The 121,896-nt window shown below is 42.4% G+C and overlaps 3 protein-coding genes and 1 long non-coding RNA gene across 10 annotated transcripts; all 4 read left to right on the plus strand.

The window, feature by feature from the left end:
* Window positions 1-5,487: 5,487 nt before the first annotated feature.
* On the plus strand, window positions 5,488-22,521 carry GOLGA7 (golgin A7). Of its 3 annotated transcripts, none has more exons than XM_004441188.3 (6): window positions 5,488-5,549; window positions 5,766-5,898; window positions 11,118-11,270; window positions 17,435-17,536; window positions 18,567-18,629; window positions 21,112-22,521. In XM_004441188.3, exons 2-5 carry the CDS (start codon window positions 5,788-5,790, stop codon window positions 18,612-18,614), a joined length of 414 nt encoding a protein of 137 aa, XP_004441245.1. In that variant the 5' UTR covers window positions 5,488-5,549; window positions 5,766-5,787; the 3' UTR covers window positions 18,615-18,629; window positions 21,112-22,521. The 3 variants fall into 3 exon arrangements, with proteins under 3 accessions (XP_004441245.1, XP_014651404.1, XP_087274691.1); XM_014795918.2 differs by lacking the exon at window positions 5,488-5,549 and adding an exon at window positions 5,605-5,623; XM_087418565.1 differs by lacking the exon at window positions 5,488-5,549 and having other exon boundaries at window positions 5,710-5,898.
* A 10,418-nt stretch (window positions 22,522-32,939) lies between these two features.
* On the plus strand, window positions 32,940-46,693 carry GINS4 (GINS complex subunit 4). Of its 2 annotated transcripts, none has more exons than XM_087418566.1 (8): window positions 32,940-33,066; window positions 33,738-33,852; window positions 38,444-38,530; window positions 39,230-39,343; window positions 42,896-42,993; window positions 43,162-43,250; window positions 45,347-45,437; window positions 45,532-46,693. In XM_087418566.1, the coding sequence occupies exons 2-8, from the start codon at window positions 33,757-33,759 to the stop codon at window positions 45,626-45,628; spliced, it is 672 nt and encodes a 223-aa protein (XP_087274692.1). In that variant the 5' UTR covers window positions 32,940-33,066; window positions 33,738-33,756; the 3' UTR covers window positions 45,629-46,693. The 2 variants fall into 2 exon arrangements, with proteins under 2 accessions (XP_087274692.1, XP_087274693.1); XM_087418567.1 differs by having other exon boundaries at window positions 39,230-39,268.
* A 14,141-nt stretch (window positions 46,694-60,834) lies between these two features.
* LOC147913365 (uncharacterized) lies at window positions 60,835-65,759 on the plus strand. The gene is made up of 3 exons (XR_015548854.1): window positions 60,835-60,994; window positions 63,437-63,529; window positions 64,381-65,759. It is a non-coding gene; the product is annotated as an uncharacterized LOC147913365 (long non-coding RNA).
* A 17,660-nt stretch (window positions 65,760-83,419) lies between these two features.
* On the plus strand, window positions 83,420-116,868 carry GPAT4 (glycerol-3-phosphate acyltransferase 4). Of its 4 annotated transcripts, XM_087418568.1 has the most exons (14): window positions 83,430-83,495; window positions 84,845-84,980; window positions 97,931-98,935; window positions 105,525-105,594; window positions 105,763-106,063; window positions 106,860-106,934; window positions 107,716-107,805; window positions 107,992-108,085; window positions 108,741-108,856; window positions 109,704-109,759; window positions 110,299-110,384; window positions 113,606-113,734; window positions 113,816-113,895; window positions 115,845-116,868. In XM_087418568.1, exons 3-14 carry the CDS (start codon window positions 98,771-98,773, stop codon window positions 115,951-115,953), a joined length of 1,371 nt encoding a protein of 456 aa, XP_087274694.1. In that variant the 5' UTR covers window positions 83,430-83,495; window positions 84,845-84,980; window positions 97,931-98,770; the 3' UTR covers window positions 115,954-116,868. The 4 variants fall into 4 exon arrangements, with proteins under 4 accessions (XP_087274696.1, XP_087274697.1, XP_087274694.1 ...); XM_087418570.1 differs by lacking the exon at window positions 84,845-84,980 and having other exon boundaries at window positions 83,420-83,495; XM_087418571.1 differs by lacking the exon at window positions 106,860-106,934 and having other exon boundaries at window positions 83,429-83,495.
* Window positions 116,869-121,896: the final 5,028 nt, after the last annotated feature.

Genomic DNA, 121,896 nt, shown 5'->3' on the forward strand with positions numbered 1-121,896 from the left:
CATAGACCAACGGAACAGAATAGAGAGCCTAGAAATAAACCCATGCATATACAGTAAAGTAATCTTTGAAAAGGGCACCAAGAACACACAATGGGAAACGGATAGTCTCTTCAATAAACAGTGTTGGGAAAACTGGAAATCCACATGCCAAAGAATGAAACCGACCCCTATCTTACACCACTCACAAAAATTAACTGGAAATGGATTGAGGACTTAAATGTAGACCTGAAACAGTAAAGCACCTAGAAAAAAACATAGAGGAAAAGCTTCTTGACATTGATCTTGGCAATGATTTCTCAGATTTGACACCAAAAGCACAGGCAAGAAAAGAAAAAATAAACAAGTGTGACTACATCAAACTAAAAAACTTCAACACAGCAAAGGAAGCAATCAATAAATTGAAGAGACAACCTACGGAATGGGAGAAAATATTTGCAAACTATATATATGGTAAGGGGTTAATATCCAAATATATAAATAAACTCATACAACTCAATAGCAAAAAAAACAAATAATCTAGTTTTAAAATGGGCAGAGAGGACCTGAAGAGACATTTTTCCAAAGAAGACATACAATGGTCAACAGGTACATGAAAAGGTACACTACGCTAAGTGAAATTAGCCAGACAGAGAAAGATAAGTACTGTATGATCTCACTTACATGTGCAGTCTAGGAAAAAAATGTCTAACTCACAGAAACAGAGAGTAGAATGGTGGTTACCAAAGGCTGGAATGTTGGGGAAATAGGGAGATGCTAAGAAAGTAGACTTTAAGCATTCTTACCACACAAAAAAAGGTAACTATGTAAGGTGATGGATGTGTTAATTAACCTGATTGTGATCATCATTTCACAAAGTATATGTATGTCAAACCATCACATTGTACACTTTAAATATATACAATTTTATTTGTCAATTATACCTCGATAAAGCTCAAAAAAAAAAATCTGTGAGTGAATGAATAAATGAATGATCTAATGAACGACTAAAATGAGTATGGAAAGACTAGGATTTGGTTTAGGCCAAGAACATGTGAAAGGTCACTCTAGGAGAGAGAATGGGTAAGTGAACATGTGGTAGCAGAAATGAACAGGAGAGGGTTACAGAGGGGTCAGTAAACACAGCAGCCTAACACTGAAGGGGCTGTGTAAGAAAATAAAGAGAGCCATGTGGTTAAATTAGGTAAAAATCAGTAGATTTAACCAGAGTCAGATCCAACTGATATTGGGAAGATGTTCTAGTCTCCCAAGCAAGGGGCCAATGTTTTGAGACTGGAATTTTAGAAAGATTAATCTTTAGAGATAAATAGACAGTTGAAGCTCCCAGCTAAAGATGGGCCGAGGGAAAGGGTTTAAGCCAGAGTAAGGAAACTAGATTAGATTAGAAAAGGTCATTATGTGGAAAGTTTGTGAAATCCTTCCTGGAGTCCTTAGAAATCTATTGTTGGAGTTTCTGCTGCGAGGCAAGGAATTGTTCAGATAATTTTTCAAGGGCATTTCCATGCCACAGTTAGTGTCTTTGATAACTAAAACTGAATATGTATTAGTCACACAGAATTCCACAACATGCCCAAATGCACAGAATAGGTTGGGAACATTCTACACCACTCAATACCAGTAACAGTAAATCAACTGTAGAAGGAGGAAGAGAGGGAGGAAAGGAAGAAGAAGGAAGAGGAGAAGTAGGGGAAAAAGGAGGAGAATGAAGACTGATAGAAATTGAAATGTTTTATCTATACCATAGGCCTTGATCTAAGCACATCTACGAAAGTGTTTCACCAATGTGATTGTCATCCATTAGGGATATCAAGGCAGACAGACAGCTTGGGAACTACCGGGTAAAGCTATATCACTGACCCTGTCTTCACCACACTGAAGACAAGCAATTCTACAGTCACACTTCTATTTCCCTCAGTAATAGGTAGAACCTCAACCGCCATCACCAATCTCAAAATAAACATAAGTGCAGAAGAGAGCCCACCTCACGCAGGTAACTCCTATTCATTTGGAAGATCAGATTTCACATCTTTGTAGCTAACTTTCCAGATGTGGGTTGTGAGAGGTGAAATTTATAGGCTGTGATAGGTGGGCTAAAGAAATATAACTTTATTTTCTCTTTATTCTCTTTATTCCTACTTTGCAGCAAGGGGTAAAAAAAAACTTAAATTTGAGCATTCAAGAAAACTTCCCTCCAAACATTCTTTTTACCTGAGTTAGGTTTTAAGCTCAGTCAATTCTGAGTTCCCCCTTCTCCTAGAGGAATTCCAAGTTCTAGAGGAGTTTGCGTAGCATTTTGATCTGTGGGCAGGAGAAGTGGGTTCTTGTTCTGGCATCCTCTCAAGTCTAGCTTGCCCTGCCTAGTCTCTGGGCATCTTGTGCTGCTATTCACTGAGGTGTGGCAAGCTCCACTTGGTTGTTTTGAGCATCACGCTGACAGCAATGTAGAAGTCTGCATGCCCAGCCAAAGGCCCTCACATTCTTCAGCCTCCTCATCCCCATCCCAGGCTTCTTCCCTGTCCCTGGATCTCTTGGCACTTCCACACAGGGTTTTCTGGTTCCCCCCGTCACAGGTACAGAACAGGAGATGTGGAGCATCATCTCTGGCCCACCAGCCTTGCTCAGCTCTCATCTGCCACCTGTATGGTACCTGCGTTGCTCTGGTTTCCAGTTCTATGCTGAAAGAGGGACTTCTGATCTAAACTTTGAGAAGCAATAAACAAGCTACCCTGCCCTTGCACTCTGGACATCTCCACCACCCCTCACTCCACCCCCCCCACACACACCAGATTCTTCCAAAAAAAAAATACACCTATGAGAGTGTGTTGGGAGGAGGGTAGACAATGACACTTAATACGACTTATTGTCCTTCAATTCCTCTTTCACCCAGGTCCCTCTTCCCAAGTATCAAGAGTTAAGTTGTACTTTCTCTCCTGTTTCCTGAAGCAAAAAAAAAAAAAAAAAAAAATGGTTTCACCACCCAGTCTTAGTGGCCAAGGGCTCCCGGGAAAACTCCAAATTAAAGACAAAAGGGAAAGTAGACTGAAAAATATTTCCAAAAATATTACCCTTTTACTCAATGTATGAAAATTGTCTGTTTTCTTTGTCTACTTCACTAGACTGACAGTTGGAGGGTAGAGACTGTTTTACCTGTTTGAGAGTGTTCTCAACTGCAAATATTGAATATGTAGGAAAACAACTCCTAGGAGATCTTACTGAGTCAGTAAGGAAGTATCAACATAAGAGAAAACACTAGTAGACACTTAATGCAAAACAGGGTCAGATGATGGAACAGAATAGAAAATCCAGAAATAGACACACCCACACACACATATAAACAACTGATTTTTCACACAGGTACAAAGGCAATGCAGTGGAGAAGGGAGTCTTTTCAACAGATGGTGCTAGAACAATCAGATAATCATATGGGGGAGAAATGAACTTCAATCCCTACCTGTGGTAATCAAAATAATAATGCCATCCCCAAGATGTCCACACCTTAATCCCCACAAATTCATGAATATGTTGAGAGTGAAAAGACAAGCCATAGACTAGGAAAAAACTGTTTGCAAATCATATATCTGATATAGGACTTTTCTCTAGAGTATATAATGAACTCTCAAAATTCAATAATAGGAAAACAAACACAAACAAAAAATTGGCAAAAGATTTGAACAGACACTTCACCAAAGAGGACAGATGTTCAAAATCATTAGTCATAGAAAAATGAAAATTATAATCACAAGGAGATACCACAAGGAGAGAGCATAACATAAGTGTTGGTGAAGATGTGGAGCAACTGGAACTCTCACACATTGCTGGTGGGAATGTAAAATGGTGCAGCCACTTTGGAAAACAGTCCAGCAGTTTTCTAAGAAGTTAAACATATACTTACCCTATGATCCAGCCCTTCTACTCCTAAGTATTGATCCAAGAGAAATGAAAATATATGTCCATACAAAGACTTGTAGGTGAATGCCCAATAGCAGCTTTATTTGTAATAGCCCCAAACTGGAAGAAACTCAAATGTCCATCAACAAGCAATGAATAAACAAATTGTGGGATACCCATACACATCCAGCAACAAAAAGAAATCCACTTTGATAACATGACTACAGATGAATCTCAAAATAGTCTATGTGAAAGAAGCAGACAAAAAAAAGAGTACATACGGTATGATTCTTCTTTTTTTTGCTGAGGAAGAGTCACCCTGAGCTAACATCTGTTGCCAATATTCATCTTTTTGCTTGAGGAAGATTAGCCCTGAGCTAACATCTGTGCCCATCTCCCTCTATTTTGTATGTAGGTGGCCGGCAGCCACCGACCAGCGCAGTGTAGGTCCACTCACCGGAACCAAACCCCAGCAGAGTTGGAGCCTGCCAAACTTACCCACTAGGCCACTGTGCTGGCCCCTATGATTCATTCTTTATAAAATTCAAGGAAATACAAACCAATGTATACTGACAGAAAGCAGATCAGTGCCTGGAGAAAGGGGCTGGGGAGGGGCAGGAGGGGGCATGACAAAGGAGCATGAGGAACCTTTTGAGAGTGATAAATGATCACTATCTTGATTGTAAGGAGGGTTTCACGGTTGTACACATATGTCAGAACTTATCACTTTGTCCACTTTAAATATGTTCAGTTTATTGTATGCTATTTATACCTCCATAAAGCAGTTTTTAAAATACAATAATAGAACATTTTAAAAATATACAAAAGGCAGGATCAGCCAGTGGTGCTAACAAGTTATATTAGCCAGGCTCCACCAGATAGGGGTGAGGTGAGGTTTCCTTGGCTGCCTTGCAAAAGTATGCTGAGTTAAGTGACCGTGCCAGTGACCTTGGAGAAGAGCAGAGCTGCGTGTCCTGTCAGGTCACCAGAGAGGTGTAGGCCGGGGTGTTGGATGACAATCTCTGGGGTAGGAGGAAAGCCAACACCTCAGAGAAGAGCTGGAGGAGGGATGCTTGACAATGAGCCCAGGCAGGTTCTTCGTTCTCCCTTCCTCCCTCGCTGTTGCCAAACGGATCCCCAGTAGCCTGCTTTCTATTTCTAAATTTGAGTGAGCAGTTTTTGTATAAATTGAGTTGGATGGTGTCCCACGTGTAAGCTGCGACATGCAATCAAGAGTGAAAATAACCCCTTACAATCAGAGATCCGAAACTACCTCGCCACGACCAACACGGAAATGACACGACGCGGAAATCCCGAGTGTCAAACCGCCCAACCTCCGGCGGGCTCGCGTCTCCACAGGCCTCCCCCGCGCCGCCCCGCCCCGCCCCCAGCCCCGCCCCCCAGCCCCGCCCCCCAGCCCCGCCCGGTCTTTTTCTTCCGGATGGACTCCTCCGCGCGGGGCGGGAGCGGAGGCGGCCCGGGCCCCGCCCACGGCGCACCGCAGCGCGCAGCCTCAGTAGAGTCGCTTTACGGCCGGAGGAGAGGGTGGGTCCTAGACTTAGGGTAGGAGGCCGAGCTGAGGGGCGGGGAAAGAGGCCTTTTGCGGCAGGGACGTAAGTGACGGCGGAGGCGGTGCGACAGCTGCTGGAGGGCAGAGGAGGCGGGTTTGTGTTTCTTGGGCCGAACCTGGCTGTGGGGGGCGCGGGCCCTGGGCCGGGGCTGGAGCTAAAGGCCCGGGGTGACAGCATGGGTGAAGGGGAGTGAGGCGGGGGAGGACCTGAGCTGCCTTGGGCGGTGGGTGGGTGTGAGGGGCTGGCGGGCTGGATTCCTGGGTCCAGGCCCGGGCTCTGACCCGTGGTTCGTGTCCCCCGACCCCACAGCACGGCCCGTCCTGTCCTCGCCATGAGGCCGCAGCAGGCGCCGGTGTCTGGGAAGGTATTTATTCAGCGAGACTACAGCAGTGGTACACGCTGCCAGTTCCAGACCAAGTTTCCCGCGGAGCTGGAGAACCGGGTACGCAGCCTGGCTCCCCGCACCTGCTCTGGGGCGAGGGAGCGAGGCTCCCCAGGGACGGGAGGGGGTATGGGCTGACACCTGGCCCGCTGAGTGTCTCGCGGCTCTGGCAGGGGCAGGCAAAGAGAGGACCTTGGCCATAGGTGTACGAAGAGGGCCACTGAGCAAGACCTGGTGTTTGGAGGAAGGAAGAATAAGGCCAAGCCCCCGGGTGTGATGACCTCATAGAACTCTATCATGCCCAGTGCCGGGAATCCGTACCCTGCTGTCCCCCACCCCCACCCCCGGGTTATTGACGACAATATGGGGAACTAATTCCTGAGGCTCCTGGCCACCTAACTTAGCATGTTGTAAGCTATCCACCTAACTCGTCGCGCAAGAGAATTCATCATCGTTTTCGTGACTGGCGTTTGTGGCCACTGTGCTGGTCGCGCTGCTCCGTAGAAAGGGTTTATTGAGTGCTGTGCCAGGCAGTGCAGACAGGTCTTCTTGGAACCTGAAAACCGTAAAGCATTAGATGGGATTGGACAGGGAAATATCACAGAACAAGGCCTTAAACTTGTCGCTCCCAGTTATGATCACTGGGAATCGCCTGTGTTGTGTTGGCTTGTATGTCAAAATGGTCATCAGGATATAGGTCCCTTGGGCCACTTTGCATACAGAAATGGAAGAATGGGATGTGTTTACCCTTTCTTCAGACTTAGCAAAAAAAAGTATCCTATATTAAAGGTACAGTGAAGTGAGCGTATGTGAGTGTGTGTGTTTTCTTGTGTCCGTGTGTGTTCACCCACCCAAAGAGAGACTCAGTGTTGAGCCATGTTACCTTACATTCTGTTTCCTGGTCAGAAGTCCGTTTCTGGTTAGATGCGAGCAGGTTTTGTGGCTCTTTCCTTTTGACAAGGAGGGTGAGGGACTGAGAGGTGATTAGGCATGTTACTGTGTGTGGGGCTAAGAAATGCTGGTCATGGAATAAGTGGGTGTAGATGAGTCTGTACTGGAGAAATGTGTAGCAGTATTGAAAATTAGCTTTTATCAAGGTAGGTTGTTCTATCTGATTGCCAAGGTTGGAAAATCAAGGATCAATTATAGTATCCTTCAGCTTGATTTATAACTGTGCGCGGGTTATTGGCCCAAGTATGTTTCTTTAAATGCAAATTAAAGATCAAACATGTCTTATCAAGATGGTTTGTAGATTAGCTGGTTTGTGAAATGCCATATGAATGCTGCAGTTTGTTTCATGATGTTGCCGGTTAACTCAGCCTGACACTAGGTGGGCATTTCCACAGTGGTTTGAAGAGATAGAAATTGAGCAAGTTGCCTATTGGCTAAAGCTACTGAATGTTGTTTTTAAAATAATTTAACATCACAGTTAGCCTGTTTTACATGTTAGAACTTATATGAAATGTATCAAATGTTTTATTTTTAAGCATTTTATAGAAACTCTGACTTAGACTATTTGTGTACTTTCAAATCAGAATGTAAACTATTCTTTTTCACCACACTTATTTGGATGTAACAAGATTCCTTTGTTTAAAGATTTTAAAGTTAAATTTGTGACTCATACGCGAGCCAAATATATGTATGCAGAATCAGACACTAACCTTCCACTCTGTGTGTGGTAGAGCCTTTATTTTATAGTTGGAATACAGAAATACAGTCTAGTCACAGTACTCGCTGGTTCTTACAGAAAATTGATGTTTCTAAGTTCTGGAGTACTTTTACTTCTTTGACTTAATAGAGCCCAGAACTGCTTGTGATTCTGGGTACTACATGGAATGTTATATGGTGCTATTCAGTTGTGCCTTTGAAATTTTTTTTCTTTGTAAATGTTTGGGTTTGTAGTTTGTACTAGTTTGTACATTAAACTGCTTGGGAAAGCTTTGTTTTTTTCTGTGTTGAGATTAAATTTAAATTACAGGTTTAAATTTTCCTTGCTTTTGTTTGATGGAAAATTGAAAGGTTTCTTTCTTTGTTTCTCTGCTAGTTACTCTAGAAATTGTACTGATTGCTCTGCCACTGGGGCTGATTTTCCTTTTGAGAGAACATCGCACTTGGCAACTTAATAGAGGAAGAAACTAATATACAGATATTTTGTATTACTTAAAGCATTAAACACACACACATTTGCACCCTTTAATTTGGGAGTGAGGACAAGTTCTGTCTGTTAACAAGTTTGCTTTCTCCAGTGCCTGTTAGAATGCAATACTTTGATGCCTAAGAGCTTTGTTGCTAGGGCAGTTCTTTAAAAGAAGCTTTATTCTCACATCAGCCAAAATACAGACATCTTAGGCACCCTTGGTCTGAGTAGAATAGAAAAGAGTGAACTACAATTGAAGCATTTGTTCCCCTACATACCTTTAAAAATATATCTCTACATCTGGTCAGTAGAAATTTCCTTTGACTTGTGATCACTTTAAGCTTCAGCCTCACACTTTCTACCACATAGTTCAACAAGAAACAAAAATTCTGGGAAAACAAGCTTGATTCCTATTTCCATTCTGACTTCACATGTTTATTGGTCCAAACTGGTATTTGGCTCCAACTTCACGTATCTCCAGATTTTCCTACAGCTCCTGTATGTACAAGTCCCTGGGGAAAACACCAACAGCTGTTCTGTGTGGCGCCTGAAGGGAGTGAGAGAGACACCCATTCTGGTTCTGTTGGGCCCTGCGTGTTAAGTGTATCCTCTGCCTTTACTGCTGCCTACCATGCTTTTTACCCTTTTTAATAACCTTTCAAAGAGATTCTTGATTTTATTTTACCTTTTATTCCTTTTTTCCTTTTTATTAACCTATTTTAAAAAATCCTTCACCTTGGTTTTGGGGGGTTTTTTGGTTTTTTTTCATGAGCTGTGATTTGTCTCCGTCCTGTAAAGCATTGCAATCTTAGGATAACTTTTAAGAATTAGAGTTTCTGGTATGATCAGTAATTCTGATCTGAAAGAAATAAAATGTTTCTGAGTTTGATTCTATGGTTTTGAATCATATTGTGTCAAAGAAATGTAAATAATTCAAAGACCTTTGTCAAATTATTACATTGTTGGTAAATGAAATGTGTGTGTTTGAAATAATTTAGACTTTTGTAGATTTACTGATGGACAAACTGAAGGCATTAACTTAGGCATAGCTAGGTGACGATAACAATTTACCATTGATATTTGTTCACTGAGCTATTCTCCTAAGTCTGTTTTCGGGGAATGAGAACTCTGAGATAGGTTCCCCAGGTGACTGTTCTTGACACCACATCTTCAAGTGGTGGCTCAGCGAAGGAACGCAGCCCAGCTCTCAGCACCATCTCCACCCACCCGACTCTTGTCAGAAACTCTCATATTCCGGGAAATTGAAGGTAGCCCCTTTTTAAAAACAGATAGAGCCACCACCACTTACATTAAATGTTCTCATAACATTGGCTCATTGAGTCCTCACAGTTTTCTACACGAAGGACAAAACAATGATTACAACTGCCTCTAACCTAAAGGATTTTTTTTGTGTGTGTGTGAGGAAGATCAGCCCTGTACTAACATCTGCCAGTCCTCTTCTTTTTTTGCTGAGGAAGACTGGCCCTGGGCTAACATCCTTGCCTCATCTTCCTCCACTTTATATGGGATGACGCCACAGCATGGCTTGCCAAGCGGTGCATCAGTGCACGCCTGGGATCCGAACTGGCGAACCCTGGGCTGCCACAGCAGAGCACACGCACTTAACCACTTGCACCACGGGCCGGCCCCTAACCTAAAGGATTTTAATAGCTTAAGGGTGATGATCATAAATTGTTTTATACTGTAAGAAATTATGTTCTTGGGAATATTTTGTCTCAAACTGTATGTTGAGGTTCTTTGATTTTGTTTCTGAGTCTATTTCTAATAAAGACTAAATAGAAGAGAGCATTCATATGTAAGTAGTTACTAGGTTTAGGAATAAGGGAGATATTATGTGAGAGAAAGCTTGGAGTAAGGACAGATAAATTGCGCTTTGTTACCAAGAATGACAGTATTGGGGGGCCGGCCCCATGGCTTAGTGATTAGGTGCGCGCCCTCCGCTACTGGCGGCCCAGGTTCGGATCCCGGGCGTACACCTACGCCCCGCTTGTCCGGCTATGCTGAGGCAGCATCCCACATACAGGAACTAGAAGGATGTGCAACTATGATATGACTATCTACTGGGTCTTTGGGGAGAAAAAGGGAAAAAAAGGAGGAGGAATGACAATAGATGTTAGCTCAGGGCGGGTCTTCCTCAGCAAAAAGAGGAGGATTGGCATGGATGTTAGCTCAGGGCTGATCTTCCTCTCAGAAAAAAAAAAAAAAAAGAATTCCAGTATTGGATGAAATTCTCTACTAATGGGCCTTGAAAGTCCTAGGGTAAAGTATTGAGATTTGAAATCTACAAAGTACTGTTAGAAGAAAGTAAAGTGATATTGGAAGAAAAAAGTAAAAGCAGATGATTAGAGTGGATGACAGTATTAGTGTAAATGTAAGATAATGGTGTCACTGAATCAAAAGAGGTCGTAGGAATGACTTGGTGTGAAGAGTTGTGTGGTAGTTTGAGATTTTGCCTTGTTCGTTGTGAGCTTTTCCTAACCAAATAGTTGCTTTAAAAGAGATGGGAGATTGAGTAAACAATACAGAACTTGTACCTTTTGATCCTTCTGCTTAAAATGTCCTTACTTCCCTTTTTTCGCCTAGTAAATTCCAGTGTTTAGGGACTCAATTTAACATTACCTACTCTTTCCAGATAAAGGAAATGTCTGCCTCCTGTGTCCCCACTGTACTTTATATATGCCTCTGTTGCAGTACTCTGTCAATTTATTGTATTTTTATGTTTACATATCTGTTCTGCTTGCATGACTGTAAACTCCTTGAGGTCTGTTCATCTTTCTCTAAGGCCTGTCATAATATCTGATGGTAGGTGCTCAGTAAATGTGAATGTAAGTGAATGGAAAGATGGAAGGATTGTATAATTTAATTGTTACTTGAAATTCAGTATAAAGAACAAAGAAGCACCATATTGAGCCATGAAGATATCCAGTATCCATAAGAGGGATAAAATTAAACACTAAGGAGTTTCAATAACTTAGGTCCAGATTTAATCACCTAAAAATTGTTTGTTGACTATTAGATAAGAATGTTGACAAAACAGCAAAATAAATTAGTGATAGCAAGCATTAGTGAGTTGCTGATCTTTTTTTCCAAAACTTATTTTTAAATTCTTTTTTCCATACAGATTGATAGGCAGCAGTTTGAAGAGACGGTTCGAACTCTAAATAACCTTTATGCAGAAGCAGAGAAGCTTGGGGGCCAATCCTATCTTGAAGGCTGTTTGGCTTGTTTAACAGCGTACACCATCTTCTTATGCATGGAAACTCATTATGAGAAGGTAAGGCCACCTTTGTTTTCACAAAATCTCTTAAAATCAGAAAGAAGGTGAGTTTATTACATGTTTATGTTTACGTGATGGCAATTGCCATAAAATTTAAATGAGCATTTATAATAATAATAATTCAAGTTTTATTGTTGTTCCTGTGTCTGTTCCAATTGGAGTTGACATATCAGTTTCAAATTTACTTATACTTAAGAAGAATGTAGGAAATCTATTCTACCCAGCTTTCTGAGAATCCTTTTACTTTATTTCCCCAAACTTCTCTCTTCAATCTTATCTTCCCACCTGAGTTCTTATCTTCTCTTTCCAACTGCCTGCTAGACCCAGAGTTGCTGGCTTCTCAGCTTAGGTGTCCAAAAGTCAAACTGCATATCTCCCCATTTTGTTTTATAGCACCCCCTTTTTCAGTACCATCTTGAGATGTGGGGGATGAAGAAGAGGGAAAAATTTATCAATTGTCAAATACTGAAATATTTTCCATTTTCCCATTCATTAACCTTTCATGATTTCCTCTGCCACTATCCTAATTTGTGCCCTTATTACCTTTGTCCTAAACTATTGAAATAGTCTCCCGACGAGTCTCATTTCTTCTGTTCTTATACTTTTCCAAACTGTCTGCTGCTGTCTTCAGAAAACACAGCCTTACTTCCCCTACCACTCCTGCTAAGTCACAGGCCTTCCCTGGCTTTCCATTCACTGCCACCGAGTAAAGCTCAAGCCTCTCCTCAAGCTGACCTCCAGCTTACCTGTCCAGCTCTGCCTCCCACCCCTTCCTCACTTCACCTTTCAGGCACACTTGATTACTCGCTGGTCTCTAAACCTACCCTCAGCGCTTCTCCACCTGCAGTGCCGTTCTTCCCGGGGTCAGCTCTCACCAGTGCCTTATGTCCCACTTTTGTCTAACTTGTCCTTAGTCTTCCAGTTGAATTTTGTCTCTCCTCTGTATCTCTCTAGCATTTTATTTGCCTCTGTTTTCTGGCACTTATCACTCTCTACTTTGGAGTGTAGCAGTTAACATTCTTGTCTTATTTGCCCTTCAAGTATGTATTTTTCTTGAGGTCAAGGACAGTGCCTTAACCATGTTGTACCGTTACCTCTTCATGCCTAACACCATGCCTTGGGTATGTTAGTCACTCCTTGAGTGTGTGTTAAATGAATGACTTTAAGTTAATCACAGAAAACCCCTAACGTATCGTTATATTCTGGCCGTGCTTAGAAAACGAAATGCTGTAAGAATATCTGTTTAATACGCTGCCTGGTAGAAATGTCCCTGTGATTGTCTTGCACTCTGTGTAGTGGAGAGCAGATACAGTTGCAGCTAAAATATTTTGAGTTATTGGCTGAAAATGTTGCTATATTCTTCATTAGCATCCTGCCATGAATTCCCTTAGTGTTATTCTATATTGTGTAAAAGAGTATATTTAGATACCTAAATTAGTAGTTTATATTCTTCTCCATAGCACACACAAAAGCAGGTTTCATTCCTGTTTAACATGCAAAATCAGAAGTTATATAAAGGATCAGTATCCACTTTCAGGCTATGTTTTGTCTTAGCAGCCTCTCTTCAATAATACATTTGGTGAGTAAAGGAACAGGGTTTCATTCATTCATTTGATAAATGCTTATTGGAAGCCTACTATGTGCTAAGCAGTATGCAGGGAATATAACTGAGTAGGGCAGACATGGTAGCTGACCTTGTGGAGTTTGTAATTTAGTGGTAACAACTGATAATAAGGAAACAAATAAAACCAACAAAATTGTAGATTGTGATAAGTGCCTTGAGGAAAACAAACTTTCCTATGATAGAATATAACAGGAAAAACCTAATTTAGATGATGTGGTCCGAAAAGGCCTCTAAAGTGGTGATGTTTAAGCTGCTCAGGGAAGGATGAAAAGCCTGAGGCCATTTGGGCAGCGAGATCAATGTATGCTAAGGCCCAAAGGGCTTGCTGGGTCCTGGGAACTGAAAGAGGGCCAGTGTGGGAGGAGAGAAAGGCTAGAGATGAGATTGGAGAGGTAAGGAGCAGCTGTACCCTGTACGAGTATGTAGTCCATGGAGAGAAGTTTAGATTTTATTTTCAGTGCAGGGGGAAGCTACTCAAAGGTTTTGAGCGGGAGAGTGATATGATCAGATTTTCCTTTTTAAAGAGATCTCTTTGCTCTGTTGAAAAAAAGGTATAAAAGTAGAAGTAGGGAAACTCATTAGGATGCTCCACAGAAGTCCAAGCAAGAGATGATGAGAGCTTGGACAAGGAATGGAGCAGTGGAGATGGCAGGAGGTGAACACGTTCAAGGGATTTGTTGATAGTAGAACCAAGACTCGAGGAGCTGAATGTAGGAGGGCAGGTTAAGGCTGAATTCATGTGGATAAAAACTTGGTCATCCAGGAATTGTCATTTAAAGAATATATGATATTGCCAATTTAAGGTAGAAATACATCCTCCAGAGTATTTCATTCATGCTTAGTGGAGTGTTAGAAGCTTGAGTTTTCATTTTACTGTGCTCTTAAATTTGTCGATAAGATTTTAATTAACTTTTATTTATCAACGTGCATTTGCTGAAATAGATACAGATACCTCTTCTGACGTCAGTTGTAAAAAGAAATTGGTAATTGGATGCCAGCCAAGTCATTTACTAATTACGGGATCATGGACAAGTTAATCTCTCTGAGTTCTCTCAACTGTAAAATAGGTCTTAGAGTTAATAAATTGCTTCACATATGGTAGATGCTTAATAAAGAGTGTCTTCTTAAGTAGATTTAAAAATTAAGTTAGCATGTATATGTTTTAATTGGACATTTGTGAATTCACATATACAATGTTTCATTTCAAGTATAAGTAATCATTCTTTAGCAGCTGCTAGTTTATTTAACAGCTCTTAATTAAATCCTTTTGATTATTAATCTTGGAAGGCAGCTCTCAATATCAGAAATACAATGGAAATTGATCCCAATATGTTTTAACTTGAGTTCATAGGCAATATATAAGGTACTACTTTATAAGTCTAATCAAAGTCTCTTTCTTTTTATAGAATAAGTATTATAAGGCAAGTAAAAACCAAATCAAATTAGTCAAGAAACCAAAATTTGAGGCATGGCCACATTTTTTAAATAGGTGATTTTGTTTTAGAAACTGGACATGAATAACTAGCTCATAGGAAGTGAAGAACTGGAATGGTGATAAATGGTCATATGATGTGCCTGTACTTTTAAAAGAAAACTTTAAATGTGTATTTGTATTTTTGATAAAATGGTAAAGTGTAAGAACAACTGCCCTTTCCCTCTCTCCAGTTTGTCCCTTAGGAATTTTGTGCTATTATTTTCTGCTTTATGAAAAGACAGGATTGAGTCATTTAAAGATTTTATTTATTTATTTTTTCCCCCCAAAGCCCCAGTAGATAGTTGTATGTCATAGCTGCACATCCTTCTAGTTGCTGTATGTGGGACTCGGCCTCAGGATGGACGGAGAAGTGTTGCCTCGGTGCGCGCCCGGGATCCGAACCCGGGCCACCAGCATCGGAGCGCGTGCACTTAACCACCAAGCCACGGGGCCAGCCCAGGATTGAGTCATTTAGTCTTTATTGTTTTAAACACTAAAATTTCTAGTCTACAGACAATAGGCTAAATATGGTAGTGCTTGCACTTCGTCTTGTGGGTTAAATTTTTTGAAATTATAAATAGGCCTTTTAAAACTCACTCAAACAATCATGCAACTTTTTCCCTATAATGTGCTAATTATTGATTTAAAATGAAGACAAAGACTTCAGTGTTATTTCTCTATTGTTGCTGCCCATTATAGTTAGGGAACAAATGGGCTTGTAAAAGGTTCTCCTCTCAGTAGCTGTCTGCCTTGTTCATCAACTAGAAAACATCTCTTCTGCTATGTGCTGTAATCTGTAAAAGGGACACACTTAGAAGGAACTTAGATATTTTCTGAAAATAAGATCCTGCTGTTCTCACCTAGCCTCACTTAGGATATTTTTTCATGAGGGTCTAGTAGACTTTCTCCAGTTTAATATTCTCAAGAAGGATAATAATCTTTCCTGAGGTTTGATTGTGTTTGCTTTGTAAATATTATACATATTGAGGTTTTATTTAGGATTTGAGAGTAACGGAGATAATTTTGCTCAGTATTATAGTTTGTTTTGACATTGATTTACCAAAAATAAAGTATGAGTAAAATGTCAACACAAGGTGTTTTGGGGTTGAGACTGATTCTCTGTCCTGTCTGGGATGCAGAAGGAGTTTCCTCATGTTAGTGCTTTCCTCTTGCTGAAGAGACAGAGTTTAAAAGCATCGTGTTTAGGACAGTGCTGCCTTCACCAAAGTAGTATAAGAGGATTTGGAGCTTATACAAAAAGAAAAGTCATTGTTTTCTTCTGAACTGGTACCCAAGTGCACATGAATGCTATTCAAGTTTAAATAAAAACCTTGCGCAACAAAGTTATGCTTGAATCAGATAAAGGAATGCTATTTCTTTGCTAGTAACCTATACCCAAGGAGAGAGGGAGGAAGGCTGTTCTGAAGGAAACCTTTCTTTGAAACCAGCCATGCAGGCATTTTTCTGAGTGTCCCCCTAGTATAGATGAACTGGGGTGAGGGGAGACTGACTCTACAGTTTCCAGTTCTGGCAAGGGAGCAGAGAAGGAAATAGAGAAGATTGAGAGTCCTGAGTGGGGCCCCTTTATGAGCTGTTTTCTTCTATTCGTATTTTAGCATGATTGACAAACTCTGACAGGAAGACAGTGCCTAAGATTTTTTTTTTTTTTTGCACATAAAAACCAAGCACAACTCAAATTCTTTGAGAGCTTGAAAATAGGAGACTGATACTTGTATTACTTCAGGTAATTAGGTGAAAAGAATCTTTTCTTTAGAAATAGTATTCTTAATGTACTACATAAAGAACCCTGCAGATTGCTCTTTTAATAATATTATGCTTTTTAAAAAAAAAAAAAAGCATAAAACATGAGATTGTATTATTCCCAAAGATGTAACCTGAATAAACTATTTAAATTATTTTCCTTCAATAAGAAAATGTGTTAGAGAAACCACATCGAGTTTTCAATTCTAAATCAGTTTATACCAAAGCACCTAAATTATAACATTCTAATTTGTTAGTTTGGCCTGATACACCCACACTTAAATCTGTTCCTAATTTCCAACTTTTTTTCATATTGTTCTTTTTTCCCATTATGTTGTGATCACATTTATCTGCGACTCTATCATATGCTGGTAGTGTGAATTAAAGAAAATATATAGTAATTAAAGAATGGATCAAAGCCTCTTTGAACATTAGAGCCAGAAAAGGGTTAGGATGACTTTGAATCTGAAATAAAACATGTAACTCTTTGATTTTGGATATATAGCTATTAAGATTTATTTTCTTCTAGCTTATCTGTCTCAGAATTGCCCTTATTAAAGCTGGAGATTTGGCCATTTCCAGAAGTTCCTTTGTATCCTATCTGGTTTTTGTCTACATTTGCTTTGACTTTTACAACTTTAATACTAAACTTATAAAGTGAGGTTCCCGTCCAGGACACAAGAGCAGACTAGAGTATTGCTCCATGCGGTTGGGGAAGTGATATAAGACACTTGGAGTCATCAGAAACTCCATAGCAGCTGACGCCCACATGCTTTACAAAGGAAACAGACTTTTCAGTTTTAAACTAACTGGCCTACCTTTTGTTATTGGCCAACTTTGTATCCTTACTTAAAATTGCGAAAACGTACAAAGGAGAGAAGAAGCAGTTCTTAAGTGTTAAAGGTAAAGGCCCAGAACTATCCTTGATATTAGAAGATGTGACATTAACAACACTTTATGAGTAGGGAAAGAGAAAAGCATAACCATTGTGTATATAATCATCTATTTCTCTGTATCCAGGATTGAGGTGACTAGGAGGTAAGGAGGTGGAGGGTTGGTCCTCATGCTTTTGTATGCACTTGTACTTACGCTGCATTGAAGATAACTTCGGACTTGCAGAGTCCATGATGCTGTGCTATATGTGGTGTGCAACTGGTGTGAGCCAGATAATCAGAGCTGTATCCCTCCGTATGACTTGCTTTGAACACTAATTCCAGTGCATGAATGTTTTAAGATCCAGCTGATAACTTTAGGGGAAATCTGATGAAATTTGTAAAAAGCTGTGGTGTTTCCTTCTGTCAGGTTCTGAAGAAAGTCTCCAAATATATTCAAGAGCAGAATGAGAAGATATATGCTCCCCAAGGCCTCCTCCTGACAGATCCTATTGAAAGAGGACTTCGAGTTGTATCTTTTTAGTCCAAATCATAAGGTCTAAATATCTATAAGTAGAAAATTTTGATGTCACTCTTTGGCATTGGCTAGAAAGAATTTAACTCTCTTCTCTTGTATTTGCCCTAGGAATTGTCTGTGTGAATTGCATGCCTGCCATAAGCCTCCTATCTCCAACATTTTTTCTTAAAACAGGTCTCTCCTTCCTTTGCATTGTGCAGGTCTCTGTGGATTGTTCAGTATTCTGGTTACCATCTTGCTTGGTGGTTCTGAGGGCATCTTGTAGTAATAATGGGGGTAGTATGAGTAATGCATTTCGGCTGCAGAAACCCTGAACCTAAAGCCCCTTTGAAATGCATAAACTCACAATGTGTGGTGAGACTTGTCATCCAAATGAATTGCAGGTCCATGGCTTCATCTGACGAGTTGAAATCAGTTACAGCTGCCAGATGTATAATTTTGTTACCTTTGACATACTGTGCATATTTTTAGAGGCAGTAAGCTTTGAAAATCACTAAGTGAATTTGGTAAATAAAATTGCAAAAAACTAATTTAGCTTGATAACTGGAGTAATGGGTAAAATATATTTTTTTTAAAACCTAGGTCAGATAGTCCCAGGCCTTCCAGCTGATAATAATTTCAGCAGTTTTATTATACTCTACAGCAATGGTTCTTAAACTTTTAGAGGTCATGAACCCTCTCCCAAGGAAAAGTTTGTGTGTAATTTCCGGGCATTTTGAACCCCTGAATTCATTACCTCCATGGATTCTCAATTAAGAACCCCCTAGTTCTACAATAAAACGTTCTTTTCCGAATGTTTTTAAAAAATAAATAAATAATCAGTGTTTGGGGAGGAACTGCATGTGGACTACTACAAATTTAAATTTTCAGCAAGGTGGAGAAAGCATAGGAGAAAGTCTTAATAATTTAAAAATAAGCAAAGCAAATTGAAAGAAAACTCTGTGCAGATCATACACATCAGCTTGCCATAGGCCCGTTGCATATGTGTTCTATAGTGTGTTTTCTTAACAGCCATGCTGTTTAGATTGAAATTACCATTTATGAAGACAGAGGCATGAGCAGTGGAAGATAAACCATAGAATTGAAGGTAAATATGAAACTATATGATTTCTATGCAGTTTTTGTAAATTTATAGGATGCATGAATTTTCTCCCCGGCATGGTAAATAAATCATAAATAGTGGCCTATTCTCTTCATTGGCTTGGTATTTAAAATGTGTATTTAACCCCAATTCTATTTGGTGATATAGAATTTAATCCTGATTTTTTCCCCCCATATTGTTTTCAGATTGGTTTTGTTGTTACTTTGTTTTTCGGTATTTGGGGGAGGGAGATGGTCTTATTTTATTTTAATATTTCAGAACTATCCTAGGCATTTAAATAGTTAGGTTTTGCATGTAAGAATCAGTTCAGAGATTTCCCTGCCTTTATGATGAATGGCCTTAATAACCAAAGAAACATTTCAGAGTGGAGTGTGGGATATTCTGAATATTTCGTTTATTTAAGTGGCTTCATGGCCTTGTAGAAGAAACCTTATCTCTAGTGGGTAGAACTGTAAATTTAATTCTTTTGTTTAGAATGTTTATGTTCTTATATATCCATGTAATGGCCTTGAATATATAAGAAACAAATTAGTTAATACTAATAAGAATCTATAGGCAGAAGCATATAAAAGCCATAATACATGAGCATAGCCTTCTGAGTGACAGAAAATCGTACTTGACTGTTTCTGCCAATTTCAGTCATTTTCTCTTTCTACAGATAGTGTTCCACTCCTGTACTTTCCTAATTGACTTTGTTTGCAGGTATCTATCACTAATTAACAGGTAGCACAGAGACAGAATCCACCAAAGCAGACACATTCCTTCCCAGGGCACCAGTAATAGTAATAGCTACTGTTTTGAGGGCACCTGCTATGTGCCAGGTATTATACAAATGGTATTTCTAATTCTCACAAGAATTCTGCAAATTGCAGAAAGATTTCCCCCATTTTACAGATGAGCAAACCAAGGAACAAATAGATTAAATGATTTTCTCAGAGTCACACAGCTAATAAGTATTGGCATATGAACCCAAGTCTGATTGACCATAAAACCCTTGTTTTTTACACCACACTTCCTCTAAGTACTTGGAACAGCAGGAGCATGGAGAAAGGAAAGAGTTCATCAGATTGTTCTAAGTGTTTATGTCCCCTTCTTTTCTTTTTCAATACTTTTTTTAAAATACATTTTGTCTGTTCCTGTACAATTTATTGAATCCTACAAACCAGCATTCCAAAGCTGCCTTCTTTTAGCACTAGTGAATGTGTCACCTGAATTCTTGAAAGCCAAAGACCTAAGTAATGACATCTTCTGCCACATGTTTTATTTCTGTAAAAAGGCTTTATTTTGGAACACTTACTGTTGCTTGTCCGTACACTTTCTTGTGTACAGTTTCCGAACTGATATTTCTCAAACAAGCAATTAGGAACCTTATGTGTGGTTTTTGTTACATGCCGTTGGAATAAGTTTGTTTTATCAATCGCAGCTGCATTGACTTGGCACAACCCGTTTGTCATGACTCATTTTGCAGTCATTATTGCTAAATATAATGTTTTTCTGAGGTGGTGTGGGGTTTTGAGCAATTACCCACCAGAGACTATTCTATCAATATTCAAACAACCGTGAAATTTTGAAATGGGAAAGATTTACATTAGGAACTTCTGGATAATTTCATGAATGCAAATATTTTTGTTCAACACAATTTAGTTTTCAGAGCTATGTGTTCGTTAGGCCCAGGATCCAGTGTGGGCTGAGGTCTTGGAGGAGGGGGAAAACCTATAAGAATAATTAATTCAATTCTACCATTTTTTGTAAGTCTACAGGGTGTCTGCGGGTTGAAGCATTATATGGGAATTAAATTAATGACTTAACGAAAGAGTACACAAATCATGGAGATGGCCTTTATTTAAAAAAAAAAATAGCTTTAAACAATATTTTGCTCTTCTTAAGTTTAATTTTTTTAATATCTTTATTATTAGACTGATGGGGTTTTTTCTTTGGATTAAGATTTGTCTTCTTCATTTAAAAAATGGAATATATCATTATTCAATCACAGTAAGTTAATGATAATAAAAAATATCTAACATTTATTGGCACTTATTATGTGCCTGCTTGTTCTAAATACCTTGATTTGAATCATCACAACAACCCTATGACGTCGATACTGTTATCCCAATTTTTCAGATGAGGAAACTCAGGCACAGAGGACTTAAGTTACTGGTCCAATGCTAAAAACCAGTAGGTAGAAATCCAGGCAGCCTGGCCCCAGATTCGCCACTTAGGTCTATGCTGTGCTACTTCTCATGATGTGATTGGTCAGAGATCAGAATATACAGGGCTTGGATGTCTACATTATTGAGCTTGTGCTCACTTAGGCAGGTAGAACAGATCCAGGTATTTTATCAGATAGAACTCTGGGTTAATAGAATGTAGGGCGCATATTAGGAGCACATATCAGTTGATTTAAGAGAGGTGTTTTAGTGGTTATTTTTAGCATCCTTTTCTAAAACATTTACTTTTCTAATTATAGATCCCACCTCAAGCTGGGACCCTCATCTATCCACTGGCCGATCGCAGAGTGTCCCCTACCTCCTCTCCAGAGCATCATTCCTTTGTATCTGCTGCCAGAGCCACGGTGCCATTTACTCCAAGGACTAACTTTCTAAAATTCCACACCTGGAGTGACCTCTAGTCGCTCAGCATCCACTTTGTGTCTCCAAATTGTGTAAGACTCTGTAATCTTTTGATTTCTGAGAAAACACAATGAAGCATTTCACTTTTTTTATTCAAAGTCATTAATAAAATATGCAGTTGGTCAGCCCAACGCAAAGTTTATTTCTTATCTGCCAGCAGTACCACTGGTTCTTTTCATTCTTTGGGCCAGCTTCCCAGACAGCCCTAGACTTCAACAAGTCATATCTTAGCCAGTGTTCAGTCTTATTCACCCAAATTGATAAAATGCTTTTCTCCAGGATTTTGGTGAAGGGTAGGCTCTGTCTGTGGTTTTGCTAACGCGTCTCCCAGATTTCAAAGAACTACCAGTTTTACCATGACTCAAATCTTAAAGATCTATTTCTGTTGTTCAGTTTCTCAAACTGAAGCTCATTGGAAAAATAATGTATAATGTTATTTGTTTTATTATGGCAACTATTCCTAATTAAAGCAGTATTTAATGCAATTTCCAGTTATTTTTCTTTGGAGAATTTTGTTATTGCATTACCTTGAGTGTTGGGAAGAAGTGGTATGTGTTGCTTGTTCCTTACAAAAATAAGTAAGCACAATAAAGTGGATGCTAAACCATCAAACACATAAATGTCCCTGCTGTGTCCCTGAATGTGTAATAAGCAAGTGTAATAAATATTTTAATTATAGTTTTGTTATAAATATAACTTATGAGAAAAAAAATTGATAGGAATAATACTGTGTATTGCTAATTTTTAACTATCCCTACTGGCAAACCTTATAATTCATAGTCTTTCCTCATATACAGTATTCACTGCAGAGAAATCTTATGATTGGTTCAAGTACAGTAATTTAAGTGATTTCCAACTAAAACTCTCAAGTCTGAATCAGTATTTCTAGTTCTTCTTTTGGCTGTATGTTCTTAGTACTGAGGCTTCTTATGCCCTTCATTCATCTTTGGGGTTTGAGAGCATTGTATTTGGGAGAAAGTTAAGAAATGTATTAGGAGAGAGTGAAACAGTAAAAATTTTATTTTCAGAGATGTTGTAGGTGCTAATACTGGATTTAATCTCTCAGATTTAATTTCCTTTATGGGTCTGTTAGTTATTCAGTAAATACCATAGGTCTGTGTAATATTTTAATTGTATAAAACTCCTTTGTTACTTTATAGCCTATAATAGTGTCTGTCTGCCTTTTAAACCCATTGCAATAACTTTGCTGAAATATTAATACATTAGTAAAACTTTTCTTAAACAAATTGTCTCTGTGTCATATGTGATGTGATTTGGTAAAGGGATAAAAGATATGGCATTTAATTTGGCAGATAGACAATACTACTAGAATCACTGTTACAGTGTAGCTTGGTGTTTTTAAAGAAACATCTTACATTTATGTAGTTTGTCACACTTTTCAGTTTTTTACGTGCTTTATGTCATAACAGCAGATGTTAGATAAATAGGTAAAAAACCAAGAAATAGTCCCTAATAGTTAAAAATGTATTCAATTTGGGGCCGGCCCCCTGGCGTAGGCGGTTAAGTGCTCGCGCTCCGCTGCTGGCGGCCCGGGTTCGGATCCCAGGCACGCACCAACGCACCGCTTGTCAGGCCATGCTGTGGTGGTGTCCCATATAAAGTGGAGGAAGATGGGCACGGATGTTAGCTCAGGGCCAGTCTTCCTCAGCAGAAAGAGGAGGATTGGCATGGATGTTAGCCTAGGGCTGATCTTCCTCGAAAAAAGAAAAAAATGTATTCAATTAAAGAAATAAGAGATTGGAATGTTTCATTGGGAAAAATTTATCCGTTATTGTTACTATCTTGGCTCATCTGATGACTCTGTTTTTTAAAATGAAGTGCTTTTGTAGAGAATAACAGCTTATAAAATATAGTCTATATTCTGACTTTTGTGAAATAATTTTTCTTTGTAAGATTTTCAGTTTCTCTCTTTCCTTTTTTTTTTTTTGGTAAGGAAGATCAGCCCTGAGCTAACATCCATTGCCAATCCTCCTCTTTTTGCTGAGGAAGACTGGCCCTGGGCTAACATCCATGCCCATCTTCCTCTATATGGTTCACTGCCACAGCATCGCTTGACAAGCAATGTGTCAGTCCGTTCCTGGGATCTGAACCTGGGAACCCTGGGCCGCTGAAGTGGAGCTCGCGAACTCAACCACTACGCCACCAGGCCGGCCCCTCAGTTTGTCTTTCCTACCCAATTAAATTAATAGCAGATCATACTCATATGCAGCCAGTAGTCAAAAAAGTGGTCAGAAAACCTTAATTAAGTTCCTTCTATATTCCACTTGACCCTGGCTCCTAGCGTAAGCTGAAGTCATAGTTTCTCAAGAATAAACTGCTTTTTTCTTGTTCTGTTGTTTGTTTTTATTTCACATAAAGGAAGTCAGAGTATTAGTGCGTATTTGACTTATGTACTCATCTCCCCCTACCGTCGCCATGCCTCTGCTTCCCAACAATGGAGAGAGTCATCCATGAGAGCAGAGGTTGTTTCTGCTTCTCCTTGCCTCTGTCTCTCAGTCCGAGCATCATCACACACAGAGCTACATAGACTTCTCACTCACCTGTCTGTAGAGTGAATAAATGAATGAGACAGAAGTTGACAGTCATGTAACAGAGTTCCTTTACTACATCTTCATTAGGGAGGTGTTTCTCTGACTTGGTAAGATGGGGACTTGTATACTCCCCTTGTAAAGTCTTGTTCTAGGACTGGAAAGAGATCTTATGTGTGCCTCAAACTCTGTTAGGGTGGGCTTTTGCCCAGAGGTCACTACTCTTGAGGATTTGCGTGACCTTTCTCCTCTAGATCAGGAATTCCCAGGGAAAGGAAAGGAATTGCATTCAAAACCTCTGAAGCAGGTGGGTAGTGTAAATAATGAATAAGCCTCCTACTCATACTTTGTCCTTTTATTATTCTGTATATCATTGACATTGCCAGTGTGTGATGTTGAATCTAGCTTTGGTTAAAGCTGCAAAACATTTTAAAGTTTATTTCTCCTTAATTCTTTTAACTTCTTTTATTTAATCTTCTGATAAAAGTTCACTTTTAGAAAGTTGCCCCTTTTCAGAATTCTCTAGGACCTAATAAAGCATGAATTTGTATTCATTTAAGTCCTATTATATTTCTTCATGTACAAAGTTACAAGAAACTATGAAAAATGTGCTTATCACTCATTTAGCAGCTAAAATGAATCAAACAGGCCTATAATCTAATATCACCAGAGACTATTCCATAGTGAAAATACTAATGGAAATAGCCAAAGTGAGCCCCATCCTTATCTGTGCTTGGTTGGAGAACAGACATCAATAAATGTACCTATTATACAGTGACCAACTTTAATCTGCAAATGTGTAAAGTGCAAAGAATTTTATTCTTCCCACGAGAGCTGGAGTAAATGGTTTTATAATAGTACTCTGCAGTACTCAAAACTTGGAAACATGTAGAGGATAGCAAATGTCTGATTAACTTCTTTGCTGTAAATTGTGAATGCCAAAATATAGGTTCTGGACCACCTAAGTTCTCGGATAGTTTAGGAGTACAGCAGTAAATGTATTTTGTTCCAAAATGAGTAGACACAAAATTACATGACCAAAATAAATGCTGTGGCTCTTCTGTATTGTATCTTAAGTTCTCCCATATGCCTCAAATGGTGCAGGTATGAAGTTCTGTGAAATTCTGCCTAAAACCTATAGGAACTTAATGCCTACTTTAAAAATTTTTAAGACTCCATTTTACAAAAAGAAATACTTTTATAAATCAGGCACAACCAAAGATTTTTGGTTAAAGGGCATTGTCAAGTTAAAACAAATTTATGCCAGCAGAATTTTCTAATTTTTTTTTAATGGTATCTGAGCAATGTAAGTATTTATTGACCTTGTAAGAACGTCTTTAACTTTGTGCTGTCACTTTTTACCTTGGTAGTGAAATCATTAATCTTCAGATTAATAAATCACCTTGTTTTTGAAGAATTTCTTTCTGTTTCACTTACAAAGAGTTCTTAAAAAAAGGCGACGTTGTGGGGGGAGTGGTACCTAAAAATCAGTCCACTGGCTGCTAGAGCTGTTGCTCTTGATCTTCATCTTTCTGTTCATGTTATATTCTCTTACCTCATATTTTCACAGCCCAGTTTATTGCCTGGAAATGAACATCATAATTTGTATTCAAAATGTTTTGGTGATTGGTCTTCTGGGAAGAACCAATTGCCAAACAGCGTAATTGGAAAAACTCAGATTCTGTGATATACAAGGCCTCGAAACACAGATGTAATGTGACCTTTGCTTCCCAATTAAAGGACTGGTGTGTACAACCTTTGCACATCTGTGTGCATCTCATACAATGTACAAATGTTTTATTTAGTCCAATTCCTAATCTCTTCGATATTTGAAGGTTTATGTACTTGAAAAAGCAACATTATTGTAGTGTTACTGTCTGATTTTTAAATAAGTGCCTCAGTTAATTAGGAAAGGAAAGGCCTGACAGCATATTTGGGGCATTTTTAATACTGCAGAAAAAGATCTTCACTTAATACCTAATGATATGGAGAGACTACTTTGCTACTTTCCTACTAGGGTAGAAAAAATCATCTCTTAACCAGAATTCCCAACAACAACCGTATTGACAAGAGAAACTACCAACGCCTGCCAGCAAGAGCTATAAATAAATAATCAGATCCCTGCTAGAGACTCTGTGAAAAAATTCGGAGGAAAAATAAGGTTGCCTCTGTACATTGTTTTCTATTCCCAAATACTGTTTTTGAAATAACCACAATTTTTCTATTTATCAAGGAAATGTGTGATGTCAGAATAATATGCAGCTGCATGTTAACTATATGCAACAGTTAAAGGCAGAAAGTAAAAATGCTTCTGAGACTGGAGGAGGCATTTAGGCTCATAGGGTAAAATTTAGTCTAATTAGTTCATTTAACAGGCAAGCTTTATAAGAACTTAAAAACTTATTTGCCTGACAAAGTCCCAGTAAGGTTTTTGATGGAACTTGTCATGCTGATTCTAGAAAAAGTGAAGAGACATGCCCTACAACTAGCAGGACATATTAAGTTGTAGTACTTGATGTGTGTGGCATTGGTACAAGGAGAGGCTCACAGAACAATGGAACAGAATAAAGACCTAGACTCAGACGCAGACATGTCTGGTGGGCAAGATAGTCTCCTTTTGCCCCTCCAGATCTTTTCTCTTTCCACTTGCTCTTTTATATCATAGAAAACTGATCTGTTTGACTGCATCAACCTGGCTCCCTTGCCCTGAGGCTTCCAGTAGGGTTTGGCCAGTGGGAGGAATGAGCGGGAGATCTGAGCCTGGTACACTAATTCATGGAAGTGGCTAACTAGTTGGCCAACTGCTTAGGGGCCTGGAAAGACAAACCTGGAAGGCTTGGTGAGGAGGAGTCAAGGGATACTCTGTGGAACGACCTCTAGGAATGGACTCAGTGTGAAGAAATTCATATGCCGTGTAAATGCCCACAGATAGCATCTACTGCAGAGAGTTCTCACTGAGGAAGTGGAAAGTCCTTTGATGTCAGTCAGCCTCTTCCCAGCTCCCTGGTGCTTGCTCGGTGGGACCATGTAAGATAGTCATGGCAGCAAGGATGAAGGCTACATGTGGCAACAACATCGACTTCCTCTCATTGTGCCTGACCTGGCTACTGCCACTGCTGAGTGTCCCATCGGCCAGTGGAGGCCAATGCGAAGCCCCCAGTATGGCACCATTCCCCAGAGTGGGTTTTGATTATAACAAAACTGGACATTTTAATTACTGTATTGGGACTGCATTTTGTGACTTAAAGAGATCATGGGACTTTTTTTTTCCAACCAAAGATGGACAAGAGTTATCATGGACCTTCCTCAGTTTTTGTCAAGGGAGAGGGGAAGAACTATACCCAACTATACCCAACAAATAAATGTAAAGGGGTAAAAATAAAATCAGAGACAAAAATAAGTTGCTTTATGATTACATCCCATGAATTATCCTAATTGATAACATGTACACACATATACTCACAACTCTTGTATTACTACCATATTATTTTTGGATACATAGGTATGTGGTAAAATATGTAAATATGCCTGGGAGCAATAAACACCAAGTTGTGATTACCTCTAGAGAGGGAGGAAGAGGAATGGGTCAGAAAGAGGAGTACAGGGCTTAGATTGGATTTGTAATGTTAAATGGCTGCTGCTTTCCCCTACTTTTTCAAATGTCTAAAAAATTTTTATCACAAAAACAATCACATGCGTGTCAATATAAATTACCATATCCTAAATATTATGCACACCAGATAAGATCGTCAGTATCAATATGGGCTTTGATAATCTGGACACGATACCCACCACCTCCTGGGACTTCACTGAGTCTCCAGTTTCCATTTCCTTTAAGCCTTCTGGCCTGTTTGTCTCACTCTCTCCTTGATTGTCAAAAGGCACTACCTCTGCGTTCTGTTAGTTTTATTTATACAAAAAAGAAAATGAAAAATATGGACAAATGGCTTTTTCCTGCTTACAGATATGTGAGTAGACCTCTAAAATAAATGAATTCAACTTCCAGCCAGAAGCAGCACACAGCCAAGGGTAAAGTTCAGGGTCAAGCTGAATTTCTTACTTAAAGTAAACATGTCTAAGATGAAACAGAGGATGACTGGGAAACTTATGGTGTCACGTCCCCACAAACAGGGGGAAAGCCCAGAGTAATTTTGGCCTTCACAGAGCTCCACAGGTCACATTCACATCTTATTGATCCTAACAAGTTAGCTGCTCTCGGCACCATCAGCCATGATGGGCCAAAGGACCCAAGGCTTCTGGTTCCTGTTCCAAAAAATACTAACAATTAACACAGTTTCATGACCAAATTTCAGTATTTTCAGCTGAAAATATTTTCATAACTGAACTGAACATAACATAAACTGAAAAATCTAATGGTTTCTATCATTTTGAGATACTCTAAAGGTTAAATTATTACATTATCCGTTCTAGCTAATTTTTTGTGTGTGTGTGTGATGAAGATCAGCCGTGAGCTAACATCCATGCCAATCCTCTTCCTGCTGAGGAAGACCGGCTCTAAGCTAACATCCATTGCCAATCCTCCTCCGTTTTTTCCCCCAAAGCCCCAGTAGATAGTTGTATGTTATAGCTGCACATCCTTCTAGTTGCTGTATGTGGGACGCGGCCTCAGCATGGCCGGAGAAGCCGTGCGTCGGTGCGCACCCGGGATCCAAACCCGGGCCGCCAGTAGTGGAGCGCACGGCACTTAACCGCCAAGCCACGGGGCCGGCCCCCGTTCTAGCTAATTTGATAGTAAAATACCCAGATAATATTATGTGACATGGAACATAATTAATCACCACATTCTTTAGCCTTCTGATAGATAGAGGGTGAATAGTGAACTCAAGCTGTTCAGTTTCACCAGTGAGAAACCTCTAAGTGTTTAAAAGAAGAAACCTAGACATAATGCCAGAAGTTTTTAAAGTGTCACAAATTTTTAAATTTCACTAACCCAGGCCTCTTATTCCTTATTATTTCAAGTACTGACACCTCAAGAGGTGTATAATTTATAGATGCTCTATGTAGAAATGAAAATAAAATGGTAACAATTATAATACAACTCTTTCTCTGTAAGTCTAATTAGAAAGTTTGGAGCTTAAGAAAATTTTAAAATAAATCTTACTGTGTCTTGTCAGCTCAGGGGAACCATTACCTATGCACAGATTAACTCAATTGTATTCTAAGAGTTGTCCCTGCACAGAAAAATTATTTCAAAAAACTTTAGTCTGAAGTGGAATGACCTATTACATTAGTTATGTGAAGTTCTCAAAATGGTGCCATGTCTGTGATCCATTAACACAAAGAGAAGTAAGACATTAAAATGAAAAGAAATGCGTGATATTTTGATACAGGGTACACTCAAACAAGGCTCCCCTTTAGCCTTTTCCTATGACTATAGTCAAGCCTTTTCCTATGGCGTCATATTTAAAAACAAAAAAGAGCATTGGCCTAAGCTGAGAGCATTTAGAAATGCTGAGTTTGGCCTGGTTTTCATTTAGACCTAAAGACAATTCCCTAGGGTAAATTACATGAACCCTAATAAACATGAAGACCTGCCCGGCACTTAGACATAGCAGCTTTTCATCAGATGTTCATGACATAAAGGCACATGAATTTCTTGATGGAAAGGTCACATTTCTCTTTGCTTGACTCTTACCGAAAAAATCATTTTACCTGCTAAATGCTATATTGGCCATAGTTTTTCAGAAGGTAAATTTTGTTTAAAAAAACAAAAAGGAAAATTCATGGTGGTTGTATATTCTGCAATAAATAAATGACAGTACAATTTCTGTATCTCCTCACAGTGTTTCACATCCATCTCTCTTGGAACTTATTCCTTCTTCCTGCAGACTATGCTCACATGTCACCTCCTCAAGGAGGCTGCTATAGGCTCAAGATTCATGTCCCCACAATATTCATATATTTAAATCCTAACCCCCAAGGTGCTGGTATTAGGAGGTGGGGTCTTGGAGGTGATTAAGTCTTGAGGGCAGACTCATGAATGAGATTAGTGCCCTTATAAAAGTTGCCCAGAATGCTCCCTTGCTCCTTCCACCATGTGAGGATACAGTGAAAAGACAGCCATGTAGGAGGTGGGCCCTCACCAGACACTGACTCTGTCAGTGCTGCGATCTAGGACATCCTAGCCTCTGGAATTGTGAGAAATAAATTTCTGTTCTTGATAAGCCACCTAATCTCCGGCATTTTGTTATAGTAGCCCAAGCGTGCTAAGACAGATGCCTCCCCAACCATCTAAGACAGAGGCCTCCCCACCCTCAATGTTCTCTATCTGTTACCCAACTTTATTTCATCACCACCTGACAAATAATTATTGTTTGTTTATTGTCTGTCTCCATCACAAGGTCTATGTTTCCTATTCCCTGCTTTATCTTTAGCACCTACACAGGGCCTGGCAGGAGATTCTCAAATATAACTAGATGCTCAAGAAATATTTGTTGAAAGAAGAATTAATGCATGAATAAATGAGGGGCACTGTGCTAGATGTGGGGGGTGCCTTCAGGGAATTCACAATCTAATAGAAGAAACAGACATGTTCATACTGCAATGTAGCATGATAAATGTTGTAACAGAATAGTAACATACATGGTGACCTAAAGAAGGGGTGGATGTGTTAGGGATGGTTTCACAGAAGAAGAGATACTTTGGCTGAGTCTTGAAGGATGCATAGGAGTTCATCAGGTGGTGAAATGGAAAGAGAGAAGCCTAGAAAGAGGCAACAGCATGTGCAAAGAAAGGAGACAAAAATCCCTCCTGTCCGACTTTTGACATAACTGGAGCAAAGGGTGTAAGGGAGGAAGCTGTAAACTTCAAGAAAATCAGCAGCACTGTTTTCAGCCAGAGTGACTGCAATTGTCCTACTTCTCTCAAGGGAATTTACCCACCCTCCAACAGCCTGCTTCAGCACAGCTGTCTAAGCCTGTGGGCAGTGAGGTGTAGCCCACAGGTGTTCTGTCTGCCATCCTCAGAGGAAAATTTCAAGGGTGTAAAATGGCCACAGTGGGATGAGAGAACATCATCTTACTCTGTGCTTGAGGAGGCCACAGCCTTTGGCAGGTGTCGATGCCTCCGTCAACGTCACTGTGAACCCTTATTGACAAAGTCGAGGCGAATGGAGGAGATGGCATCTACAGGGTCTGTGCCCAGGCTTGGGAAGCCTTTGTTAGAGCTCGAACTTGAAGCCAGATGTTCTACTTCCTGGATCAGCTTTCTTTTCAGAAGATGTGAGTACCCCTCCACAGCAAACTGACACTTTTTTGTTATAAGGCTGAGAATAGTTATTCTTAAGAATATTCTTAAGTTATGAGAAAAAAGCATCCTCCTATTAACCAAGAGAAAACAAAATACAGAGGCAGAGGTAGGGTTTATGTGTCTGTGCCAGAAACTAGGACTACATTTAGACAAACTTTGAAAAGTTTATACATTTATTGGGGACATATATGGTTTAATTTAATGTGTTTGAATTCAAGATGAGATTTGAGTAAGGGACAGGAGCTAAAAGTCTGAGGGGAAAGGGAATTAGGAACATCACAAATTGCTCCAATCTTACATTTGTCACGGAGATCCATGCCTGGCCTGGCCTCCTGAGATTTCCAGCATCTCAGCCATGCAAGCAGGTATGGGGTTTTACCGCTGGCCAGAAAAATACTTGCAAATTCACCAGTCAACAGCTTTCCTTGAGAGGCTAAAAGGAAACATGAATTTTTCTGCCTTCCTTAAAAATGCAAGTTTCCTTCTACTTTCCTGTCCTTAGTCCAAATCTTCATTCGTTCAGATCAACTGGAAGTTAAACTTTGCTTAACTAATACCCTCTCCAAAACTTAGTGCTTTGCTTCTTAGGATAGTGAGACCAGGAATGTAATGGAATTCGGAGGAAGGAAACAGTGACAAACAGCTGGACCAAATGAGCAAGGGCAGTGACGAAGGCAGAACAGTAATGATGGTATTACCTTATATTTCAAAAGCATCTTTCTCCAAAAAGCATCTCACAATACTGTATAGATACATAAATTTTGTCTTTTTTCCTTGGTGATTGAAAAAAAATAGATTCATTCTTATTAATGTATATTTCTATAGCTATCCACAAACATTTTGGCTGTTTCTATTTGCTGTGTCTATGACAGCAGTGAATTTCTTCATTGAGCACCATCTGGAAATTGCATTGACTGTTCACTTTCTTTCATTGTATAGGGTCCTATTTTCTGTATCCTCTCCAACTTGGGGCAGTAGCTTTTTCCTTCTTTTGCCATGTTTGTAGCTCGACGTTTTACTTGTCTGAATTCATGTCAGCACGAATATATACATATATGCTCTTACATATATATGCTTTTGTCTTACATTAAAGGTAGAAGGCATAAGCAGTAGATATCAAAATATCCTAGAGAGTCAAGCAGCTGAGATGGAACCATTGCCTAAAGCAGTGGTTCTCCCACCTCCCCTGCATCAGACTCACGGAGTCTGTTAAACCACCCCCAGAGTTTCTGATTCAGCAGGGCTGGCCGGGGCCTGAGAATCTGCATTCTCACGGGTTCCCAGACGACCTTGCTGCTGGTGGTCTGGTACCGCGCTTTAAGAGCCACCAGCCCAGCTGTTTTTAGAACTGGAAGTAGTGGCCATAGCTGAAGCCCTGGCAAAGAAGAAGGAACCAGAAGGGCCACAGAGTGGTGGGTGGAGAGCACGACCCAAGAGACGGTATTGGCCTGATCTTAACAGAGCCCATATCTCTGTTGTCCACCCCCCACCCGCTCCCACCCCACCAGCCAGGACATACTCTGGCGATTGCACCCCGGGGCCGGGAGGCCGACACCGCCGAGCGTCCTCAGCCGCGGTGGCGAGGCGCCCCCTCCCGACGGTCCCTGGGCGGCGTCAGCCGGGCCCCCACTGCGGCGCGGCGGGCCAAGGCGGGCGGGGCTCACCCGAGCCAGCCTGCCGCCGCCTCCCTTCAGGAGGGCGCTGCAGAGGGAGCCGCGGAGGCCAAGCCCCGCCCCCGGGTGGACGGAGCCTCTGGGCCGTGATTGGCCAGCGCCGCCCGTGCGCGGCGACGTCATGCCTGGGCGGAGAGTGTCTGAGGGGAGCGCGGGAGCTGCAGAGGGGGGTTGGGTACGTCCGGGAGAGGCCTCCACCGGCCTGCTTGGCGGCCGGGTGCTCCTTGGGAGAGCCCGGCGCTTCCCCACGCGCTTCCGGTACTAGCCGCGTGCTACCTCGGAGTGTCTCTCTGCCTCCTGGGTGAGCATCCGCGTGGGACCTCTGGTGGGTGGGTGTGTGTGTGTCGGGGAGAGTGGGGAGGGGGCCGCTGTGCTCGCGGCGCCGAGCGAGGAGAGGAGCGGGAGGGTACGCTCTCAGTTTCTGAGGCTCCGGGGACTGCCCTCGGCGCCACCACCCGCCGTCTTGAGCCGTTGGGGTCACTGGCCTGCCTGATGTCGCTGGGCCTTGCGGCTCTAGGGAACGAGGCGTTGGTTAGCCCTCCCAGCAGTTGTAAATGCCTGCTGTGAGTTAAGCACGGTGCTAAGCGCAGGGACTACGCAGGTAACTATGGCCCCAGTACTTAGAAGTGCCAGGCACAGAGCGGATGGTGGTTCATACTTGAGCTGAAGAGCACACAGCCCCTGAGGAAAGGACCTGCTGGGAAGGCAGACAGGTGGTTATCACGTGGTGTGATGTACCAGTGTACCGTTCGTGGTGCACGTGGAAACGCTTGTAAGGGGTGACCTCTTTGAGAAACTAATACTTGACCTCAGGTTTGGAGGAAGAGGCAAAGAATTATAAAATCAAAGTCTGTGAATTCTCTAGCTACTGCCAGTGAGCCTCTACAACCCCAGTTGTAGATACATAGTTGCCTGTTCTTGCAAATAAATGGAAAACACGTTGCAGGGTATTAGTTCTTTTATTCTCATTAGGTTCCTGGTTTCAGAGAAGATGGCAGAGGAACTGGATCTCACGGGACAGGACTCTGATGGGGGTAGTGAGGAGGTGGTCCTGACTCCTGCAGAGCTCATTGAAAGGCTGGAGCAGGTAAGCACCTCAAATAGAGTCCCCTTGCTCCAATCTTAGCCCTTTTATTTAGTCCAACTATGCAAATGTCAGGAATCAGAAAACGAGGAAATGGAATTCAAGGCTTATTTCAAGAGAAGAGGGACTAGATTTTACCATCTACACAGAAATAGGAAGTAGTGGGGACAGGCTTTGTTAGAAACTTCATAATGTCAAATACAAAATCTTCAAGTGGGGCCAATAAGGGACAGCTTTGGGCACATTGAATAAAACAGTTCATAGAAAAGGATCTACTTGGTATTTGCGGGGACTGCAGAGGTTTTGTGGTGGAGACTTGTAAGTTCTAAACCTTAGTCCCTGAAACATCTGCTGTTTCCCTGTAGAATGCTTGGGTTAGCAAGAAAGTGCTGGAACACCTTTAGGAGAAAACTGCTCTTATTTTTCCTTTTCCTCCCATACACTTGCTTTTGTCAGCTGTTCTCTTTTTCCACTGGCTATCTAAAATCGTTTCTGGGATATTTCTCCTTTCAGTCATGATAGCCATGGTTTATTGAGCATTTCCGGTGTCCCAGTAACTGTGTTAAGTTACTTACAGTCAGTATCTTGTGGAGCTCTGGAAGATAGGAGTTCAGACTATCTGTGTTTAGATCCCTCCATGCCACTAGTCTATTATGTGACCTTAGGCAAGTTATATAGCTTGTCTCAAGCACTTCTTTGACTATAAAATGGAGTTAATAATAGTGGCTACCTCACAGAGTTGCTGGGAGGATTAAATGAGGTAATATATGTAAAGTGCTTGGCAGGTTGCCTGACACGTGATAAGCACTCACTGAATGTTGGCTGTGAGCAGTAATAATCCTTACAACAACCCAGTGAGGCAGGGGTTATTGTTATCTCCATTTTACAGATGAGGAACCTGAAGCTTAGAGATGTCAGGTAATTTGCCCAAGGTCACACAGTGGCAGCAGATCAGGATACGACCCAAGTCTCTTTGTCGCCAAAACGTGTGCTCTTAATCCACTACACCTGCTGCCTTGTTCTCATCTTCTCCCTTTAACTGCCCCTTTCCAGAACTTGCTCGTTTGTTACTTTAGTATTCTTCATTTTTTCCTACCAAACATGCCATCATGAGTGACAAAACTGAAGGAAGATAATTTTAAAATTGTACCTTATATGATAATCCTGACCATATAGCAGTTACTCTTAATTTGTTTTAATATCACAGACCTTTTTGAGACTCTAGTGAAAAGTCTGGCCCTTCTTCCCAGAATAGTATATATATACACCCATGCAGAATGCTGCATATCATTTCAGGAGGTTCTCAGACACCCTGAAATCTGCCCACCTAGTCTGTGGAGCCCAGTTGAAGAGCCCCTGCTTTATTAGGAAAGGGTTCACTAAACAAAAATCACAAAGCATAAAGGAAAAAACTGATACATTCAACTACATTAAAATTAAGAACTTCTGTTTTTACACCTTGGTAAGAGTAAAAAGACATGCTGCAAAACTGGGAGAAAACATTTCAAAATATGTAACTGACAAAAGATTAGTATCCACAATACATAAACAAACTTCAGAAACTGCCCCAACGAAGAATGAAATCTTAACAGGCATCTCCCAGAAGCGGAAACCAGAATGGCCAATAATCATATGAAAAAGATGTTCAACCTTTCTAGTAATCAGGAAAATGAAGATTTAAATCTCTATGAGATATTGCTTCATATTCATCAGATTGGTAGAAATGAAAAAAGTGAACAATATAGAGCATTGGCAAGGATGTAGAGCAATTTGCACATTTGTATACTGCCCTGGGCATGTAAATTGGTCACTCTGGAAAAGAATTTGTTATTGTCTAGTCAAGTTAAAGGCACACATATCTTGTGGCCCAGTCATTCTACTCCCAGCTACATGCCCTAGAGAAAACTTACACGTGTACTCCAGGAGACATGCACAAAGTGTTCATAGCATTGCTTGTGATAGTTAAAAACTGAAATAACCCAGATATCCATCAAGAATAGAATGGATAAAAAATTGTGGCGTAGACACACAATGGGAAAAAAGATAGCAATAAAATGAGTAAAAGCTCCTGCAACAGCATGGAGAACTCTCAGGAACACCATGTAGAACAACAGGAAATAAGTTGCTGAAGAAACATAAATATGTCAAGTTCAGACGCTTGCAGAACTGTTGTTCAAGGCAGAGCTTGCCAGCTCGACTGATGCAGCACACACTGGTGTGCTGCAGATGCCTCGTGATGTTGACCCTCTGCCCTCTGGGACAGCCAGAGCCCCCAGGCTGGCTGCCTCTTGCCGGTATCCTCGGGGGCCCCTTGAAAGGCAGCCTGAGGATAGTGGGGTCTGACAGCACAGCCGCAGCCTGGCAGTGGGTGCACATGAGTTAACATCTTGGGCCTGATGCTCTGTTGCAGTGCCCTGAGTGCAGCCAGGGCTGGTCCACCACCTGGACAGTGGCTGCAGCTGGACACGGACTCCTAGGCTGTGTGGCATGGCCTAAGGGGCAACTTGACAGGACCACTGATAGACCCAGCTCCAGGAGCATATATAGGATACTCCTGCATGCCTGTGAAAAATGATTTAAAAGTTATTACCTACAGTGCAATGTTTCTCATTTTAATGATTGTATTAGTCTGCTAAGGCTGCATAACAAAGTAGCCACACTGGGTGGCTGAAACAACAGAAATTTATTTTCTCAACTCTGGAGGCTAGGAGTCTGAAGTCAAGGTACTGGCATGGTTGGTTTCTCCTGAGGCCTCTCTCCTGGGTTTGTAGATGGCTATCTTCTCCCTGTGTCTTCACATGGTCTTCCCTCTGTGTGTCTGTGTTTAAATTTCCTCCTCTTATAAGGACACCAGTCATATTGGATTAGGCCTCACCTAATGACCTCATTCTAACTTAATTACCTCTTTGAAGACCCAGTCTCCAAATACAGTCACATTCTGAGGTACTAGGAGTTAGGACTTCAACATATGAATTAGGGATAGAGAGGGACACAATTTAGCCCATAGCAATGATGAACATATTTGTCATTAAAAATTTTGGTCAGGAGCCAGATGTAGCCATCTCAGACATAGAACCTGATTATTGAAAAAAGACCATGGATTTAAACACAAGTTTCTCACTAAAAATTTTTAAAATATTTTATTTGAAAGTTTTGTACTAATATAAAGTTTCCTGTAATGTTTTATATTTTATTATCATGATTTCTTAATGTAAATGAGAAAACTCCCCCAAATCTACTCCATTTTACCCCAGTGTACCATACAGGCATTATCAAATTATAAAATTGATAAATTATAAAATTATAATTTTATATTATAAATTATAAAAATTTATAATTTTATTTTTTATTTTAAATTTTATAAAAATTTATAATTTTTATAATTTTAAAATTATAAAAAATATTAAATACTAAATTCAGGCTAATGATTTCCTCCGAGGAGGGAGGGACACATGGGGAGTTTATGGTAAAATTCTTTAATGAAGTTATGTGCCCACAGGTGTTTTTATCACTATTTTTCATGTTAATAGGTATTTCATAAATATTTTTGTATCTAATCAATATTTAATAAAATCAGTTAAAAAGAAAAACTCCTGCTTTATAAGTCTTCTATGACAATTTGATCTGTTCTCATTCATTATGCTACTTGAAAATACAGATTGTCTTTCTGGTTAATTTTCTATATCTGTAACACTAAAGCTTGAGCACCTGAAAAAAATTTTATGATAGTAGCAATCCCCAGTATTTAATAATATGTCTTGATGGTGATAATTGGAGAAGTAGAGCCTCAAGGACTCAAAAGGAATAAATTGAGCCTGATTGGCATGTAATTCTGAGCTATGCTAAAACTAGATTTCCTGGAATTGAAAGATAAGTAGAGTTTTCTTCAGTCACCTGTGGATATTTCAGTTCTCCAAGCCTTGGTAATATCTGAAATGTACCAAGCATCTGAGCCTGAGTCAAAATTAGGGATTTAACCTCTTGTTCTAAAATTGTTTAATAGGTGAATATCCATTTCTATTGTGATCCTTTATACTCTTGGACAGTTAGTAAATAACTTAATCTGTGTTTTCTTATCAGTGAGATAAAGATAGCTATATCCATTTCCTCTCATATTATAATGATGAATGAAAAAGTATGTGTAAAGTGCTCTGAGCTTCAGGAATGAAGAGATGTGTGGATTTATGTCAAGTGTTGCTTCATCTCTCAAAATAGAAAGGTGCTGGTGCCCCCTGGTGGGAAATAGCAAGGGAAGAAGTAGAAATGTGTTGCTGCTACTCCGTCAGAGGTACTGTTTGAACACCAGGCGGCGTCACTCTCAGCACTGGGATCGTATACCATTCTTGAAGTGAACAGTGATTTTTTTTGTAATGTTGGTTAAATAAAAGGTTGTGAACACAGTCCTCCCACTAAAAGAAACAGAAAAGCCTTCGTTAAACATAGCTTGTCTTCAAAGCATTTCCGGTGTTTCCAGCTGGTAGGCAAACAGTTTTCTTTGCCTGAGATAGCTGGGATTTTCAGGGAGTATGTACTAACAGGATTGTTTTGTGCCATTGTGAGTGATGCTTTTTTTTGTTGTGCCGTTGTTTTTTAGGCCTGGATGAATGAAAAGTTTGCCCCTGAATTGCTGGAAAGCAAGTGTGAAATTGTGGAATGTGTCATGGAACAGCTCGATCACATGGTAAGAGTTGCTTGTCTCGGGGTTACAAAGGACGAGAACGTTAAAAGGGTCTGTCAGCATAGGGAGAGGTTGTGGTCTGATAGCAAATCTGCTTTGCTTGGCCCAGCCTAAGTTGTTGTTGTTGTTGTTTTTAATATTGAATTAGTTATCTACATTTACAAAGCAGGAGAGTTCCTGCGAATATCTGCATATCAGCTTCCCATGAAAAGTCCAAAAACCTGTCATCACTGGCCCCACATTTCTACATGAGAATAGCTGACCAGGGCAGGGTAAGGGCCGCCACCTTTCAGTGTGCTCTCCAGTTCCCCACAGTCCCTAATTGCCTACCTTTCTCATAGACCTTACCTGCCTAGCCCCCATAATCATTTGAGTGTGCTGCCGTTGACTTAGATGAGCTCGGCTTAAGTCATTATCAGCCTCAAGTAGCTTAAAAACATTGGTATTTTACAATTTCTCGACTGGTGTTTTTACACTACTTTTTAGACTCTTTAGGCATTTTTTCTGTCTGCTATATTATCTCCTTAATAATTGGGTTGGAGTTCTGGGCCCTTCTGACCAACGCATATTCAGAATGTAGTCTTTGAGTCCTCAGCATTGCCAGTGAGGATGGTCCTTGTGGGCTGTGTGTAGATTAAACAAAAAAGGTCCTTAGTCTTTGAATATCATGTTTTTTATAAATTTCATTTTCTCTTTTAATAGGAAGAAAATCTCAGGAGAGCCAAGAAGGGGGACCTGAAGGTCAGTATCCATCGAATGGAGATGGAGAGGATCCGCTACGTCCTTAGCAGCTACTTGCGGTGTCGGCTCATGAAGGTTTGACATGGAGATACCTGTAGGCATTACGACAGTGCAGTCTATGGTATAGACTTAAGTGTCTTGGGGAGAGGTTGGACTGGGGCCTGGGAGGCTCTAGGCCAAAAGATGCTTCTGAGGCCCAATATCAGGATAGCTAAAGAGTAAGGAGGGCAAGAGATTGTTCTGGAGAAGCATAGATGGAACGTGTGTTGCAGACCTCCAGGACACATTTTTAGTTTGTTTATCTGCTGTGTGAATGGTGCCCCCTGGAGTTACAGCATGGCAGTGCTGACGGTAGGGTTGTTTGTGTTGGTTAGACCGGGAATACTGACTAGAGGAGAGCTGGTTTTAAAAATTATTTTGCGTCTGTCATACAGTCAGTGTCAAATGGACCGTGGTAACTTGACATTCAGCTTTAGCCCTGTGGCCATCTTCCTTATAAAAATGAAATTGCAAAACAGTCTGTTTTGTATGATGTCTGTTTCAGCCCTGGAAAGTTCTTCCTTCCTTAAGTTTCTTCTCATTTGGTTCCGCTTGTCCCCTTAGTTATTACAAAACCAATACATTCTCTCTTCTACATGAGAGTGCTTCAGATATCTGAAGACAGCTCACAAGTCTCATCAAAGTCCTCTCAGCTAAACATTTCAACCATTTATTTCCATTTACTCTCCTGATCTTTTCCCTAAAAAGGTTCTTCCTAAATTATACCACCTGCAACTGAATACAATATTCCAGTTTTAGTTGGTCAATTTTGTGAAAAACAAGACGATCATTTCCCTTATTCTCGATATTAAACTGGTAGTAATTCCGCCCAGTATCACATCAGCATGTTTGACAGACACACCATGCTTAGTTCATTCTGTACTCACCATGAACTCTAACCTTTCCTGAAGTTTTTATTATTACCCCATCCTGTCACCATCCTGTATTTATATGGCTTGATTTTTGACCCCTAAGTGTAGGGCTTGATTATTATTCCTCTTAAACTTCGTCGTATTAAATTGGGCCATTTCCCTGGTCTCTGGATCCTGATCTTGTCACCTAATATATTAGCTATCTCATAACACTTTGTGACATCAGCAAGTTTAATAAGAATGTCATCAAGGTTCTTACCTGATTCGTTATTAGGACTGGGCCATTGATCGAGTATTCCACCAGAGACTTCCCTATGGAATGACATCTGTCTGTTCAATCAGTATTCTCTGTCTAACTCTTTTTGAGTCTCAATCTGTACTGTCACCTGGCCCCAGGCTTACAGTTTGTCCACAAAGGTGTCATAAAGACGATATCACGTTTTGAAAAAATTGAGACACACAGTATGCCTCTCCACTCACCCTCAACTCCCACGCCACTCACTTTGTTGTTGTTGTTTGGATAAATCCTCTTCATGTTAACCACTTTTCTTTACTATTCTAGTATAGTGCCACATATCAATGTTAAGGACACTACTCTGTGTTTGAAGATTCCCTGCCGCCTTTGTATTTTTAAAAATCGGGATATTTGCCTATCTCAGATCTTTCACACCTTTTCTGAACTCAGTAGTTCTTCTGAGATTGTAAAACTACTTATATTTTTAGTACACTAAGTGATACTGTAACAGTAGCAATTTACATATAACAGGAGAAAGTGCTTCATATAATTACACTCTATACGAATTTTATTTAATTTATCCTGGAACATAATTGATCCAAGCCAAAAAACTAAACTCCTTTGAAGAGTAAGTACTCCTTCGTCTTGGCCTTCAGTTCCTCCTCACCTTTGTCATTTCCCTACTTGCAGGGAGCATTTCCTTCCACGGGGATAACGGTAACAGCATTGACTCTGAGCAACAGCCTAATCCCTTCGCAGCTCCTGACAACACAACTTTTTATAGGTTTTGGCTTTTTTTTGTTTTTGTTTTGTTTTCCAGGTAGTTGTTAGCGTTTTTTCCAAGACTCACCTAGATTCTGGGCTTTATCCTTGCTGGTTATATTCTTGGAATTGAGTGTCACTCTTCTATCTGCCTGTGTATTCTGTATGCATCTTTCCAGCATTTGTATATGTTTCATCTCATAGAAGAACACCCTGTACAATTACATAAAAATGTTCTCTTCCTCTTAAATGTCATTTACAATTGTATTTTTGGATTTTCTTTTATGATAGCCTCTCATCCTTTTTAAACTGTCTTCCATTTTAGAGCCGTTTTCTTTTCTCTGAATTCTTTGGAACCTGCCTTCTTGAAGTCCAGAGTGTAGGCCTTATTATTAGAAAGAGTCTTGGCCAGGAAGACTTCCCTTTTTTTTTTTTTTTTTAATTTTTTGTTTATTGCAGTAACATTGGTTTATAACATTGTATAAATTTCAGGTGTACATCATTATACTTCTATTTCTGCATAGATCACCTGATGTTCTCCACCCAAATACTAATTACAACCCATCACCACACACATGTGCCGAATTATCCCTTTCGCCCTCCTCCTTTCCCCCTTCCCCTCTGGTAACCACCAATCCAATCTCTGTCTCTGTGTGTTTGTTTATTGTTGTTATTATCTACTACTTAATGAAGGAAATCATATGGTATTTGACCTTCTCCCTCTGACTTATTTCACTGTGCATAGTACCCTCAATGTCCACCCATGTTGTCACAAATGGCTGGATTTCATCGTTTCTTATGGCTGAGTAGTATTCCATTGTGTATATATACCACATCTTCTTTATCCATTCGTCCCTTGATGGGCACTTAGGTTGCTTCCAAGTCTTGGCTATTGTGAATAACGCTGCAATGAACACAGGGGTGCATGTATCTTTACGCATTGGTGTTTTCAAGTTCTTTGGATAAATACCCAACAGTGGAATAGCTGGATCATATGGTAGTTCTATCCTTGATTTTTTGAGGAATCTCCATACTGTTTTCCATAGTGGCTGCGCCAGTTTGCACTCCCACCAGCAGTGTATGAGAGTTCCCTTCTCTCCACATCCTCTCCAACACATGTTGTTTCCTGTCTTGTTAATTATAGCCATTCTGACGGGCGTGAGGTGATATCTCATTGTAGTTTTGATTTGCATTTCCCTAATAGTTAATGATTTTGAACATCTTTTCATGTGTCTGTTGGCCATCTGTATATCTTCTTTGGAGAAATGTCTGTTCAGGTCTTTTGCCCATTTTTTAATTGGGTTGGTGGTTTTTTTGTTGTTGAGATGCATGAGTTCTTTGTATATTTTGGAGATTAAGCCCTTATCAGATGTATGGTTTGCAAATATCTTCTCCCAATTGTTAGGTTGTCTTTTCGTTTTGTTGATGGTTTCCTTTGCTGTGCAGAAGGTTTTTAGTTTGATGTAGTCCCATTTGTTTATTTTTCCATTGTTTCTCTTGCCCGGTCAGACATGGTGCTTGAAAATATGTTGCTAAGACCGATGTCGAAGAGCATACTGCTTATGTTTTCTTCTAGAAGTTTCATAGTTTCAGGTGTTATATTCAAGACTTGCCATTTTTAAAGTCAGTTTCTAGATTAACCTCAGCCTATTTCAGAAATCTGGTATGTTGGACACTTGAATCTTGACAGATGTTTTCATCTTGATTTTATCCTCGCAGATAGAGAAGTTTTTCCCTCACATCCTTGAAAAGGAGAAAACACGCCGTGAGGGGGAGTCTTCTAGCCTTTCTCCAGAAGAGTTTGCCTTTGCCAAAGAGTGAGTAAGCAGTAAGTGTGGGAACCACCTTTCTTTCCCTGGCTCGTGAGCATGAGTTTTGGTGGTTGTATCCATGAAGCCCATCTCAGAGCCGCTGTTCTCTGTCTGATAGCCTTGGTGGCTCATACAGTTCATGTTGTGACAGTGATGTGCATTTTTGTATTTCAGGTACATGGCTAACACAGACACCTATCTAAAGAATGTTGCCTTAAAGCATATGCCTCCTAACTTACAGAAGATGGACCTCTTGAGGTCAGGTGAGCAGAACATTCTCTTTCAGACATCCTGAGGGGCCATAGTTTACACCCTAAGTATCTTCAGGTGCCTTGGAATAGAATCTTCACTCTTTTCTCTCAAACATGGAAAAATAAGTATGTAGATAAACAGAAAAGAGGAAGGGTTTTAACAAAAAATTGTTGCAAGGGTAGCCACATCAGCATGAACTCGGTGTTGTTCAGGTTGGGTTGACATTCTTGTGACTGCCGTTCTAGACATAGACTCAGTCGTGCGTTCAGTCACTCGTCCCTCCAGCAGTTACCTGCTGGGCATCTGCACTGTGCTAGGCTCTTCTGAGCGCTGACAGTACAAGGCGTCTGCTCTCAGGGGGCTGGTAGTCTTTCCTCACAGCTTCCAGATCGTGCAGGGACTGTCCAGCTACCAAGGAGGCTTTAAATAGGAGGCTAAGGAAACCTCTGGTGATTCCCTGTCACCTGGAGTAAAGGCTTCTAGTCTCTGTTGTGAGGAGTTTCTCTCATTAAGGAAAGGGGAACAGGACTGAGAGTGTGGGGGAGAAGGAGAAGGCGGCTGGGCGAAGGGAAGCACGACCAGAGCTTCCACCTCTCGCCCTCCTCGCACAGTCCCCTTTAAATTCTGCTGAGCTGACACAGTGCAGCCTGTAACGCCAGGAGCAAGCAAACGCAAACCAGATTTCTGGAACTCTGAAGTGGTCATTTTGGTGAACCTGCCTGAGGGAAACAAAAGGCCGGTCCATGTCCAGGTCAGCCACTTTTGTTTGCACCTTAGAAGGATAGGAATGGAGCAAGGACCATCTCCCTAATCATCGCCCAGGGCTGTCACATCCAATTGATTAAAGCAGCCATGGGACTACTGGTGGGCATGCATCTGAATTTCTGAAACTGGGTCTAAGCCATTGTCCCAGAGCTTCTACTTGATGCTGGTGGACACCTCCTAAAACACTCACATGTCACTTGTCCACATCCCTTCCAAGAACTAGAGCCAGGCTCCTGGGATTGAAGCTGTGGGTGGGGGGACCAGCCTGCCCTAGTAAAATCAGAGTCTTGCTTAGTTAGCCCAGATGCTCTGAGTCCCCCTCAGGCCTCTGGAGCATTGTAGACCCTGAGATCAGGGTCAGGGAAGGCATGTTGAAATCTAAGCTGAGTTTCCTGGAATCAGTAGCTGCCCCGTGGGGCCGACTGACCTGGTGAAGTTGGAGTCTCTTTGGCAGGCCCAGAACCCTAGAGCATCCCAGGGGACCCTCCTTAGACCTTTGGAGCCAGTTATCCTGAACCCCCTCCCAGAGATGAGGGGATCAGGGGCAGTATGAAACCTGAGCTGGGCTCTTCCAACTGAGAGTTATCCAGTAGGTGCTCTGACCCTGCAGTTGATGGAGCTCTGGGTACATGTGGAGCACCAAGAGATGAGCCATCAACAAGCAGCCCAGGTTGGGGCACACACGCACTTGAAATGTTGGGAGAGAAAGAGGGATGACAGCAACTTCTTAACCTGTAATCAGCCAATGAGGGTCCACTTATAGGTTGAAACCTATAGTTCTTAGTCTAACGTTCAAGACTGTCACCATATGACCCAGTCTTCCTAATACTCTCTCCTCCTCCTTTATATGGAAATACTTTCTGACCAGATTTGTACACTCTGTCCTCCCAAAATGTCATGCATATTTCTACTGTGGCCCTTGCTATTACCTCCCAGGCTCACTTTTCCTCTTTATGTCCCACCCTTTCCTTCACTGCTCACATTGACTTCTTTCTCCTCACATCACTGAGTGAGTGTGCCACTGATATGAAGCCTCAGCAGATGCTGCTGGTACCACCTTGTCCAGAGACCGTGTTGTGCTTGCTGGTATCCTCCATACTGTGGCAGAATTCCCTGCACAGTTTACATGCCCATCATTGTTGAATGAGTGGTTGCTGTGTGAAGCCATGGGTGGGAAGTGTGCTATTTCTATAAGGAGCCAGATCTCTCCTCGAATCACGCCCCACACAATGGTTTTACATCAGGGGTCCCTCAGTGCTTGAGACAATTAATCCCAGCAACTTTTCCCACACTGATCTTGTTAGCTGAGCATTTTCTGATCACATTGTTGTTTTTCTGGCAGTTCCCAAACCAGATCTAGATTCATATGTGTTTCTAAGAGTGAAAGAACGACAAGAAAACATCCTAGTAGAACCAGAAACAGATGAGCAAAGGTGAGTGACGTGTGTGTCTCTGACAGTGGGAGATACTCCTCGCAGTGGAACACCAGCTGAGCTCTGCACACCCATTTTCTTCCTCCTTTTTCAGGGACTATGTGATTGACTTGGAAGAAGGCTCACAGCACTTGATCCGATATAAAACCATTGCACCTCTGGTTGCTTCTGGAGCAGTACAGCTAATTTAAAAACAGAACTAAATAAACAAGAATGAAGATGCGGAACCCTGGAGAAAATGTTCAGAAATCCCTCATGTCACTTTGTCCCTGTGGACCACAGACTTTTCCCAGCAGTGCTGGGGGTCGCTTGGGCATTGAAAAGGAGCTCAAAGTGGGATTCCTAACATGCCAGAGGCCCTCCCGACCATGCTATGTTAGCCAGCATCAGCAGATGGGCCCCTTGCTCTGTTGATTCTGTGCCCTGGGCAAATACATGGAGACTGTCACTTTGTGCACCTCTTTCCTTTGTGGTGTTTTTTGAGCTAAAGAAAGTGAGGGAAAAGTAGCTCATGAAAAGGCACCACTGCCTGTGTTAGGGGACTGTAGTCAGCCCTGGCCTGATAGTGGCAAGAGAGTTCATTTAATCTTCCTGGTAGGAAGACAGTCAATTGGAGAAACAGTTGTGGCCTTCTTCTGTGATACGTCACTAAACTGTGTGAACTAACCTTTGGGAACCTCTAATATTGGCCTTAAAACCAGTTTCCGTCATGCTTAACTGAGAATCGTAAGTAAACCAATAACCCATTACTAAGATTCAGTTTGGTGGCAGAAGGAGCCTCTGGACAGTTCTTGGCCTGTGGTATGATGGAGTGCGTTCTCCCTGCTGCTACGTTGCAGCCTCCCCGAATCTCAGGCAGCTTCGCCAGGCCAGCCTCCGGGCCATCTGGCCACCTTGGCCAAGGCTCTGCTAGCAACAGTGACAATCCTATAGTAACCTCAGTATCAGCTTTTCTTTGTTAAGCTCTTCACTTTCCCAAGGGAAATGGGTGCAATTAAACTCCTGAGAATGGAGAACGTCACAGTGATACCTGCAGGAAAGATATATGGATATTGAATGAATCGTCCTCCCTTGAAATGTGATGAAAAGCAATCTGCATTCCAGCCTTTTCTTGCTTGATGGAAAGGCAGCAGGTCCTCATTTACATGACATAGGCTATTAGAGTAATCAATGTAATATTGCTGTCATTTCCAGGAGACGTCACTAAGTGAAAGCAAAGAAGGTTTTATTTGTTAATAAAAGCATTTTATATTTCATGTAGTGCTTTTTTCCAGCATGTTTTACCCTCTTCAGCCATTCATTACACAAATATGTACTGAGCATACAGTGTGCCAGGCACAGTTCAAGACCCTGGGGCTCCAACCCAGAGGCAGACAGTCACCATGCCTGCTCAGACAGTGATAAGGGCCTTGCAGAGAATTAGAGCAGGGTGACTCACCCGAGAGTGACTCATGGTCTGAGGGGTTCTCACTGATTTCAGTGACTCTTACTGAATTAGGCTGAGGTCTGAATAACAAGGAGCCAGACACACAGGGATCAAAAGGAAGGGCGCTCCAGGCAGAGAAGGCCACTTGTGTAAAGACCCTGAAGCAGAAACAAGTCCTGCCTGTGGTCAGTGCGGCTAGAACACAACGGGCAAAATGGAAAATGGTGCAGGATAAGGTCTGAGAGGCAGGCTGGGCCCAGATCACTTAAGGGCTCTGTTAGCAAGGATCCCATTTGGTCCTCGAAGCAGTCTGAGAAGTAGGCAGGGTGGGAGGATGCATTAGGTGGGGAACAAAGCCATAAGTCTGAACCTGAGTCTCCTTCCAGTCACGTGTGTGTGCCCTGTCGCCATTGCCTCCATTGTGCTAAGCAGCCAGGAGAGGGACCTGGGCTGTTATGCTGTTATCTAGAACAGCATTTCCTAAGCCTTAATGTGCACAGCAGTTGCCTAGAGATCTTGTTAGGATGCAGATTCTCATTCAGGAGGTCTGGGATGGGGCCCAGAATTCTGCATTTCTGAGGAGCTCCAGAGGCTGTGCAGTTGCTGCTGATCCAGGGACCACACTTAGAGTGACAGAGCTCTACGTCTTCCTGTCACAGCTTCTGTCCTGTGCGTGCTGGGCCACGCGGAGGAGGTGAAAGTCTCTGCTAAAGCCACTGAGTGAGTTGCTCCATTTCCTAGGTCACCTCTCCAAAGGAAGACTGGTTTAGATATGTGCTTTTAAAGTAAAGGTGAAGTGGGCCGGCCCCATGGCTTAGCGGTTAATTGCACGCGCTCCGCTACTGGCGGCCCGGGTTCGGATCCCGGGCACGCACCGACGCACCGCTTGTCCGGCCATGCTGAGGCCGCATCCCACATACAGCAACTAGAAGGATGTGCAACTATGACATAGAACTACCTACTGGGGTTTTGGGGGAAAAAAAAAAGAGGATTGGTGATAGATGTTAGCTCAGGGCCGGTCTTCCTCAGCCAAAAGAGGAGGATTAGCATGGATGTTAGCTCAGGGCTGATCTTCCTCACAAAAATAAATAAATAAAATAAAATAAATAAATAAATAAAGTAAAGGCAAAGTTAAATCTCTAAACCAAGTAGAAAGGGAAATGATGTGACTTAGTGTGACCTTCACTAAGTTTTTCAGTTCATGGTGAGTATTTTGCTTTACTGGAAGCATGATAGAACATTTTCTTCAAATAATTGCAACATACTTTATCATAAGCTTGCCACCAGCAAGATGGCTATTCCTGAGAAATGCTTGCAAGTCCGTATCTGGGTTTTCCCAGCCACAGCAACCATGTGTCAGCTGTGACCTTGCAACAAGCCCCAGCTATGTTCTCTGTGTGCCCAGGCCCTGGCAGGCAGAGGGGCTCTAGTGCCACCCTCTTAGGCACTGAACTTCCTTCTGTGACATTCACAGTTAACCATAAAGCTTTCGGAGTGAAGTGTGAAGCAAGTACTTTATATATCAATTCTTTATATAATGTTCTTTAAGTAATTTATCATGGGAGGCTAAACATTCCAAACATGGAATTCTTCAAGAATTGAATTTTTTGTGTGAGGAAGATTAGCCTGAGCTAACATCTGTTACCAACCCTCCTCTTTTTGCTGAGGAAGACTGGCCCTGAGCTAACATCGTGCCCATCTTCCTCAACTTTGTGTGAGACGCTGCCACAGCATGGCCTGACAAGTGGTGCACTGGTGCACACCCGGGATCTGAACCTGCACACCCTGGGCCGCCACAGCGGAACACGCTATGCCACTGGGCTGGCCCCGAATTTTTTTTTTTTTTTTTGTATTATGGTAAAGTACATGTAACAATTACCATCTTAACCATTTTAAGTGTACAGTTCAGTGGTATTAAATATATTCACACTGTTGTGCTGCCGTCACCACTATCCGTCCCTGGAAGTCTTTCCATCTTGTAAAGTTGACACTCTATACCTATTAAACAATAATTCCTCATGATCACCCCCTGTCAGCCCCTGGTAACCACCATTTTACTTTCTGTCTTTATGATTTTGACTACTCTAAATACCTCATCTAAGTGGAATCCTATAGTATTTCTCTTTGTGACTGGTTTGTTTCACCAAGATTGTCCTCAAGATTCATCCATGTTGTAGCATATTGCAGAATTTCCTTCCTTTTTAAGGCTGAGTAATATTCCGTTGTGTTTATATACCACATTTCGCTTATTCATTCATCCATCGATTCGGTTGCTCCCACATTTTAGCTATTGTGAATAATGCTGCTATGAACAGGGGTATAAAAACATCTCTTCGAGACCCTGCTTCCAATTCTTTTGGGTATATACCCAGAAGTAGAATTGCTGGATCATATGGTAATTCTATTTTTAATTTTTTGAGGAATTGCCATACTGTTTTCCACAGCAGCTGTACCATTTTACCTTCCCACCAACAGAGAACAAGTGTTGCAGTTTCTCTACATCCTTGCCTACACTTGTTTTGCTTTTCTTTTTCGTAGTAGCCATTCTGATGGGTGTGAAGTAGTATCTCATTGTTTTGATTTGTATTTCTCTAATGATTAGTGATGTTGAGCATCTTTTCATGTGCTCATTGGCCATTCTTATATCTTCTTTGGAGAAATGCCTATCCAAGTCCTTTGCCCATTTTTTAATTGGGTAGTTTGGTTTTTGTTGTTGACTTTTAGGAGTTCTTTATATATTCTGGATATTAATCTCTTATCAGATACATGATTTGCAAATATTTTCTCCCATTCTGTGGGTTGCCTTTTTAACCTGTGGATAGTGTCTTTTGATGCACAAAATGTTTTTAATCTTCATAAAGTCCAATTTGTCAATTTTTTCTTTTGTCACCTGTGCCTTTGGTGTCATTTCCAAAGAAATCATTGTCAAATCCAATGTCATAAAGCTTTTGTTGTATGTTTTTTCTAAGAGTTTTATTGTTTTAGGTCTTACATTTAGGTCCTCAATTCATTTTAAGTTAATTTTTTATATGGTGTTAGGTAAGGCTTCAACTTCATCCTTTTGCATGTGGACATCCAATTTTCCCAGCACTGTTTGTTGAAAAGACTGTCCTATTCCCCATTGAATGATCTTGGCGCCTTTTCAAAAATCATTTGACTATATATGTGAGAGTTTATTTCTGGGCTCTCTTGTCTGTTCCATTGCTGTATATGTCTGTCTATATGCCAATGCCACACTGTTTTGATTACTGTAGCTTTGTAGTAAGTTTTGAATCAGGAAGTGTGAGTAATCCAGTTTTGTCCTTTTTCAAGATTGTTTTGGCTATTCAAGATCCCTTGAGATTCCATATGAATTTTAGAGTGGGGTTTTTTTTTATTCAAAAAATGTCATTGGGATTTTGATAGAGATTGCATTGATTCTGTAGATTGCTTTGGGTAGTACTGACATTTTAAAATATTAAGTCTTCCAGTCCATGAACATGAGATGTGTTTCCATTTATGTCGTCTTTAATTTCTTTCAGCAATGTTTTGTAGTTTTTGTTATACAAGACTTTCACCTCCTTGGTTAATTCTTAAGTATTTTAATCTTTCTGATGCTATTGTAAATGGAACCGTTTTTGTAATTTCTTTTTCAGATTGTTCTTGTATAGAATGCAACTGATTTTTGAGAGTTGACTTTGTATCTTACCCCTTCGCTGAATTCATTTATTAGTTCTAACAACTATTTTGTGGAATTTTTAGCATTTTCTATATATAATATCATCTACAAACGGCTAATTTAACTTCTTCCTTTCTAATTTGGATACCTTTTCTTCCTTTTTCTTGCCTAAATGCTCTTTTTATACTGTGTTGAATAAAAGTGCTGAAAGCAGGCATCCTTGTCTTGTTCCTAATCTTGGAGGAAAAGCTTTCAGTCTTTCACCATTGATTATGGTGTTTGCTATGGGTTTTTCATAGACGGCTTTTATTATGTGAGAGTAGTTTCCTTCTCTTCCTATTTTCTTGAGTGTTTTTATCATGAAAGGGTTTTGAATTTTATCAAATGCTTTTTCTGCATCAATTGAGATGACCTTGTGGGGTTTTTTCCTTCATTTTGTTGACGTGGCCTATTACATTGATCAATTTTCATATGTTGAACCATCCTTGCGTTCCAGGAATAAATCTCCTTGGTCATGGTGTATAATTCTTTTAATATGCTGCTGAATTCTGTTTGCTAGTATTTTGTTGAGGATTTTTTCATCAGTATTCGTAAGGGATATTGGTCTGCAGCGTTCTTGTAGTGTCTTTGTCTGGCTTTGGTATCAGGGTTATGCTGGCCTCATAGGAGTTAGGAAGTACTCTCTTCTCTTCAATTTTTTGGAAAAGTTTGAGAAGGATTCGTATTAGTTCTCCTTTAACAATTTGGTAGAATTCACCAGTGAAGCCATCAGGTCCAGGGCTTTTTTTGGTTGGAAGACTTTTGATTACTGATTCAATCTCCTTGCTAGTAATAGTTCTATTCAGATTTTCTATTTCTTCATGATTTAGTCTTGGTAGGTTTTGTGTTTCTAGGAATTTGTCCATTTCATGTAGGTTATCCAATTTTTTGGCATACAGTTGTTCATAGGGCTCTCTTATAATCCTTTTTATTTCTGTATAATTGGTAATAATGTCTCCACTTTCATTTCTAATTTTAGTAATTTGAGTCTTCTCTTTTTTTCTTGGTCCATCTAAGTAAAGGTTTGTCAATTTTGTTGATCATTTTCAAGAATGAACTTTTGGTTGTATTGTCTCTAGTGTTTTTCTATTCTCTATTTCATTTATCTCTGCTCTAATCTTTATTATTTCCTTCCTTCTCCTAGCTTTGGAGAATTTGTTTAATTTGTTCTTATTTTTCCAGTTCCTTAAGTTGTAAAGTTAGGTTGTTGATTTGAGATCTTTCTTGTTTTTTAATGTAAGCATTTATGGCCATAAATTTCCCCTTTAGTGCTGCTTTCACTATGTCCCATAAGTTTGGGTATGTTGTGTTTGCATTTTCACTCATATCTAAGTATTTTCTAATTTCCCTTGTGAAATCTTCTTGAGCCATTGGTTGTTTAAAAGTATATTGTTTAGGGCCGGCCCCGTGGCTTAGTGGTTAAGTGCACGTGCTCCGCTGCTGGCGGCCCGGGTTTGGATCCCGGGCGCACACCAATGCACCGCTTGTCCGGCCATGCTGAGGCCGCATCCCACATACAGCAACTAGAAGGATGTGCAGCTATGACATACAACTATCTACTGGAGCTTTGGGGGGAAAAAAATAAATAAATAAAAATCTTTAAAAAAATTTTAAAAAGTATATTGTTTAATTTCCACAGTTTTGTGAATTTTCCAGGTTTGTTTTTGTTATTGATTTCTAGCTTCATTTTGTTGTGGTTAGAGAAGATACTTTGTATGATATCTATCTTTTTAAATCTGTTGAGACTGAATTTGTGGCCTAACATTTGGTCTATGCTGGAAAAGGACTGAGAAGAATGTGTATGCTATTGTTGTTGGGTGGAGTGTTCTGTGTATGTCTGTTAGATCTAGTTGGTTTATTGTGTTAAGTCTTCTATTTCCTTACTTCTGCCTGTTTGTTCTATCCATTATTGTGAGTGAGGTATTGAAGTCTTCAATTATTATTGTAGAAATGTCTATTTCTCTCTTCAGTTCTGTCAGTTTTTGCTTCATATATTTTGATGATCTGTCATTAGGTACATGTAATGGTTTATAATTGTTATATCTCCTGCTATATTGAAACTTTTATTACTATGTAATATCCTTCTTTGTCTCTTGCAACCTTTTTTGATTGATTTAAAGTCTATTTTGTCTGATATTAGTATAGCTACCCCTGCTTTCTTTTGGTTACTATTTACATGGAATATCTTTTTCCATCCTTTCCCTTTCAACCTGTTTATGTCTTTGGATCTCAAGTGAGTCTCTTATAGACAGTATATGGTTAGGCCATGTGTGTTTATCCATTCTGCCAATCTCTTTTGATTGGAGAATTTAATCCATTTACATTTAAAGTAATTACCTATAGGGAGGGACTTACTTCTGTCATTGTGCTATTTGTTTTCTATATGCCCTATAGCCATTTTGTCTCTCATTTGCTGCATTACTGTCTACTTTTGCATTTAGTTGATTTTTTGTAGCAAAATGTTTAAATTCCTTTCTCATTCCTTTTGTGTATACTCTATAGCTATTTTCTTTGTGGTTACCATGGGGGTTACATTTAACATCCTAAAGTTATAACACTCTAATTTGAATTTATACCAGCTTAACTTCAATAACATACAAAAACTTTACTCCTTTACAGCTCTGTCCCCACCCCTTTTGGTTGTTGATGTCACAAAATTATGTTTTTATGCATTGTGTGCCCAAAAATATAAACTAATAATTCATTTAAATGCTTTAGTCTCCTACATTATGTAGAAGACAAGATTTGGAGTTACAAATCAAAGTTACAGTAATACTAGCTTTTACACTGTTTTTTTTTTCTTAAAATGTGTTAGTCTCTTAAAACATGTAGAAAACGAAAAGTACAGTTACAAACTGTTATAGTAATACTAGCTTTTATAATTGCCCATGTATTTACCTTTATTGAGATCTTTATTTCTGCATACAGCTTCACGTTACTGTCTAGTGTCCTTTTGTTTCACCTCACAGAACTCCCCTGAGCATTTCTTGCAGTGGTCACAAACTCTCTCAACTTTTGTTTACCTGGGAATGTCTTAATTTCTCACTTTTGAAGGACAGTTTTGCTAGATATAGGATTCTTGATGACATTTTTTTCTTTTAGCACTTTGAATACATTGACTCACTGTCTTCTGGCCTCCAAGGTCTCTGATGAGAAATCTGCTGATAATCTTAAGGATCCTCTGTATGTGATGACTCACTTCTTTCTTGCTGCTTTCAAGATTTTCTGTTTGTCTTTGGCTTTTGAAAGTTTGATTATAATGAGTCTCAGTGGGGGTATCTTTGAATTCATCTTACTTGGAATTTGTGGAGCTTCTTGGATATTTATATTCACGTCTTTCATCAAATTTGGGACGTTTTCAGCCATTATTTCTTTAAATATTCTCTCCACCCCTTTCTGTCTCTCCTCTTTTTCTGGGACTCCCACAATGCATATGTTGGACCTCTTGATGGTGTCATGTCCCGTGGGTCCCTTAGGTTCTGTTCACATTTCTTCAATCTTTTTTCTTTCTATTCCTTAGCCTCAATAATTTCCATTGTCCTATCTCTTTCTTCTGTCTGCTTGAATCTGCATTTGAATTCCTCTAGTGAATTTTTCATTTTAGTTATTGACCTCTTCAGCTCTAGAATTTCTTTTTGGTTTCTTTTTAGGTTTTCTATATCTTTATTGATATTTCCATTTTTTTCACACATCATTTTCTTGACTTTGTCCACATCTTCCTTTAGTTCTTTGAGCATCTTGAAGACAGTTGTTTTAAAATCTTTATCTAGTGGATCTACCATTAGGTCTTTTTCAGGGAAAGTTTCTGTTGATTTATTTTTTCCTTAGAATGGGTCTTAATTTCCTGTTTCTTTGTATGCCATATGATTTTGTGTTGAACACTGGACGTTTGAATCTAATAATATGGTAACTCCAAAAATCAGATTCTCCCCCTTCTCCAGGGTTTACTGATTTTTGTTATTGTTTTTGTTTATTATTTTTGTTTTTTTGATTGTTGTAGGCTATCTCAGTACCAAGGATCAGCCTGAGGTGTAAACTTAATGTCTTCTAAGGTCTTTTCTGAGACTTTCCCTGGGCATACACAGTCACTTTCTAACTTTCTCTGTATATGCAGTTGTTTTAGAATGTCCTAAAGTCTGGTTCCTGAATGGGGAGAAAGCAAAAAATAAAGGGGAAGAGAAAGGGATCCAGCCTTTACATCCCTTGGCAGTCACGTCAGCCATAGGGGAAGGGGCTTGCAACAACAGGAAGAGGCGCAACAACAATGGCTGCCTGGCTCTTTGTCTGCACCTCTGTGAGCAGAAGCAGCAATCAGTGATCAGAGCACAGATCCCCAATATTTGGAGGACAGGGTCCTTCTTGCCCACATGGCTCCCACAAGCTGTGTGCAAGCTGCTCCAGGAACACATGCACAGCTGCCTGCCATATAGCTAGCGGTGGAGGATTAGTCCCTGCTACTGTGCTAAGAGCTGAAATTGACTGAAATTATCTGTAATTTACCATCTAAGTCTTCCTCTGGAATTTGCAAGCCTTCAACATATTCCAGAGTTCCAAAATAGTTATATCAGACAGATTCTGCCAGTGCAATTGTTGTCTAGGTGAAGAAAAAGTCAAATCCTCATTTGAACTGATTTTAATATTTTCCTGGTTCTCTCATTAAATAGTAAGTTAAATAAAAGCTTTGGCACATGTTCATTTTATATCTGTATCAGAGTTAACAGTTCCTACCATATAGGTGTTTACAAATAAATGTTAATTTTTCTTATGTATTTGTAAGGTAAGTAATATTGCTATCACATTTTATAGGTGAGAAAACAGATTGATCTACCGAAGGCCACATAGCTACTAGGTTGAGGAGATGGGATTCAAACCCCAGTGAGTCCAGAGCCCCAGGGTCTATCCCTTAATTACCTCGCAGTACTCTCTCTCCACAAAAGGAAAGAAGATCCAGAAATGTTTTGAGCAATGATACCTTCACTGTAGTAATTTCAAGTCTTCCAGAAAGACTCCTTTGAGAGAGTAACCACTACCATTCACATTACTGTAGAAGAGGTGGCATTTTTCTTAACATAGGAGTATTTTCTGCTCTAAGCAAGTCATGTTCTACATACCACAGTGGTTACAAATTCTACCTAACCTGTTAAGACAAGGAAAACTGTTCAAAATAAATTCAGCACACAATTACCTAAGCCTTCCTTCTCATCCAGTTCTATTAGGTTCTATGAGAATAAGAAAAAAAGTAAATGACTATTTCTGCCCCAGGAAATTTACAGTGAATCCTAAAAAGAATTCCTAAGTGTAAATCTAAAAATATAAGATTATTTGCCTCATAAAAAAAACTGTCTTAACTGCCAGGACTAAGAAGGTAGAAACAAAATGATTTTCTTGGGCTCAAAGCTTTGTGTATAAGAGTGTTTTAAGCCTCTTAAGTGGGGTACTCCTTGGAACCCAAAGTTGTTCCCAGCTCAAATGTAAATGTTTTAAAACTTCTAATTCCTGCTTCTGTTATCTCGGAACCTGTAATTTTCCTCAGTGGCTACCCAGGGGCCGGCCTGGTGGCACAGTGGTTAAGTTCACGTGCTCTGCTTCGGTGGCCTGGGGTTCGCAGGTTCAGATCCCGGGCGCAGACCTACACCACTCATCAAGCCATGCTGTGGCAGTGACCCACATACAAAATGGAGGAAGATGGGCACAGATCTTAGCTCAAGACCACTCTTCCTCAAGCAAAAAGAAGAAGATTGGCAATAGATGTTAGCTCAGGGCAAATCTTCGTCACCAAAAAAATAAAATAAAGCTTCAGTGGCTACCCATTGTCTACAGAAATGGAAAGGGGTAAAGAAGATTAATAATTTTTGAGCATCTGGACATCCAGGATGTGTCCTGGACAATGGGCAAATTGCTCTCCACAAATTACCTTGTTTAATCCTCATAACAACCCTAGGAGGTAAGCACTAGTCTCACCATTGTACCCTAGCTTCCTGGGTCAAATTGTCCTTTCTCTTTCCCTAAATCATTTCTAATTCCTTTTTATACTTATAGTTTTACTATTTTATCTTTATTAAAATCCCACCAGATTTCTATGGGGAACTAAGTAACATATAAATAATTTCATATCCATAACACTGGAGCAAAAAAGATGATTTGGGCATGCCCACAATCTAACTTCCAGAATAGATGGTGAAAATAGCATAATGAAAAATGGCACATGTTCCATCTAACTTCATTTGTTAACGAGCACAGCGTGTGTGCCACCCACACGGCTCTGTTTGCAGACATGCCCTCCCTCATCCTCTGAACAAGTCGGTTGGCCTTCAGTCTGAGAGACTGTAGTCGGCCCCTCCATGTTTATAGCAGATCGTCAGCTTTGCCGTCTCCTGGTATCTAAAGCTTTCTGATCTCCAACCAACAACGTCACATGTCTACACTTTAGTGGGCTCAGTCTTGAAGAGGCTGCTAACCACAGCATGCCAACAGTTTAATAAATGAAACAAGAGATACTAAGGGCCGTATCATCAGTCCATTTTTCTTGTTTTCCCCAGTTTTATTTCTGTATCAGACTTGATCCCAGAAGGCAGCATCCCTGGACTAATGTCTTTTAGCAAAGAAACAGCCATGTGAATAATATCTCCATGTCTTCCAAAAATTATAATTGAAGACATTATCTATTACCTATTGTTTTCTTTAAAAGGACCCATGTAATAAATTTTTCTCAGAATTTAGTGCAAGTAAAAGTTTCTCTTCAAACTTTTGTGATTCATTTTATCAGACAAATGAGTCCTATTTGTTCCCCTTTTTAGCCTTCCCACCGGGGAGCACAGAGCCAATCACCATGCTCACACTGCCTTGCCGCCACTTCTTTGTAAATTTGCCCTGGGTTTTTCCTTAAATAGTTTCTGATCTCCTTTTTATACTTACAGTTTTACTATTTTATTTTGTCTTAATTTAAAAAGCTACCCCAAATTCTGGGGAGAATTAAATAAAGGATAAATAAGTATATAGTAATAACTTGGGCATATATTAGTAACCTGGAGTTCCCAGGTTTTAAAACATGTATGAGAATGAGCCATTTCACAGAGTACAAATTCCTAAATGAGGCACATAAGCAAAAGTGGTAATGAAGGCAAGAGATAGTGTCCTGTCACTCTAGAACTTTAAAAAGAATGAATGGGTCAAGTAAATTACACTATAAATAGCAGTATGCCAAGTATGTTCAAGTAAAGGAACGTATAGGGTCAGACGTAGTGGTACATGCTGTGCACTCAGAGGAGGAAGGCCACTGACTTGAGGCAGCATGTCATCTAGTGAGGGAGACCAGGAGGAACACAAATCTCAGAATAACATGCTCTTGTAAAAGTAGGACAGGGCACGGGGTGTGATGAAAGAGCACAGGAGGGACTCCAAAGATGAAGAAATCACAAGCGCCTCCCAGAAGAGCTGGTCCCTGCACGGAGTCTTGGAACACTGGAGGAGTTAGCCTGGCAGAGGGAATGGCTGCTCTGGGCAGAAATGCCGAGGCACAGAGGCCACAGGACACACACAGCATTCTGAGCGCTCCGGGGCGTCTGCATGGCAAGCACACAGGGTGAGAGTCAGGGTGTGGCAGGAGAGCAGCCTCCCGTCTTTAGGGTCTCATAGGAGACTTGTGCTGTAAGACTTATATGATGTATAAGGCTTCCAGGAGTCCGATTTACCGTGCTAAATAATTTGGATTTTGCACTAAAATATTTGGAAGCCCCTGAAGGACTTTAAACTAAGATCTGATATGATCAGATTTACATTTTAGAAAACTGATTTGCACTTAGAAAAATCCCTATGGTGACTGTGGAGAATGAAGGCCAGATCACAGGGTTAGAAACCAGTGGCTGTGCTGGCAATCCAGGGGAGAAGGAATAAGGACTTGGCAGTACATAAAGGTGGAGATAACATGGCAACGGGCAGGCACCGCTGCCTCCTCTAATGGTGGCCTAAGTAGCTGGGCCACCTCTCACACTGAGGACAATTGAAAAAATTGGATGAAATGTAAAAAGCATTTTTCTAAAGACATCAAATTGCTAACAAGCTAATGAGGAACTGTTGCGCCAAGATATGAGAGAAAACAGAAGAGGTGAGTCTAGCATATGCGCGGGTGAAGGGGTAGCTGAGAGAATGAGCAGCGCTTCCAGCAGCCAAATGCAGCGATCCTAAGTCTGGGATTCCCGGACCGTTCAATTCAGGGGGTCTGCAAACTTGGTTAAGAGAAGAAGTACGTCTTTCCTTTCACTAACCTCTAAATGAAGTTTAGGCTTTTCTTCTGTTATGAATCTAGGCAACAAGCCACAGCAATATTAGCAGTACTTGTAAGTTTGTCACCAACAGAAATCAGATATTTTCATACCACATTTACAGTTACTGCAGATATCTCAAAATGTCATGAACATTCATCGCTATTTCTGAATTACAGTCACTATTAGACCTGCTGCTAGGACTTGCTATTTATGCGTTAATAAAGAAGCACATGTATTACTATAACACAATTTTTTTAATGTTTTGATAACTGTATTTCAATATAATAGGTTTCCTTTGTATTCCCATATATTTTGTACTTTTAAAAACGTTGTTCTGAGAAGGAGTCCATAGCTTCATCAGACTGCCAAAAGGGTCTGTGGAACAAAGGTTAAGCACCTCTGGCAGAGTGGGACCAGTGGGTCAAAAGTTGGAGTTGGCTGCCTATGGAGGTTGAGAGTTCTGGTGACCCACCCTCATTTAGGATCGGGACTCCAGGAGCAAAGGTGAAGTAGAGGTAAACCAGGCCCTCACACACAGATCTGAGGCCAGCTTTGCATCATGCGGATGGTCCTGAAATTTTCAAACTTATAAATTGGATTAAAGAAATCCAGACTGCTGATGCCTCCAGGGACCTGGCAGAAATAAATTCACCTCTGAAGAAAAAGAATATCCTAGACCTCAAATGATTTCTATAAAAATTTTTTAAAATACAGTGTCTAGCATAAAGATAATAGGCACATAAGCAGAAAAGATATTATGAATGAGAACCAATAGAAGCAACAGATAACAGAAATACAGGTATTCCAGATGGTGGAATTAACAGACACAGGCTGTAAAACAACCATGTTCATGGGGATAAAAGATGAACTCAAAAATTTCAGTAAGGAACTAGAAGCAATACAAAGTAAGATTGCAGATTTGAAAAAGAATATTAGCAAGGAGCAAGTCTGAGAGAAGGGGATGATCATTTAGATTGGAGGTGGGTGGGAATTAAAGATGAGGCTAGAATGACATCTAAAGTGAGTAACTGTGAAAACAATAATTATGGTAAGTGGCTATCTTGACATGAGTACAGCCATGTTTGGCTGTTCCATTAACCTACATCCACCAGCACACAAAGAAATATAAAGCTGCTTTCTGTGTGGTGGGAACTGGCTTTTTCCCAGGAACTGGCCTTTCTCCCACGGAGATAGTTACAATTTGTAAGAATTTCAAGGTCCTTTGAGTGTCATGGCCTGGGGCAGACTTACCATCTGTGCCGGGCTGGGATGATAACCAGGGAAAACAATGCACGTACACAACTGCCGGGCTGGGCCGATAGCCAGAAGGCTCAGTGCACGTATGCCACTGATAACCATTTGTGCATGGGAACACTGAATGTTTGCTCTGTAAACTCTGTAACTGCTTATATAAACTGCTGGAAACCGAGGCCTTGTGAGAGTTCCACCTGTGGAAGGGACACCTTGCCCAGGACATGTGATCCTCACCCAGCCGTATCGATTAAAAGGACTCTCCTGGCAGTGGAGCGTGAATGTTGTGAGTAATTGATTTGTTGTGAAGTAATTGATTTGTTGTGAATAATTGATCTGATGTGTTCTTCTTTTGGTCAACCTGGTGTTTCTCTTTCCTGTTGATTTGTGTCACGTCCCTTCAGTCAATGTGTATGTTTTCCCTTTCCAGTCGATCTGATGTTTTTCCCTCTCATTATATAATCTATTCGAATCTGCTACTATCTCAGTTGATGTGAATGTTTTCTCTTTCCAGTCGAGCTGATGTTTTTCCCTCTTAATATTTGACCTATTCGGATCTGTTTGTGGACTATCGCCTTTATTCTCCTCTGTACAATAAACATAACTGCGGTCCATTTGTTTGGAGTGGAAAGTTTTCTTTTACGTCTCGGATAGAATCCCCAAACCTCTCATAACATAGTTGGCACTGTGAGCAGGATTCGATTAAGGAGATGGCTTTCCTGTTCAAACAAAAGGTAACTGAAGCCAAAGTGGAAGAAATTCCAGGATGGGAAGACCCTCACTTTTGCACTCTGGCTGGGGAGTGGGTCAGGATTATGTGAATCCTGGGATGTTTGTCTGTGAGATACGAATCATTGGATGTGACCAAAACTTTGCAGACGGTGGAAAAAGAGAAAGATGATGTTTCTTTTTTGGCATGGTGAGGTTGGTGTTTGTTGACTGCTTATTGTCGGGCTATAGAAGATAGGGATAAGATAGAGAGAGAAAAAGTACTCTTGGAAAAAGAAGCTTCAGATTTACAGTCCCGGCTGATGTCACCCAAAATAGGAACTCTTTCCTTGCCATGAGCCTGGCATTCTAGTTTTATTTGGCCCCTCCTATGTGACAAATAGAGAGCCTGAATATGTATCCAATAATAATTTGGCGAGGCAGCCGGGAGGTTCTTTGCCCGTGGCTTGGCGGCCCTGGTCTGGGTGGGATGTCCTGGGAAACAGTCCAGCAGCTGCCTAGGTGATTTGCCCTGGGGACTGCTCCCAGTGCTCTCCATCTGACCCGGCACTGCTGACCCTGGGCATGTTTTCTTATGACAGGGAAACAGGCTCTAGAATTATTTGTTTGTTTGTCTGTTTTTGCTTACACCGAAAACTCCCTTCCCCTCCATCTGGGGTCCTGTCTCTTTAAGATGCAGGGCTATCCCTACTGGAGTGGGAATAGTTGCAGGACTTTCACCCAGAATCTGTTAGCTGCATCTCTCTGTTCTGTTTGAGATCCCATTTGACTGTTCTGTATGTTTGTAATTTTGAAGGGAGGGAATTCATCTGTCCCCAAGAAAAGCCCTCTGGGCCACCTCTTGGCTAAATGGGCTGACTTCAGCTAGGAGCCCATATCCAAGAAGAAGATAGTTTTTTCTTGTAACACCACATGGCCGCAATATTCCATAGACTCCAGAGAAAAAGTGGCCAAAATGGGGCAATTTCAGTTTACCCAAACTGATGTATTTGCTTATGCAATTGGAAAAAGCCAGCTAAAAAGTTAAATAACTAGTGGGAAGCCTATTTTAATCTTTGAGGCTTCTAAATAAAATCAGGAATATTGTACCGCCTCTGTAAAAGAAAGTAATTAAACATGCCGGCAGCCGAAGCTGAACCTGCTGCTCCTCTCCCCTCTCTCGCTGAGCTTCCTGCTTCAGCTCCCCCCGAATTCCTGATCTGAAATTCAACAAGTGAAAATAAGTAAACTTTTAAAGTAATTTAAAATTGTAATGGCTATTCTGGAAAACTTCTGTTTCAAATGAGTTCACCTTAAGGGTCGCCCTTAAAAGAGAGGATTCAAAACCTCTCACGATGAAATACAATCTTTAATTAATATACAGAAACTTCTAAAAGACAAAGTTATTTCAAAAACAGCTTCCAAAATCTTTTTGGTAACTTAAAGCTTTAAAGTTTTGCTAAATTAAGTGGATAAAAATTTATTGAGTAAAACATTAAAAATTGGTTACTAAGCATAGATTTGTCTGCCTTTAGTTTATCTCAGAAACACTGAAAGATACTTGGGTTTATTGATAAACATGTTCTGTATATGTTGAGAAATTTTCTATGAAAAAGTACACATTTCTGGAAAGTCTATATACAAAAAAAGCAAAATGTATGTTGTCCATAAAAAAGGTATAAAAAATAGAGATATTTTTGTTTGTTTTATTAAAAAAGATAAATTTGTCCTAAAGTACTAAAAAAAAAAAAAAAGACATAGGACAAATTCTAAATGTAAAAAGTAAATGACAAAAGGTTTATGAAAGTAAAACCCTAAGGAGTTTTGTACATGATCAAGTTGGCTAAAGTAAGCTGGTGGAAAATTAGGATTTGACTTTCTCTCTTATAAAGGTAATTTTCTTAAACTTTTGGTCTGCTCTTTATATAGAGATTAAAAGGTGTTCCTTTGAGTAAGTCTATATAAAAAACAAAACATCTATGTTTTGTTGAAATAATTTCCTATGTTCACAAGGACTGAGGTCTCTCTATTAAGGTTTTTGTTTTTAGTTTTTGACTGTTTTAACTCTGTTTGCCTTTGACTGTTTCTGTTGTCGACTTGATTAAATGAATAACTAGGCATTGTTTCCTACTTGACCAAGTGTTTTAAAATCTTTTGATATTTTTGATAAACTTCTGCCAAAATTAAAGTCTTTTTTTAACTTAAAAGAAATTATAAAAAGACATATGATTATGATGCCAAAACACAATTGTTACTGTATTTCATGTTGATGCTCACAGTTCTTTAATTTCTACAAAACAAAAATATAACTCTCATGCTGATCAGCTGGTGCAAAATCATGCAACACACAACCCAGGCTTAGCACGATGGGTCCAGGAAAAGAGTAAACACTTGGGAGAACAAACTTCATACAGGTGGGCACAACAAAGAGGAATCCTTGTCACCCATGATGATATTGCCACTGCAGTACAACAATGTCAATTATGCCAACAGCTAAATAAACAGGGAGTTCCACACCCCTACCAAGGTCGTATTCAAAAGGGATTATTTCCCGCCCATATCTGACAAATAGATTTTATTGGACCATTGCCAAATTCTTGTGGCTATGTTTATGCCTGCACTGCTGTTAATATATATTCTGGTTATTTATTAGCTATGCCGGCTAAAGCAGCCACCCAACAGAGTGCCATAAAATTCTATGAAACAACAAGACAAATTCAGAGAGACAACAGTTCCCACTTTACAGGTAAGTTGATTCAAACTTATACAAAGAAAATCATATAGAATGGATTTATCATATACTTTATTACCCCTAAGCTGCAGGCCTCATAGAACAAATGAATGGATTGCTTAAACAACAATTGAGGAAACTCGGTCATGGCTCATTAAAGGGGTGGCACAACCATCTGAGTACTGCTCTAAATATGTTAAATAACAGGGAACTAGGCCCTAATGAGACTCCCCTGTCAAGGTTATTACCAGCAAAGATTACAGAAGTGGCAGCCACCACCCATGAGCTTATGACCTTAACCTATTGGCCATGGACTCAATCTGCTAAACCGCCTTTTCGTGCCACCGCCGAAGCGGCTGGATTGGATTTATCCACCGTTTATTCTATTCAATTGCCCCCTAAGAAGCAATCTATAGTCCCTACTGGGATAGGGGTACGATTTCCCAAAAACACTTTTGGTTTGTTAAAAGGACACTCTGGACTAACAACAAAAGGTATTAATGTACTAGGAGGAGTCATTGATCCAGATTACCAGGGAGAAATAAAATTTATATTATGTAATGGTGGTGACACAGTATTAACTATAGAGTCTGGGAAATGAGTGGGACAATTGTTGATACTTCCCCTCCTGACTCCAAATGTGTCACAAGGACAACCTCCAACTGAATTAACTAAAAGAGGAATGCAAGAATTTGGGCTACAGATGGATGGAAACCTGGAACAAAGATGTGGGTGACACATCCACCCAGTGCGGCTCCCTGTGCTACAGAGGTAGTGGCCCAAGGGCCCACTACAACACTCATGGTCATGTATCCAGAAAGTAAACAATTATATCATGTTCCTAAAAATTCTGTTTCTTTACATAGATAGATATTCCTGCTGTGCTCGCTATGCTATGCTACAACTCCATGTCTGCTGCAGACCTACACCCCAACTAATGTCTCCATAGGACAACCTTTTGACCCTGCACTGTTGGACCAACTGCTCTACACCAGTGGGACCTGTAACCTGGACTATGAATGGCCGAGAAGTTTGGTCTCAGAAACATCAAGCAACTTCTCAGTATAAGACTATATCTGATCAATCACACAAAACTAGTTATAATTTCTCTACTACCCTGCCTTCTGCTACCCTCCGTGATGGGGGCTGGTCTGAACTTCTACAAGCTAATTTGTTAGGCCTAGGTGTTACCGTATCTAATGTTATCTTTGATGCTGTACATGATTTGCAAGATCAAGTTAATAACATTTCGTATCCTAGGGGATTGTTTATTGGTTACCTTGGGGTTTAGGTCCTTTATTGGGAGATAGTTTTATAATTATTGTAGTCATTGGATTTTGGGTTCTTGAATGTGCCTTGTGTACTTGTGTACGAAGTTCATTGTCTGTGCATATGGTGCCTTATGGTTAATGGAGACGGCCACGGCCGAAAATGTCTTGACATGAGTACAGCCATGTTTGGCCGCTCCATTGACCTACAGCCACCAGCACACAAAGAAATATAAAGCTGCTTTCTGTGTGTGGGAACTGGCCTTTTTCCCAGAAACTGGCCTTTCTCCCACGGAGATAGTTGCAATTTGTAAGAATTTCAAGGTCCTTTGGGTGTCATGGCCTGGGGCAGACTGGCCATCTATGCTGGGCTGGGGCGATAACCAGAGAGAACAATGCACGTACACAACTGCCGGGCTGGGACAATAGCCAGGAGGCTCAGTGCACATATGCCACTGATAGCCATTTGTGCATGAAAACGCTAAATGCTTGCTCTGTAAACTCTATGACTGCTTATATAAACTGCTGGAAACCGAGGCCTGGTGAGAGTTCCACCTGTGGAAGGGACACCTTGCCCAGGACGTGTGATCCTCACCCAGCTGTATCGACTAAAAGGACTCTCCTGGCAGTGGAGCGTGAATGTTGTGAGTAATTGATTTGTTGTGAAGTAATTGATTTGTTGTGAATAATTGATCTGATGTGTTCTCTTTTTGGTCAACCTGGTGTTTCTCTTTCCTGTTGATTTGTGTCATTTCCCTTCAGTCAATGTGTATGTTTTCCCTTTCCAGTCGATCTGATGTTTTTTCCTCTCATTGTATAATCTATTCAAATCTGCTGCTATCTCAGTCGATGTGAATGTTTTCCCTTTCCAGTGGAGCTGATGTTTTTCCCTCTTAATATTTGACCTATTCGGATCTGTTTGTGGACTATCACCTTTACTCTCCTCTATACAATAAAATATACCTTCAGTCCATTTAGTTGGAGTGGAAAGTTTCTTTTATGTCTCCCATCGAATCTCCAAACCTCTCATAACAGTGGTGCAAGGAATATAGAAAAATTTTGTTAAGGGGAAGTGGAGTGAAGAAAATGATGACATCATACATATTGAGCTTGATGTATTCATGGGACATGAAAGTGGAAATTTCTGCAGGAGTCTGAATGTGTGGAACTCAGGAAGGAGATCTGGTCTGGAATGTAACATAGACTTCATCGGTGCTCAGGTGAAGTTGAAGTTCTGGGAGTAGATGAGGTAACTAAGGGACAAGTGTAGAGAATCGGGTGTGAAGAGAGGTTTGTAGGATCAGTGATTCCGGTTGCATACGATGAAACTCAACCTGAATTGGCTTCAGGAAAAAGGAGATTTACTGGCTCCTATAACTGAAAATAGCAGCTAGCCTCCAACAGCCAACTACGTCCACAGATTCGATCACTACTTTGAGAAGTGTGTGTGTGTGCGTGCGTGCGTGTGTGTGTGTGTCCTGCTCTCTCTCTCTCTTCTCCTGCTTCTCTATGTCCTTTGGCCTTATTTTCTCCTGCAGATGGAGTTTATCCTCGTGGCAGCACATAGAGCTGCTGGCAGCTCCATGGTTACCCCGCTCCAGCTTAGCATGGGATGATAACATCTCAGGCCCAGCTTTGTGTTTTAAAGCCCCAGTCTGGGGCATGTGCCCACCGCTTGAACCAAACACTATGACTAAGGTTGGCCCAACTGAGGTAGGGGATAGAATGTGTGACCAGAATGCAAGTGGAGAAAGGGCTGGGCAGATAGAGACAGGAACTGCTACTGCCCTAAGGAGTACTGCTTGCATTTTTTATAGAGTTAGATCCCGTGGGAATGGTTGTTATCATCACCTACTTCCTCCAGTGAGCCAGGATCTCAATGGGCTAGATTTCCCCCCACCCTACTACCATTTATTGGGAACTGGGGGACTAGAATTCCCAAGCAGTTCTGCCGTCACCGAACACTTCTTAAGCCTTATGGGGGATCATCCTCTCTTTGCCCACCTCCTGCACCATTTGGTCATCAGTGCCGGGCCACCTCACTCTTGCTGGACTTCACTAAGTGACTCCTTGATTCTTTGTGCAGCAGATAAAATTCATCATTCGTAACAACTAGCTTCATCTTTATTCATTATAAAATATTTCAAACACATAGAAAAGCACAGAAAATGTAACAGATAGCTTTTTTTTTTTTAACCTAATAGTACATCCTAGAGATCTTTCCATTTTGGTACATAGATAAGGTCCTATATTTCTTTTTCAGCTACATAAAATCTCACTGTGGGGATATACCATAGTTTACTTAACTAGTCCCCTAGAAATCATTGCTTAGATGGTTTCCAAATTTTTGCTACTACAAACCCTGCTACATTAAATAGCCTTTTACACGTGTCATTTCATTCATGTGTGGGGATATCTGCAGGGTAAGTAGGATTGTAGCAATGTATGTAGTGCCTTATATATTGTGTGTACTAATCCTCTGTTGGTTATATACATAGCAGATATCCTCTCCTAGTCTGTGGTGTGCCTTTTGACTTTTCTTATTTTGTCTTTTATCCTGTAGAAGTAGTCAAATGAATGTAGTTGATTTTCTTTATGTTTGTGCTTCTTATGTATTACTTTAGGAGTCTTTTCTTATCCCAAGAACGTAGATACATTTTCCAATATTTTCTTCCAAAACTCCAAAGTTTTGCTTTTCATATGTAGATATTTAGCCACCTAAAATTAATTTCAGGATATGATGTAGTGTAGGAATCGAACCATTTTTCCATATGGATAGCCAATTGTCCCAGCATCATTTATTGAATAGTTCATTTTTTCCCTCTGACTTTTAATACTGTCAAATTCCAAATGCATGTGTGTGTATATGTTTCTTGGCTGTCCTTTCCCATTAGTCTATTAATTTGTTCTAGTTCTAAAACCGCACTGTTTTCATTACAATGGCTTTTAGTTTTAACTTTATTTAAACTACTAAAACATACATGTCATTGTAAATAGTTTGGAAAGAAAAGAAAAGCTGAGAGAAGAAAATAAAAATCATCTAAAACCTCACCATCCTAAAATAACCACCAATAGAGTGTTGATGTATATGCTTCCTTTTTGATGCTACAGTTAAATGATTGAGCAAAATGATAAAATGTATAGGAAATGGACCTAATGAGGAAAGGAATTCTTTAGCTTAAATAGGGGAGCAGAGAAAAAATATAAATATATCCTTAAAAATAAAGAAGGGGCCAGCCCAGTGGCATAGTGGTTAAGTTCCACGTGCTCCACTTCGGCGGCCTGGGTTTGATTTCCAGGTATGGACCTACACCACTCATCAGCCGCCATGCTGTGGCAGGTGACCCACATACAAAACAGAGGAAGAGTGGCACAGACGTTATCTCAGGACAAATCCTCCTCAGCAAAAAAAAAAAAAAAAAGATTATTAAAAACAATAAAAAATAAATAAGAATTTTTAGAATAATGCTAAAGAGTAGTTCATTTTTAAATAGAAATGAACAAGAATAAAATTATTTGCATCAAAAGAAATGTGCTCTGAACATTAGGCAAGCCTCTGGACTACCAAGAAGATAAAATAGTGGACTGGGCAATTGTTATGGACTGAATGGTTGTGTCTCCCCCAAATTCATATGTTGAAGCTCCAATCCCCAAAGTGATGGTATTTGGAGGTGGGGTCTTCGAGAAGTAATTAGGTTTAGATGAGGCCATGAGGGTGAGGCCTCAATAACTGAATTAGTGCCCTTATAAGAAGAGAAGGAGACCAGAGCCCTCTTTCTCTTTACCATCTGAGGAGTGAGAAGGCAGCCGTCTACAAGCTAGGAAGAGAGCTCTCACCAGAACCCATCCACGCCAACACTCTGATCTTGGACTTCTAGCCTCCAGAACTGGAAGAAATAAATGTCTTATTTAAGCCACACAGTCCCTGGTATTTTGTTATAGCCACCCACGTTGACTAAGACAGCAATCAAGAGATCCATGATTTCCATCCCTGGAAGACTCTAAGAAAGGCTCTGTCCTCTATCAGATGGGATGCTGGGCATTCCTTACTGCTTGTGATTCACAGCCAACCAAGATGCCTTAGACACCAATGACCTTTAAAATGAAACGGCTTAATTTTAGTGAATTAACCAGAAGAGCTGGGGATCTGGACATAATGATCAATGATGAGACCATCAGTTTACATGTGGTAGTTAGAAGCATAAACTAGATCTGATGACCCAATTTGATCCTGATTTTTAAGGGATAAATTAGTTTTGTGGGATAAAACATTCAGGAGGAAATGGTTAAGAAATTATTTAATTGTAAGGAAGAAGGAAGGAATTATGCAAGTTTTTTTTTTTAATGAATGTTAAAAGACCAAAATTTTCTAATGTTATGAGTAGCAGAAGAAAAGCAATGGAAAAGAAACTGGGAGTCTCATAAAAACCAAGCTGCTTCTCTAAAGCGTAGGTTGGCGCACGCAGGAACATATATAGAGAAAAAAAGAGTCAGAAAAGTGACAAATGACAAAGAAAGCCAAACGTAGAACTTTCTATGAAGAGGAAAGAGATCTATATTGTGTCATGAAGAAAAGGCTTTTTGTCATCCAAATAACAAAAGACTGGAATAGTCTACCAAGGAAGGTTGTAGGAGCTAGTCTAGAGATGCGAAAAAATTAGTAGATATTTTTCTGTCCTAAAAGGTTTAAACACTTGCTTGTCTGACACGTGCAAAGGACTAGAGAAGAAAATCTCTCTAGTTTCCTTCCAGTTTTCAATCTGCCTGCCGCCCAGCGGTCTTTGCAGATTTATGCACAGTCCCACATATGCCTCTTTCAGAAAATTAATACTAATTCCTTATATTTACAAGGTGCTTTTTGTTTTTCAAAATGTTTTCACAGGGGCCGGCCCCGTGGCTTAGCGGTTAAGCGTGCGCACTCCGCTACTGGCGGCCCGGGTTCAGATCCCAGGCGCGCACCGACACACCGCTTGTCCGGCCAGGCTGAGGCGGCGTCCCACATACAGCAACTAGAAGGATGTGCAGCTATGACATACAACTATCTACTGGGGCTTTGGGGAGAAAAAGGGAAAAAAACGGAGGAGGATTGGCAATAGATGTTAGCTCAGAGCCGGTCTTCCTCAGCAAGAAAAGGAGGATTGGCATGGACGTTAGCTCAGGGCTGATCTTCCTCACACACACAAAACAAAACAAAACAAAAAAAACTAAAATGTTTTTACAAGGAGCGGGGTACAATGAAATGATCCTGGAATCTGGAGTCAAGAAAACTAGGCTAAGTCCTGAGTTGGCATTTTTATTAACTCAAGAACCTTGGAGAAATTACTTCCTTATCAGTAAATTTTTTTTTACCCCTAAAACCCTATGATAAGATAGTCCAAAATGTAATATGAGATAGTGCTGGAAGATGAGACCCCCCAGGCTGGAAGGCTCTCAAACAGTGACTGGGGAAGAGCAAAGAACAGCACTGTTGCTAATGACGCAACCAGACTAAAGCCAGAAGGAGTCTAGGGAAGCGCACACAGGTGAAAGGCAAGTCCAAGGCTGTACCACATACACCACCGGAACATGGAATGTGAGAAGCTTGAAGCAACATAAACTGGAAATTGTAAAGCAAGAAATGGAACGTCTAAATATTGCAGTGTTTGGTGTTAGTGAACTAAAATGGACTGGAATGGGACACTTGCAGTTGGACAACTACAGAGTTTTCTACTCTGGAAATGACAAACTCAGAAGAAACGGAGTGGCTCTAATAAGCAGGCAAGATGTAGCACAGGCAGTTAGGGGCTACAATTATTGATATCAAATAATATCAACCAGACTTCTGGGAAAACCTATTAACCATCATCCAAGTCTATGCTCCAACTACAGATGCTGAAGAAGATGAAATTGAAGGATTTTACACAAGTATCCAAGAAGAAATTGATCATATACCAAAACTAGACATGCTGATAATTACAGGTGACTGGAACGCAAAAGTAGGAAATAAAGCAGAATTGAACGTCATCAGAAAATTTGGACAAAGGGTCAGATGAAACAGACCAGTTGTGGATTTCCGCGAAGCCAACAGTCTGTCCATCACAAATACGTGCTTCAAGCAACAGAACAGACGACTGTCTACATGGACATCACCAGATGGCCAATATAGAAACCAAATAGCCTATATAATTGGAAGCGAGATGAAGAGGCTGCATTCTCTCTGCCAAAACAAGATGGAGGAGCGGACTGCGGTCCTGACCACGAACCGTTCACATCAAATATCAGGAGAAGCGGAAGAAGACACTGAAAGAACCAGAGTGCCAAAACGTGACGCAAACAACATTCCCGACGAAATCCAAGTCCACACAAAAACAGATGTACACTGGTGCAATTCACTGACAAGAACCAGAAGAACTACGAAACGAAACCAGAAATATCACTAGGGAAGGAGGCAAAAAGACAATGCCTGAAGTAAAAAGAAAAGAAAAATCGAGATGGATGACAGAGGAAACACTAAAAATTGTCAAGGACAGGTGAGAAACAAAAGTAAAAGGTGACAAAAGCAGGGTTAGAATCCTGAACAGCAGTTTTCCAGTAACTGTCATATAGAGATAAAGACAACCACTCTAGCGGCCAATGCAAAGAGATAGAAGAAAACAACAAAAAAGGAAGAACGAGACGTCTCTTCCAGAAGACTCAAGAAATCAAAGGGAAATGTAGATGCTTGGCATTAGCCAATGTGAATAGAGACAAACAAATGTAGGTCAACTGGAGACCTAGCACTTATTGAAAAAACAAAGAATCAGAAAAAGAAAAATCTGGAAAAATACAATCCAGCTACTTTCTGTTCCCCCAAAATAACTTCACACTTAAAATAATAGGAAAGTGAATAATAGAGAAATAAACACACTTAGACTGATGTTAGCAGAGCAAAATAAGGGTAGCAATAGAATTATCAACATAGACTTCAGGGCAAAAAAATTAAATGGGATAAAGAAGTTTATCATCCATTGATATAAGATAAAATCACCAAGAAGATATAATAGTACTGAGTCTTCACATACCAAACAACATAGTGTTACACTGTTATATGAAGTGTAAACTATTAGAGAAGGTACAGATTTGAGAAAAACACAATCATCATGGGAGACTTGAACACTCCTTAGAATTTGAAGATCAAGTGAGAAAATGTCATTTTAACAAATTGAGAAAACATTTCCTTTTTTTTAGAAAATTTGTTCACATACTAGTCAACAAAGAAAATCTCAATAAATTCCTCAGAATAGAAGTAATAAAGACTACATTCTCTGAATGCTAGAAATTAACCCCACGTGCTCAGCACCTTGCCAGTTTTGTTCACCTTGTACCTCAGCACCTGACACACTGTTTAGCTCATAGTAGGGATCCATAAGTATTTGTCCACAAGGAAGGAAGGAAGGATGACCCATAATACCACTCATAAGCAACATGAAAAATATATCCTCCCCCCAACATAATCCCTTAGAAATTTCAATTATAATCATAATAATTCTTGTGTCAAAGAGAAAACTGAAATGGGAACTAGAACCTATTTAGAAATAAATGGCAATAAGCACTGGGTGTAAAAATGTACAGGTTTTCTTTGTGAAAAATTTACAATCATAAATGCATTTCTTGGAAAATAGAAAAGAATGAAAATAAATGAAATATGTATTCCACTGAAGAAGGTAGAAACAGAAGGTAAAAAAATAAAAGGGGAAATCGTAAAATGAAAACAAAAGATAATGAACTAGACAACGAAAAAATCAGTATATCTAACAAATTAAATAATAAAACCTCAAGTCTGACCCTGAAAAAAAATATAAAACAAAATAAAGAATATTAGGAATAATAAAAGAACTGCAGATAATATGGAGCTTTTTAAAAATTAAGAAAACACCCTGTTTAACTTCATATCATTAAATTAAAAGTTTAGAGGAAATGGCTAATTTTCTAAGAAACTACAAAGGATCAAAACTGACTCACGAAGAAGCAACGTCACCAGGTTGGTCAAACATGTACAAACATATTTTCCTAATCTTTTGTTTGTTGATCTTGTTTATGGTGTCTTTAGCCATACAGAATTTCTCCCACCGAGAATTATACAAATATTCTCCTATAATTCTTCCTTATAATTTACAGTTTTTTTAATTAAATTCTTCAGTTATTTTGGTGTGAGGCAGGAGTCTACCTTTATTTTCTTCCAGATAGATAGCCCACTGTGCCAATATCATTAATTAACACAAGAGCTACTACTACTTCTACTATATATTTTAAAGCATACAAATGACTTTGAAAATTGGCAAAAGGTTTGAACATGCATTTCACTAAGAAGGAAATGGAAATGGCCAAGAAATGTATGAAAAAAATACTACAGACCATTTTTGTTTAAAAATATAGTCAAAACAATCATGAGATACATTTTTTACCTTTCATATTGGCAAATATTTTAAAATTTGATCATTTTTAGTGGTGGCAAAGATAGGAAAAAAGAGCAACTCAAAGCTTATTGGCAAAATTATAAATATATACAGCCTGTCTGGAGGCAATTTGGCAGTACCTATCAGAACTTTAAATGTGCATACCCTTTGAACTAATAGGCCTCGTTCTATTTTTTTTTTAATTTTATTTATTTTTTTTTTCCCCCAAAGCCCCAGTAGATAGTTGTATGTCACAGCTGCACATCCTTCCAGTTGCTGTACGTGGGACGCGGCCCCAGCATGGCCAGAGAAGCAGCGCATTGGTACGCGCCCGGGATCCGAACCCGGGCCGCTAGCAGCGGAGCACGCGCACCCAACAGCCGAGCCACAGGGCCGGCCCCAGGCCTCATTCTAAATATCTGTCATGGAGAAATTCTCACACACGTACATGAACGTATGTATACAAGAGCGTTATTTGCGCTATTTTATTAGCAAAAGAATTGAGAACCACCTAAACGTCTGTAGTAGAGTATGGTGCACCCATATGATAGAACACATGCACCATGGTGAAAAATGAGCTACATCTATAACATACTAATATGAAAAGATGTCCACTGTATAGTAAGTGAAAACTGCACATTGCCTATAAATAATCCGAGGCCATTTTTGTAAAAATAAAATCTCCAAACCACTATGTAATTAACAATTTTACCTCCTTGCTGCTTTGGGTTTTTTTTTAAAATAAACTTTTGATTGTTTGGAGTAAAACATACAGACAGAAAAATTACACAGGGAACACACCTGCGTTACCACCACCCAGATCAAGAAATAGAACCATTTTCTAGGAGTCTGGAGCACAAGAAAAAGGTCTAGGCTAAAGATTCAGACTTGGGAGTTAGCATGGGAAAGTAATTGAATAATTGTCAAAATTGGATAAGAGCATCCAAGGAAAAGGTATAAAGTGAAAAATGTGGAGAGCTGATTTCAGGGGTCCAGAGAGTAACCTGGGTCTGCAAAGGAGACTGAGAAGGATGCCAGAGGTAGGAACACCAGGAAAGTTGTCACCACCGGAGACAATCTGATCATGTCCAGCTGCAGAGCCCAGGAGTGCCACCAGGTGCACCAGGTGGGATTCGTTAATGGGTGTACTATGTATCCTGTGATCCTGTCACTCCTGCCACCACTGACTGAACCAGAGATCCCTGCCCAAGGCCCTATGGGTGCTCTCTACATTGGTCAGTGAGTGCCACACCCAAGGACCCTCCTTTCTTTGGACCACACACACACACAGACACACACACAGGGGTACAGAGGAGTAAACCAACACAGAAACAGAGCAAAGGCAGTAAACGCATGACTGGGAAGAAACCATGAGGTGGAGAGGAGAGGCCAAAGAGTGTAACAGCGTGTAACAGCACAAGGAAGCGCAGCAAAGCACACTCCCTCACAGGAGAGGCAGGGAAGGACGTTCAGAACCCCTGGGGATGGGCTGGGAGCCTTCTCATCCCTCCACGCCTGTCTGTGTCATTGTCCTTCTCTCCTTATCATAGACACCTGCCACAGGTAACCCAGGAGTGACCCTAAGGCTGTCCCGTCATTGGTGGCCGTGCTGGCGGCCTGGGGCACAGTGCCTGAGTCACACTTCTGGTCACATCCTTTTCATTTCTCCCAGTGTTGAAGACAGGAAAGGCCTTTCTGATTGGCTGCCTCCCGGGGGCCAATGCCTCAGTACTGCTGGCCCTCTGGGGGTCAGGAGCACATCAATAGTTCCTGCCGGGGAAACTGGCCTCAGACAGCGGAGCCGACATCGCCGCCGCGCACTGCCGCCTGCAGCTGCGCGGGGTAAGCGCCCCTGTCTCCAGGAACTGACGGCTCTCACCTGGTGCCCAACCCACTACCACTTCTCGCCTGTGCTTCTTTTTATCCAGTTTCATCAGACACTTGTGGCCAGGGGACCGCAGGGGAGGAGAAGGGCGGTGACGCGGCCGGCTGCAGTTGAGAATTCCTGGTCCTTCTGCCCTGTCGTCAGAACTTCCTTCCCCTTTTGTCACAGGTCCCAGTGCTGCCAGCGTGTCTTCTGTGCACCGCCCCATGCACCTCTGCCGCAGCCACAGCCCTTCCCCGCAGCAGCTCCTGCGGCCTGACGGAGCAGAGCTGCGGCCCCAGTCGTCCTTCCACTCCTGCCTGGTACGACCGCATGAACCCCAGTGACCCAAGGGGTCTTTGCAGACACGAAGGGGCTCTCGCTGACGTCCGTGCACAGATTTGAAGATGCTGTAGGCAGAGACTCTGAAGAAGTCTCGCGTCCCATGTCCAGCTTCCCGCGCCCTGCGCCACCTGGCTCGCCAGAGCCACGACCTACGCCCTGGGCTTCCCCGCACCCGGGCAGGGCTCCAGGGGTTCGGGAGGCGCCTGCAGACGCAGAGCGTGTGCCTGGAGCAGTGCGCCGGACAGGGGGCTTCCTGCGAGGTACCGTGCGGCGCGCAGGCAGGGTTCCAGAAGGCAGGGCAGATGCGCACCACCTCTGATGCCTGGGGCGCCTTCCAAGAGGTGCTCTGTGTTCACGCTCCCGGTCCTTGCGGAGGCGAGACCGACCGCTTCGCCTTCCAGACGGTTGCCGTTAGGTCCCCCAGGCCGCGGGCACCTTCCAGTTCTGCTTCTCTTGAGAGTGTGCTCAGCAGCTTTTAGGGGACAACAATGAAGGGCAAAACGTAGTTCGGTGCCCAGTTCTCAGTCCTGCTCCTCAGAATGAAACAGAACTCGCTGAGGGCCCACAGACAGGGCGAGACCTCCGTGGTTACTTTTTCTGCAGAGGCAAAGCTGGAATTCCTCGCCCAGGATGTGCGTATTCCTACCTCTCCTGGGGCTTTACTCAGACTCGTCTTGCTCCTGAATTCATAGTAGGGAGACAGTATGAAAGCAACTCCTAGCGCCCAGAAGACCTTGAATGCTTCGCATTCTTCTCTCACACGGGCAAGCTCTCTTCCTCACCAAAGGGATGAAGTTTCCTTTAGGAAGATGCTGGGAATAGTGCCCTTACTCTTTGCAGGGAAGCCTTTGGAATGTGGAAACAGGAGAAAGGTAAATAAACCTTCTATATGTAATTATTTAGCAGGCCTGGCAGACAGTCTGTAAGGACTGTGTGGGTGGACAGGAGAGGTGGAGGGCTCTCCACATGGAAGACAGGAGGGATGCAGCGCACCAAGGGGTTTTCCTACTTTTCTCTCCATCTGGAAAGGGCCAGTTTTCTGATAACTTGAAATCGTCTTGCTTCTTCAACTTTTACCAAAAGAAATGTTCATTAAAGCATCTTCAACGGTTCATGTTGTAAACACTCGCCCCTTCCCCCTCTTCAGCAGATAAAAGTCTGGGAAAACTCTGTCTACCTCAAAATATTAGCTGTTTAGTACATTTTTGTGCATGTAATTTACTGAGACCCAGAAGCCTGACCTTTGTTCCTATGCCCCTCTTCCCTGTTGTATTTATCACCCTGTATTGAAACTGCTTATTGAACTGTTTGCCTCCCCCAGGATCTGGGAAGGCTGGAGCAGGACTGCTGTCCACCCTGCTGGCCCCCAGGCTGGCAGCCCTGGAATGCTCGGAAGGTACGGGTTGGAATATACATGAGTGTTTGTGCCAAGTATGCCACTAGCTTCAATTTGAAATGCTCTGAGATCTTCAGTCTTTGGAAGATTTTAGCCTCTTTTCGGAGATTGTTTATTCTCTCAGATTATTGTTCATGGATGACGAATTTTAAATATAAATGTTGTTCTTTTAAAAAAAAAAATCTTTATCTCTTCTGATCCTCGACTTCTTGGGCTACATTTGTTTGTGCCAGTGGCAGGCTATATAAATGCAGTCACTGTGGTTGAGCAAGCAGCATTCTCTTCTTTTTCTCCCTAAAGGGCCTTCCCCAGCTGATTCAATCTGTAAAACAACCAGGTGGCTAACAGGGTAAAGACAGAAGCAGCCAAACACACAGGCTTCCAGGGACACTGTGAACACAGCTGCGGCTTCCTCATCTGATAAGGAATGCTATTGTAACTGCACCTGCTTCCTCCCTCTCCCTATCCAGCCTTCTAGTCCTGACTCCATCAAGGGATGATCACGAATAGGGTAGGCGGTCCCCACAGGGTATGCTGTCAGAATTGGGGGTCACTCTCTCAAATTAAAGTTGGTAAGAATCAAAAGGAAAAACCGAGTAGCCAGCTGTAAAGGTGATTTGCCTCTAGAATGTGTTGTAATATATTTCTAATGAAACTAGGGTTTCTGAAATCTCATCAATGAGCCTTTAAAAAAATACAACTCAGGTCAGGGCCTACCACTGGGAAAGGGAGGTAGTGGAAGACCACAGGGGTCAGGTTTTTCAGTTATAGGGGGCCTGAAATCTAGACTTTTGATATTATCTCCAATGAAGTTACACTCCAGTGAAGTATGAAGGGGTTCAGAACAGTCCTCCCCAAGATGTGCCACCTTGGCAGGTGGAATATTTTGAGCTAAAGGCCATCGAGTCCCTGCGGGCTCAAGAGAAACTTTTACCTCTCCCTTAAAGAATGTAAATTGGGGCCTTGCACATAATAAGAGTTATTACCAGAAATACCTTTTTATGATCTCTCTGTATGGCAGGGCAAACGTCTAATTACTGAACATCTGCTCTTCTTATCATCCTGTGAATTACCCTCCTCCCCTATGAAGCCCCAGGCTTCTATCCCATTTCTTGGCTCAAGATGGCATATATACCTCATTTTACCTTTGTGTCTTTGAACTTCTCGTGTATGTGGTGTTCCCGTATGTACAAAATTAAATTTGTTTTTCTCCTGTTAATCTGTCTTGTTTCAGCTTGATTATTAGACGAGCTGAAAGAATCTTTGAAGGGTAGAGGAAATTCTTTCTCCTCAAAATGTGCAACCACCGAGATAGCTAACAGGATTGAAAAAAGATGCTGCTCATTAGTCATCTTTGAATTTCACTTTTGTGTTTCATTGACAGACCACATTGCCTGTAGTGCACTTTGAATTAATATTTGATATTTTCATAAAGCCTTATCTTGTAAATAGCACAACTGTGTTATTTGCCCCTTTTTCTGTTAAAATTGTTAATTTTGGAAATACACATGTGTACTATATGCCACAGTTGTAATCCTGTAATTATATATATATTTTTAATAGTGATACTCTCAAAAAAACAAAAGTGGCCCAGGACTCTCGTGACCTCTGAAACATCCAGACTAAGAAAAACTGGTCTAATTTATGACAACCTTTTCTATCTAGGTAATGTTTGCATTCAGTGAGCTCTGATATTTTTGCTGTTAAGAACACCTTTTACTGTTTTTCCCACATACCCCAAGTACTGTCTACCAAATTTCATGCATTAAGTACTAGTTCATTTCACAATTTTATTAAATACATACATAATTTATCAAGTTTCTGGTAGTCATCATGTAGTTTTCACTCATTCAACAAACATTTATTGAACAACCACTATGTGCCAGACATTATGCTAACTATTGGGGATAGAAAGATGAATAAAACAAAATTTACAGTCCGGTGAGGGGAGCCAGACATCTAAATAGATAATCAATAGAAATAAATAATGTTGGAGGTACCCAGAGAGTGTTAGGGGCTCATGGAGAATGCACCCCTAGGGAGAAATCAGAGGAAACTTCCTGTGGGAGTTTACCCCAGAAGTGAGTCCCTAAAAGATGAGTAGATGTTTGCCAAAAATTACATCTCAGTTAGCTTAATTTAGTGGCCTTTTTTATATATGTGATTTCCACTAGACTCTTAAAATTTTTATTAAAGTAATTGGAATCTCCCCTTTTCTTTCCTTAAGAATCCCAGGAAGGCAGCCGTTGTTTTAATGCAGGTGATAATGGTAGATGGCAGTGAATTTTAGAAAACAGAGAGCTGGGCAAAGAAAAGTGGTTTACCATATTCATCCAAGAATCTGCTCAGCCAAGGTTTTTTGTTTTTTTTTTGGCTGCTTGGCAGGTAGAATTCTGTACAAGTAGAACTTCAGGATATATCAAATCTCCAGAGCCTTTAGAGACATACATTTCCTTTTTTCTTTTTTAAAACTTTACAGTCAACAAACAACCTGTTGAGGTTGATTTGGTTTCCCATGGAGACTTTCCTACTGCTAAGGGTGAGCTGACCTATGGATTCTATTATTCCAGTTCTATTATTCTATTATTCCAGTTAATTTGCATTTTCAATTATCCACTTGAATTAATAAATAATTCTTCTCTTTTTGTCAGCATCTCCTGTAGGTTTGATTACTACAAGTCAGTCCCCAGAACCAGATCATCCTGATGTGAATTGGCAAAATTGAGTCTGCATGTTTTCAAATTGAGGACCCCGGTGCAGATATGGACTGAAAAACTTGTCTTCTTCATTTTGCTCTTAACTGCAAAGTCTCTACTTCTTAAGTCTGAGAATTTTTGTATTAATCTGATCCAACATGTATCATCAATATTCTGATGACTCTCAAATTTATGTCACTAGCCTGATCTCTCCTCCCAACTCCAGACTCATACATCAAAGAATAGCATCTCAAATGGCAGTTCCCCAAAAAATTAAAAATAGAATTACCACATGATCCAGCAATCCCACTTTGGGGTATATATCCAAAAGAATTGAAAGCAGGATCTCAGATATTTGTACATTCACGATCATAGCAGCCTCACTCACAATAGTCAAAAGGTGGAAGCAACTCAGACGTCTATCAATGGATGATTGGGTAAAGAAAATGTGATATATGCATACAATTGAATATTATTCAGCCTTAAACAGGAAGAAATTCTGCAATATGCTACAACATGGATGAAACTGGAGGACATTATGCTAAGTGAAATAAGCCAGTCACAAAAAGACAAAATTTGTATGATTTCACTTATACCTCATATGAGTATGAGGTATGAGTAGTCAAATTCATAGAAACAAAAAGAATGGTGGTTGTCTGGGGCTGGGGGGAGGGGGGAATGGGGGTTTTTATTTAACGGGTTATACAGTTCTCATTTTTGAAGATGGAAAATTTTTAGAGATTGGTTGCACAACAATGTGAATATACTTAACACTACTGAACACTTAGAAATGGCTAAGATGGTAAGTTTTATGTGTATTTTACAATTAAATTTTTTTAAAAAAAGAACACAACTTTTGCTTAATTTGGCCTTTTCTGTTGGTGCTTGGAAATGAGCATTGGTGTTGCTAGTTGTGTAATAAACAGTTGTGGATTCACCTCTTAATGAATGTCAAAGGCTTTGTACATGGAAAAGGTAACCATGGAAGGGAGAGAAGTTATACAGCACACTGACGGTATTATTCTACTGGGGGATGGAGTATCTTTTATATTTTGTGTGTGTGGGAGATCAGCCCTGAGCTAACATCCATGGTAATCCTCCTCTTTTTGCTCAGAAAGACCGGCTCTGAGCTAACATCTATTGCCAATCCTCCTCCTTTTTTTCCCCAAAGCCCCAGTAGATAGTTGTATGTCATAGTTGCACATCCTTCTAGTTGCTGTATGTGGGACGCGGCCTCAGCATGGCCAGAGAAGCGGTGCGTCGGTGCGCGCCCGGGATCCAAACCGGGCCACCAGTAGCGGATCGCGTGCACTTAACCGCTAAGCCACCAGGCCGGCCCTGGAGTATCTTTTAAAAGGAGTGTCTTACCAGTTTGATAGAACTGTGTGCCAGATACACAGCAAACACAATGATTATAGAGGTGCATTTTGGGAAATGAGCTCAAAGTTAGGATGGGATGGGGATTGTTAAACCTTTCACTGAGACCTTAAACACTGTGATCCCCTTCTTTTAATGGACTATCATTCATCAGGTATTTAAAATAATCACATAGTTTTTGTAGTACAAGAGTATTTTCATCCTAGAATGTGAAAACACCTTCAACAATAATCTGAAGACAGTCCAAATTCAGTTGCAAGGAATTTAGTGTGGGGGCCAGCCCCACGGTGTAGTGGTTAAGTCTGGTGCACTCTGCTTCAGTGGCCCAGGTTCTGGGTTCAGATCCTGGGCGTGGAACTATACCACTCACTAAGCCATGCTGTGGCGGCGACCCACGTACAAAATAGAGGAAAACTGGCACAGATGTTAGCTCAGAGTAAATCTTCCTCCCAAAAAAAAAAAAAATGGAATTTGCTGTTAGATATAAGCCTGGTCATGCTATAGGCACTAGGCCTTCTCTATAGATAAACCTGTGTTGTGTCTAACTTTTCAAGCATTACTCGCTCATTTTATCTCTCTCATTTGTATTCCTTGTGCCTAGAAATGACTGTGACAGAGATGTGCCCAGATCATTGACCTTTCCAAACAAAACTTTGGAGCCTAAGAGAACTGTATGAACCCGGTTTTAATTGACTTCCTCTTCAGAGGGAAATTTGATTGCTTTCCTGCGCTAAAGAAGTTTAGAGAATGTGAATGTGTGCACACTCTCCCCTGCTTGTGTGCATGTGTGTGTGCTGATACCCAACAACTGAGTCTACTACTTGGTTGGGCAAAGAATCAATCAACACCATTTGCATTGAGTCTCTAATAAGTGTGACACATTTTTTAATTTCAAAATTATTATATACAAAGAACTGTAACATATGGTAAGAATTGTGAGAAAATTTAAACATGAATACATGTGAGCAGAGCAGTTGGATGGGCTACTTCTAAGTTTTGACTGGTTCTGGGGGTAGGAAAGGAGACCAGATATAAGAACCTAAAGAGAGTTTAAGATGGTGGTGGCCACTTTAAACCCCTATCCCAAGCGTTGGGGAGGACACAGAAGTGTATGACGTCCAGTTTCTCCTTTTATGGAACCAAATCTAGTTGAAGATTAGACATGGCCATGCATTATTCAACTTTGCATCATTGGGGCTCTGACAAAAAACTGGCCATATAGTAAGGGCTCAATGCAAGCTCGTTAAATGAATGGATAAATGACTGAGTTCAAGTCCCAAATAGGTGTGGTAACATTTAATGTGGGGAGGAGTGGTCCAGTTTTTGAAGCAGAGCCATCATTCTTATAGTGAGATTTTGAGGTTTCAGAATGTGGACTTTAGGGGCCAGACCTGGTGGCGCAGCGGTGAAGTTCCCGCACTCCACTTTGGTGCCTGGGGTTTGTGAGTTTGGATCCTGGGCATGGACCTACTCACCACGCATCCAGTCACGCTGGGGGGTATCCCATATACAAAAAATAGAGGAAGGTTAGCAACAGATGTTAGCTCAGGGCCCATCTTCCTCATCAAAAAGCAAAAGAATGTGGGCTTTACCCTCAAGATTTATTATCAGATTATTTAGCGTGGAACGGCAATCGGGTAGCAGTATGCAGAATAAACCAGGGGGCAGGAGTTGGTACTGGAGGCAAAAACATCTTTTAAGAACAGGAAGGAGAAAGGCTAATATTTTTTTTTTAAGAAGGACGAACTCTAGGGGAGATGATAAGCTTGGGTTAGGTGTCTCGTCTGAAAACATGGTGAGAAATATACGTGCAAACTCCAGCAGGTACTCCTAGACTTGAGTAGAGTGATCGATTGCAGGCTGAGGTAGACCTTGAAAGTTGAAGCCGCGAGGGAACATGGAGATCGCCTACACCAACCCCTGCACCCCTTGGCTTCCCTAGTAAGGCAAATGAGACTCAGGGATGATGGTGCTGGTGGTGGCGGCGGCGGCGGCAGTGACGGTGACGGCAGCTCCCAGGTCTGGAGCGTGCCAGGCCGTGAGTTAAGTTCTTTACATAAATAACTGCATCTCACTGTATACTACAACAGCCCAAGATGACAAGGTAATTTAGGACTCAAGCGTGTTCTCGCTGATCAGGGCCGATTTCACCCTCTCCAGAACCTGTGCTGGCGCACCCTGGGGAAGTGGCCAGGAGTCGGGCCCTGGCGCAGCTCAGAAACCTGGAGACCCCTCTTTAGGGAGCGTCCCCGCATCAGAGCCGGAACCCCGGGAGCGCGCGCCACGGCGAGGGGCCGGCGACCGGGGCCAGGGCGCCCAGCAGCAGCTCAGCAGCACCTGGCCCGCCCCGGGCAGCGGCCGCTTGGCGGTTCCCGGGCGCGCCCACCGGGCAGGCGGCGCGGCGCCCCGCCTCCCGGCCTCCCCGCCCCTCGGGGCCCCTGCGGCGCCAGGGAGCGGGCGCGAGATGAGACGGGGGGCGGGGTGGACGGGGGGGGGCACGTCAGGACGGCGTAACAAAGGGCGGGCGCGCGCACGTCCTTACGCACGCTCGGCCGGCGGCGCGGGTAAGGGCGGGAGCGAGCGGCCACGGAGGGCTTGGGAGCGCCGGGGCGTCGCGGTGGGTGAGTAGGGCCGAGCCGGCGCCTTCCTGAAGGTCACTGCCCTCCGGGGAGCCGAGAGCGGAGCGTGGGCTCGGGGCGGCGCCCCGCGAGGGCCTGCGCCCCGGGGCACGCTCCCTGCGCCGCCCGGGCGTCGGGAGACACCATTGCCGCCTCCCGGCTCTCGTGGCCGCGCGGAGGTGCCGCCCCTCCCGCGGTGGAACGGGCCGCCTCCCGGCGCCGCGCCCCTGCCCGGCAGGCGCGGCGAGGCCCGCCCGGGGTGACCCCGCGGCGACCCCCGAGGCCCGGGCGCCCCGCGGCCGCCCTCCCCTGGCGGCCGGGAATGTCGCTGGGGAGAGCGGAGGGCAGTTCGGCATCACGAGGAAGCGCCTGCACCTGTGGTGGTTTCTTATCTTCTCTGACTTCCCTGGGGTGTATATTTTCCTTTCTTGTTCTTCCAAAGGAATCCCATTTTTCCTTCCATAGGATTTCCTAACCCTCAATCCCTTGCCTTTCCGTTTTGATTTCACGCCCCGCTAGGCATCCTCCTACCAGAGCGTCTTATTTCCTCACTTTCCGTTCCCCATAGGCCTTTATTTAACGTCAGTTGAAAAGTTAGGGGAAATATAGTATGTGAAACGTATAGTATAGCTCTGTGGAGGTAAGGGCCGTGCTGTACTAGATGCCGGTGCCTCTCGCCGCTCCTGCCCTCGTGCCGTGGATCTTCTCGTTGATAACCTTCACGACAGTTGAAGAACTACCTTTCTGGTTCATTTTCCTTAATGTTGGCTGAACTTGGAGTGCCTCTCCTTAGTTTCGTGTCTTGTAGATTCTATGTCAACCCAGGGGAAATGGTGTGGAAAGCAATTATCGTCATGCCAAGACTGTGTAGAAAAGAGACTGTGTAATAATGCCAGTCTGGTATTTTTCCTCGTTTTGACAGTGATGTTGTTTTTTTCAACCTTGTATTATGGAGAATTTCAGACACACACAAGTAGGTAGAATAGTGAACCAGCGTGTTACCCATCGTCCAGCCTCAACAACTCACCTTAAGGCTAAGCCTGTCCCATCCACATCTCTATCTGGTTCCCCCTTCTCCATATCTCTGGGGTAAATCCTTGTCAAAAGTAGCTTGAGATTTGAAATAAAAATCTTGCTATCGCTTAAAGTCATCAGGTACTTTCATTGGGACACAGTCTACTGTTATAAGTCCTTCAACTAATAAACACCTAGTAGCATTGGAGAAGGACCAGAAAAGGTATCTAAAATGATTGAGCTGCTGGAGGACAGGTTAGAACAAAATGTATTTCAGATCTGGATGAGAACTTCGAGATCATCTGGTCTAACTTTTTCATTTTTGATGAACCCTCAAGGTCCAGACAGGTTCAGTGACTCGTCCAGGTCTACAGAGAATAAGAGGCTGAACTGAGGCTGGACCCGCCGTCTCCCACCAGTCTCTCTGCTCTGCCGTACCGCTTGCCTTGAGGTTGTTTCCTTCAGGAAAGAGAAGTATGTGGAAGGGCTACAACTGAACATTCTTACAATGAAGGGTTTGGATGGGTAAATGCGAACATTTTTGTGTGTGTGTGTGTGAGGAAGATCAGCCGTGAGCTAACATCTGATGCCAATCGTCCCCTTTTTTCTTGAGGAAGACTGGCCCTGGGCTAACATCCGTGCCCATCTGCCTCCACTTTATATGGGACGCCGCCACAGCATGGCTTGACAAGCGGTGCATAGGTGCGCGCCCGGGATCCGAACCTGCGAACCCTGGGCCGCCAAAGCAGAGCGCGTACACTTAACTACTGCGCCACCAGGCTGGCCCGCTAAATGCGAACTTTTAAACCAAATTCTGGAATAATAAAACTTAGGGGATAGGCTTTAAGTTATTTCTTAAACTCCATTTGGGACAAATGAGAAGTTCTAATCAAAGCTTTTAGGAAACACGGGAAAATTCTAATCTTAGAATACCAGACTGAGAATAAGAACACGCTTTAAAAGGATTTAGATTACATTCATAGCTTTAACGAAGAGTTACTAAAGGAAACTGGAATGATTTGGAGTATACCCGTTATGTTTTGCTCCTGATAGCAGACAGAACAATAGCCTCCTGTAAAACATGCTTTCTTGCCATTGACAGATAAGGATTGATCCTGGCTGGATTGATCATAGATTAGGCTTTTTCTTTTCTTTTTTTTTTTTTTTTTAAGAAAACCGTGGTATGCATTTCCTAGCACACTTTTTTTTTTTTTTGCTAAAGATTTTATTTATTTATTTTTCCCCCAAAGCCCCAGTAGATAGTTGTCTGTCATAGCTGCACATCCTTCTAGTTGCTGTATGTGGGACGCGGCCTCAGCATGGCCAGAGGAGCCGTGCGTCGGTGCGCACCCGGGATCCGAACCCGGGCCGCCGGCAGCGGAGTGCGCACACTTAACCACTAAGCCACGGGGCCGGCCCCCTAGCACACTTGATGCTATTAAGTTTTCTTATTTCAAGAAAGACAAGTAAATTCGGTACTTGTCCCTCAATTTTCTTACCTTTCAAATGGGGATATTCTACCTACCAGGAATGTTGTGAACAAGGGCATCTTTGAGTTTGCTTATAAATTCAGTTTATATGATATAACATAATGGTTTATAAATTTACTTTCAGAATGGACTTTTCTTATGGATTCGTGACCTAAGTACAGCAGTTGTCATGCATGTCCACTTTATGGAAATTTCGCTGAAATAACAGCATCTGAGTGTCTTGGTAAATCGTTACCCCTAAAGACAAGGCCCTAGGGTGGAGGTGGGGATTGTGTGTTTTATGCGGGGGTTTTTTTGTGTTTGTGGTGTCAGAAAGTGCTGTGGTTAGTCTAACAGGATTTTAGCCTAACTTGGTAACTGGTTTCTGCTAAAGAATAAACCATTTCTCTCATCTGTGTGCCCGTCACAAAAGGTTACCTTTTATTTTAAAAGATCTCTTGCTTTCTGGAGATAGAAGCCCGAGGTTATTTGGTCCTGGTTACACTTGAACTGTACTGCAGAATTGTTTCTTCAAGTAAAACAGGACCTCATCATGGCATGTCATTTACTTATTGTATCATTATGTTCATGGAGAGAACTTGACTAAATATCATCCATTCCATGTCTCACAAGCTACTTCCTACTGCTTACTATAGCACGGTGAATGCTTGTCGAGAGCAGAGAACTTGCGAGTTAGTAGGAACGTTCTAAGTGCTTGGAGTTTTCTCTAACTCCTGTGAGGTACTCTTTCTCTTTAAAACACATACACACACACGCACCTGCCACACCGCTACGGAGGCCTGTCTCTTTGCTTTGGGCACTCTTTATTTTGTCTTGTGTAATAGTGGTTAGCGTGTTTGCACTGCACCTCCTAGTAAACTGTAAACTCAAGATTTGCCATACTAGAATAATGCTTTCCAAAAAGTAGGAGCATAATACATTTTTGTTGACTTTTTGAATTAACAAACAAAAAACTGATGAGGAAACTTAAATCGAGGAAAGCGGAATGACTTGTTCAAGGTCATGTAGACCAGATGGTAGCAGAGCTGTGCCTCAGACCTAAGCCGATGCTGAGTTCCAGTTGTAGGCCCTTCCATTGTACCATTTTCTTCACACCTCCGAGGACTAGGGAAGGAAAAAACAGTATGTGTATATATATATATTTTTTTTTTCCTTCCCAGGTGGAGCTATGTTATTTTCAGGGTCTGCTTTGATCAGTGCTATACAATAGAAATATAATACAAGCCACATGTATAATTTTAAATTTCATAGTAACCACTGTAAAAAAAGTAAAAAGAAACAGGTGAGGGGCCAGCCTGGTGGCGCAGCCATTAAGTGCACATGCTCCGCTTCTGCGGCCCGGGGTTCACAGGTTTGGATCCTGGGTGTGCACCCACACACTGCTTTGTCAGGCCATGCTGTGGCGTCATCCCATATAAAGTAGAGGAAGATGAGCATGGATGTTAGCCCAGGGCCAGTCTTGCTCAGCAAAAAAAGAGGAGGATTGGCATGGATGTTAGCTCAGGGCTGATCTTCCTCACAAAAGAAAAAAAAAAAAGGAGCAGGTGAAGATAATTTTAATAATGTTTTATTTATCCCAAATTATCCAGAATACCACTTCAATGTGTAATCAATATACAGATTATTAATGAGGTCTTTCACATTCATTTTTGTCATATTAAGTCACTGAAATCTAGTGCATATTTTCCGTTTACAGCATGTTTCAGTTTGGACTAGCCGCATTTCAGGTGCTCAACGGTCGCATGATGATTCGCGGCTGTGTTGGGCAGCACAGAATCCCTGTCAGCTGAACACAAAGATGGAGCAGCATTTTATGTTCTTGGTGATACTCAGTTCTGAGGTTAGAATTTGTGGTTTTGGTCTTTAGTTTTTTTCTTTCGTGTTTTAGTGATTTTTCTTGGCACAAACAGGATTGTTTTGAGTTTGTGGCAAGTTGAACAAAGAGTGTAATGTTTCACGGATCTTCTGCCTTCATCATGAAATGCTCTCTCTTTTTTTTTGTCTGTGGGATCAGTCTCCTCATTTTCTTTTTAACCATCTTAACCATTTTAAGAGTGCAGTTCAGTAGTAATGCTTTCTCATTTTCAATAAGACTGCTTAGTCATTGGGGAAAAATAGCTTGACTTTTAAAAATGGCTAGTAATAAAACTGAATGATAAAACAACCTAATAAAATATAGGCAACAGATTTGAACACTTTACCAAAGAAGATAAATAGTTGGCAAGTAAGTACATGAAAAGATGTTCATCATCATTAGGTGATTAGGGAAATGCAAGTCAAAACTATGAGATGCCGTCTCACATCCGTTAGTATGTCTGAAATTAAGAAGACTGATCATAGCAGATGTTCCTGAGGATGTAGAGCACATGGAGCTTGCGCACACTGCTCATGAGAATGCAGAAGGGCACAGCCAGTTTAGAAAGCAGTCTGGCGGTTTCATAAAAGGCTAAACATACACCTACCTTAGTCATTCCACTCCTGGGTATTTACCAGGGAAGTATTTACCCAAGAGAAGTGAAGGTGTATGTACATACAAAGACTTGTAGATAGCAGCTTTGTTTGTAACAGACCCAAACTTGAACAACCCAGATGTGCATCAAGAGGTGAACGGGTAAACAAATCACGGTATATTTATACAGCAGAGTACGGCTCAGCAGTAAAAAGGAATGAATTGTTGACACTTGCAGCAACATGAACGATTCTCAGAATAATCATGTGGAGTGAAATAAACCAGACAAAAAAGATTCTTAAGAAAAAGACCAGGAAGTTGCCCCCAGTTACAAAATGGCACCCAAATGTAAGAGCACCATCTTGAAATAGAGGTCTCAGAGCAGTGTTCATGTTGGGTAATGAGGTGTCTTGGGTCTCACAGCCCCAGCAAATCAAATTGTCCTTCTTTAAACTGACGACCCCAGAATATCAAAATATCCTATATCCTGGGGCTGGCCCTGTGGCCTAGTGTTTGTTTGGCACACTCTACTTCGGTGGCCCGGGTTCAGTTCCCAGGCATGGACCTGCACCACAGCGCGGCCATGCTGAGGCAGCGATGCACATACAAAATAGAGGAGGACTGGCATAGATGTTAGCTCAGGGACAATCTTCCTTTAGCAAAAAAGAGGAAGATTGGCAGCAGATGTTAGCTCAGGGCAAATCTTCCTCAGCAAAAAAAAAAAAAAAAAAAAATCGTATATCCTTTATCCTTGTTTTTTTCCCCAGCTTTGAAGACTTTTGTTGCTTTGGGGTGAACTTGGTACTGTGTTGCTTGTTACCAAGTTCCAACTCAAGCTAGGCCTTTCCAGGCAAGAAGACAGTACTTCAGGTCAGAATGACCTTAGTTAAGACCAAGACCCTGATACTGACCGTATTCCTCACTTCCTCCTAGTGAGCTGTCATGCTTTAGTCTCTTGTGTCCTGGCTTTGCCTTGACCATGTATTTTATCCAGGGTTGGTGTCAGCTGTATTGTATATTCTTGGTTTTTCAGCACTTCAGATTTACTTCAACCTAGTAGCTCTCAGTCCTGCCCTGTCTCCTCGGAAACATTATACGCTTTCCTCCTAAGCAGCAACATCCTGTTCAAGCAAATTTCTTATATCCCACTGTTCTGATACACTTGACATTAGATTCGCCCCAGCACACGTTTGCTCTGTGTGCACACGTTTTTTTGCTTACCGTCACATCAGAATCGGGCATTCAGTGAGTCTGTGTTCTGTCAGAGTAACTAGGAAAATGGATGGCTTCCTCTGAAGTGTAACCCACTCCAAAGCAAGGAGAGGTCAGCCTGTGGAGCAGAGAGACCACTAGACGGGGATCAGATCTGAGTTCTAGTTCTGCTTCTTGTTACTGGCCAATTTTGTAACTTGTCCCAGTCATTTAACTGAAGGCTCAATTATGTGAGCCGCCAGAAGAGGTTGACTAGATTTCTCAATGATTGACTAATAAAGTTTCATTTTGTGACTGTGTTGTTATTGCCTCCAGCTTTGTAGTGATGATTAATTAGTAGCAGCTTCTGTGTACTGAGCACTTGGTGCTGAGCAGGACTCTGGTAGCTTGATAGGCATTATCATACTCAGTCTTCACAGCAGTACCACAGGATGCATGTTATCCCCATTTTACAGATGAGAAAACTGAAGCATGGAAAGTTCATTTATTTTCTTGAGGTACCAGATTTGCCCTTCAGTGGATTGAAGAGTTGAGTTCATTTAACGATGAGCTCTGTCACATTCCCAGGGTGAAGCCATCTTCCCTCCTAAGAGGGTCGGAACTAGTTGGTTCTTATGTTTTTCTCTTGACCATTTGGGTTTTGGGGGGAACTTTGATCCAAATGACCCTCAGTGAGTTTGGCTGAAAGCTATGGAAGTAAGCAAAGTGAAATCCTCTCCTAACTGAGCAGTTATCTAGAAGTTGTGATTGTGAAGGTAATGGAGGCTGGTTTTGACTGCAGCTTGTCTGATTCCCTGTATATTTAACTTTCGTGCTTTACTGCTTGTCTGACGTGACGATTTTAAGTAGACACAGATGAAAGTCTTGGTTTGAAAAGACGTCTGCTGTAACCACCGTAGTGTATCTGCCGCCCTGCAGAATCCAGAGCTGGGTGAATATCTCCCTAAACAGCCCGTGCTTTTTGAAGAACTCAATCTTAGATGCTTTTTTAACGGCTTTGTTGAGATACAATTCACGTACTACACAATTCACCCATTTAAAGTGTAGAATTCATTGGTTTTTTATATTCACAGATATGTGTAACCATCACCACAATTTTAGAACATTTTCATCACCTCGAAAAGAAGCCTCATACCCTTTAGCTGTTACTTCTTCCCATATCTCTGCATTCTCCCCAACCCTGAATAACCACAAATCTACTTTCTGTCCTATAGATTTATATTATGAAATCATGTAATATGTGGTCTTTTGTGACTGGCTTTTTTCACTTAGCGTGTTTTCAGGGTTTATCCATATTGTAATGTGTATCATTCCTTTTTATGCCTGAATAATATTCCATTGTATGGATATACCCCATTTTGCTTATTCATCAGTTGGACATTGGTTGTTTCCACCTTTTGGCTATTCTGAATAATGCTGCTGTAAATATTCATACAATTTTTTGTGTGGACAGTTTTTATTTCTCTTGAATGTATACCTAGGAAAGGAACTACTGGGTCCTATGGTGACTCTATGTTTAACCATTTGAAGACCTGCCAGACTGTTTCCCAAGGTGGTTGTGCCATCTTACATGCCCACCAGCAGTGTGAGGGTTAGATTCTTAATATTAAGCTAAAATTTACACCCCTTTAACTGCCAACCATAATGCCAGTTCTCTTGTCTCAGGGTGTCCAGAGCACATCTGCTTTTTCTAGAAGACAGCCCACTTGATCTGATCTTCTGAGTGCTCTCTGATGCTAAATGGCCTCTGCGTTTTCATGGTCCTATGATGTAGTTTTAGATCTTCTCATCAACTCTCTTATGAAAGTCTTCAGTTTGTCTGTAGTCTCTCCCTCTTTTTTTAATTAGAGAATTAGGTACATTTTATTTACTTACTTATGGGTAAATTGTAATCAGAGATAGATGGGAGGTTGTCTTCTCAGTTTCCAGTTGTTCTTTGCTGAGTTAACTGGTAAGAACTCTTAACCTAGTAGTTCTCAACTCTGGCTACACATTAGAATCTTTTGAGTCCCTTAAAAACAAATCCAGGTCTCACTAGAGAGATTCTCGTTTCTTTCCTCTGGGCTGCGGCCCGGGTGATCTCAGTGTGCTTCCTGGGTGGAGGATGCGCGCAGCCACGAGTGGCCGCAGGCATGGTTCTAGCCAGGTCTCCTGAGGCACTGCTCACACCCTGCCATCTGTGCATGGGTGTCTACTTTACTGACTCAAAAATACTGTGACACTTGTAGTCTTTACTGTGCATAGGGTGCCATCTTTAAGCATCGAACATGTACTTTTCCTGATTTCTACGGAGGTCTTGTTTCCCCTCAGTGTGCTCTGCAGACATTGGCTGGGGCTGTGTTTTGCCTCCCTTTCAGGCCATATGCACTTTCTGGGTGGGATGGCATGCTCCAGCCATTTTAGGGGATTACAAACACCTTTAGGCAGGAGTGGTAGTTGAAAACAGATTTCTCATTAGTGTAATGTCATGACTTCTTGGGCAATATCTTCAAACGCCCCTCCTCCTTCCTAATAACAGGAGCTTAGAATAGTAATAATAATAGTCTATTTTGAGCATTTCCCTTGTTCTAGGTACCGTGAAAAATGCTTTATGTTTATTGTCTTGTAATCTTTTCAACAGTCCTTTTTGTAGATATTGTTGAATAGAAGCTTAAAGAGATGAAGTAATTTACCCAAAGTCACACACATACTGCTAGTTAAGTGATAAAGTCAGGATTCAAACTTTGGTGTGTTTCTTTGGATTTTTGAACCATAAGCCTATTACCTATTCAAAATGACAAATACAATTTTAAAGATACCAAAATGACAAACAGTGACCTCTCCCTTCCACTCCTAGAGGCAGCTGCTGTAGCCAGTCTATGGTGTATCTTTGCAGAGATACATGTCTTTGCAAATACGTATCAACTGTATGTATTTTTCCTTCTCCCTCCCTCCCTCACAATTGGTATTTATTCTGGGCATTGTTCTGCATCTAACTGGGAGGTTGTTTCTTATCCATGCCTATGTAGATGTCTTTCTGTTTTTTAACAGATGAATAGTATTCCATTGTTTCCTCTGTTAATGGACAGTGATATTTCTTTTGATATTACAGACAATGCTGCAGTCAATAACTGCGCACATAGATCATTTTGCATGTGCTTCAGTACAGGGTTTCTCTCCCTCAGCACTGTTGACATTTGGGGCTGGATAATTCTTTGTTGTAGGAGCTGGCCTGTGCCTTAGAGAATGTTTATCACCTTTGTGTCTTCTATGCACGATGCCGGTAGCACCCCCATCCCAAGTTGTGACAACCAAAAATGTCTGCAGATATTACCAGATGTTCCCTAAGGGAGTGAAAAATTGCCCCTGGTTGAGCACCGTTGTTCTCATTTGTCTTGAGGATAAATTTTTAGAAGTAGAATTACTGGATCTAAGGTTATGTGCGTGTAAAATTCTGATGGCGATTGCTGAGTTGCTCTCCATAGAGGTGGTACCATTTTACACCCCAACTGGCAGTATTTGAGAGTGTTTTCTCATTTTCACCAATACGGTGGTTTATAAAAAATTTTTTGGCATCTCACTATAGTTTTTATTCATACTTCTCTGCTTTACAGCTAACCTTTTTATTGAGCACTTAGCACTTGCTCGGCAAATGGTATTTTTGGCTTGTGGGTTTTGTGACATGCTGTGACGTGCTGTGAAATGCCTGCCTCCCTATGTAGCCCTTAGTCTTAGTTTGGTACCTAGAACTGAAGACAGTGCTCTGGGTTTCTTCTGATCATAAGGAAATCATACTACGTACCATCTAGTGTGTGACTGGCACTGTGCTCGGTGTGATTTACAAATGCGTTATCCCAGTGTAACCTAAGCATTTGTTTTTAATAAAATGGCGTATCTTCTTCCTTTTGAGTTGGTATGTGGCATCTCTCTGGACACATTCTGGTAGTCAAGGTCCCCTGAAGGAGGATGTGTCACAGAGAGCTGGCTGAAAGGAGTATTTGATTCTGCAGTTGGGAATCATAATAGTTCCTGCCTTGTGATCGGGTCAGATTGGTTTAGATGCCCTGATTTAAGTTTGTAAGTTCCCTCTGTTATTTTCTCTTCCAGGACTCTCTTCTTTTCCTTGTTAACCATCATCAAAGTGTGAAATTATGGCTTTGGGTATGCTTGTTTTTTTAATTCTCGTCTCTAGGCCTGTTTGTTCACCACTACCCACCTAACGCCCAATACAGTGTGTGGCACATGGTGTGTGCCCAGTCAACACCTGCATGGATGAGAACTGAGGAGCCCTTGGGAGCCGGGCCACTGAAGGCCTCAAGGCCAGATTTGCCCTTCAGTGGATTGAAGAGTTGAGTTCATTTAGCGATGAGCTCTGTCACATTCCCAGGATGAAGCCATCTTCCCTCCTAAGAGGGTCGGAACTAGTTGGTTCTTATGTTTTTCTCTTGACCATTTGGGTTTTGGGGGGAACTTTGATCCAAATGACCCTCAGTGAGTTTGGCTGAAAGCTGTGGAAGTAAGCAAAGTGAAATCCTCTCCTAACTGAGCAGTTATCTAGAAATTGTGATGTGATTGAGTTCTGATGTGAGCGATTTTCTGGTATTTCCAGAGATAAAGTCTGTGTTAAGGAGGCCTAAGACCCAGTTACCTCTGGCTTTAATGACTGCTTTGCTAAGCCAGCAAGATGTTTGGAACCCTGCTTGATAACCACAGTTTACTTGCTTTTTTTTTGTCTCCTTCCAGGAATTTATGTGAGGATTGTTTAGTGTTGGCCAGATAACTTGTTTGGCTAGTTTACTATTCTCTGCTCTGGAGGCCGGTGCTCAGAAACAAGAACTCAAGGGGTGGGGCAGGACAACAAGGGGAAAGTCACTGCCTCTGAGGGGGAAGGAGCAGCTGGGCCACGGGTTGACAAACTGTTTCTGAAAAGGGTCAGGTAGTAAATAATTTGGCTTTGCAGGCCATGGTCTCTGTCACATCTTTGTTTTTTACAACTGGTTAAAGATGTAAAAACCATTCCTAGGTCATAAGCCTTATAAAAACAGGACATAGCCAGATTTTGGGCCATGGGCCATGGTTTGCCAACCTCTGAGCTAGGTGAAGAAATTAGTTTAATGCTAAACATGTTTAGTTTAATGTTTTTGGGGCTGTGAACCAGAATAACCTTGGGAATTCTCAGTTGATTGTGATCCAAAGAAAAGAGATCTAGGGCCAGCCCCGTGGCTTAGCGGTTAAGTGCGCAGGCTCCGCTGCCGGCGGCCCGGGTTCGGATCCCTGGCGCGCACCGATGCACCGCTTGTCCGGCCATGCTGAGGCCGCGTCCCACATATAGCAACTAGAGGGATGTGCAACTATGACGTACAACTATCTATTGGGGCTTTGGGGAAGAAAAAAAGAGGAGGATTGGCAATAGATGTTAGCTCAGAGCCGGTCTTCCTCAGCAAAAAGAGGAGGATTAACATGGATGTTAGCTCAGGGCTGATCTTCCTCACCAAAAAAAACCAGAAAAGAGATCTAAACGCTGGCATGGGAAGTCAAAGTGACCCTGGTGTCAGTCACTTTGGGTCCATAGAGCTCAAGGTGACCTTGGCCAGAGTGACAGCAGCGGTCCGGTGGGACAGAGGTCTTGCTGCTGCTTTCCCATGGGAGTGCTGGCTGAGGAAGACAGGGATGGAAGAGAGGAGCGGGGGCATGGCCCTCAAGTTAGGCTGGCATTAGATGGGTTTAAGGAACACAGTGACTCAGCATATTACTTTGGTTAAGTCTCAGAAATACATCCAATTTCCTGAGCCTCTGCTAGGATGTAGTTACAAGTCTGGCATGTGCCAGTTTGACCAGTTTATAAAAATGAAGGAGCAGGTTTGTACCTTGGATTCTGAGAACACCAGACTCTGTACATGAATCCAGATTTGCTCTGTGGTTTTCTCTGATTGCAAGAGGTCCTGTACAGCAGGCCTGGCGTGAAGGAAGCGTTCATTTATTTCAAGGTGGTTTGGGAGATAGGAGGGCACAGACAGTAAAGAGCGTGGACTGTGAGACAGGTGCGCTTGTCCAGATTCCCACTCTACCACCCACTAGCTGTGTGATCCTGGGTAACCTGCTAATCCTCTGAGCCAAGTTCCCTTCCCTGTAAAGAGCGGTGATAATGATCACTCCACCATGGGGTTATGAGAATGAAGTGAGGATCGTATATGTAAAATGCTTATTCTCTTAGCTCAGGGTCTGTAGTGTTAGCATTCAGTAAATGTTAGCAATAATAATGATAATGTGGAAGTGAAGGATCAGAAACAGGAAATAGTACTTGTGACTCAGTGCTACTGAAATATCATGTCTTTAATTTAATCACTAGATGTGTGGGAATGTAATGGGGCCAGTACTGGATTAGGAGTCAGGAGAACTGGATCTGTGTCTGCCTCGCTCCGTTTCCTAATTGGTAAATAAAAATAATATGTGTTGACAGCTTGTGAGATACTACGTGAAAGGGCATTGAGTTCTATAAAGCAGTGGACAAAATTGGAGGTGAAGTCAGTAACCTGTTCACTTGCTCAGTTTCGTGAACTTCTGAGTGTATTGGAACAGAGCCAGAAGGTGATTAGTGTGGAGCCAGAATGTCTGCCAGAGAGGCTTCACAGGATGCTCCCAGTTCAGGACTTGTGTTGGTAACTGGTATTAGGAATGAGTAATATAAAATTGGAATACTTTTGTAAGATATTTGAAATAGTGGAAAATTAAAAATGAGTGGCCATAGTAAGTGAAAGAAGCCAATCTGAAAAAACTATACACTGCATGATTCCAACTATAAACGCAAAGCTATGGAGACAGTAAAAGGATCAGTGATTGTCAGGGGTTGGGGTCAGGGAGGGATGAATAATTGGAGCACAGAGGATTTTTAGGGCAGTGAGAATACTCTTTGTGATATTATGAAGATGGATACTTGTTATTATACATTTGTCCAAACCCACAGAAGGTACAATACCAAGAGCAAACCCTAATGCAAACTATGGACTTTGGGTGATTATGATAACGTAGGTTCATCAGTTGTAACAAATGTACCCCTCTGGTGGGGGATGTTGATAATGGGGGAGGCTATGCGTGTATAGGGCAGAGGGTATATGGGAAATCTCTGTACCTTCCTCTTAATTTTGCTGTGACCCCAAAACTGCTCTAAAAAAATAGTCTTAAAAAAAATGAAAAGAGTGGCCAGTGTGGGGAGATAGGCTGGAGGAGTTTAATCTCTATGTAGAAAATGTGATGATACCTCGTAAAATTAAAACTGTATATTTCGGGCCGGCCCTGTGGCTTAGTGGTTAAGTGAGCGCGCTCCACTGCTGGCGACCCGGGTTCGGATCCCGGGCTCACACTGACGCGCTGCTTCTCCGGCCATGCTGAGGCCGCGTCCCACATACAGCAACTAGAAGGATGTGCAGCTATGACACACAACTATCTACTGGGGCTTTGGGGGGAAAAAATAAATAAATAAAATCTAAAAAAAAAAAAAAAAGAGGTTACAACCAAGTTAACTTCAAAAAAAAAAAAAAAAACTGTATATTTCTTTGCCCTGCAATTCCATTTCCAGGAATTTATCCTGAGAATGTATTTGCATGTGCGTTTTGTGCGCTAAATCCTGTGTACGCACATTATTTATAACAACAAAAAAGTGGAAGCACTTGTGTCCAACCTCAGGAAACCAGTTAACGCAATCCTGGTACATTCGTACAGGTGAAAACTATGCACCAGTAAGAGTGAGGGAGCTCTGTATTTGCTGATGGAACCCTCTTCCAAGATGTGTTAAGTGAAAAAAACAGAAAGCTAGGTAAAGAATGATGTTCGTAGTATGCCGTCGTCATTGTTGCCAGCTGGGGGGCAGTAGAAAAAGGTCAATTATGATGTCCTTGTATAAGCATAGACTATCTCGGGAAGAATAGGAAGCTGGTAACATGCTGGCACCTCTGGATAAGAGCTCTGGGTAGCTGGGGGCCAGGTAGGAGAGGAATTGACTTTTCACAGTATACCCTCTTAATCTTTTGAAATGTGTCTTATTTCCATATATTCTCTATTCAAAAAGTTTGGCCACAGATTGAAGTTGAAAACTGTATGAAACTATATGAAACATCTGTGTATTTTCCTCCCACATGCGTGTCTGCCACCTCTTGCTCTGCGCAGTCCCCTTGACCTTGATGACTTGAGAAGCTGACACTGACCCTAGGCTTACCCTGAAACAGTCCCTGCCCCCAAAGCATATTGGCGTTTCTCTTGATTTGTGTGACTGACGATGTTTCTCTTTCCACCCCCAGCTTTGGCAGCATGTGAGCAACGTCTTGCCAAGAACCCAGGTCACCACTGAGAAGGGAGCCTTAGGGAGAATATCCAGAGGAAACCAATGCCAGACGCATCTGGAATTACAGTCACCACGGCAGCATGAGACATTCTGTGCCAGCATCTGTGTCCTGCTGGCAAAGACTGTAGCTCTCCAGGCAGGAGGGTCCTGGAAGCAGCAAGCACCAGGAGCCTCTAGAGAAAGAATGGGGACAGATATGAACTCTCTACAATGAACACATTTTCAGCTTATGAAGGAATTTTGAGTAAAACAGTTATTTAATTTCCACATATTGAAGTTCAGTAGCCTTCTGTGTGAAGTGCCAGCAGTCTCCCCTTCACGGGAGTTATTGGGATTTTTCTGGCACCAAGTTGAACTCTTCTTCATACTTCTGGCAGTGACAGATCTTCAGGACAGATTTATCTGCTAAATGCTTTTGGGCAGGAAAAAAAGTAAAACTTCTGGAAGCAGTGTAAGGGTAGCAGGGCAGAGATCCCTCCTTCACAGCTCACTTTCACAGAAACTTGGCCCGGACTCAGATGCTTGTATTGGCAATTGATTCTGCCTCGTTCACCTCCAAGTCCATCTGTTCTGGAGAGATCTGGCGTTTTTGGGCTGCCTCCTGTGGCCCTTCTTACTGTCCTTCTACTCGCAAGCTTTCTATTCAGGCAGTCAAATGGTGTGAACTTTGGAATGGAGTTTGTTATCCTCTGGGGACTTGCTCCCTTTCGCGGGCTGCTGCTGTCTGAGAGGACTGTCTGAAGGCCGTGGTCTGTTCTTGGGGAGGAGGGCACTGGCCTTGCCTGGATCCTCCATCATGTTCCTGTTGCTGCCTTTTGATAGCCTGATTGTCAACCTTCTGGGCATCTCCTTGACCGTCCTCTTCACCCTCCTTCTCGTTTTCATCATAGTCCCTGCCATTTTTGGAGTCTCCTTTGGTATCCGCAAGCTCTACATGAAAACTTTGTTAAAAATCTTTGCGGTGAGTTGTGCTGTTTACAAATGGTTCCTTCACAGAGGAGGGAAGATGTGCCGTCAGCAAAAAGAGTTGTTCTTACCTGGTTGATTATTATCTCTGTATTAATATGGAGAAATAAGGGGGAATGGGAAATGGCATTTGAGTAAAAAGAATAGCTAAATGTGTACATGTGAAAGCCCTGAGCAATCTTTCTTTTTGAGCTCAGGTACTTGTATGTTTGATTCATCTGCGCAAAGGAGCCTGTTCATGACTGCACACCTGGCCTGTTGATTTCAAAGAGAAGGGCTTAGAATTAAGGGAAAAAATCACTGCCAGAGTCTCTGCCTCCTCTTGTGTAGCAGATACTAAAACACAAAGCCGCTGCTGACATCTTCCCTCAGTGATCAGTATGAGACTCTCGTCGTTCTCTCTCATATATGTATCAAATAGGTTCTTGCATTCAGACAAAAAGAATTAACAGAAAAGGACATTTGATGAATTGTTTTATTTTCTTAAAGATAGGGGAGAAGGATATTAAATTTCTTTTTTTTTTTTCCTATGAGGAAGATCAGCCCTGAGCTAACATCCATGCCAATCCTCCTTTTTTTTTTTTTACCCCTTTTTCTCTCCAAAGCCCCAGTGGATAGTTGTATATCATAGTTGCACATCCTTCTAGTGGCTGTATGTGGGACACTGCCTCAGCATGGCCAGACAAGCGGTGCGCGCCCAGATCTGAACCCGGGCCGCCAGTGGCGGAGCACACACACTTAACCACTGAGCCACAAGGCCAGCCCCCATAAATTTCTTAACATGTGTCAGAACTAAACTGGTTATACCACTGAAGAGAACTGGTTACAATGTAAAGGGAATGGGGTAGAAGTGATAGTTCCTGGGGGTTGATCTATGCCGCAAGACTTTAAATATCTATTCAAAGATTTGGTAATTTGTTGGCAATATCCTTTTCAGTGGTCACCAAATCTTCAGGTGTTCTTTTCCACAACTGAGACCATGTATAATTTGAGAAATGCACTCATAATAGTAAAAATAATACAGTATTATTTGTTCATATAGTGTCTGTGGTTTCAGAATAATTTCATTCATTTTCCTTTGGTTCCTTATAATTCTGCAGTGGACAGGGTATCTGCATTTTATCAGTGAAGAAATAGAGACTCAGAAAGATTAAGTGAGGTATATGAAATGTTACATTATAGTGGGAAATATTTTTTATGTATGTTATTGAATCTTGGGTTTTAGTATTTAATATTCCTATAAGAATATGATTTTTTTCACATTTTAAAAAATTGAGGTGAAATTGACATATTAAATTAACCATTTTAAAGTGAAGAATTTAGTGGATTGATTATATTCACAGTGTTGTATAACCCCACCTCTATCTCGTTCCACAACTTTTTCATCACTCCAAAAGGCAACTCCATACTCATTAAGCAGTTGCCCCCTGTTTTCCCCTCCCCTGGCAACCACGAGTCTATCTTCTGTCTCTGGATTTACCTCTTCTGGATATTTTATATTAATAGAATCGTGTAAAATGTGCTCTTTTGTGACTGATTGGCTTCTTTCATTTAGCATAATGTTTTTGAGATTCATCCATGGTGTAATGTTTTAGTACTTTGTTTTTTATGGCTTAATAGTATTCCAGTGTGTGTCTCTACCATAATTTGCTCGTCCATTCATGCATTGATGGGCAGCTTCGACCTTCTGGCTGAACTCAATAGTGCTGCTAAGGTGCATGTACTTGTTTGAGTACCTGTTTTCAGTGATATGATTTTTGAGCACTACTTGTGTCTCTGGGGTTATCTAGTTCCTTGCTACTGGGAGAGTGGTCTGGAGACCAGAAGCATGAGTATCACCTGAAAGCTGGTTAGAAATGGCGGTCTCAGGCCCACTCAGGCCTACTGAATTAGAATTTACATTTCAACAAGATCCAGGTAATTCATAGGCACATTAAAGTTTGAGAAGTGGTAATCTAGTCAGGCTTTGGACTGGCTGCTTTACTAATGTATAGTATTTTAATTAATCAGGAAATGTAATTCTCTTAAATTTCAGTCCAAGAAAATCTTCAGTAGATCCCAGGGTTCCTGTGGACCATATAGCTTACTACCCCTGCCCTTTTGCCACTATGAAAAACGTATGCCAGTATAGAGTCAGTAGAACAGCTGATAAACTTTTAGGAGACAACCGTGAGGGATATCTAGCTTTCATTCAAGTTTATAAGCAAGTGATTAATTCATAGACTTACGGAAATCCTTATTTTTATTTTAAATTTTTTTATTGATGTCATAATAGTTTATAACATGGTGAAGTTTTAGTTGTACATTATTGTTTGTGAGTCACTGTATGAATGCATCCCTTCCCCCCTTGTGCCCACTCCCCCAACCCCCCTTGCCCCTCATAACCACCAAACAGTTCTCTCTGTGTGTTGGTTTATATTCCACATATGAGAGAGGTCATACAGTGTTTGTCTTTCTCTCTCTGGATTATTTTGCTTAACATAATACCCTCTAGGTCCTAACATAATACCCTCTAGGTCCGTCCATGTTCTTGCAAATGGGACAATTTTGTCTTTTTTATGGCTGAGTAGTATTCCATTGTGTATATATACCACATTTTCTTGATCCAGTCATCAGTCAAGGGACACTTGGGTTGCTTCCACGTCTTGGCTATAGTGAATAATGCTGCAGTGAACATAGGGGTGCATAAGCCTGTTTGGATTATTGATTTCAGGTTCATTGGATAGATACCCAGTAGAGGGACAGCTGGGTTGTGTGGTATTTCTATTTTTAATTTTTTGAGGCATCTCCATACTGTTTTCCGTAGAGGCTGCACTAGTTTGCATTCCCACCAGCAATGAATTAGGGTTCCTGTTTCTCCACATCCTCTCCAACATTTGTTTTTTGTGGTGATTATAGCTATTCTAACGGGTGTAAGGTGATATCTTAGTGTAGTTTTGATTTGCAGGAAATCCTTATTTTTAAAACATAGAAATAGGAGTTGTCAGCCTGGGGTTCTTCTGTTGAGGCTAAAATTTTTTAACTTAGATCGCTTTGGGTAGGACAGAAGGCCTAGAATCCATGTATAGTCCCTACTCTATTTTGAAAATGCCCCCCAAAATTAATAAAGTTCATAGCCAAGTAAATCCTCCTTATTGTGACTATATTTTTAAATGTACATTCTTGTGACTTTTAATGTAGATTATAATTATGCAATGGAGAGTTTGTTAAATATGTATTGTTGGATCAGTCCATGGGACAGATGTCTTGAACTGTCAGACTCTTTGCTGACCACGTATTGAAAATCACTGGTTTGAGGCACAGTGGTTTAGAAGTGGTACCAGAAGTAATGTGTGTATATATGTATATACCCATTTGTGACCTCAAGATTTGGAATTTCAAGAACTAGATTTGCACCTCCTATTTCCTAGAGGCCTGTGTCAGGCACTTAGAGGGTTCTGGGTACCCTGTGGCTCCTGTCCTGTTGAGCTTCATGGATAATTACAACTTGGCTGTGAGCTAGAGTAAGGGGTGGGCTAGAAGGGACTGATAGATACCAGCAGGGGCATAGGGTGGGTCTACAAGAGGGTACAGTCTTTTCTCACCCTCTGCAAAGGCTTATTGCTCTGAGTTGATCTTAATGGAAAGAAAGAACTGAATGTGATTTTTATCAGTGGTAGTATTAGATACAAGTTGGATTTGGCCAAACTGGTTTTAGATCTTGGGAAGTACACATCTGTGTGTACATCTAGAATATACCGATACTTGTGGGTGTTTTTTAATAGAGGAGAGACCTTTATTTTGCTTTTTTCAGCCTCTTCATCCCTTCCTAAATTGGGATGATATATATAATTTCGAGGTGGAGGGAAGCTCATAGATCATCTTAATTCTGTGGGTCTCCCCTGCTAACTACACATTTGAATCACCTGGGGAAGCATTTTAAAAGTACTTATGTGAGAGCACTAGAATCTCCCCAGAAATTCTGATTTAATTGATTTGGGTGGGCATTTTTTAAGACTTTCTTAAGTGATTCTGACATAAGCCATCAAAAGGTAGAGTGTGGTTCACCTCCTCTTGAATGGGGACCTGCCTTAGTGACTCATTTCTAAATAGAATGTGGTGGAATGTCACGCTGTGTGACATGTGAGATTAGGTTAGAAACAGCAATATAACTTCCATCTGACTCTTGAGATGCCTCCCTCTGGAACCCAGCCACCATGTTGTGAGGAAGCCTAGGCCACGTGTGGGTGTTCTGCTCACAGCCCCTGGAAGGCTCTGACAACCAGCATCAACTGCCACACACAGGAGTGAGCAAGCCTACAGAGGATTCCAGCCCTCCTTCACCAGGGTGAAGGAGTCCAGTTCACTGAGCAGCCATTCCTTCACAGGTGGCTCCCAGCTAGCCCCCAGGTTCCTCCGCCTCTGCTCTTTCCCTGCTCTTGACTTTGGGCAGTTCTTTCCTAGACACAGAAGCACTTAGTAATGTACCTGAAGTTTGAAAAAGTAAAGCTAGAAGTAAAAGCAGGAGGGCAAGGGATGTTTGTGACAGAGCTTTGTCACAGAGCTTGGAGATGTAGTCTCTTTTAACCAGTACCCTTCCACGTAAAACCAGAAAACCACAGCCATCTCGAATTTTGCATAGTAAAGCAGTCCTCACAGACCTAAATTCTAGTGCTCAAGGGGCCTGACGTCATATATTCCTGCCTATTGCAATCTAAGTGTAAGAATTGTCAGGTCAGAACCACATCTTGCTGCTTTTGACTATGCATACAATACCAACAGAGTCTTGGCCAAAATGGAAAACACTAAACTCTGGTTGAGGGACCTGTGTGCCAGGCCTGTTGTCAACTCTCTTGTCCCTTATTCACCTCTTCCCTGGATGGAATTCACTTTCCTCCATTTTAGGGGTTATGTATATATACATTTTCTTCTAGAAAAGATCATCCGTACATAGAGCTGGAAGACATAGGTGGCTAAATATCTGAAATATAGAACATGAGTTAGGTGTGTTTCCTTGCCTTAGACCTTGCCTTGCCTTTGAGTGGGTGACTATGTAAGCCGTCTGTTTTTTCTAGACAGTGGCGTTTGACCAGATGAGGTCAGATCACTGATTAAACTCGTGTCCGACCTGGTTTTGGCTCTGCTAGACCAGGCAGAGTAGTCTTACTAATACTTCAGGCTCTACCAGCAGAATCCACAAATGCTTCAGGCCATGTGGATTTTGCTGCGTCATGGAGTAAGAGTTCTTTCCCGCCTTGCATAACCGTGGAAACAGGTTTGAAAAGACACTTTAAGATATCTGTTCTGGGCCGGCCCCGTGGCTTAGTGGTTAAGTGTGCGCGCTCCGCTGCTGGTGGCCCAGGTTCAGATCCTGGGCGCGCACCGACGCACCGCTTGTCCGGCCATGCTGAGGCCGTGTCCCCCATACAGCAACTAGAAGAATGTGCAACTATGACATACAACTATCTACTGGGGCTTTGGGGAAAAAAAAGGAGGAGGATTGGCAATAGATGTTAGCTCAGAGCCGGTCTTCCTCAGCAAAAAGAGGATTAGCATGGATGTTAGCTCAGGGCTGATCTTCCTCACAAAAAAAAAATGATATCTGTTCTGTTCTTTGACTCCTCATGGACATAACTTTGTGTGCAGTGATAACGCCTTCCAGTAGAGAGTAAGTGGGCTCATGTTTCCACCTTCCGGATTTGGTAAAGGGAGAGACCCAGCCTCTGACCCTCTTACTCTAGTTAAGAGGGTTTTAATGAAGGAAGGGAGGCCCTAGGAAGAGCCTCTCTTTTGTAGATCTCTTCTCAAGCCCATTATTATTTCAATAATAATGAGGACAAAGCGTTTTGCAGTTTCCCAAGTTCTGTCACATGTGATCTCACTGCCTCCATGACGTAGGAGGTCGATGTACCATTCTGTTTTGTAGATAGAAAAGAGTGCTGGAATGAGCTGCTTAAGGAACATAGCATAAGTGTCAAACTTGGGATTTGAACCTAGATTGTTTTTATCTCCAAATAGTGTTTTTTTGTTTTGTTTTGTTTTGTTTTTTTAACACTAAGCCACTCCCAAGCCTTTCTATGTTAGGGTGTGAAGTTCTCCTGTTAAAAGGTTACTCAGAGGGTGAATGGGCAATCCAGACATAAATATTATATAAATCCTTTATCTACTTGAAAACTGAAGTTGTTGCTTTCTTGGAATAATTTGGGAGGTAGGCAGCATAGTAGCTTAAAGGATGCTTGATTTTGTGGTTTGTGAATAGCGACTGTTTGGCAATAAAGAAGGAACATGTGAGGTCTGTGCACTTTTGGCTGGTGAGTTCCTTAAGGAGCTGGGAGACAGATTTAGGCAGTGAGAAGCAGGCCCAAGAAACTTACCAAGCTCCTTAGTTTCCAGCTCTTTCCTATCGGTGACTTAACTTGGTCCTACTTATCAAGGAGGGGCCTGCTCTAGGAGGAGAGGGCTTTGAGTCTCCCTTTAGAATGGATGCTCTCTGGGCTGCAGTCTGGTCTGAGCTGATGGGCTTGAGGCTTTCACAGAATGGAAATGGAGGTGTTGACTGAATGACAAGGGTCTCATTCTTGTTGGTTGCCGTTTCTCCCCCACAGTGGGCTACTTTGAGAATGGAGAGAGGAGCCAAGGAGAAGAACCATCAGCTTTACAAGCCCTATACCAATGGTAAGACTGGGACTGGATGCTTGTCCTGAGAGGCCCTTTGAAATGTGTTCCTGAGTGCTTTTAATTCCACACCTGCTCTTCACCATATAAAAGTAGGATATGTCCTCTGAATATTTTTAACGTGCTTTCTCCCAGTGTGCTGCTTAACAGGGTTGTTCTCTTTTGCAGGAATCATTGCAAAAGATCCCACTTCACTAGAAGAAGAGATCAAAGAAATTCGTCGAAGTGGTAGTAGTAAGGCTCTGGATAATACTCCAGAGTTTGAGCTCTCCGACATTTTCTACTTTTGCCGGAAAGGAATGGAGACCATTATGGATGATGAGGTGACGAAGAGGTTTTCCGCAGAGGAGCTGGAGTCCTGGAACCTGCTGAGCAGAACCAATTACAACTTCCAGTATATCAGCCTCCGGCTCACTGTGTTATGGGGGTTAGGAGTGCTGATTCGGTATTGCTTCCTTCTGCCACTCAGGTGAGGGCAGGACCTGATGGGGACAAAGACTAGAGCTGCTGCTGCCTAAGCCTGATGCAGGGTCTCCTAACCTCTGTCTGCCTCCTTGGTTTTCCTGTTTTAGCAAGGATAGTGTGATTCTTTCACTGGCCAAGTCCGTCTGACTCTTGGAAGGGTACACTGCTGGTTTTCCTTTAAAGGCCCTTGGAGTCTCTGCATATCAGACAGAAATAGTGGGGTTTCTTAAAGACAAATTGCTTGTCTAGGTGAACTAAACATAGGGACAGGGAACACGATGTCCTTTCTGGCCACTCCTCCTGGGCACAGCTCATTCTTTCCTATAGCTTGCCTCTACTACAGAGGCAATATTGATCTCTCAGTTTTTCTGTACTGTGTGCTATTCTGAGTATGTCTTGCCAGTTGCTGGTACCTTTAGGCTCTCCTTCCTGTTGCTTCACAGAGAAGCTGTGCTTCTGCCAGGGTTTGAAGCCAAAGGGAAGGGCAAGACGGCAGGGCAGCAAGTGCCTGAGGGCAGAACAGCCAGCGTGAGGATTTTCCATCATTTTGGCTGCCTGATGCCTGAGGAGATAGTGTCAGTTGAGAGAGCCAGATCCATAGTTCACTGTCAGTTTGGAATCAGAATGATCTCTGGGTCTGATAGGCCTGCTCGCATTTCTCAGTGGAGCTCTTATCTAGGTCCTGAGTGATGAGATCTTGGGAGTGGTTTTCATGATGCCCACTTTCATTTTCACACATTCAGTTCTATACTTGGTGTGAGGATTTATATGCTGTGTTTTAACTCGTCTTCTTATTACAGGATAGCTCTTGCTTTCACGGGGATTAGCCTTCTGGTGGTGGGCACAACCATGGTGGGATACTTGCCACATGGGAGGTGAGTCGAGTGCGGGTGTTCATGTTTGAAGGGTACTGGTTCTGGGCTTGGTGGCTCCGATACTGAAGGCCAGTCTGCTGCATTGGGTACAGCCAAATCCACAGAACCTTAGGTAGGTAAAATAACCCAATGATAACAGTGGCATCAGCATTTGAGTCTTTTACTTTTTTACTGATCTTGATCTATGACTGTGTTCTTTTTGCCCTCCAGCCCTCACAGTCTTCCCATTTTAAAGACAAAAGGGAGAACCCCCAAAACTGGAGAGTCCAGGGCAAGCAGATTTTAAAGCTTCTTTAGTTTTGAGCATTCTGCTGTGTTGATAAATTGGCAAGTGGATAAGAAATATAGGTAGGGCTTTTTTGTTTGTTTTTTTTTTTTAAGATAGATCTGCTCCTTCTGGGAAGTTCTGGGGCTAGCACACCTTTCTTCTGCCCTGGCTGGTGAGGAGGGTTGAGTCTCTGGGCTTCACCCTGCCTCTAGGGTTGACGGGAAGGAAGGGGATCTAGGAGACTTAACCTGCACTGGTAATTCTAGGGCTGTGTGTTCTGAGCCCATTAACTTAGGTGAATGTAGGCAATTCTCATCGTTTCTTTGTTTCCTCATATGTAGACGTAAAGATGCTAATTCACTACGGGGTTTTTCTGTATACAGTAATATTTATAAAAATACTTTGCAGTCATAAAGGACTATAGGCAGTGATAGTTAAATTGTTGGAGTCAGCAACTTCTCTTGTCTTCTTATATGTAAAATAAACACAAAAATCTGTGTCTTGTTGTTGCAGGTTTAAGGAGTTCCTGAGTAAACATGTTCACTTAATGTGCTATCGGATCTGCGTGCGAGCCCTGACAGCCATCATTACCTACCACGACAGGTGAGGTCACTGTACCATTGGAGGGAAATGGTGCTGGCAAAACCTGACCCTACTCAAGCTGGCCGGCCAGCAGGGCTCCTCTGAGTGTTCAGTAGAGCTGATGGAGCTGCTGGGGTGAGGGATGAGAGCCAAGTAGATGGCTTCCCACTAATTTTTGTTGTTGCTTTGCATACATTTTAAACACAGGAAAAACAGGCCTAGAAACGGTGGCATCTGTGTGGCCAATCACACCTCTCCTATTGACGTCATCATTTTGGCTAGTGATGGCTATTATGCCATGGTAAGACCTCCTGTTGGTTTCTTGGGGCAGGACTTCTTACTTTAGACTGTGAGGGCTGGGGGGCTCTGGACCCTTCACAGACCTCCTTCTTAGGGTATAACTAGGTAGACGTCTTTTTTATACATTTGTATGTATACATTTATATATTATATATGTATACATTTATATGTCTACCCAACCTAGGTTGTCACCTTCGTATCTGTTGCTTTTGGGAACTCCTTGGGCCTTTGGTAGGAGATGTTCTGAGCAGAGTCACTGAGAGTGTGGTTGGAGATCAGAGTTTGGACATTTAGGTGGACCATGGAAAGAGGTGAAGGGTGGGGAGGGAGGATGTGGAAAGACTGAGTTAGGGGCATTGGAGAATCTGCCCAGGGAGGGCATTGTTACACAAGGTATTGCTCACCTTCAGTATTTCCTCTTAGAGTTTTCAGCTCTGTTCTTAGTTACACATCTCAGGTATCACTGATTAAAAGGAGAAATTTAAGATTCAGGTAGTCTGATAGTGGTTTCTTAATAGAAACCTGTGGTTATCAATTGACTGTTAGAGGGTGAGAGGTTGGGGTACTTGTCTTGTGGGATCTGGGGCTTCCTCATCAGAGTTGGGGATTTGTGCCGGGATAGCTTCACCACCAGTTGTTCCTGTGTCTGCGCTTAGGTGGGTCAAGTGCACGGGGGACTCATGGGTGTGATTCAGAGAGCCATGGTGAAGGCCTGCCCTCACGTCTGGTTTGAGCGTTCAGAAGTGAAGGATCGCCACCTGGTGGCTAAAAGGTAAACCAGCAAGATGCTGCTGTTCTGGATGACCAGTTAGAGAGAAAGTATGCATTTTAGGGCTAGTGATCCCTCCACAGTGGAATTATAGCATCTTCTACACGGAGGCTATACTGCTTTCATAATAAAGTTTTAAACATGGAATATAAAAATAACCCTAGTATTATTTACCAAGTTGGTAAGGTTTCTTAACCTTTTTATTCCTTTACTCATTGTAATAAATGACATATGAACTTTTCATGCTATTTGGAATCTCAGAATGAGTTCCTTTATCACAAATAAAAGCAAACTTAAGGCAATGGAACAAAGTCCTGCTCTGTTTTCAAGCCTGAAGAAAAGATCAGTCTAGTATGAATGGGGGCAAGAGCTTTGCAGTAAATGGAGAGGCATCAGGACGCAGCTGAGACCATCTCCACTGGGGACAGATGAACCCGCTGCTAAATTCCCTCTGCTGCATCTCTCGGGACAGCGTTAGCCGGGTGGACTGTAGGTCCACCCAGCGCACCTGTCGGGAAGTTTGGTACAGGCGTTGATTGAGGGCGCTCTTGGCAGGGCCCTGTGGCAGGCATGTCCTTTGGGTAGTCCCCAGGCTGAACAGTGTCCTCTGTGCACAGACTGTGATACTTAATTCAACAGTTTTATGAATTAAATAGTAATCTGATTTTCCCTGTCTTGGTAAGTTTTGTCTTTATGAGATGAAGATTGTGGGCTTATGAAAGATAGGGTCATATTTGTTAACTTTTCTGTACCATCTGGTATCACATCTATGTAGGTTATCCATAAATGCATTTTGATGATGATGTACGTAAGGCTGTCTGACCCTTCGTTTTACTTTTCTCTCCTGAAGACTGACTGAGCACGTGCAGGATAAAAGCAAGCTGCCCATCCTCATCTTCCCAGAGGGTAAGAAGGCTGCTCACCACAGGAGGCTTCTGTGTGGGGAGGCCCTGCAGGCTCAGGGCCGTGCTATGGCCTCGGAGCCAAGTCTCAACCTTTGTTGGGCTGTTTTCACTGACTAATGCTAGGTCCCCTTTAAGTTGGTTGTGGGACTAGAACCTCAGGGGAATTCAGGATTTGGACTAAGAGTGCCATAGTGTGAACTTCCCCAGTGCAGAAATCCCATCTCTATATTGTCGTCAGGGTCTCGCAGCTTCTCACAGAGTTTTTACTGAGACCTCCCAAGTCTGCTCAGTGTCTCTGGCTGTTATCTGGGATGGTGTATGTGACTCAGGGAAATAGTCCTGTTATCGGAGAATGGGAAGCAATACAGTATTTTGCTCATCTCTTTTTTAAGTGTTAATTTATAAGCTAGGGAGATGACAGATTTATCCTGTTTGAAGAGCCATTAGAAGAATTTTTATTATTATATTTCGTCCTTAAACTCTTAGTCTCTGGGGTAAAGGACCAAAAGAAATAGCATTTTACTCTCTGCTGCATTTTAGGAACCTGCATCAATAATACATCGGTGATGATGTTCAAAAAGGGAAGTTTTGAAATTGGAGCCACAGTTTACCCTGTTGCTATCAAGGTACGTGACCTCTGAGGGTCATTACCACAGCTGCCATGGATGGGACGCAGCAGGAGGAGGTGGAGGAGGGAGCAGTGAGCGGGTTGATCCTCTTTGGCAGGGCAGCCTGGGGCTGGGCTAGTGTGGGTAGGACACTAGAGGAGGAGAATGTGAAACTTCATAACCCGGTAGAAGGGACTGGGGAGTGTTTGAGTGAGGAACAGCCAGATTCCAGCCACACCTCGCTGTCACCACCAGATTCAGGAAGTGGCAAGCCCTTCATAAGCTGTGTATATCTCTCCCCCCGTGCATTACCTTTTTCTTCATAAACCCAACTAGAACGTAAGGCACTCCATTTGAAGAGGCAGCTTACTGCGAGGGGGGCGGTGGGGCTGCCCAGCTGGATCTGCTGGAGAGGTGAGGATGGATGGGTGCAGGTTTATGTACCCTGAAGGAAGGGTAGGTACCTCCACCGGGCTGTCATATCATCTTATATACTGAGGAGAGCTTGTAAACATGAGACGGATCTGAGAGCTTGTACCTCTGACTATTCCAGCTCACATAGAGAGATGGGATTCAGTTAGCCAGTCAGTTTCCCTTTTTCCCCCCTTCACATCCATCTGATGATTTTATATATAGCCACATAGTATTATTTCTAAAAGAACGCTATTACTCACGTTATTACTTCTGAAAACCACAGGCTGTTGTCCATATGTTTAAAGTATTTAGGTTGGACTCTCAGATCAATGTAAAGCAGTGTGTAAATTTGAGTCAGAGTTGTGCTTAGAATTTCGTCTCTGTACTTTTGCAGGGGTGCGCTTGTTGTCTGCAGAGCGTTCTGTAGAAATATTCCTCATTTTCACTTGGCAGCACAGCGGGTGCGGTTGGGGGAAGAGGTGTTGCTCTTGGTTAAGCAGGTGCTTACCAGCCGCTCTGCTTTTACCAGGAGGCAGAGTACCAGGGCGGAGATGGCAAATGATGGCTGCAGGGTAGCTGATCTGTGGGTTAGGGCTGCCCCGGCAAAGTGTCAGGGATGCTGTGTCTGTGCACAGCAAGAAGGGAAACAGTCTGTCAGCAGTGTCTGCTGTGGCTATAGGAACAGGGAGTGGCGTTTGTGTCACACGCGTGCCATCCTGCATTGTTATTTAACATACTGAGGGTCCAGTACTCCACCACGTGTGTATTGAAAACAAACTACTAGATAGAAGCCCCTATCGCTCTCTCCAGAGCATCGGTTCTTTTTAGCTGCATCAGCATCACCTGGAGGGACTGTGGAAATGCAGATTGCTGGGCCCCACGCCCAGCGTTTCTGGACTTGCGTTTCTGACCTGCCCTGGGCGCCGCAGCTGCTGGTCAGGAGCCACACTATGAGGCTGCTGCTCTGGAGCAGTGGTTCTTAACCAGTCTGGGGACATGGGCCCTTGGGACAGTTATGACTCTCTCCAAAGACAAAAGCATGTAAATTTTACACATAATTTCATTCCATTCACAATTTATTAAAGCCCACAGAGGATTCAGAATTTCTGCTCCACTGATACTTTTCTAATTGTTGGGAAACCTTCACTGGTAACCAAACTTGGGTAACCTTAACAATTTCAGGTCTCTTGTAACATTTCCGCTAATATTAAGCCATTATCTGATTTTGAGGAATTTATTGCTATTTTGAGCTTTTACCTTGTTATTCTCTCTACAGTGTCTGCCCAGCGTGGAATAGAGAATCAGCCCTAAACAAGGGATTCTCCCACTCACACATAGTATCAAATTTTTTATCCATTTAGTGCTTTATAAAATATAACACTTCCCTCTAATCATACACATGAGCTTCTGGTTAAAACTTGCTCTTCTCCCTTGTTTCCTTTTGGTATTATAGTGTGAACTCATTAAGCTCTGTGTAGTTAAATCTAAATTTCTTAGTTTCTATAATTAAATCTAAATGTCTTCACTTATGTAGTCAGGTCCACAGCTAGGTGTAATTATCCAGTTTCTATTCTGAGGATCATAAAATTTAGGATTGAAAGGCCTAAAAGATCATACAGTTCAAGCCTGCTCCCACCCCCTCAAGTGCAAGACACCCGCAGCGTCCCTGCCAGTGTTCCTGCTCAGGCTCTTCCAGGAAAAGGGCATTTTCAATACTGGTGGTTGCTTTGTCCTGTGGGATAACTCTTGAAATTCTGTCTCCTTTTATCTTCCCACTCTCTGGTCCCAGGTCTTTGCTTTATCATTACACAGAGTCAGTCTGACGTCTGTGGTAGCCCTTGGGACTTGTTAACACTTCCACGACGCTCTGTTCAGGCCTTCTCCTCAAGGGCTCAGTCCCTCTTGTTGCTTCTGTAACTTCCTCCAGCACCTCTCCCAGCCTGCTTACCTGCCACTTAAAAATTCCTCTGTTTGGTGAGAATGAGGGTCACAGCTGTGGCCACATTGCCCACAAAATGCCGTGAAGGACAGCCTTTGCCTCCACTGGAGTCGTTGGCAAATGAAAGTCTTTGATCAGCCTGCTTCTTGGTGGGAAGTGCAGCCACCTGTGTGGTGGGGGCCTCATGAACGTCCGTGTGTGGCCATTTACGAGTGAACACTGATGGTTTCTCAAAGCAGAGCCTCCTCCTGAAGCAGATAATTAGCTTTGTTAGAAGTGTAATTACAGAAGCATATCGTAAGCTTTCTAATTGTTTTCCCCTTGGTCTGGGGGACCAGAAATGATATTAAAAAGTTGGTCGTTATATAAGAAAATATCTTTATTTGGGGGAGGTACATGTGCATGTATTTATGAGTGAATGATGTGATGTTGGGGAGAGGGTTTGTAAAAGAGGAGGGGATAGAGGAGGCCATTATGGTGAACTGTTGGTAATTACTGAGTCTGGGGAATGAGTATATGAAAGTATATTATCTTGTTCTGTTTTGGCATATGCTTGAAAAACCTAAAGAATAGATTTTGTACACCTGTGAGTGAGTGAGCCATGAACGTATTCACAGGAGGAAGGACATTTGTTTGAGGAAGACTGTTAGGCTAGTCCTCCCTAATGGCCTGCGGCAGAGTCTCGGGTCAGTGGGGGAGGTTGGTATGGCTGGAGGTCTGAACCCCCCAGGTGTAGGATCCCTTCAGAATGTTCGTGGAGGGGTCTGGAAGCAGCTTTCTAGTACTCGTACTGCCCCATGTGATGCTCTCAGAAAAGTGGCTGTTGACACACATACATTGTGAGAACTGCTGACTTCTTACCCTTTAGCTTTCCATTGTTTTTTAGTATGACCCTCAGTTCGGTGATGCCTTCTGGAACAGCAGCAAATATGGGATGGTGACGTACTTGCTGAGAATGATGACCAGCTGGGCCATTGTCTGCAGCGTTTGGTACCTGCCTCCCATGACCAGAGAGGTGGGTACCCACGCCGGGCGGAGGTCTTCACTTACCTCTGTGGGACCTGCGTCAAGTGGTCTCATTCCTTCTTTCTTACAGACAGATGAAGGTGCCGTCCAGTTTGCAAATAGGGTGAAATCTGCCATTGCCAGGCAGGGAGGACTCGTGGACCTGCTGTGGTGAGTCAGAGCCAGATTTTATCAGCTGAGTCTGGGAGAAAGGGAATTGCTGAAGCACATGCTGAATCATTGACTCCATTTACAAAGACTGCTCCTCTCCCTGGTGTGGAGAGTTGAGCTCACCAGCCCTGGAGAGGGAGCGCCTTGCCTCCTTTGTCTGGGTTCAGTTCAGAAGTGCCATGTGTTACCTTGACCTCGGGGAACGTGGAACCCAGGAGGCTTGGACTGAAATAGTTGAGTCTGTGTACCTCTCTGGGGGGTGTGCCTGTCTACTGGGGCACCCACACAATTCCTGTCTCTTTAGGTAGAGGTGACCAGATGCTGATCTGGAAACCTCACAGGAAGACTGGGCTCTGATCTCATGTGTTAGGCAAAACTGGGTCATCCTAGAAAGGCAGAAGTTTTACGTATTGCATTTAGCTTGTTCCCTGCTAGAGCAGGGGTTGGCAGACTTTTTCTGTAAGGAGTCAGTAAATACTTTAGACTTTGTGGGCCATGTGGCCTCGGTTGCACCTGCTTGGCTCTGCCACTGGTGTGAAAGCAGCCGGAGATGATACATAAAGGAATGAGCGTGTCCGTGTTCCAGTAAAACCTTACGTACAAAAACAAGTGGCAGGCTGGATTTGGCCTAGAGATGAACTGGGATGAATGCCGGTTCAGGGGAACCATTCCACCCCAAGGACCCTTACTTATAAGTGCAAGGGTCAGCTCTGGGGGGCATTTGACTGAGGTGGACTTCATGGGAGAAGAAAGTGTAGAAATGCAAGTTTTAAACTGACCTGTGGATTCTTAGGTAATAGCTTGGCCCTCAGATTACAGCCTTTTTAAAAATGCTAACATTTATTGAGCACTTCCTGTGTGCCAAACACTGTGTGTCCAGTGCTTTATGTGATGGTCTCACTTCACCCTACCGTGGCTCCACGAAGGATGAAAAGCATCACTCCCGTTCTGCACATGAGAAACGGAAACTCAGAGTGGTTCAGTAGCTGTATAACAAAGGAGCCAAGTAAGCACCAGAGCCAGATTTTAAACTCAGGTCTGACAGGCTTCTAGAGCTGGAATGTTCCACCACTGCTCCACAGTCCCTGTCACTGAGGCCTGGTAAAGACAAGGGGCTACTTGAAAAGGATGCCCTTGCTGTGGATTTTAAAGGGTGTAGCAGATGCAAGGTCTCCCAGTGTAAGGTCTGTCCAGTGATAGGGCTTCAACAGAGTCTTGCCACCACTACCACCAGCATAATTCAGGGAAAAATAGTGTAACAGAAAGACGGAAGTGGGCTTGGATTTTCATTAGTCACTGCAGGTGATGATAATCTAGGGTGTAGGCAAGGAGGTGGGGTGACCATGGGTGGGAGTGGGACTTTGAGGAAGCAAGTCCCAGTGTGGAGGATTTATGTGGGGTATTGGAGGAGCTGCTGGGGTGGTTAGCCCAGAACTCTGAGAGGCGCTCAGATGCCCTTACGGTACCAGCCCTTGAGCACAGAAGTAGTAAGAACTTGGATTTCCCCTTGTGTTCGTTGTTGATGTGAATTTGGAGAATCCCTGGGTCTGAATTTGACAGATTTTGTTTCACAGATGAGTTTTACAGATTTGTCGTCAGTCTCAGTATGTTAGAGCTTGGCTAGCCTTCCAGTACCTCCTTTATCTTCTGTAAGGTGACAATGAACGTTCAAGTAGAATTAAACTCCTTGGTAGGTTAAGCAATTACAAAGCACCTTCAGTATGAGTAGTGAATTCTGACCCAGGGCAAGAAGGAGAGTTTTAAGGTAGAAGGGGCGGATTCCAGGAGTCCAGGGCTGGTTTCTGAGGTCATGCTGATGAGAGAGCCATGGAGTCCTTTTGTTTCTGGCAGGTTTTTCTTGGTCTTTGAGCAGCACGGTGCATCTGGCCGTGATGTGAGGGTGGATGGGAAGCCTTCTTTGCTGTTACATCCAGTCTTTCTGTCATCAGGGATGGTGGTCTGAAGAGGGAGAAGGTGAAGGATACATTCAAAGAGGAGCAGCAGAAGCTGTACAGCAAGATGATTGTTGGGAACCATGAGGACAGGAGCCGGTCCTGAGCCCGCACCTCTCGCTGCCTGGAGCCGCCATGCCTGAATCCTGACGCGGGAGCCCGCTGGAGTGTCGCCGCCGCCCCCACCGCTGCATCCTTTCCAGGCGCCAGGGCTCTTCGGGCTGCTCTGGATCCCAGGACTCCAGCTTCTTCAGAGCTGCCCCGGGGTCCCTGGGCTTGCCATCTGAAGTGAACCATGCTGGGTGTTGCTGCCCAGGACGAGATGCCTTCTTGTTTCTTTCACAATAAGTCCATTGGTGGAATGCCATTCAAGTCAGCTCTCCACCTGTGCATGTGCAGGGCTGAGTGTTTGGGAAAAATTGGCCCCATTCTCCTATCCAGGACATTATGATGTTAGTCTCTTATGGATGTCCACCTGCCAGGGACTTGGCTGGGGAGAGGGTGCCCCCACCCGTGAGGAGAGGCACTGCCAAGGCAGTGTGGTCACTTCAGGCTAAACATCACCCCCAGCCTTGGAGCTCTGCAGACTTTATAAAAGGAAAACTTGTCTGCAGGGGCTTTCAGCAAAATGAAGTTTTAAATTCTTTGCTGCTGCCCATGGGCGGTCACTGAAGGGGACGGGAAGAGGTGAGGTGGACCAGGGACTGGTGTGTAGTGGGAACCAAGAGTCATTTTGCACTCAAACTCCAGTGCTCTCCCTGAACTCCCATGGGTGACTTGCTCTCTGTTAACATGTGCCTCAGTTTCCCCGTCTCTAACCTGGCTGGGAAGGGAAGGGTGGTGAGACCTACCTCACAGGGCTGTTGTGGGGATGGAAGTGCTGCTGTGAGTGAAGGGCCGGCCGAGCTCAGTGTTACAGGTTCAGATCCATGAAGGCGGCAGGACAAGGTCTGAGCTCAGGGCTGCTGCTCAGGGCTTGGGGTTGGTTTTGTGAGTAAATAAAATTGTCTTTGATGGTGAATGAATTGAGGGGTTTCTCCCTTCACTCTTTCTCCCCTAGATGTAGCCCTAAGCCACATGTTTCATATCACAGTCACAGTTCTCTGACTTGAACCTCAGCCCGGGACTGTAGGGAATCTGCTTGACTTCTGGAACGAGGACTAGTGTTGTTGGGAAGACAGTAAACGACTCATGTCAGATGTTTGCATCTCGCTGATGAATTTACAATTCCCAGCACAGACCGAGATGTGGATTTCTGCGCAGATCGGGCACCATTGGTTGAGTTTGGGGCGAGTGGAAGGTGGCAGGGGCAGCCTGTGTGTAAGGACAGTGGGAAGCAGTGAGGAAATACAAGGGCAGGGAGGAGCAGAGGTTCCTGAAGGGTTGGTGAGGGTGGTGAGATGAGCAGGTAGGTGTTGGGTGCACCATGGGCTTCCATACAGCCAGAGGGAAACCGTGGGCCTCGGGTCTTCCTGCGCCCACCATGAAGGCAGAGCCCAGCCATCCTCGCCGGTTCTTGCTTTGAGGGCCCAATTTCAAATCTCACAGCAGAGAGAGCGGCCTCACCCCCCACCGTTTGTTGATCTCTCTGTCCCTCCCCTCTCCCTCCCTTGTCTCCGGTGTGAGAAAGGTCACGAGACCTCTCAGGACTTTGCTCGAGCCGTGGTGAATGTCACCTCTCCGAGGCTGCCCTCTGGCCTGGGTTTGGGGATGTGGGGGAGTGGAGCCCTGCTCCGGAGGCTGCTGGGCTGGTGGCACCTTCCTGCCTGACCTTAGTCTGGCTCCCGCCCCGCGGCCCTCCTGTGCCTCTGCCTCCCTGAAGAGCCGCCCAGCTCCTCCTCCTGCCCTGTTGCTAACCAGGGAAACATTCTTTTTTCTCTCAAATAAAAACACTATTATAACTGTAAGAACAGCCTCTTATGAACTAAATGTTTTACTAAATGTTCAAGAGTAAACAGTGGTTTTCAGCTTACAGAAAGTGTTACAGTGTTTAAAATTATCTGGAATGATCTTTAAAAATTGGTCTTGAAGATCAAGTTCCCTTTTTAAAAGTTCCCTTTAAAACAAGCTGCTGTTTAGTACATTTATTTCATGATTTTCACAGGTATTTTTTGTTTGTTTGGTGAGGAAGACCAGTCCTGAGCTAACATCCGTTGCCAATCCTCTTTTAGCTGAGGAAGACTGGCCCTGGGCTAACATCCGTGTCCATCTTCCTCTACTTTATATGGGACGCCACAGCATGGCCTGACAAATGGTGCGTCAGTGCGCACCCGGGATCCGAACCTGCAAACCCCAGCCCGCTGAAGTGGAGCACGCGCACTTAAACCGCTACGCCACTGGGCCGACCCCCTTCACAGGTATTTTTTAATACTTTGTTTTTAGTTTTCTCATATTTTCGGCAAACCTGTCGATTACGATGACCTAGCAGAGTGTTGAGGAACCTGATTTAGAATCACTGCTACGTTAAGAAAAACTTGTGGAGACTGGACAGTGGTTATGTTCCTCTTGCACTAAGTGAGGAGAAGGGATGTGAATTACACTCCCAAAAGGAAATCTCTAAAATTGTATTTAGTGCTTGTTGCAAGCATGCAGACTCATCGGACTGCTCCACCCTTTTAAATTGGGGTCCCTGCAGGCCCCGCGTTATCCGTAAGTCAGAAGACCTGGTTTGAGAACTGGGTCGGTCTTGTGTGGTCAAAGCTCAGGGCACTTAGGAACAAGGACAAAGAAGCATGTTGACTGCAAGCTCCGCCTTGTGACCCCGGCCGCGATGGGGCGGCCTCGGGGGGAGCCAGGGCGGCTCAGTGGGCTGAGCGCTGGCTGCCGTCCCACTTGCAGGCCTGCTGCTCTTGTGCTCTGGCTGTTGCTGCTTCCTGATCCCTAACTAAGGACTTGGCTAAATGACCTCCAACGCCCTTTCCACCTCTGAAATTTCTGTCATTTTTAAACCATAGTTCAAACTTTGGCTTTTGAAGTTCTGAAGTCATCTGGGTTCAGAAATAAGAGAAGTCAGTCTGAATCCATCTGCTTCCTCCAGGACTTTGGGGGCTGGTGAGACTCCACTAGAGGGGTTCCCCGTGTGAAGGAGAGTGCCCAGTGTGTTAGATGATTGTGGGCCTGGGGGGGTGGGATTGTGGGTCTTAGACTTTTCACTCAAACATGAGATTTGTTTTTCAGCTGGTTAGAGAAGAAACTTTCTAAAAAGGCTAGTAAAATTCCCCGACCAAGAAGCTCAATAGAAGGCTGTCAGCCAGGCCAGAGCTCAGCAAGCTAAGCTCGATGGAGCAGTATGAGATGACATCCTTGTGACGTGGTTAACCAGCTGTGGAACTGGATTCTGCACTCTCTCAGCCCCCACACCCTGTTGCTGCCCTTCAGACAGTAAGAAAGGCTTGATGTGCAGTGGTGGGGAGTGCTCTGTGGGGCACTGAATGCCCATGCCAGGCCAGTGACGAGTCTTTGGGTACCACCCTGTTTTAGCCCTTCACAGCAGCACCCTGCCGATGGGTGGGCACTAAGTCTGTTGTCCTGCAGAAGTTTTCTGGGACTACATCCTACCATTTCCTTCCTGCAATTGACCAAAAACTCAGTTGTCTGGGGAACAGTGCTTCCCGCTGTGCCCTGATGCATGAGCGAGTCACCTGTGTCCTGGGGCCCATCTGCCTGCTGTGTGTCTTGGGTGGCCAGACGCGATTTCTCCAGCCGCACTTGCCATGTGTGGCCTGGGACATCCAGGCTGGCCGGGAAGTTGCACGCCCGCTGACTCCTGGGCAGGTTCAGAGATGGCCACCCCGCCATCCGTCTTCCACTGCACTGCCACCCTGTCTCCCCCAGTCAATATGTCTCTCTCCGATGGGAAAGTTAATAAATTTTGCTCTAGATTAAAAGTATTGATCATTTCATTTGTAAACGATAAATAAAAAGGGGGAACTTTTCATCGCACCAGGAGTAGCGCCTAGTGTATTTTGCTGGTGAAATTGCGCCAGCTCTCTGGGGTGGGCTTCTCATATGCATTCCGGCCGGCCGGCGGCATTGATTTCCTATTAGTCTCCCTGCACCACCCAGTAACACATCATTTCAGTACCTGCTATTAATGCTCTTTTGATAAATAATCACTTGTAAGTCAATAAATTTTTATTAAACAGTGTGGCTCTTTGATTTATTAAAATCCGACTGTGTTTGTCTGGGAGAAAAGGGATGCTGAATTGAAGTGGAAGTTTTCATATATCTTCCTGACGCTGAACAGTCACTGCACACTCCAGAGAAAAACAATTGCATTTTAACAGAAACAAAACAGCCGAGTTTGGAACTTGGGCCCAGTGAAACTTTATCTCCGTCAGTGTGAGGCTTACTCTGCAGGGGGCAGCTGCAGGCCCGAGGGCGCTGTGTCAAGAACCCTGGGTTTGCTTCCGAGAGCGGTGATGTACCCGGGCTGGGCCCCCCTCGGTCTCATCCTGGGTAGCACAGACCCTTGCTGATGCCGCAGCTGGGTCCAAGGGTCAGTCCTGCCCACCTGGGAGGTGCACCTGGAGTAGGCACCCTGTGAAAACACATTTGGGATCCCTGCAGGACCTTTCAGCTTCCTGCCTGGCCAAATCACCAAAGTCACGGCTTGTGGCAGGAAATGCCAAGAAATGGTCTGTATTTTGTTATGTGGAGGTTTGGCTGTATGTATTATTTTACAAAGTGAGCTAATTTCCGAAGACTGGAAACTTTTTGTGAGATTGGCATTGGCATCAAGTTTGCTGTAAGGGGTTTGACACCTCTTTGAGACTAATATGGCCCCAAACAAGAATATGGAGCCGCCTAACCACTGAATATAGAGCTCCCAGCCCAGAGGGAGGTTAGGGAAAGGGAAAAGCCTGGCTAGTCAAGTGCTTTTAGTCAAACTGATAGTTGGGACTCGCCTTGACCCTGCCCTTGTCCAGGCCACTGCGGCCGACTTCTCTTCCGTTCCTCTCTAATGTGATGGGTTCACAGGAGAAGGGCTTGCGAAGCGGGGGTTGCTAGGAAGAAGTTCAGCTGAGGGCTTTAATGTTTTCAAACATTTTATATTATTACATGTTTAAACCACATTTTAAAATGTTTTTAAGATCTAATGTTTTAACCCTGCTGCAAGGTTTCTGTCGTTGCTTGGAGCTCCTTTTCTGTCCCGGTCTTGGGGGTGAAAGCTGCTGTGTCGGGGCTTCTTGAAGGGGAACAGGAAGCTGGAGAGAGGAAACGTGACTGCCGGCCCGGCAGGTGCATATTAACATCGGGGTTTTCAGGAGCCGGCCGCTGTCCGTGTGCAGGAGGGGGTCAAGGACCCAGGGGCTCTTCCGAGGAGCCCTGAGGCCTGTGTGCAGGCTGGAGCCCCAACCCCACGCCTGGGGTGGTGCAGTGGTGTGCCCAGGCAGGGGAGCCACGGACAACATGCTTACAGCTTTCTAGAACACGAGTAGCAGTAAGTACATCTGCACTTTACGTGTGCAAAATTCAAGTCCACTTTCAAGGTAAAACAGGAGACTTGTGAAATGTTTCGCTTGAGGGTTTCTCTCAAGCCTTTGTTAATTCTCCTTCACTTCACTTCCCCGTCCACGTTCATTCCACTCTGTTGTCTGGATTTTGGTGGGGAAGTTGGAGAAGAAGAATCTGAGAGTTTCTTGCATTCCATGAGTTTACTTCCAGTCATTTTGAGTCAAATACATTCAACTACAGGAAAGGAGTGACTCCTGCTGTGCGCTAGATGGGAGGGGTGGGTGGCAAGGGTAGCGAGGTTGGCACAGAGGAGTTACAGGGGGCACTTGGGCCTTCATCCAGCAGGTACCCGCACCCCCCCGTAGGTACAGCACAGTAGGAGGCCAGCGGAGGTGGAGGTTGAGAGGCCCTGTCTGCCTTGGGAGTGAGGGTGGAGACCTAAACCCTCCGGAAGGAAGCATCTGGTGAGCCCAGAGAGCTATGACAGTGTGCTTCCTTCTCTCGACTCCACGGCTCCCAAAATGCATTTTCATTGGATTTGAACCCCTCCACGTATCAGGGACTCAGCTCCCACAGGCTGGGATGAGGTCAG

The sequence above is a fragment of the Ceratotherium simum genome, chromosome 28 (assembly GCF_057802395.1).
Source record: "Ceratotherium simum simum isolate JZ-2026a chromosome 28, ASM5780239v1, whole genome shotgun sequence".
In the NCBI taxonomy this organism is placed as follows: Eukaryota; Metazoa; Chordata; class Mammalia; order Perissodactyla; family Rhinocerotidae; genus Ceratotherium; species Ceratotherium simum.

Coding starts and splice junctions, on each gene's coding strand:
- GOLGA7 (XM_004441188.3), top strand. CDS start 5,788: ATGAGGCCGCAGCAGGCGCCGGTGTCTGGGAAGGTATTTATTCAGCGA. Junction 5,899..11,117: donor CCGCGGAGCTGGAGAACCGG/GTACGCAGCCTG, acceptor TTTTCCATACAG/ATTGATAGGCAGCAGTTTGA. Junction 17,537..18,566: donor TTGAAAGAGGACTTCGAGTT/GTATCTTTTTAG, acceptor CATGCTGTTTAG/ATTGAAATTACCATTTATGA.
- GINS4 (XM_087418566.1), top strand. CDS start 33,757: ATGGCAGAGGAACTGGATCTCACGGGACAGGACTCTGATGGGGGTAGT. Junction 38,531..39,229: donor TGGAACAGCTCGATCACATG/GTAAGAGTTGCT, acceptor CTCTTTTAATAG/GAAGAAAATCTCAGGAGAGC. Junction 39,344..42,895: donor TGCGGTGTCGGCTCATGAAG/GTTTGACATGGA, acceptor TTATCCTCGCAG/ATAGAGAAGTTTTTCCCTCA.
- GPAT4 (XM_087418570.1), top strand. CDS start 98,771: ATGTTCCTGTTGCTGCCTTTTGATAGCCTGATTGTCAACCTTCTGGGC. Junction 110,385..113,605: donor TTTACCCTGTTGCTATCAAG/GTACGTGACCTC, acceptor ATTGTTTTTTAG/TATGACCCTCAGTTCGGTGA. Junction 113,735..113,815: donor TGCCTCCCATGACCAGAGAG/GTGGGTACCCAC, acceptor TCTTTCTTACAG/ACAGATGAAGGTGCCGTCCA.